The sequence below is a fragment of the Erpetoichthys calabaricus genome, chromosome 8 (assembly GCF_900747795.2).
Source record: "Erpetoichthys calabaricus chromosome 8, fErpCal1.3, whole genome shotgun sequence".
Taxonomy (NCBI): Eukaryota; Metazoa; Chordata; class Cladistia; order Polypteriformes; family Polypteridae; genus Erpetoichthys; species Erpetoichthys calabaricus.
This window is the reverse complement of record NC_041401.2, coordinates 178298685-178419451: the sequence shown is the minus strand read 5'-3', so window position 1 is coordinate 178419451 and position 120767 is coordinate 178298685. Positions and strand designations below refer to the sequence as shown.

The 120767-nt window shown below is 40.0% G+C and overlaps 1 protein-coding gene across 1 annotated transcript; it reads left to right on the top strand.

Annotated features, from left to right (window-relative positions):
* The first annotated feature begins 13199 nt into the window (after positions 1 to 13199).
* On the top strand, positions 13200 to 84768 carry ctnnbip1 (catenin, beta interacting protein 1). The gene is made up of 4 exons (XM_028807908.2): positions 13200 to 13467; positions 48026 to 48140; positions 48977 to 49067; positions 82748 to 84768. The coding sequence occupies exons 2-4, from the start codon at positions 48045 to 48047 to the stop codon at positions 82804 to 82806; spliced, it is 246 nt and encodes an 81-aa protein (XP_028663741.1). The 5' UTR covers positions 13200 to 13467; positions 48026 to 48044; the 3' UTR covers positions 82807 to 84768.
* Positions 84769 to 120767: the final 35999 nt, after the last annotated feature.

Below are 120767 nucleotides of genomic sequence, written 5' to 3'. Positions count from 1 at the left end.
TCATTATCAATTAAGCAGACAAAAGGCCTGCAGTTGATTTGAGGTGTGGTGCTTGCATGTGGAAGATTTTGCTGTGAACAGACAACATGCGGTCCAAGGAGCTCTCCATGCATTGAAAGAAGCCATCCTTAAGCTGCGAAAACAGAAAAAACCCATTGCTACAATATTACAAGTGGCAAAATCTACAGTTTGGTACATCCTGAGAAAGAAAACAAGCACTGGTGAACTCAGCAACGCAAAAAGACCTGGACATCCACGGAAGACAACAGTGGTGGATGATCGCAGAATCATTTCCATGGTGAAGAGAAACCCCTTCACAGCAGCCAACCAAGTGATCAACACTCTCCAGGGGGTAGGCGTATCGATGTCCAAGTCTACCATAAAGAGAAGACTGCATGAAAGTAAATACAGAGGGTGCACTGCAAGGTGCAAGCCACTCATAAGCCTCAAGAATAGAAAGGCTAGATGGGACTTTGCTAAAGAACATCTAAAAAAGCCAGCACAGTTCTGGAAACACATTCTTTGGACAGATGAAACCAAGATCAACCTCTACCAGAATGATGGCAAGAAAAAAGTACACTAGTGTTTATTGATGATGTGACACAGGAAAGAAGCAGCTGAATGAATTCTGAGGTGTTCAGAGACATACTGTCTGCTCAAATCCAGCTAAATGCAGTCAAATTGATTGGGCGGCGTTTCATGATACAGATGGACAATGATCCAAAACATACAGCCAAAGCAACCCAGGAGTTTGTTAAGGCAAATAAGTGGACAACTGTTGAATGGCCAAGTCAGTCACCTGATCTTAACCCAATTGAGCATGCATTTCACTTGTTGAAGACTAAACTTCAGACAGAAAGGCCCACAAACAAACAGCAACTGAAAGCCGCTGCAGTAAAGGCCTGGCAGAGCATTAAAAAGGAGGAAACCCAACATCTGGTGATGTCCAGGAGTTCAAGACTTCAGGCTGTCATTGCCAGCAAAGGGTTTTCAACCAAGTATTAGACATGAACATTTTATTTCCAGTTATTTAATTTGTCCAATTACTTTTGAGCCCCAGAAATGAAGGGATTGTGTTAAAAAAATGCTTTAGTTGCCTCACATTTTTATGCAATCGTTTTGTTCACCCCACTGAATTAAAGCTGAAAGTCTTCACTTCAGCTGCATCTGAGTTGTTTCATTATAAAATTCATTGCAGTAATGTACAGAACCAAAGTTAGAAAAAAAATTGTCTCTGTCCAAATATTTATGGACCTAACTGTATGTTTGAACAGATGACACGGTACGTTCGTTCTCATAATCTAAATTAAGAAAAATGCAGATTTGTCACTTGGAAAAAGTCCACTTCTACATCTGTCTCCAGTTCAGATCCATCAAATTAGAGTCATTGTTCCAGATCAGATGCCAATGCTTAGAACCACCTTAGGGAGTCTGCAGGTAGACCCTGACTTACTTCAACTGCAGGTATCGGGGGGCTGGTGTTCTCTTTGCTACTGATGTGTGTTGTACCCTCAAGCCAGGATTAAAACGAGTCTAAGGCCCTCAGAAAGAAGGTTTTGAACGCCTAGGAGTCTAGCGAGGGATTTCAAAAGCCCACGTTTAACTGTGGGAATTCTGTTGTTATTGTGGGAAACTGAGTTAGCTTTACGTCAAATATAACGGGACTTGTGTTTTCCAAAATGTTCTAAGTTTGACTCATCTGTCCACAGGACATTATCCCATAAGGGTAATCGGGGTGCTTTTTGGCAAGTGTTAGATGAGCCTTTATGCTCCTCATGTTTAGCTGTGCTGAAACTCTCCCATGGATACCATTTCTCCCCGTGTCGTCTTAATGGTGGAATCACAAACTCTGACATTAACTGAGCTGTGAGAGGCCTGCAGGTCCTTAGATGTTCGTCTGTGACGTCCTGGATGTTTTCTATGTGCTCTTGGAGAAGTTCTGCAGGGCCAGTCCCAGAGATGGTGGCCCTCATGGTAGTTCACTGGAGTCCCAAGCTTTTGGAGGTTGCCTTGTAACGCTTTCCTAACTGATATATTTCAGAAACTTTTTTTCTTTTTGAGTATTCTGGAAATTTCTTTTGGAGGTACGGTGTGCTCCTTGTTGAGACGTTTTAGCCCACTTCATGGTGCGGGAAGGGATTTGTTGAAGTGATGTTAAGATTTAGTAGGGCTGGCAACACTCAAGCCTGGTTGTGTCTAGTCGGTTCTATTCAATAAGGGCGAGCTTCAAAATGGCGACCTCAATTAGGTGTAGAGAATAAAGGCAACCGCAACAAAATTATTACAGAAACTTTATTAGATAAAGGCAATGATTGAACGTATAAAAAGGCGAAAGCAAGAATATTAAAACATCCAATTAATTAATGCATGAACTTCTAACGAACTATTTCTAAAGCTCTCTAGATTTCATTGTTTTCTGCTCTTACTCATTGTTGTGTTACACTTGAAGCTGTAGATTATGTGCAATGCCACGTAGATATTTTATTATTATCTATCTATTATTATCTAAATTATCTACGAACACCTTTATTTGCCACGCCCAATTGAGGTCGCCTTTTGTGCGCGCCCTTATTGAAGGATGCCGTCTAGTCTGATTTTAAACTCTTCATTTAAATTTGGTTCATTGGTTGATTGAAAGAGTGAGGGGGCAGTTACTTTTTCACATGGGTGATGTACAAGTTGTACATTTTTCTTTCAATAAATCAAAGGATCATTTAAAAAGTGCGTATTGTGTTTACTCAGGTCATCTTTTCTTCTGACACAAAATTTGTTTGGAGATCAGAAACAATTAACTGTTCTGAATAAGCAAACATGGAGGAAACCAGAAGGGACAAATACTTTTTTATGGCACTGGAATTCTTCAAGCTGTTTACTGTGGCACTCCAGGTTGTGCTCCAGTGCCTCCTATCTCCTTGAGATGTTTCTAGAACTTGACTGGAGTCCACCCGTCTGCAAACTGAATTGACTGGCCGTCATTTAGAAAAGCAGAAGATCCCACAATACACACTGCATGACAGGACAAAAGACAAACCATGAGGTCCGTGGTGTAGTGGGTAAGGCTTTGGACTTCAAATCCCACTACTGACACCACTGGGTGACCCTGAGCAAGCCACTTGACCTGCCTGAGCTCAAATTCGAAAACCAAAAGAAATGTAACCCATTGTATAATAGACATCGTCAGTCGCCTTGGGTAAATGTAAGTCAATGTAATGTCATGTAGCCCTCTGTAGACCCCCGCGATCAAATTGTGATGAAGCAGAGATCAGAGCAATGGAGATAAAACCCTTTCTAAAGATTTGCATGTCCCCAGGAGCAGAGTGACCGTAGTAATTATGAAATGCAAGAAGTCTGGACTCTTAATAAAGTTGGCTGCCGGCCAATGCGAGTAACCAGGCAAGAAGGGCCATGGTCAGCGAGGTGACCAAGAACTCAATGGTCACTTTAAGGGAGCTTCAGAAGTCCTCTACTGAAATGGGAGAACTTTTCAGGAGAACAGCCATCTTAGTAACCCTCCATCAGTCAGGTGCTTATGGTATGGTGGGCAGACAGATGCCACTCTTTGAGTTGAAGGTGAATCACTGCATTTAGAGGCATCAGAGTGCATAAGGGTTAAGATTTTCTGGTCTGATGAGACAAAAATTGAACTGGTAGCATTGTGCTATGGGTTGCTCTTCAGCAACAGGGTTATGGAGACTGGTCAGATTTGAGCAATGGATGAAGACTGAGAGGCATGAAGAAAACTTGCTCCAGGGTGAATGCCACCTCCGTCTGGGGCGACAGTTCACCTATCAGCACAACGCTGGTGTGGCTTCAGGACAAGATTCGGAGTGTCCTTGAGTGGCCAAGCCAAAGCCCAGACTTAAACTCCATGAACATCTGTGGAGAGACCTGAAGATGGCAGCTTACAGGCGCAGCCCATCCATCTAATGGAACTTGAAAGGAATGGAATCAACTGTCTAAACGCAGGTGTGCCAAGCTTATAGAGACTTACCCCAAGGAGTCTCAAAGCTGGAACTGCTACCAAAGGGGCTTCTACAAAGCACTGAATTCAGGGTCTGATCACTTTTATGAATGAGAGATTTCAGTTTTTGATTTTTAATAAATTTGCAAACTTTTCTGACCAACTTTTCAGTTTGTCATTATGGTTTGTTGAGTGTCGAGTGATGGGCAAAAATGGCAAAGTGATCCATTTACAGTGAAACCTATAACATAATAAATTGTACAGAAAAGTGAAAACACCCGAGTACTTTCTGAATCCACAGTAAATGTCTATCCCCCTTTGTTGGGCGGGCACCCCACCCACCCCCTACAACAGTGAACTGGTCCAGCAGGCTAGAAAATGGGCAGATGAAAGCAAATGACATGTATTCCTTCATTAGGACTGAGAGGGTCCAACACGTCGGCTTCTTAGCTGGCACTAATTTCAGAGCAGAGGGCTGTTAGCAGGCTGAGGGACACAATCCTCGAACCCCCCCCCCCCCCCAAAAGCTCTCTCTGAAGTCTACTGAAGTATCTTCTCCATTCTTGTTCCCAACATAAGGAATTCTTGTTACTTCTTCAGCAGCCAATTTGCCAGAAATGGGCGTCAGTGTGGATGGTTTATAGCGTCTGAAACACAAAAAGAAGCGGCGCAGCAGACAAACCGGCCGTTGTGGACGTCTCTTTTATAAGACCCCCCCATGAATGTGGAATGTTTCCTACACGGTGGGCCTGGCAATTAGCACATGTGTGGGGAGCGCTGCTGCTACGGCTGTCGACAATAGGAGTGGAGAGCGTTGACTTCGTCCCGAGCCCTCGTAAAACTGCAAGCTCAGAGGGTAGCCGGCGGGTGAGGATGTGTCTCACTTACAGGCAAACGAGCAAAAGAAAGTTGATGTCTTTGTTTTCTAATTTGAATTTTATGAATTTATTTACCTCAGTATTCTGTTTCAGAGTTCTGCCAGCACATGACGATGGGGACAGGACAGTTAATGTTTGGGCTGGTAATGGTGGGCTACAAGTTAGTTTGTATGGTGCTGGGTAAACGAATTAAGATTTACTGGCTGTGTATAAAGAGGATAAGCTGGGAATTTGATCAAATACACTAAACCTTGTAATTATTTAATATGTTCATTTACAGTGGTGTGAAAAACTATTTGCCCCCTTCCTGATTTCTTATTCTTTTGCATGTTTGTCACACAAAATGTTTCTGATCATCAAACACATTTAACCATTAGTCAAATATAACACAAGTAAACACAAAATGCAGTTTTTAAATGGTGGTTTTTATTATTTAGGGAGAAAAAAAATCCAAACCTACATGGCCCTGTGTGAAAAAGTAATTGCCCCCCTTGTTAAAAAATAACCTAACTGTGGTGTATCACACCCGAGTTCAATTTCCGTAGCCACCCCCAGGCCTGATTACTGCCACACCTGTTTCAATCAAGAAATCACTTAAATAGGAGCTGCCTGACACAGAGAAGTAGACCAAAAGCACCTCAAAAGCTAGACATCATGCCAAGATCCAAAGAAATTCAGGAACAAATGAGAACAGAAGTAATTGAGATCTATCAGTCTGGTAAAGGTTATAAAGCCATTTCTAAAGCTTTGGGACTCCAGCGAACCACAGTGAGAGCCATTATCCACAAATGGCAAAAACATGGAACAGTGGTGAACCTTCCCAGGAGTGGCCGGCCGACCAAAATTACCCCAAGAGCGCAGAGACGACTCATCCGAGAGGTCACAAAAGACCCCAGGACAACGTCTAAAGAACTGCAGGCCTCACTTGCCTCAATTAAGGTCAGTGTTCACGACTCCACCATAAGAAAGAGACTGGGCAAAAATGGCCTGCATGGCAGATTTCCAAGACGCAAACCACTGTTAAGCAAAAAGAACATTAGGGCTCGTCTCAATTTTGCTAAGAAACATCTCAATGATTGCCAAGACTTTTGGGGAAAATACCTTGTGGACTGATGAGTCAAAAGTTGAACTTTTTGGAAGGCAAATGTCCCGTTACATCTGGCGTAAAAGGAACACAGCATTTCAGAAAAAGAACATCATACCAACAGTAAAATATGGTGGTGGTAGTGTGATGGTCTGGGGTTGTTTTGCTGCTTCAGGACCTGGAAGGCTTGCTGTGATGGATGGAACCATGAATTCTACTGTCTGCCAAAAAATCCTGAAGGAGAATGTCCGGCCATCTGTTCGTCAACTCAAGCTGAAGCGATCTTGGGTGCTGCAATAGGACAATGACCCAAAACACACCAGCAAATCCACCTCTGAATGGCTGAAGAAAAACAAAATGAAGACTTTGGAGTGGCCTAGTCAAAGTCCTGACCTGAATCCAATGGAGATGCTATGGCATGACCTTAAAAAGGCGGTTCATGCTAGAAAACCCTCAAATAAAGCTGAATTACAACAATTTTGCAAAGATGAGTGGGCCAAAATTCCTCCAGAGCGCTGTAAAAGACTCATTGCAAGTTATCGCAAACGCTTGATTGCAGTTATTGCTGCTAAGGGTGGCCCAACCAGTTATTAGGTTCAGGGGGCAATTACTTTTTCACACAGGGCCATGTAGGTTTGGATTTTTTTTTCTCCCTAAATAATAAAAACCACCATTTACAAACTGTATTTTGTGTTTACTTGTGTTATATTTGACTAATGGTTAAATGTGTTTGATGATCAGAAACATTTTGTGTGACAAACATGCAAAAGAATAAGAAATCAGGAAGGGGGCAAATAGTTTTTCACACCACTGTATGGCCAGGGTTTGGAATGCTTTGTGAACCCACTTTGCTTTCTGCACACTTCATTGTGTTATAGATTTGATTTTAAATAGAAACATTTGCCATTTTTGCCCATCAGTCAATAACCCATAATAACAAAATGAAAACACGTCTTCAGAGAGGTTTGCACATTTCTTAAAACTCACAAACTGAAGACTCTCCTTCCAATCAGGATTCCCACCCCCTCCACATTGTGCTCAGGTCCGTCCTGTTTGCTTCGATTCTCCCTGAGATGGGTCTTCAACTTGACGGGGGGTCCACCTGTGGCACACTCAATTGAATGGACAGCATTTAGAAAGGCACCCACTTGTGTATAGAGGGTCCCACAATTTAAACTTCATGTCGGGGCCAAAAACCAAGCCATAAAATCCAAGGAATTCTCCGCAGACCTCCAGGATCGAATTGTGGTCAGATAAAGATCAGGGTTGGTAGATGAACCCGTGTCTAAAGCTTTGAGTAGACCCAGGAGCACAGTGGTCTCAATAATTGTGAAGGTGAAGAAGTTTGGAACCACCAGGACTCTTCCTAGAGATGACCTAATGGCCAAACTAAGTAACCAGGCAAAGGGGTCTTAGTCAGGTAGGTGACCAAGAACCCAATGGCCACTCAGAGAGAGCTTCAGAGATTCTCTGGTTAGATGGGAGAACCTGATGGAAGGAGGAACATCTCAGCAGCACTCCATCAATCAAATATTTACTATAAAGTGGCAAGACGGAAGCCGCTCTTGCTGGGTGACATTTAAAGGACTCTGAGAACATGACAAGCAAAAGAGACAAATATTAGATTCTTTGGGCAGAACACCTAAGCAGCATGTCCGGTGCAGACCAGGCACTGCTCATCTTCTGTCTTATTCCATCTCTACGGTGAAGCCTGGTGGTGGCGACATCCGCGGCAGGGACAGGAAGACTGGTTAGAATTGAGGGAAGGATGAATGCAGAAAGGTCTTTGAAGAAAACCTGCAGCAGAGTACATGCAACTTGAGAGTGGGCAGCATGTCACCCTTCAGCATGACAATGACCCAAAGCATACAGTCAAGACAATGCTGGAGTGGCTTTGGGACCACTCTCTGAGAGTCCTTGAGTGTCCCAGCAAGAGCTGAGACTTCAACTCCATAAAACATCGGTGGAGATTCCTGAAGATGGTGGTTTACAGACACTTCCCATCCACTCTAATGGAATTCGAAAGGCTCTGCAGGGAAAAGCAGGATAAACTGTCCAAATCCAGGTGTGCAAAGCTTGTAGAGACTCAACCAAGAGGACCCCAAGCTGGACTTGCTTGCTGCCAAAGGGGCTTCTACAAAGTGCTGAATTAACAGTCTAAATATTTATAGAAATGAGAGGTTTTACGATTTTTAACAATTTTGCACATTTGTTTAAACACGTCATTGTGGGTTATCGAGTGTAGACCGGCGGGCAAGATGGCAAATGAATCTACAACACAGTAAAGTGTGCTGAGAGTAAAGGGGTCTGAATACTATCAATGTCCATCATATGCAGGGGCAGATCTACCATCAGGGTGTTGTGGGTGTGCTTACAGGGTCCCGTGAAGATGGGGGGGGGGCTTTTCATCAAAACACCAAAACCTGTTTGATGAAGCAATCAAGAGGGAACCCGAGCGTCAAGTCTCTGCAGTGCATTGAACGGCCCTGAGTCCGCACACTGCAATGTTCATAGTGCGATTCACTCTCTGTTACTCGGGGGGGGGGGGGGCTTGTGGGGGTCTTAATCCAGCCTTGACTGTATGAGAGGTAGATCTTCAAGTCAGGTGCACAGCATTGTAGGAATGCCACCTTCCCAGAAAGTAACTCTCAATAATATTTTAGCAAATGCACACATTGGGCCGTTTTGACCATATGACTGGATGTCAGACACGTGGATTATGGGGCACACGTTTTCTTTTTTCCATGGATGTTTTTGATATTGTCCAGAATTAGCCTGCACCGGATGCCATTGAGTTTGAATATTCAAGATGTACTTTATTTACAAAACTGTTTTTCTTGGCCACTGCTACAGACTCGATGGGGTAAGTAATATAATATAAAAAAAACACTTTGGAGTAATTTCTTTAATGAGTTGACAGTAAAGTATATCAAGAAGAGAGAGCAGGAGATCCATGAAGCCTCTGGTGCGGCTACAGCAGCAGGTATGAAGACCCCGTATGTTACTGGTGCAGTGCAGCACAGTGTACAGTACACTGATTACATATTGTTTTATGTATATAACTAAACTGCACTACCTGGACTTTGTTAAATAATCGACTGCATGTTACTGGTGTAAATGCCACATAGGCTGGATGGGCATCCCGGACAGTAGATGGGATGGTTCCTTACCCGGACAGGAGGCTCCCAACAGGCATATAGGCATCCCGGTCAGGGAGGAAGAAACAAAAGTGATGGATGGAAAGCCCACTGGAAAAGAAAGACAACGCTGGAGGTTTATTCCCCCGGCACGCTAGATGGCAGCAGCCCCGGATGTCGTTGCACAACAGGAAACCAACAGGGCATGCTGGGAGATGTAGTCCGGCAGAGCAGTCCTGCTGGGTTCACTGGGTGCCACGAGAGGGCGCTGCAGAGAGACAAACGCTCTATTGTAATGGACATCCATGCAACCCGGAAGTGCTTTCATCGGGCAATCACCCTGGCACCAGAAGTACTCCTGGGTCTGTAATAAAGGGGACTGCATTCCCTTATCCAGGCGAGTCGGAGCTGGGAGGTACTGGAGCAACACTTGAGTGGAGGAGGGCAGTGCGGTAGGGAGAAGGAAAGTATTGTGGAGAGGAAGACCTGTGTTTGTATTTGTGCTTTTGTTACTTTTGGAGGTATTTATAATAAAATCTTCCATTATTTGAACCCAGGACTGTGCAGGTGTGCTCGGGGTTTGAGGCTTGCTAACATCCCGGGTTTTATTACACTGGTTAGGATTGCGGTCAACAGTACAGTATTAGGATGTGAGGTGGGGGGTCCCAAAATGTGCTTGTGTGGGTCCCATGTCCCTAACCCTCATGAATTGCATGGAATAACTTTACACATATATATAGTGACCACAAGGGGCACCACTGAGCCCCAAAACCCAGACACAATTAGACTCAACATAGTCACGGGTTCAAATAAAGGTTGCTTATTTGCGCAGTCCCTTCATTAAACAATCACAGCCCAAAGCATAATCACCACAACTGATTAAAGCTCCTTTCCTCTTCCTCGCACTCCTCCTGACTCTGATTCACCCAAGTGAGGGGAGGTGGTTCTTTTTTATGTTAGACCCCCGGGAGTACTTCCAGTGTCACTACATATCATGGGTCATGCAGAAGTTCCCCAGAGTAGGGCGACCGTCTCCCACTAGTGCCCTGTGGTGGCACCCAGGGATCTCGACTGTCCCATGAAACCCTGTGAGAGTCCAAACTAGGAGTGTAGCCCAGTACTCAGTACTCAGAATCCAAAAAGCAAGTAATAAATCTACAAAAACCAAGAAAAAAAAAATCAATTCAATACTCCATACACCACGATGTTCACCTAACAGACTCAAACGACACACTGCTAAAGCCGTCTGTTAAACTTCAGTTAAAGGCTGTGGGCGGTCCTAAGTCAGTGACATCATGATGACCCCGCCTCTTGGGGTTCCACCCACAAACCACACAGAAAATATTCCAACAACTTAAATGCACAATACATAAATAATGAAGAACAATATTTATACAAATTTTATAAAAAGCAAAGAAGCACATGTAAAAATAATACAAAAACAATAAGAATAACAAATCTATATGTCTGTCTGTTTTCTATACAATCCTATGCCCTTTGAGCGATCTGAACCAGATTTTGTATACTTGCTCTCTAGGACCATATTGACAAGATAGACTTTTTTGGAACCCAAAATTTTGACCCTGGGGGTCCCGGTGCCACCTATGGGCTCAGTGCAAGTCAAACATCCAAACAGACGATAGCAGCAGACAAAATGACCCGAGCTTAGCATTACTTACTGGGCAACGCCATGTGCTGCCTCTGTCTACTGTAGCATGAAAAGAAGCCTTGTGTGCTCCCCTGGGTCAAACTTCAAGTGTCATCTCAAAGGCTCTGAATATTTATGTCAACGGGATAATTAGTTGGGTTTTTTAAAATAAATTTGCAAACATTTCTAATTTCTCCTGTTTCCACTTTGTCATTCTGGGGTTTTGAGTGTTGCTTGACACAATGCAGAAACAGTGAAGGCGTCTGAATACTTTCCAAAGGTGCTGTTTATTCATCTTCTTACAATACAGCCTTCATTTTATTTGCCTTTTAAATTGTTTCTTTGCATCATTGATCAGGATGAGAATGCTGTGTCAGATAAATAAGACAGAAGCTGACATTAGAACAGTAGAACAATCTGGATGAGAACAGGCCATTCAGCCCAACAAAGCTCGCCAGTCCCATCCACTTAATTCTTCTAAAATAACATCAAGTCGAGCTTTGAAAGTTCCCAAGATTCTAGTGTCCCCCACACTACTTGGTCACTTATTCCGTGTGTCTACTGTTCTCTGTGTGAAATTTACCCCTAATGAGTTTCCAGTTGGGTCCTTGTGTTTTTGATGAACTCATTGTAAAATTTCAGTCTCAATCAGGTCAGGTCAGGGCTGGTTGGAGGGCATGCACTGGTACAGCACTGGTACAGCATATTGAAACAGCTTGAGATCCTGGTTGGCAACCCCCCCAGAAATGACCATCTATCTGCCATAGCCAGGTGTTATGTGTCCATCACCTTGGCCTGGTCCAGCTAATCGGGTCCTCAACAATCAGCCATATCACCCTCGGGTAATCGCACCATATGGCCGTAGTGCCTTAACTGACGCTCCCTTACAATGCAGGTTTTGTGCCTCATTTAGGACTCCATGAGCAACCACTCATTCAACACAAAATCAAACCAGCGGTACCCAAGGATTCTCCGGAGAGACAAAGTACCGAAGGAGTCCAGTCTTCATCTCAGGTCATTGGATAGCGTCCATGTCTCTCAAACATATAGCAAGACAGGAAGCACCAGGACTCTACAGACTTGGACCTTCGTCCCTTTGCAGAGATATCAGGAGCACCACACACCCCTTTTCTATTGACCTCATGACCCCCCCCCCCCCCCCCCCCCCCACTCTCGCAATCTGTCTACTGACTTCATAGGAAGAGTCACCAGAGACATGACTGTCAATGCAGAGGTAAGTAAACATCTCGACGAGGTCGACGCTCACTCCGCAGACAGACACACTGCTGATTGCTGTGCCTAAGAGGTCATTAAAACCCTGGATTTTGTTTTTCATCAGGACACTCAGACTCCTCACTCAATCCATTGGACTAATTGCCTTCATAATTTTAAACACTTCAGTCATGTCTCCTCTTAACCTTCTTTCACTTAAACTGTAAAGGCTCTGCTCTTTTAATCTTTCCTCACAACTCATCACCTGTAGCCCTGGAATCAGCCTTCTCTGGACTTTTTCTAGTGCTGCTATGTCCTTTTTGTAGCCTGGAGACCCAAACTGCACACAGTACTCCATATGAGGCCTCACCAGTTTGTTATTAACCTCCTGGGACTTATACTCCACACATCAGGGCGCTATATAACCTGAGATTCTGTGAGCCTTCTTAATGGCTTCTGAACACCATCTGTCAGTTGATAATGTAGACACCACTACAACTCCTAAATCCTTCTCATAAGGTGTACTCTCATTTTCAGACCTCCTATTGTGTATTCAAACCTTAAACTTTTACTTCCTAAATGTAATCCTTTACATTTTCTAATATTAAATGTCATCTGCCACAAATCTGCCCAAGCCTGTATGCTGTCCAAGTCCCTCTGCAATGATTCCCCTGATTCCAGATTATCTGACAATCCACCAAGTTTGGTATCATTTATAAACTTATCTAGCTTGTGATTTCTATTCCTATTCAAACCATTCACACCACTCTTACCATCACCCAATTCAGATAAGGTACCTCACACCATAACTCTATTTCCTGTGTCTAAGATAATTCTGCAACCATCTACAAACAACACTTTTAATTCCCACTTCTTTTAGTTTGATGCCCAGCTTCTCATGTGTCACTTTATTAAATAATTTCTGAAAGTCAAGATCATATTAATGACTATAAAGGTTACCAGTTACGATTCGGTACAAACAAGCTATTTTTGTATTCTTTTAAATTTGCTTAGTAAACGCTCGAGTCAAACTCTATAAAGACTCTAATAGCTTCACTCGAGTCACTCATCTGAATGTCATCACGGAACAACGTCTCACTAAAGTTTCGGTCCGGTGTACTTGAAACCGCAGTTGTGTTTAATGGTCATCGTAGTGAAACAAGTCTGAATGTTGACCACGCCCACTCCTGCGCTCCACACGCCAAACGAATTCTAGGCCGCCCGTTAACTCCACCCCTCACCTGTGTCCCCGCCCCTTTCCAGCTCTCTAGCCAGTATGTCTGCTCGCACCGCCCCCAGGCGGCAGACAGCGCGCCTGTTGTCCGGTAAACGTTGAATTAAGTGGCCAGAAAGCTACTGTTACATCGCGTTTTCTGGTGCCCCGTTCCTTTCCCCAGACATCCCAATGTAGGGATGTGACTCCAGACTGGGACAGCTTGCCTGCTTTGGTCCAGACGGGGTTTTTACAGAGCGCTCTAGAAGCATAACGAGAGAGAAAGAAAGAGAAAGAGGGAGCAAGCCGAAGAGAGAGCGCGCGGCACGGCGAGGTAAGCGGTGGGCCTGAGGGTGGAAGCACAGCTTTGACCGGACGCAGGCCGGTTAGAGAAGCGGAGCTTGGGTCGGGTTGGGTCGCGCCAGAGGTTCTGGAGGCTTCAGAGGGTGGGACGCTGGACGAAGACACCGCGAACCGAAAGCCACGAGTCGGGCGGGGCTCCGAGTGCACAGCGGCTGCTTTACGGCTTTTGTTCGCAGCTCTCCCTGCGCTAAGCGGTTTACTCTCCTTACTCTCTCCACTGCTGTGTTTTTAGTGTGTATCGTTGGATGGATCGTTGACTTCTCGTAAGGTTTCTGTGTTTTTTCCTGTTTTTTTAACGCATTTAGGAATGTTGGATTCCTGTGAGAATAATACGAAGTAGGGCATTCGAGTTAAAAATGAGGAGACCGAAGTCCGCTTTATAATAAGTTGAGGTCTGGAATCGAATTTGTGTTCCATCCGCCTGGCACAGCAAGCGCAGCCCAGTGTTGACCAATTGACAACAAGCGGCCTCTGCCCACATAAATTCAGTTTGGAGTTATCCGTTAATTCAACATGACGTATCCAGAACCAATATGGAGTGACACATCATACCCAGTCTGGTATGACTACTCGCTCGCACCAATCTGACCCACTCAGCCCATGCTGGGATGCCCTCCCGCACCAGTTTGACATTTTGAATCCAGCCTGTGGTGACCTTTCTTTCAAGGAATCATTCTTTTATAGTGCCCTTCAGAGTGCAGACCACAGCAAACAAGAGTACAGTTCAAAGTAACAAGAAAATAACACTCGGACACTTTGAATCCATCCTTCACCCCAGTCTGAGGTGTCACATTAAGTCGGGTGTGGTAATTCACAATTATCTGGTAGATCTTACTCAGTATGGGCTGATGGCTCATTAGAGTCTGCACCTAGTTTGGGATGGCCACACATACAGTTCCCTTCACTAATATTGGCACCCTCGGTAAATAAAAGCAAAAATGGGCTGTGACAAAAGTGTCTTTACTGTTTATCTCCTTGATCTTTCATTCAGAATATTAATAGAGGTCTGTCCTTGAATATGAATAACTTTTTTTGTTCATTATTTTGCCTTATACAGCTACTTGTATTAGGAATTTGGTAGTTTTCGCATACCTCTTGGGTTCAGAGTGCAGGGTCAGCCATTGTTCAGCGCCCCTGGGAGCAATTGCAGGTTAAGCGCCCAGCAGAGCAGGATCACTTTTGCCAGTAATTGGTATTTGATCCAGCAACCTTCTGGATACCAGCGCAGATCCTTAGCCTCAGAGCCACCACTCCGCCTAATTGAAAGGATAAGATAAATTCTTATCATATTGTTTTATCAACAATTACTGGCACTCCACCGTTTATTAGTCTGTGTAGCCACCTTTTGCCAAGATAACACCTCAGAGTCTTCTCCTATAACAGTTAATGAATTTGGAGGACACATGGATCTGAGACAAGTCCTCCATACAGATTTGCTTTAACTTCTTCAAAGTTTGTGGTCCATCCTTGGAGCCACTCCTCTTCAGCTCATCCCACAGGTTTTTAGTGGGGTTTTTTGTCAGGGCACCTTGATCATGTGGTCAATGAACCATTGTTGAGTTGATTTTGATGTGTGCTTTGGATCCTTGTTCTCCTGGAAGATTTAGTCATGGTCCAATTTAAGCTTCAGTCAAGATTTGATTTTCTTATTTGCAGATACCAAGAATCCTAACAAGCTGTCCTGGGTCTTTGGCATAAAAATAGCCCCACACCATTAAAGATCCACCACAATACTTTGCAGTGGGGATGAGGCACTGCATGCCCCTGTGCCAAACCCACTTCAGGTGTCTTGATGAAAAATTCAGTTTTTGCCTTGTCTGAACATAGAATTCATTGCCGTAGAAAATTCTGGTAATGTTTGGAACACTGTAGGCGCTTGAGTTTGCAGTTTAATAGCTGAGACTTTCTTCTGACAACCCTCCCAAACACCTTGTGGTTATGTAGGTGTCACCAGTTCATAGTTTTGGACAATTCTGACCTTGGAGATCCTTTGGCCATTTGAGTCATACTCCTCGCTGTACACACAGGCCTCATATTCCAAGCTGATTTTTAAAATCTCCAGTATTAGTTTTTGCCCTAATAATGCAAATGGGCCTTGTCCATTGTGAGCCTCTTTTCTCATAGCCTTTTCCTGATTTGTGCAGGCCAACAACCTTTTGTCACACATCCTTGCTGTGTTTTGGGTTTTTCCCGTCATGAAGGATGACTAAGGGAGTTTGGCCTCTGTGTCTCCATCTATTTATACCCCGATTAATAAAAAAAAAAAGTCACAGCTGACCATTTAAATGTTCCTGTTTACTCCAATGAACTTAAAAACATAAATTGTGAATGGGGAGGTACATCAGTTAGATTTTACTTGTATGACTTTCTAAGGGTGCCAATAATTGTGGCTACTCAAGAGGCAATACACTTAGTCCACAATACCATTCATATCGCTATTCAGGCTTCACGATACAATGTGGTCACAATATTACATTTTCATAAAAGAAATGCACTGTATGGTAAGTATTGCATATCATTAAACATTCACAAATCACCGCAAAATAAATTCAAATTAGTTCACACATACACAAGTTTTACTGCAAGTTTTGGTAAGCTTTTTCAATAAAATAATTTTAAATATTAAAATGTGTGCTACAGTAACGTAAGATTGTGTTGATTAACACATGCTAGTAAGAATTTCTCAGTATTCTGTACAACCCCGTAAACTTACAAAGTTACTCTACAGTGTGTAACCTGGCAAGTTTAAATTGATCTTTTAGTTGCTTGAAGTAACATCATGCTTTGCTCCAACAATTAGAATCCCTTACTGACCCATTAGCTTTGAGTCCTGACTGGATCTTTGAAGAACTTATGTTATTTCTTTTTAAGAAAAATAAAAATATTTTTACTCTGTATGAAAGCGAGCGCCCTCTGCTGTCACAAGATGCTTGGCAGTTGAAACACTCACTAGGCACAAACGTTATAGTATGGCTAATCCAGAAAGCAAGCATTGGGACTTTGGGTGCCTTCTCTCTCCATCGCGGTAGAGAACTGCTGTAGAGAACAATGCAGGGTCCACTGCTGTACAATTTCCTCCTTGTCGTAATCCCCCTCCCCGTTTCTGAATCCGTATTCTGAATTTGTGTATTGATGTCTTCAGAACTCGTTCTCCTATCCACGGCTCTTGAGAGTTGCAGTAACTCCCAGGAACGTTTGAGTACATAAGCGTAGATCACCCGTGAGAGAGAACTGTGGTGGTCTCAGTTGGTTTGAAAATAGGCCTGTCAGTGCAGTGGAGCGTCTATGAAACACTGATTTGATTTGCCATACTCGTGTGGTGATGCGACTCATTAAACTAAGTTTGTGTGCAGGACACTTACACCTCGGGCTGCCCTGCGATCACAGCCCACTTTCACATGCAGTGATGTCCGGATTGTGCCCTGGAAACTTTCACCTTCACATTATTATACAGGCGGTGAGTGGCAGTTCTGCCGAAATGCAGCCAGTTTGTTGTCGTTTGTTTTAGTTTACAACCAGGTTTTTACATTCCCTGTTTTCGCTTTTTTCATTTGCATTTGTGTTTCATTTCAGTTGTGTTGTAATGTGATGCAATACACGGTACTGTGATATGTTTTGTATTGTTAATATTTTTTATCAAAAAATTCAATCGACATAATTGCCTCGTGCCAAATTGTGGCATATATATATGGAATTTCTTATTCCTTTCAGTTACAGTCAAACTCGGTTTTAACAAGCTCAGTTATAACGATTTCATGGTTATAATGAAAAAAAAATTATTTTTGAAAGATATACCAGTTATTCGCATGTAAATTTTGCCCTGTTATAAAGAGCGAAATCTCAGTTATTACGAGCAACACTTGACCACATCCTGGACTTTTGCGACCCACTTAGCAGAATAAATTTCAATATGCAATAAATTTCTTTTCTATTGCCTGGAACAATGTGACGACTGTTACCATACAGAATCGCTGCAGGAAATCAACATCTGATATTTTTGAAGAAAAGGAGGAATTGCCATTATCTACATGGGGTCACTTAAACAATATTGAAATTAATGTAAATTATTACGACTATCAACACGTGGATGACGAATTGTTTACTAGCGGAATTCCTGTTGAAAATGAAATCATAAACGTGTTGCTTCAAAAAGAAGACAACGATGAAGATGACAAGGAGGAAGACACCACTGGCATATTGGATTTACCAGAACGCAGTTTAACAACATTGTTTGATGCCAAAAATGCCTGCAATAGGCTGATAGCATTTTTTTAAGGGACTGACGCGAAAAAGCAAGCGTTGGATGCATTAAGAGGCAAACTGCATGACTGTAGATTACAAAGTTTAAAGCAAAAAAGTATTTTGGACTTTCTTAGAAAATAGTATATTGTACTTAATGTATGTTTTCATTGTGGGTTAAATGTATATTTTTTCAATAAATCACTATTACTTTAATATTGTTTTTGTTTTTGTCAAATTTGCATTTCCCAGTTATAGCAAATTCCGCTTATAACGAGCAAATAGTGTCGATCCCGTCAAACTCACTATAACAGAGTTTGACTGTATTTTGCTTCAGTTAACGGGTAGATTTTTAATATTTTGAATGAAAGGTCAAGAGGATAAACAAGACGACCTTTGTCTACGGGTGCCAGTTTAGCGTTGACTGGGTGACTTACAGGCATTGGTGTGATTTTAATGTCTGGTAATGCTATGAAACATGAGGCCATACTTGCACCTTCAAGGCCCATATTCTACCCAACCAGTCTTCAGTCCTCCTATTTTGGTAACTTTTTCTATCCATATGTGAAAGTCAAAAGATAGAAATGGGTTTGCTTGTGATAATGAGAAGAACACAAAGTTCTCCATCCACAGCTTCTCCTAGTCCACATTAACTGTTGCCTGCTGCCTCACAAATCCCACCGACACCTACATGGAAAATGTTATCTTGTGTAGACAGCCGATGTTAAATTTGTGGGTTTGGCTCTGCTCAGTACGTGTTTGACAACTGATTATTTACACTGTTCTGGATAGTTCCTCAATTTATGGAATTTATGTGTTTACTGTGAAAGGCAAAGTGGTGTCCAGAATAAGTACAGTGTTTCAAAAGTCAGTGCAATTTCAGGGGACTAATCAGCATGTGAGGGAGGAAAGTCCGTCACCCTTTCATGTTTGTCTGTGAAAAGCTGACATGATGGGATGAGAGTGGATGGCGAGTGCTTTTCAAATGATACCTGGCTCCAAGCTCAGAGACCACACTTCTCCTCAAGTTCACGTCTATTCCTATTTCACTAGTTTGTTTTACACCCCCAGATCTGTTTACAGGCACACATCCATTTTAATAGGAGATGCGGAAGAGTTGGTGTTGTAGCCACTGCTGGCTGGCGTCGGTGTTCTGTGCACCAATGGGTTCATCAGCAACTATAAAAAATTCCAAGCTGGGTGATGGTGAGCCATGCTAGTATAGGACAGGACCATCAGCACAATCCAGGTAAGCATAAAATAAAAAGTGTAACCACTTGTTATTCATATTTTAATGTATCGCTAAAGGAAACTCTTGCATCAATTGATTAAAAAACCAAAAACAAGTCTTACCTGACCTGTGCTGATTGTTGGCTCCCATTGGCCTCAGACAGGCACCGAAAAGGAAGTACTGATACACCCTGACTACAAGCACCACTTTGAAGTATCAAGTCAGGTCTGAGACACAGTGGGCATTTGGCTCTGAGCAGTCACTCTATGTTGAGCAGAATTTAACTCGATTTTTCCTAAATTGTAGACACATTGATCCTGGCATACAGTAGTGCTAATTAAGGAAGAGTTGAATTGACTAGAAATCAGCTCATTAATGATGCACTCAGACAGTAAATCAGTAATGAAATATATGGGAGTGGGGGCAACACAAACATTCCCAGAATTGTTAAAAAAAAAAAAGATAAAACAAACATTATAAAATTGACAGCAGTTCCCTTTTAGTTGCCTTGAGATGCAATCCGTTTGCCCCAGCACTTCCTGTCCACATTTTCTGTGCTCCTCTTTGGTTACCAAGTCCAGAGCCTCCTGTTTTTTTATTTTTTCTTCCTGGATTTCTTTAATGGTAGCAAATGTTCTTCCCTTCAGTTTCAATTTTAATTTCAGCGACGTAAAGGGAGTGAGATCTGATGAAGCAGCTACCACATTGCTTTTTGTCAAAAGCTCTTTGATTGATAACTAGGTGTGTGCAGGCGCAAAATCCAGTTTTGGGTGTACTGCTTCTCCAGACATTTTCACCTGATGCTCTTTTTGTAGACAACTCCGTGGTTCGACGTAATGTTGCCTATTGACACTATTTCTACGGGGAGTAAACTCTTTATGAACAAGTCCATCAGTGTTGAAAAAAGTGATTATCATTGTCCTGCCATGGTAGCTTGGAGAAAAAAAAAATCGCCCAAGTCACACGCAGGACGCCAGAAATAGACATTCGATCAACTCCACACGGTGCTACTTGGCTAAACCATTCCTAGCACTCTGATTGGTTCAAGATTTGACTTTTCTGATATGTCCAGAGCTCTGATGCAGTGCCTCTTTTTTTTTTTAATTTATATTTCTGCTCGTTTTATAAAGATTGCATCTCATTCTCTCACTGAACCATTTTCTGTCGTTTGTGTTCTGTGGGACCTGTGGGACCCCTACAGAAATGCATATTCTAAAGCAGCCCACCTGTCTTGCATTCATGCAATGAATGTGAAAAGACTACAATATTTCTTAAAATCTCATTGTTGTAGTGCAGTTTTTCTTGCTACCACTGTTTATAAGTTATAGATGGCTAGTACTGAGAGAGAACTCAACCAACGGTTTAATAAAGTGGGTTTACAGTGTGCTCATGGCGGGACACTGTAGAAGTTTAAACTACATTCCTGCTACTTCCTGCTCAACTACAGTGCTGGCTACACTTCAGAAAAGAATAATGTGGAACAAATATTTCAGGCTTTAGAGATTTGCTCCGAGTGTCCATATGTGGGTTACATCTTGATAAACTAGAATTCATTTGGAATTAAGATTTATGTGTGTGGATGTGTACTTGTATTGTCATTGGGACGGACGGACTGACTGGCAAAACTTCCCTGAAAGTTTCCTGTGTTGCAGATTTAGATTACATTTTTTCCCAGCACCCCATGATGCTTCATGAGACCAGTGTGACATTACAGAGCTGTAGTAGCCATGTTGGATGGAGAAGTCACTACCCAGCACCTCACACTTTAAGGTGCTGCCCAATCTGCTTCGCAAATGCTTATATACATCTTAATAATTTATTTTACGCATGCTTGATGTCACAACCTGATTGGTACTCCAGATGTATTTGCACCCTGCAAAAAAATCTTCATTCAACCTGTTACTTTCAATTGAGATTATTCTGAAAATACTTTGTTGTTCTGCATAGGGTAATTGTATGTTGTGTCTTCACTGCTAGATTAAGTATGCAGTGTAGCACAGATCAAGGATATAATGTTGATCCCTTGCATCACAGACTCTGTGAGTGTTGTTAGTTGTAGTGACAGGAGTTCAGATCTGCACAGAGAGATAAAGAACTTGGAGTATTTTGCAAGTGGAGTGTAATTTTATCTAAGGACGACAGGGTGGCACAGCACAGGTTGCTTTTTGGCCACAGTTATTAGTTCAGCGTTGTTGGCAGGTGCTTTCTTAGCCCTCAGGGATACGTAACAGACCAGTGCACCAGTATAATCCACTCGAGTAGTCCAGTTTTTCCTTCCCCATCAACTTCAGTGCATTTTGCCAAGCTCTGCAAAATTCCCAAAGATGTACACGTATTTGCTGAGCTCAAGGTGAAGTGTTCAGTGGGGTTCATTCATCAGCAATTGTGATTGAATGTTACATCCTACATTAGAGGGAAAAACATCTAGTGCATGCTGGGAGTGCTAAAAAATAGGAGATGGATAGGATGAAAGTGGCTGAACATTGTGCTTTATTTATCTCTAATATAGGCTGTCTGGAATTGGCGGCTTCTATTGAAGTTTCATACTAGGAACCGGAGTGCAGTCCTAATGCAGAACGAGTTTAAGATAATACAGATTTTATTTTTTAACCTGATTTGGCTTCCTAAACCATTAGGAGTACAGACATCTGTTTGAACATTACTCATTTTGATTGTTTTTTTTTTTTTTTAATATTTCATTGTTCTCTGGGTTTTTCAGTTTATGCTGTCATTTTATGGCCACTGGTGCTGCCTATTACTGGTTCACCTGGTGCATGCTTGTCCAGCGTGTGACGCCTTTATGATCGCCTTTTTAAATGAGGTCGCTACAAAAGGCAAAATGTTGGAGCAGTAAGGTTTAAATAATGGAGTTTTATCCTTTGAGCTCTGGTTTTCATTTTGGTTTTGGTGAAAGCTCATTCTGATGACCTTCATATTTCTGACTCCTGCTCAGTAGATGAACATTTTTGCCTCATCCATTGCATTTGCACAATTTTGCTGTTCTCAATTGGAATTGTATTTGGACCCTAATATTTGTTGTCTGCCTGCTTCGAGTTTGGCTTACAAACAAAAAAAAATTGATGGTTTCTGCCTCCAGTTTAAGATAGCAACACTCTTGAGAAAGTGAGGATGGCCACGGCTTAAAACTAGTCGCTGACATTTTATCCCTTCACCTGTGTTCTGTATTTGTTTCCTAGTTAGAGTTTGCAAAACCCAGGAGCCACTGTTCAGAAACCGCAATTAGACTAGGTAAACCTACTTGCTGTTAGTTGGCCGGCTCTGGAGTGTGTGTATGCCTCCTTCCAAAAATCAACAAAAGAACTATTGTTGAAAAGCACAGCACCACAAAGTATCAAAGCGGTTCAAAGGCTATAAACATCTTGTGGAACAAGTCTCTTATAATTTCCTATGTCTGTCTGGCTGTCTGTCTTATATCAGTATGCTAACAGTTTAAGGGTGTAGTCACACTGGGGGGGTTACGTGCAGACAAACGTGGTCGGCAATGGAATGAATTGTCAAAGTCTAGTTCATTTGACTAGTGTGATCGCTTTGTGCTGGGCCTACTGTACCGTGTCCTGGCTCACTTAGAAGATGTGGTCTGAGCACGGTTCAGTAGGTTTCAGGAGCAATGTGCCAGACCACAGGACATAGTCATGATGTCAATGATGCAACATCATTTTATTCAGTACAATCTGAGTTTAAAAACAAGTTTGTTTTTTTCTCACCTTACAGATGAACATGAATTGTAGTTTGCAAGAAAAGCTGCAAATTCCTCCCTTAACATCATTTATCTCCATAAAAATCTTCTCATACAAGCAGCACGATTAACAGCAAAACACCATGCTGCACACTCAATAAATCTGCAAGGTGGTAGAGAGTGTTATCCTGCCCAACACAACTTCAAAAAAAGACACACAATAAGGAAAATCATTTTGACATGTATGTTTTAGCTTTCGCATGGTGATGACGAAGGCGTGCCCAGAACGCTAAAGCGCAGTGTGAGTGCAGGCCAGCTGGTTAGGGCCAATTGTCCAAGTACGGTATGGAACAAACCCTTGGACTACATCCACACATATACATATTCATTTTTAAACCAAATTGATCTTAGTCCACTCTAGCATTATCACATTATTTACAAAAATATCTCCACCCGCACGGACATTTCCGAAAATAAATATATATGACATAGTCGTTTACCTCCATTGGACACGTGTGTATCTGTAGAAACAGGAAGAGGCAGTACCCTCCACGCTAGACATTTCTTTTGCAGCTTGCATTTACACATGGAGAACAGTAATGGAGAATACGGAAAACAAAAAAGTTATATGTGGGCTGACGATGAGGTAGAATTGTTATGGAGCACTACTAGAGGTGAGCAAAGTGGCTGACAAAATGAGCAGGATCCAATCAGGGAAGGGTCATGTAATGAGCACAAATCAATCGGAGCGCAATTTTTAGTCTGCGTTTTCAAAACTCTCTGTCCACACTGCAGTATCAAGCCAGTGTTTTCAGAACTAATGGTGCTGTACAGAATTTTCAAAAGTCTCATTTTTCAAGAGTTAATAATGCCAAGGGAAGGGTGGACGAAAGGAGAAAGCGCAGATTAATGTCTGTATTTTTAAATGCGAACGTAAATGTGTGGGCAAAGCCAGGGCTGTGGAGTTGGTGCACAAAACCTTCAACTTTGGCTTCTCAGTTTATGGAATCACCGACTCCTCTCTTTGTAATTAATCTTGTATTTACTAGGACTGAAATCACATAACATACAAGATACATTTGCCAAGATGCCATTGTGAATCAGCAGGCTAATTTTTACCACCTTGACCTGTTAAAGTTTGGGTGTAAAGGTCGTATTGATAACATTGTGGCTTTTGTAAACTATTAAATAATACTTACATAGTTAAAAAGAGAGGCTATATTTTTACCAAAATGCCAAAAGAAAAAAATAGTTTAATTGAATTAGTAAGTGAAACTGGAAATTTTAACACATTGTATTACACTTTACATTTTTACCAAGGACAACTCCAGTTACCATGTAATTGCTTCTGACTCCCTAGCTCTGGACGTAGCTTTAGCAGACCTGTTATACTTTTGCTCACTCCGTTTCAGAAGATGTCAGTAGTTTGTAATATAGAATAAATGAAGTAAGCTGTATTCTTCTAAATAAACAATATTTGATCAACGTTTACCTGACAATCAATTACCGTCATATACTCTAGTTTTTAAAAGTTTTTTTCATGTTGTTTTTATACAAGTTAAGTTCCTACTGTGAAACACACAGAAATTCAGCATTAGATGTGGTTTTAAACTTCTAGCTCCTATTGGTAGTCACAAAACGTTTATTTAACCCCGCACATCACAGATGTGTTAAGTAGTCTGTATAAGCCACATTATTGTATGTCCTCATGTATCCATGCGTGTATGTATTGTATGATGCAGTCATCAAGAAAGTGCAGGTAAAGTCGGAGAGTCACTGACACCACTGTGTGACCCTGAGCAACTCACTTGACCTGCCTGTGCTTCAATTAAAAAAACAAAAGAAATGGAACCAATGGTATCATAAATGTTGTAAGTTGCCTTGGAGAAAGGCATCAGCCAAATAAGTAAATGTAAATGTAGAGTGCTGGGTTCAAATGCCACTGCTGCCTTACTGCATGAATCTGCGAAAACTCAGAACTGTAATTACGTTTGGGCTGTTCCTCAGTATTATATGTGAAGCGGCTTACTATGCTTTTGTTTGATTTACTTAAAGGTGACCTCAAATAATGAGAGATGTTGGGAGTGAACTGTATGAACTAGCAGCTGAGTAGTTGTGTTTGTGCACTCATGAAGTAACAGATCGGGTAGTACAGTAGAACTCATCCAGCATCCTCACTTCCATACTCACATGGTTGTTATCCAAGTGGAATCTGCATGTTCACTCTGCTTTCCTCCCACAACCCCCATGTAAATTGCTCTTATGTGAGTGTAAGTGTTGGTGGTGTGAGTGGGCCCAGTGATTCGATGGTACCCTTCCCTAGGGTGGTCCATGCCTCGTACTCAGTGCTGCTGTTTTGTCACGAGATGAAAACAGTTGTAAAAGGGCAGAGTGGACCAGGAGGTGAAACGTAATTATTAAACAAAGCTAGAGTTGATGCCAAGAAGACGATCAAATATGCACCAAAGCCAAAGCAAGATTTAAAATGTAAAGTCAAAAAATACAGATCTGAGAGCTCACAAGTGGGAAATCAAATAGAAGCATTCTCAAGAAGGTTTTTTACAAAGAATCTACAAATTAAATATCGTTGTGCTGGCGAAGTTATGTGGCTCAACTAATGGGACCATGCCCCCTAGCAGCAGTGTGTCTGTTATGTCATAGCAACCATTACCCAAAATGGTAGTGTCCATTAAAATACAAGATGCCGCCAAATATTTAAAACATAACGATGATTAAAAATAAGAGAACTTAAAAACCAATATATGTAGAGAATGAAGATAAATTTAAATTCTTCAAACTTCATTATATTTTTTTTATGGTTTTTGAAGTATTGAGAAAAAGTTGTAGCATCCATATAAAATTACTGAATGTAGGTTAACATAACAGCTACCAGGACAGGCTGCTGCCCCTCATGATCCTGAACTGAATTAATCAGGTTTGATGAGGAATGTGATGATCTGAAATCTTACTGGTTAGCTGTTAGGAGTTTGTTCATTTTTTGTGTCCCTTTATCAAATCTTGTAATTTTACACTAATTTTAAGGGTTTTTTGGGTCCTGGAGCTAATTCAGATTTTCAAATTATTATTTCTTTTTGTTTTGATTATGAAATATTTTTGGACCTTTTTATCCACCATTTTGTGTGTTCATGATCACCAACATTTTTGGTACCCCATAATTAGCCCAATCACACCAGCAGTTGGGGGCGTGTCCCCTGAGGTTGTCCGCTTTGATTGTGAGGCTATTGCTGTCTCTCTCTTGCCCCTTCACCACCTAATGGCTAATGTATGGTGAGCGTACTGGTGCAAAAATGGCTACTGTTGAATCATGCAGGTGGATGCTACACATGGGTGACGGTTGAAGTGATAACCACTGTCTATGTAAAATGCTTTGAGTAGGTTAGAAAAGCACTGTATAAATGTAATTAATTAATTATAATTCTAAAATGGCATCTGTAAAAACCCTTCCTTATCTTAGCTGTGGATTCAGTACCCCAATCTTGAATGGCTTTACTAATTGTCCGTGTCTCTGGTATTGACTTTTGCTCTCATTCTTGACCACAATGGTTGGGCTTTGACACATTATTTTTGATCTCCTGGATTTGACCCTTTTTCTGGTTTTTCATCATCTCCAGGCTCACTGTCAAACCTGGTCTGTTTGCAGACGTAACATTAACACGTCAACTTGTGCCCCACATATGTGATAATGAATTCTTTTAAAATTGCATGATATCACCCAGGTGAGTGGTGTTCAGAATTGTTGCATTTTTCCCAGTCTGGTGTGACAGGAGCCTCATCACCTTTCGTTTTTCATTAATTCTTAGAGGCCATGTCTTTTGTGCTTATAAACAACTACAGCAGGTCATTCATCCGTGTACAGGTGACCACCATGTGCTAATGGCCCATATCCTGTGTCTGTTTGCTGATGTACAATAAACGATTGTAAAAGCTTTATTTGTTGAATAATTGAGAGATTAACCAGACTTTCACTTATAGGCCCATTAGGCTACTAGTCAAAAAGAAACATTGTCGGCATCAGGAGGACATTCAAGACAAAGTGCAAGCTGGTTCTGTAGCCATTAATTGGCAGTAAACTGACAGCAAGATCCTTCTATTCCTCCTACCAAATTGCCACCATTTTCACTCCGCTGTTTGAACACAACGAAAATGCTAATTACTGCCAGACTCTCTGAAACAATCGTGATGGGGAAAGAAATTAAAGGCAAGAGCACTACTTAAGAATGCAGACTAATCAAAGCAACAATTAAAAATCAGGACAGCTTAGCAGCATCACCAGACACCGGAAGGCAGGGATGGGTTGGTGTCTCAACCAGGATGGGATGGTTCCTTGCTTGGCTGAAGGACCCTTGGAATGGGCGGAAGGTATCAATAGCAGGATGTCCTAACCTAGGTGGATGGTGTTCCACTTTCTGAATGCGATTATAAAATGAAAGGAGAGGGGTAGACTGCTTATCAGGGGCGTATCCCATGCGCTAGGTGATAGTATCCCTTGACTGGCTCACCCATGAGCATACCTGCTGGGCAACCTGGGAATTGTAATCCTCTTGTGCAGCCCTGTGAGGTGCTGTGGGTTTCCACCAAAGGGAGCTGTCGAGAGCAGGTATCACTACTTTGAGGGGCTTCTGCCCAAGCCCCAGTAGTGCTTCCTCTGTGTAGTATTATACCCCTGGGCCCAGCATAAAAGGAGCTGCATCACCTCACTCAGCAAGTCGAAGTCCAGAGAGGAAGAGGACAAAACTTGCCTGGGGAGGTTTGAAAGACGAAATAAAAAGGAAAAGATTGGTGCGTGTGTGTTATTGTCTGTACCTCTTTGAAGAAGCCTGTAAAGGTGCTGCCTTCAAAGTAAAAAGGTTATTTGAGCCTTGTGTTTGTGTAGTTGTCTCAAGGGCATGGGGTTCAGAGACGCCCCCTAATGGTCATATCTCTCTCTCTCTCTCTGTGTGTGTGTGTGTGTGTGTGTGTGTATATATATATATACTGTATATAATATATAAAATCATGGCATTCGTAGTCTGAATCACAATCTGATTGTATGGGTGGTTACCTACCAGGTAATGCTTGTGGTTGGTCTGCAAATCTGCAAACATCCGCCATGGTGCCCTCTTCAGTTGCGAGAAGCAGATCACAGAATGTGATTACGAGGCTTCGCTTCTGACGCTGACGTCCAAGGTTCGATCCCCGAGAGGGGGTGCAGTAAGTGTGTACACCTGATGAGCCCAGAATTAGGGCAAAACGTTTGTCACGTACTCTTCGCATTATTTGACAGTAAAACTATTCAACATATATATATTAGTATGTATTTGTAGCTAGTAGTCCACAAAGGAAGAACATGAATCACGTATCTTTAAAATAATTTTTTATTCCTAAGATAATGTCTTTCATTCTTTTTAGATTTCTTTGTATTACAGTGGGTGTGAATACTTCTGAACAGAGTCCTAACACAGCTCTGTTTATGCGATGATGGGTAATTGCTAGAAAAGTGTAACATTTTGTCTGCATAACATTCCTTGCGGTAAACACATGTAATTAAGGTGGCGTCATTACCTCTTTCAATGGAGATGTCCAGGAAATTTTTGCATAGGCTCCTAAATGCACAACGTGATCAAAAGAGACAGAATTACTATTGTGCCCCTTTTTCTAAATGGACATTTTGCTGTGCTTGTACAGGTATATTTAATGTAAGGAAATTTCTAATAATAAACAGCCTGCAACCTTTCCTCTGCACTAGTCAAATATGCTTTAATTTTGAATACACAGTTTTAAGTAAATGTGTTTTTAAAAATTTAATTTTTTTAAAATAATGTAATATAAGATGGTACAAACTTTAATCAGATTAATAACAGTCTAACAGTACCAGCCACAACATTCTAACGACTGATAGGTGAAGTGAACAACATTGATTTTCTCATTACAGTGGCACCTGTCAAGAGGTGGGATATATTAAGCAGCAAGTGAACAATCAATTCTTGAAATGATGTGTTGGAAGCAGGAAAAAAGGGCAAGCATAAGGATCTGAGCGACTTGGACTAGGACCAAATTGTGATGGTCAGATGACTTGTCAGAGCATCTCCAAAACCACACGACTGCAGTGGTTAGTACCTATCAAAAGTGGCCCAAGGAAGGACAGCCAGTAAATCGGTGCAGGGTCAGCGCAGACCCCATAGAAGAGCTACTGTAGCACAAGTTCCTGAAAAACTTAATGCTGGCCGTGAGAGGGAAAGGTGTCAGATCACACAGTGCATCGCAGCTTGTAGCATATAGAGCTGCATAACTACAGGCCAGCCATAGTTTTTCATATTGACTCTGTCCACTGCAAAAAGTGCTTACAATGGACAGATGAGCGTCAGACCTTGTTGTGTGGTACTTTGTAAAATCTCCACGTATTGCAGCTACCAGGCATCAGTCAGTGACATTGACCTTCCCCTAGCCCAGAATTGGACTCGTCTGTTGGATGTGGCATGCTACGCTGGCCTCTGATAAAACTCCTTTTGTGACCGTGTGTTATGCTACTTGTCTGAGTGTTACATTTCAGAGTGAACTTTTTTTCTTGAGTCAGCCAGACAGCTTTGACCTTCTATAGCCGTTGACACAGGGCAGTATGTGGAGTTTTGATTGCTATCCAGTTGGCCTGCCTGCCGTGTGCAAACCTGCTGTGTCCTCCTCTAGATAAACCTGTATGTGCCTTGAGAAGGCTTCAGCTGTTGGCAGCTCAGAGCAGCTTGACAACATTTGTTCAAGAACATCAATGCACAAAATCCTTCCTCCTCCACTTGAGCTTGGTGCGCTCCTAACATCTTGACTTTTAATAAAATGGCACATGCAGTAAGTGTGTGGTGTATACTAGGCGGAGTGGTGGCTCTGAGGCTAAGGATCTGCGCTGGTATCCCGAAGGTTGCCGGTTCGAATCCCCGTCACTGCCAAAAAGGCCACTGCTCTGCTGGGCCCTTGAGCAAGGCCCTTAACCTGTAATTGCTCCAGGGGCGCTGTACAATGGCTGACCCTGCGCTCTGACCCCAAGGGGTATGCGAAAACTACCAAATTCCTAATACAAGAAATTGTATAAGGCAAAATAAAGAACAAAAAAAAAAAAAAAATACTAGTACTGAAAACTATCATTTTGTTCATTTTGGTACCAGAAGTAAATGGTATTTTTCTTAGACCACTAGCTCAGTTGTTGCTCAGTGCGATGGAAACTCCAAGGGGACCTCCTCACTGTTTGATTTTAATGTACGTATCAAATCTAACTGGGTTCACCAAAGGACCCAAACCGCTCTTCAAAAAGCTTAATAGACCAAAGTGGGGGCTGCTGTTATTAATTTACGGAATGTTGGTGAATCAAGGAGTTTTGTAATTATATGGCAGAGTGGGGAGACGCACGTGTGTGTACATGCAGGCTGGGGGGGATCCAAAAAAACATGTAAGTGGTCATTTTCAAGCACCTTGTTCTTTACGGTTTGAAGTGTGATTGGAGCCAATTCAATTAACACTTGGAGGGCAGCGATATATCATCAGGGCAGTGTGGTGGTCAGTGCTGGTGCCACACGTCTGCAGGAGACTGGCTGTGACTCCTGGTCCAAGTGCTCCCTGCATGGAGTTTTCACTTTTCCTCTGCTTTTCCTCTCATATCTTTGTCATGAACTTGGGTTCATTTTAAATTTTTCCTGAAGGAAAAGACATTCTTCATCAATAGAAGAAAGCTTCTCTGTTGTGATTTTTTTTTTTTGGTAGCCTTTTTCAAAATCATGTTAAAATTATTAACATGATTATTTTTTAGGTTTACTGCAACACTGTGTTGTAAGTGGATTTGGCTGCTACACTCAGCTAGTCCTCTGGAGGTTGTGGGTTGTGTCACCATTGATGTGACAATATGAATAAACCACTCTTTTGATCTTCCCACTGTCCAACTTAGTGGATTCCTTCAGACATTATTTTGTACATATTTTCCTGATTTTATTGTTGGCTTTGCCCTCACTTACTTCTCTGATTTTTGTTCCTGATACCACCTTTGGTTTTGTTTGCTAAATCATTATAGTTAAAACTTCTTACTATGTGTGCCTTCCACACCCACTTCTGTCTGCAGTCTTCAAGGCCTGCATGTCAGGCAAATTGCCCTGGCACAGCTGGTTATGGGTCTGTGTGCCCTGCAGTGAACCCTTAACCTATCCATGGCTGTGTCCTGCTATGCCCCTGTGCCACCACGTAGGAGGACATTAGAACATGTAAATGGGGTGTAACATTCAGGTGTATTCCATGTCTTAGCTGACTAATATGAAATATGGAGCATTTTACTTTATTTAATCAATGTCATTAATTGAGTTATATGGAAAGATTGGAAGATCTGAGACTTTTCGGTTTAAGAAAATAGAGATTAAGAGGAGACATGATTGAAGTGTTAAAAATTACCAAAGGAATTAGTCTAGTGGATCAAGTTGATATCTTTAAAATGAGTTCAACAAGAACATAGGAGACAGTTGGAAACTTGTTAAGGGTAAAATTCACACAGGTATTAGTAAGTTTTTCTTTACACATATAACCAAAGACACATGGAATAAGTAGAGTGGTAGACAGTAAGACTTAAGGGACTTTCCAAACTCAGTTTTATTTTGGAAGAATTAAGTGGATAGGACTAGCGAGCTTTGTTGGGCTGAATGGCCTGCTCTTGTCCAGACTGTTCTAAAGTTCTGATTGCTGATCCGTATCAATTATTAAATAACCAGTAACCCAGGTACAATGCAGGGCTGTTTGTCCTTGTCACTGAACAGCAGTAAATTGGGTTGTAACACTTTAGTCTAGCATGATAGCAAGGACAGTGCATGGGTGGTGTGTGTGTTTGTTTTTGTAAAGGATAAGCAGTGAAGGAACACTTCACCCAAAAATTTAAAAATAAAAAAAATGTTTCTTACCCCATGTACTTTGTAGTCATGGCCGAGAAAAGTCTTTAGTCTCATGTTTTCATGGAGAATGAAGAGAAAAAAATGATCATATAACAGAACTTGGTGGTTACTAGTTCTGTACAGCAAGTGATGTGAAAAACGTCCATGGAAAAAGAACACCTGTAAAAATATAGTTAATGAATCTTTTAAAACCAGAAAAAGCTGTAATGCAATTAAGGATTAAGAATGATCAAAACTAGCAGCGTTTAACTAACTATATCAATTAACTTAGTCAATGTTTGAGAATATCTGTATATTTTGGTTAAGCAAATGGTGTAAACTGCTTTTTTAAATTAAACTTTATTCACAAGTAAATTAAATTAAACAGTATAACAGCTTGTAATTATGAGAAGCATTGTATTTTCTTTTTATGCTCTATATATTATTGGTAAATATTTTCTGTACATATTTTAATAGTTAAAGTATGTATTATAAGATCATTTTTTTAGTATATTTATGGTAATTAAACAATAAGCCTATAGCATTTCATTTTGTTAATAACACATGAACAGGTAACAGCTATGGTCTATTGTTTAATTATAGACATAAGGCTCCTATGTCTTTATGTAGGGTTTTAGTGTAATAAAAAACCTTAGAGATATAAATGGAAAAAAATAATGTGAGTCAGCCAATCCAGTAACATGAAATCCCTGATCGGTATCAGCCCTAAACAAACCTGATCAGACCACCCCCAGAGAGCACACAGCGGAGGGGAGTAGGTCTCACTTCTTGCCCACAGCAGGTGCACTTTTCACTCTTCTTACACCCCTGTGTGCAGCAGTGAGTTGGAGAGAACTAAGGTGGCATGGGGTGTTTGTTTTTCTCGCTCTCGCGGCACTGCACACCACAGTAAATGTATCATATAAAGACTACATGGAATTCCATTTGCATTAGTAGAATTGAGGGGGACATGAGTTCTCAGTGGGCATTTCCTTTTTTCTTGCATTGCTATCTGAAAGCGCAGTAGTATGGGAGACGGTCAGGCTGCAACGAGGTACTCGAGACAGATCAACATGATGAGAGGCTGCTCTTGCACATTATAGAAAAAGAAAACAAAGACCCCACATGATGAGTTATTTTAATTTCTACACTGTTTTCCTTTCATTTTATTTTGATACTCTTCTGCCAGCTTGTGTAAATTTGAATTTGCCTAAATTGAGGTGCTACTGTTAGTTACTTTAGCATTTGAAGTAGGCAGGTGCATAACAGACATTAGCAAAGAATGTTTAGCAATTATTTGAGTACTAGAAACATGCAGACCTCCAATCCTTCCAAGGTCTAGGATCCATCCCAGTAGTACGCGAGTACCAGCAGGTTACCATGCTGCATGTGTTTGACGCTCAGCCAATGCTGTCAAACTTCCTAAGGCTGTCATTCTTCCTATTATGTAATTGGCTTCTCCAATTTGCTTCACGATCAGTAGATGTTGCTGCTTTATTTCTTTTATCTACTATATCACCTTTTCTATTGGTTCACCATATGCAGTTTGCTGTAGGAAAGCCGCAAAATTTTCAGGGTTTGTGTAAGTTTCTGCTAGCCACAATAGTTGCTTCGCCAATGCGTATCATGTCATGAATCTTTGATTAAGATAAAACTTCTGACTTCAGTGCTACTCAAGTAATCGTGTGACAGATGGACAGACACAAACCTTAGAATTTTATTTAAAGATAAAACAAAGGAAAAAAACACAAGAAACACAACTGGGACAAAGTCAATTTTATGATATGTGAAAAATAAAAGACATATCTTCATCCCAATCTTGATGACTCTCGGCCACTAGAAGACAAGGAGGAAAATGCCAGTGAATGAATGCCACATAGCCATTTGAGCAGCATCCAGGATGGTGTACTCTGACTTTGGAATGAAGAGTCATCTTAGTTCAGATCTCATTTGCTTCATTAGGTTATATACAGTACAGCGAGTGTGACAGTATGACCATACTGTATTTCCTCCTCTTTTGAATTACATAGATTGAGATTACATAGGTGATGGATTTACAAGGAAGAGTCAAAAAGTACAGTACTGGTAACTAAGACCAGATGCACGTAACAGGTCCATCACTTCTCCACATCGTCTCACTATATGTCAATGCACTTCTTGTATCTTTCCACTAACTTCTTCATTCCTTGGCGGAAGAAGCTTTTTGTCTGCTCCAGAATCCAGGTCTGCACTTCTTCCTTAACCTTATCATCAGAGGTGAACCTGCAACTGCGTAGAGCCTCTTTCAGTGGACTGAAGATGTGATGGTCACATGGTGCGAGATCAGGGCTGTAAGGGAGATGTGGAAGATGTTCAAGCCATGGCTGTTGCAGCTGCCCTATGGGGATGTGTGTTGTCATGTGTGTTGGTCTATTTTTTGGCAGCATTCCACTACTTAGGCGGAGTGGTGACTCTGAGGCTAAGGATCTGTGCTGGTATCCAAAAGGTTGCCGGTTCGAATCCCCGCCCCTGCCAAAAGAGATCCTACTCTGCTGGGCCCTTGAGCAAGGCCCTTAACCTGTAATTGCTCCAGGGGCGCTGTACAATGGCTGACCCTGCGCTCTGACCCCAAGGGGTATGCGAAAACTAACAAATTCCTAATACAAGAAATTGTATAAGGCGAAATAAAGAACAAAAACAAAAAAAAAAAAAAAACTTTTGATGTGAATTGCAGGTTTCTGTTTCTGTCTTTAAGCATAGCACAGTATGTTGCATTGGTCACTGATTGTCCGTGTTCCTGAAAATTCAGTGTCCCAAATCATCATGATTTTCTTGGCAGAGGGCTATCATTTGAAAGTTTTTCTTTACTGGAGAAGACGAGTGTTTCTACTGCATGCTTTGCCTCTTACTTTCTAGCTCACCTGTGTCTCATCTCCGCTCCAAAACACTCAGATTTTCTTCATAACGTTTCAGGAATCACGTCATAACATTAATGCACTATTGCTTGTGCAGATCATTAAGCTGTTTGGATTCCCATCTTGTGAAAATTCACAGTACCCCAAGTCATCACACACACTATGGTTTGTGCAGATCCATAGCTGATCTCCAAAATTTGCAGCAACAGTGGACACCATCTGTCAGTCTTCTCCCATGAAGGCAGTTGCCATGTCAATGTGGGCTTGTGTGCACAATGTTGATGGTCGACCCAGCTCGACCTTCAACAGTTACACCTGTTCTCCCAGCATTAAACCTTTCTGCCCATTCATAAATGTTTTGCTGAGTCGGGCTGTTTTCACTTCCGTACTAAGACAACATCTTTTGGCGAATTTCATTAAGTTTCACTCCATTAGCCCTCCAAAAAATCTGACTGCTGTGTGTTCTTCAACAATGGTGCAACCCCATGGCAGAGCATCCATGTTCATTTGACCTTGGCCATAACTAGACTAATGGCACATCACTGCACTGTGTGTATTCTAATTACCAATAATCCTTGAGATGAGTGTTGTATTGCATCAGCTTTATATGTTGCAGTTACCACGTAATTTTCAAATTGCCTTTGTTTTTTGATTTACCCTCATACATGACTGGTCATGGTGCTGTTGCATGTTAATCTCTCTCTCTATTTCTATCTCTCTGTCATATAGTGTCGTTTCACATATCTGTCTATCTTATAGTGCCTTTCATATTGTTAGGCCCTTCTTTTGGTCTTTCATGATAGATAAAGGATGCTGTTCCTAAGTTGTCTTTTAACATTTTTTAAATTTATGATGCTTATGAGACTAAGGTCTTCAGCTGGTAAGATGGTGCTGTCATACGGTGAGTGCGATTTGCTCAGGATGTTTGTTGGTCTGGTGAAGGCCAGGATTTATTGGGCATACAAATTCTATAAAATGACGTTTAATGTGGAGACGTTGTGTAAAAGGGTGGTGTATCCATGAGGCACTTTCTAAACTTTGCAAAAATTAACTTATTTGAAATGTTGGATTTGTTTGTGAGGAGATGTGCTGTGTTGTCCTTTATTTTTGTTATACTGATGGGGAAAGATGGATTGACTTTTGGTTTTTAATGCTGGTTTTAAGATTTCTTTCTCTCTTTTTCGTTCTTCCTTTCTTTCTTCTTCCTAAAAATAGATAACAGTTATTCTATTCTGTGTTGCTCCCCTCCCAGATGGATTAAATAAACTTGGCCTGCAGCTGCTATGATTGAAGGTCATGAGTCATTAAATGAGAAATCCAGGAGGGGAGGCTTACTCAGTATTCAGTGCCACAGCATTTCCCTACCGCATTTTTTTTTTTTTTGGCATGATCAAGATTGCTAGGCAAGGGATTCTTCATTTTTTATTTATATAGTTATCTTGTTTATTTATTTGTTTAATTTAACTGAAGCAGATCTCCTGACCACTGAGCAGTTTGATTTAATCTCTTTCAGCCAAGAGTTGATTGACATGCTGTAGCAGCCTGCAGTAGTCCTGTGCCCTGTGCTCTTCGTTTTATGACTTAACTAGCAAAATACCCGCGCTTCGCAGCGGTGAAGTAGTGTGTTAAAGAGATTATGAAAAAGAAAAGGAAACATTTTAAAAATAACGTAACATGATTGTCAATGTAATTGTGTTGTTATTGTTATGAGTGTTGCTGTCTTATATATATATATAATATACACACACATAAATATAAATATACATATACATATATACATATCTACATATATACACATATCTACATATACATATATATATATATATACATATACACATCCACATATATATATACATATATATATATATATATATATATATATATATATATATATATATATATACACACATACACACACATATATACATATACACATACATACACATACATGTATGTATATATATATATATATACACACAGACACATATATATACATATATATTTACATATCTACATATATACACATATCTACATATATATATATATATATATATATATATATATACATATCTACATATATATACTGTATATGTAATTGTGTTGTCATTGTGATGAGTGTTGCTGTCATATATATATATATAATATATACACACACACACATAAACATATATATACATACACATATCTACATATACACATATCTACATATATATATCTACATATATATATCTACATATATATATATATATCTATATATCTACATATATATATATATATCTACATATCTACATATATATATATATATATATATATATATATATATCTACATATAATATATATATATATATATAATATATACACACACACATATACACATCCACATATATATACATATGTCAACATATATATACACATACATACACACACACATACATATATATATATATCTACATATATATACATATATATATATATATATCTACATATTTATATATATATGTGTGTGTGTGTGTGTATATATATATATATATATATATATATATATATATATATGTATATATGTATATGTGTATATATATGTATATATATATATAATATATATGTATATATATATATAATATATGTGTGTATATATACATATCTATATCTATATATATATATATATATCTATACACATATATATATATATATATATATATATATATATATATATATATATATATATATATATATATATATATATATATATATATCTATAATAATAAAAGGCAAAGCCCTCACTGACTGACTGACTGACTCACTGACTGACTGACTCACTCATCACTAATTCTCCAACTTCCCGTGTAGGTGGAAGGCTGAAATTTGGCAGGCTCATTCCTTACAGCTTACTTACAAAAGTTAGGCAGTTTTCATTTCAAAATTATACGCGTAATGGTCATAACTGGAACCTCTTTTTTGTCCATATACTGTAATGGTAGGCAGCAAGATGGCCGTAGGAGACTGAGTTGCGTGTCGCGTCATCACGCCTCCCACGTAATCACGTGAACTGACTGTGAACTCAGTACGTAGAAAAGAAGGAGGAGCCCCAAAGAGCGCAGAAGAAAACATTCATTACACAATTGACAAGGCAGCGAAACAATGAGAAGCGAGTGAGTGACGCATACAAGCATCTTCATAAGACACGAGGTATAAAAAAGCACGGTGTAAACCGTAAGTCTAAATTAACTTTATAGAAACGCTCCCGCTGCCGTTTGCAATACCATATTCGCGAGATACAAGTTTAATGAGAACACACGAGGTATAAAAAAGCACGGTGTAAACCGTAACCTTAACTTTATAGAAACGCTCCCGCTGCCGTTTGCAATGACATATTCGCGAGATACAAGTTTAATGAGAAGACACGAGGTATAAACGAGAGTTTGCATCACTTTGTAACAGAGTTAAAATTGCTGTAGCGAGAAACTTTTAACTGCCGGGTCTTAGCTAACATTAAATAAACCCGTGGACATCGCAACATCACACAAGAGAGTGGCTCACGTGAAGTGACTGAACGCAGCAGGAGTGATCACTTCCATGAATCAAACCTGTTCAAAAAACACATTACACAATTGATAAGGTAGGAAAAGAATATGAAACAAGGCACGGTATAAACCGTAACTTTAAGTTTATAGAAACGCTGCCGTTTGCAATACCATATTCGCCCCTGCGAAGTGCGGTGATTTTGCTATATATATTAAACTATTTCAACCATTGTATGATCTGCTTCTCACAACTGAAAGAGGGCACCGTGGCAGAAGTTAGCCGACTTGCTCACCAACCACAAGCGTTACCTGGTAGGTAACCACCCATACAATCAGATTGTGAATCAGACTACGAATGCCTGCAATGTAATTACCCCGATCTACATGCTGTCAAATGAACGAACCTCACGCCGTGGCACAACGTTAGGGGCTTCGCCTCTACGTCCGAGGATTGATTCCCGTAAGGGAGTGCAGTGACTGTGTACTCCTGATGAGCCCACAATTACGGCGAAACACGTGTCGCATACTATGCATCTTCAAAGCACGGTGTAAACAGTAAGTTTAAATTGAGTTTATAGAAACGCTCCCGCTGCCGTTTGCAATACCATATTAGATGACTTTGTAACACAGTTAAAATTGCTGGAGCGATAAATTTTTAACTGCCGGGTCATGTCGCGTGTTCTTGGGTAGGTACACCAAAAAATGTATACATTTATGCATGTAATGGGCAAACAAAAAATGTACTATACCCGAAAGCACTACAGTAGTACTCAATGTATCTTTACTTCTTAAATGTTAATGTTTTACTGTTTAATAATTTATACGCTTCTTATATGTTATTCAGATTCTTTTATCAAAATACCAGTAACAGCGCACTGCACGATAACGTGGAGTGAATACACTTGACATGACCATCCATCCATCCATTTTCCAACCCGCTGAATCCAAACAGGGTCACGGGGGTCTGCTGGAGCCAATCCCAGCCAACACAGGGCACAAGGCAGGGAACCAATCCCGGGCAGGGTGCCAACCCACCGCAGGACACACACAAACACACCCACACACCAAGCACACACTAGGGCCAATTTAGAATCGCCAAACCACCTAACCTGCATGTCTTTGGATCGTGGGAGGAAACCGGAGCACCCGGAGGAAACCCACGCAGACACGGGGAGAACATGCAAACTCCACGCAGGGAGGACCCGGGAATCGAACCCAGGTCCCCAGGTCTCCCAACTGCGAGGCAGCAGCGCTACCCACTGCGCCACCGTGCCGCCCTTGACATGACCATTCATAGTATTTATCCTCTTTCTCTGTACGTTTACCATTCGTTTGCTCAGAGGTTGATGCGCTTGCTGCTTAATGAGCAGCTCTTGACCCTAGCGTCCCGCTGCTTCTCTTCTTTCGTCGGCATCTTTTCCCGTTAAAACTGATTTTTTTTAAAACTTAGTATGTTTTCTTTAATTTTTCAGTTAAGCTGGCACTTAAGTCTTCAATCTGCCTCAAGAATGATTAGCGAAGGTGGTAGACAATGAAAACGTCAGCCTTACTCATCCGTCACGCACGCACTGGTGCGCGCAGCTGTGAGTTGATTCTACAATAAAATAAAATAAAGATAAAAAGAGTAATAACTTGCAGCACCGCTATTCAATTACACTTGCCTAACGCCTCTCCTAAGGGGAAATACTGTGGGATCTGGGCATCCGTCAAAGCAGCAATCACAAGCCCGATTAGAAAGCGGGAAGCTGTGATTTGTCGTCTCCCTCCCATGTAACAATCACAGCCCGTGTTGCAACGCACTATGTATGTATATGTATATATGTGTATGTGTGTGTATATGTATGTGTGTATATATATATATATATATATATATATATATATATATATATATATGTGTGTGTTCATATGTGTGGGAAAGCGAATAGTAGACGTGACGTAGTATCTATGTACCAAATTTCAAGTCAATAGGTGAAACGGTTTGCGAGATACAGCTGATTTAAAATCCTGGACAGACAAACGAATAGCCACGGTACTGTTTTATAGAAGAACATTTTAATGTTTAATAATTTATATTTATATGCAATGTGCTTCTTATATATTACTTCATATTCTCAAATGATAATGATGTTAATGTTGTTTATATTGATTTCTATGTTATTGCAAGTGCTCTTTATTTGTGGAAAAATAAATTTGGCAATTAAACTTATTTTATACATACATTTTATTTTTTTCTCTTGCACTCAGTGAGCGAATCCACTCGGTAATCAGCTCTATATATATATATATATATATATATATATATATATATATATATATATATATATATATATATATATATATATATATATATATATGTATGTATGTGTATATATATATGTGTGTGTGTATATATATATATATATATATATATATATATATATATATATGTAGATATATATGTAGATATACAAATATGTATATATATGTATATGTGTCTGCATGTGTGTGTATATATGTATGTATATATATATATATATATATATATATATATATATATATATACATACATATATACATATATATATATATATATATATACATACATATATACACACACATGCAGACACATATATATATATATACATATTTGTATATCTATATATATATATATATATATATATATATATATATATATATATATATATATATAGATATATATATATATATATATATATATATAGATATACAAATATGTATATATATGTATATGTGTCTGCATTTGTGTGTATATATGTATGTATATATATATATATATATATATGTATATATGTATGTATATATATATATATATATATATATATATATATATATATATATATATATATATATATAGATATACAAATATGTATATATATGTATATGTGTCTGCATGTGTGTGTATATATATATATATATATATATATATATATATATATATATATATATATATATATATATATATAAGTATGTGTATATATATGTTGATATATGTATATATATATGTGGATGTGTATATGTATATATTTATGTATATACAGTATGTTTATGTATATATATGTTTACATAACCTCTTTAACACACTACTTCTCCGCTGCGAAGCGCGGGTATTTTGCTAGTATATATATATATCAAAATACCCGCGCTTCGCAGCGGCGAAGTACTGCTTTAAAATTTTTATTAAGAAGAAAAGTAAACCTTTTTAAACCGAGGGAAAATGTATCAATAATTATTTGTTAAGGATCTCTTTGTATAGCACGTTGTCAGTTCGCTCCTCTGCTTGTAATATGACCAAGCTGTGTGGTAGCTAACTGTTGAGCATGCAACGTACAGTTGGCCATGTGAAAAGCAGTCCTGCCTCAAATCAATGCCAACCTTTTGTAGGGTCTGTCCCTGAGACTTATTAATTGTCATTGCGAAGCAGAGCCTTAGTGGAAATTGTAGGCGTTTGAATTGAAATGGGAGATCAGAGGGTATAACGGGGATGCGAGGAATAAAAACTCTCTCCCCTGAGCCACCGCCAGTAAAAATAGTTGCCTCAATGAGGTTGTTTTGCAGACATGTGACCTGAAGTCTCGTGCCGTCACAAAGTTTCAGTGGCTGTACGCAAATCCACAATCGGTTTCATATTCTGTTCGTACCTTATCAATTGTGTTATTTGTTTTTTGAACAGGTTTGATTCATCGAAGTGATCACTCCTGCTGCGTTCAGTCACTTCACATGAGCCGCTCTCTTGTGTGATGTTGCGATGTCCACGGGTTTATTAAATGTTAGCTAAGACCCGGCAGTTAAAAGTGTCTTCTCATTAAACTTGTATCTCGCGAATATGGCATTGCAAACGGCAGTGGGTCAGTTCACGTGCTTACGTGGGAGGCGTGATGACGCGATATATTTTGATATACAGTATATCAAAATACCCGCGCTTCGCAGCGGCGAAGTACTGCTTTAATATTTTTATTAAGAAGAAAAGTAAACCGTTTTAAACTGAGGGAAAATGAATCAATAATTATTTGTTAAGGATCTCTTTGTATATCACGGTGTCAGTTCGCCCCTCTAGTTGTAATATGACCAAGCTGTGTGCTGAGCTTACTCTTGAGCATGCAACGTACAGTTTGCTATGTGAAAATCAGTCTTGCCTCAAATCAATGCCAACCTTTTGTAGGGTCTGTCCCTGAGACTTATTAATTGTCATTGCGAAGCAGAGCCTTAGTGGAAATTGGAGGCGTTTGAATTGAAATGGGAGATCAGAGGGTATAACAGGGATGCGAGGAATAAAAACTCTCTCCCCTGAGCCACCGCCAGTAAAAAATAGTTGCCTCAATGACGTTCTTTTGCAGACACGTGACCTGAAGTCTCGTGCCGTCACAAAGTTTCAGTGGCTATACGCAAATCCACAATCGGTTTCATATTGTTTTCGTACCTTATCAATTGTGTAATGTGTTTTTTGAACAGGTTTGATTCATCGAAGTGATCACTCCTCCTGCATTCAGTCACTTCACGTGAGCCGCTGTTTTGTGTGATGTTGCGATGTCCATGGGTTTATTTAATGACCCGGCAGTTAAAAGTTTCTCGCTACAGCAATTTTAACTCTATTACAAAGTGATCCAAACTGTTGTTTATACCTCGTGTCTTCTCATTAAACTTGTATCTCGCGAATATGGCATTGCAAACGGCAGCGGGTCAGTTCATGTGCTTACGTGGGAGGCGTGATGACGCGATATATTTTGATATATATCAAAATACCCGCGCTTTGCAGCGGCGAAGTACTGCTTTAAAAATTTTATTAAGAAGAAAAGTAAACCTTTTTAAACTGAGGAAAATGAACCGGTTGTAATATGACCAAGCTGTGTGCTGAGTTTACTCTTGAGCATGAAATCTAACGTGGTTTGTGCCCTTCAGAATGAAAACAGTTTGCATTTACCTCTTTAATAAAAGGCAAGCTTTTAAGCCTGAGAAATCACCCCGTAAATGCACACGTTTAATTGCACATGTTAATATGTATACTTACACAGTATTAAAAGACACTCAACAATTAACGTTATTTACCTTTGTTCCCGCGTTTGATAAAAGGCGAGCTTTTAAGCCTGAGAAATCACCCCGTAAATGCACACGTTTAATTGCACATGTTAATATGTATACTTACACAGTATTAAAAGACACTCAACAATTAACGTTATTTACCTTTGTTCCCGCGTTTGATAAAAGGCGAGCTTTTAAGCCTGAGAAATCACCCCGTAAATGCACACGTTTAATTGCACATGTGTTAATATGTATGCTTACACAGTATTAAGACACTCAAAAATTAACGTCATTTACCTTCGTTCCCGCATTTGACTCATGCTGTAAATCTCTTCCTTGTTTTTAGTTCACGTGATTACGTAGGAGGCGTGATGACGCGATACGTGACTCCGCCTCCTCCATTAGAGTATATGGACAAAAAACAGGTTCCAGTTATGACCATTACACGTAGAATTTCGAAATGAAACCTGCCTAATTTTTGTAAGTAAGCTGTAAGGAATGAGCCTGCCAAATTTCAGCCTTCTACCTACACGGGAAGTTGGAGAATTAGTGATGAGTCAGTCAGTGAGGGCTTTGCCTTTTATTAGTATAGATTCTTGCCTGTCTCTGGTCCCATGCATGATTCACATAGAGCTGTCATTTAAGAAGATGGAGTCCGCCCTCCATATAGAAAGCATCATGATGGTGTCAAATCTGAGACTTCTTCATTCCCATATTGTCTACTGAGGGATAGGCTGTAGTGCCCCCTTGGCCCTGAATTGGATTAAGTGGGTTTGAGAATGCCTCGATGCATGCTCAATAATCCAGGTAAGGAAATTCTAGAAAGTTGATTCAGTTTATCTGGACATAGTTCTTTTCCAGGGAAATCTACATCTGAGGCTGAATCTCAGGTGGTTCCTGTAGTCTGCCATCTTATGTGTTGTTTGCTCATACTCACGTACAAGCTTTAACTTTCTAGAATTTCCTTACCTGGATTATTGAGCATACATCGAGACATTTTGACTCACTTTGGCAAGAACTGTGTCCAGATAAAGTGAATCAACTTTCTAGAATGGGTTTGAGAATGTTATGTCATCTTACAGTGCACACTGAGATAGTGACCAATTGAGTTTCATCCTCCTGTAACTCAGGTATCTGGATTCAAGCGATAGGACCAACTCTGAAAGCCAGAGCCATCAGAGGCTCATTTAAAGGAACAGTCCGCTTACAAATGACATTTATTTGTTTGCTGCCCCCTGTTGTTTGTAGAGAAAAAGTTTTAATGTGATGTTTTCATGCAGTATGGAAATACCAAACGTTTTTATTGATCAGGTGTGAATGGGGACCAACACAAATACAGTGGGGCCTCGTACTTTGAACTTAATTTGTTTCAGGAAGTCATTTGAACTCTGAATATTTCAAAGTCTGAATCGGTTTTCCTCATTAGAAATAATGCAAATAATGCATTCCCAGACCCTGAACAAGACCCATATAATTTGTTCCCAGACATTAAACAATACCCATTTCTATAAACTTAAACAGAGAATACATATAATTGAAGGTAAAAATAACACAATTAAATGCCCTAAATAGTGAATTAAAACATGAAAACCATAAATAAAATATATAAATACTGTATAATAAAATGAGAATTGCATTTACTGTACCTTAATGAGGGAGTGGTGATGTCCTGTGTGGATTCCATGGTTGGTAGATAGGGGTTATTTATATAACCAAACACACCAAAAATAAAGTGAAAAAAGCACCTAAAACACACAAGTGTAACATGAGATGCTTTCACAGCGAGAGTGAGAGACGACTTGGGCGCATAAGATGATCTTTACGTTCGCTGTGTAAGCACCATCTGTTGCTTAATTTTTTCAAAGCACATGTAGTTTGAACGCAGAAGCGTCTTTCGAACTCCAGATCAAATTTCACTTGAATTTAGCGTTCAAACTCTGGTACGTTTGAAGTTAGAATCGTACGAGGCACCATTGTAATATGGAAACATCCATGTTACTTATTTTGCATGATCCAAATATCAAGTCATCCACTTGTTTGCTCACAACATCCCAAACGCATGTATTTTTATAAAATATTGTTAAACCACCTCCAAACAACACTATAATGAACAAAAAAGGACCAAACTCAAACACTAGTGCACTTCAGTTATCGTTTATGAGCTGTTCTGTCTGTCAACTTCCCTGTCTGTTCCAGATCTTCTCTTGACTTACACAGGTCCTCATAACTGCCATTTCTTAAGGAGATTTTGGACTGTGGAGATTGCTAGCTAGAAGTAATCAGATGTCTTGTTATAGCCTTCCCAGGCTGTGCAGGCACCGATCACCTGAATTTTCAGATCTCGGCCCATGCTTGTTGAGTGCTACACGATGTTTTAAGAGTCAGAAGAATTTGTTTGGCTCATCAGCTGACAGACAATTCCTAATGACAATTCTTGACCTGACCAATGCCCAATGAGTTTTGGGATTTTATAACTGAAAGCCATGTGCAAACTCATATTTCAAAATGCACACATGGAACAAGCAAATAAAAATGTACATGCTTACCACTCTGGCCTGGGAATCTTTTACAGCTACACCAGCCTACTGTCAAGAGCTTCTTACATGGGCCAGATTGTTATTTATTTCTATAAATAGCCCTCAGGCCGTCCACTCCTCTGTGTCATGCTTCAGACCTGGTCTGCAGGCTGTAGTTTGCCCACTCCTGTTATATATGATGGTATATATCATATGTGGGCTTTTTTTTCCCCCCCCAAAATCTAGGTTGGTCTTCTTTTAATACTTTGCTGTAGGGTTGCATGGTATAACAGTACTGGAATTTAACCTGTTTAGTCTTGAGTAGAGGAGACCTCATCCAGGTCTTCAAAATCCTCAAAGGCATTGCTAAAGCAAAACTAGCAGAATTCTTTCAACTTAAGAGTGAATGCATTTAAAACTGAAGGTAGGAAGCACTTATGCAGATTTATGGGACTCTGAAGCAAACTACTGTGTCCATTAAGTTGAAGCAGAAACCTGGACAACCATTGAGAAGTATCTGGATGAGGTATTGTGACAGTTTAACTAACTATGAGCTAAAGAAACCGAATGACCTCTTCTCGTCTGCCAAATTTCTGATGTTCTTATTTATTTATCTTTCCATATTTTTGTTTTACTTTTGTGAAGTATGCTTTAGTGCCATGACTCAGGAACAAGCTACTGAGACCTGGAGTTGAAGCCGAAACTTTGACAATCTTTAAGAAAAATCTGGATGAGATATTGGGGCAGCTTCACTATCAGCTAAACAAACAAGCTTGAATGGTCTCCCCGAATTTGTCAACTTTCTTTAAAACTAGGGGGCTTCGCTCGGCAACCCCCTCCCCAGCCTGCGCTACGCGCCCAGCTTCTTTGCGTCTCTGCCACTCACATATGTGGATTTCACTTTCACCAAACAACAAATCTTTTAATTCTCTCGGATAGGCCTTTTCATTGGGAAGAAACACTACTTTGATGGCTACACGAATTAGACGATCTACAAGTCTCAGACTTGAAGTTTAAATCTGAACAATATATTCAATCTCTTTTCGCTATTCCGTTATTCCACTGAGTAATAATTTCCGTTTGTTAGCGTTAATGCGATCTTTACTATCATTTTTTTGAGACTTTCGAATTTTCGTACTTCCATTATCTCTAACCTGCTCTGCATGTGTACTGTGCCAAAGTTTTTGAATTCTTTACGACCTTCTACTTTGTCATCTACTCTTTTTGTCTTATTTCCAGCCGTGGTCATGGTTAAATCTCTTGGCACAAAGTCTCATCTCGCGAGACTTGAAAGTACCTCTCTGAAAAAGTCACATCTCGTCCCAGGATTTTTTTTTATTATAATAGAGAGATATTGTAAAATAGTTACTTCTGGAATAATTAGTGCACATTGTAAACAAAGTGAATTAACTGAAGATGATTTCTCTCTCAAAGTATGAAGGAATCATTTATTTTTATTTGCCTTGATGAAATATTTTCCTGTGTTAAGTTTAAAATATGTGGGAATTTTAAAAGATAGCTGGGGTACTTTCAATCCTGTGCCAAGATTCAAGTCCTATACAACGACAAAATGTGGAAAGGGGGGGTTAAAGCTTTTTATAAGCTCTGTGTATACATCACAGAAATTAAAGCTTTGGAACCTGCAGATAAAATGAAAAGGGCCAGTAGGATCCTTTATTCTGATCCATTTACTATGATGCAGGTCTGTGTCCCTGATTTTGCAGGAGAGTCATGGAGGTCTAATATTGTGAACACGTTCTCATACTATTTGGAGCTCCAATTTATGACATTTCACCTTTCTAATTCAGGGCATTCACATGGATTTCTGGTCAGATTATTCAGAAAAATGTGTAGTCGCTCTTGCTTTGTTACTTGGTCTGCAAAAAATAAACATATAAATGGCATTTTCATGGAAATAGCAAAAAAATATTAAATGTGTTATCACTTCATTCAGAATGCACATCTACCACAAAATGGCATTTCTGCCCTGGTTATATGTTTTATTTTCCACAATTAACTAAGGTGAAAGGTCAGCGTTACATCACAATTTGGGCAATCTGGGTAGCGTTGTTTTTATCAAATTGTACCTCCGAGTTCGTAGTGTGTTCACATGGAATTTTTGACTAGGAAACTTGTATTCACCTTTTGTCCGAGAGCATGTGAACGCAGCATGAGGCCTTGTCTGCCACTCAGGATGCTGATGTCTTCCACCTGCTGTGGGTTCCCTTGGATCAAAATGGCAGTGATGCCAAGCACCACCAGAGATCCCTGAGAAATGAAAGAGAATATGAAAGGTTTAGTAAAACATCTGCTGCGGTTTTAAGAAGGTCTGCTTCATTTAGTTGAGTTGTATGATCTGTAGTATCAAGATTAATGATTTTTGTCGGGGGCAAAGCCATTCACAACCTGAACACCGTTTTTACTTGCCTCTGCAGCCGATGACGTCACATATAATATTTAATATATATTTCTGATGTTATTGATTTTTTTTGTTTGTTTCCTCCAGCGCCAGAGAAACAAAGGGGATGAACCGGGACGGTGCCCCTGGAAAATCTCCTGAGGAGATGTATATCCAGCAGAAAGTGAGAGTCTTACTCATGCTGAAGAAGATGGGATCAAATGTAAGTCAGAAGAGTACGTTAGTCTTGTAAAGAAGCAAAACAAATAGGATAAAGCTGCACTCATGTCCTGTGGGAATTTTTGGAGTTGCCATTGATGACATCACACTGTCCCAATTAGCTGTCTTCACTTGCATTTCTGTTTAGACTTTTGGGAGAATGTGAGGTTCCTGTTGTTTTCCTTCTCAATCCTCACAAAAATAAATTAGATTTAGCTATATATTTTTTTTTTTTTCATGTGAACAAGAAGTAAAGAAAAATATGTTTACTGGATATTGCATCATTCCAGATACAAAATGACTGCCAAATCCTATTTCTGGCTGAGTGAATTGTAATTTTTTAATCTACTGAAATAACGGTTGACGGTTATTTCCGGATTGTCCTTCTCGGAAGTAATCTTTGAAAAGGGTGTTTACATTACATTTTCCATGGAAAAGCTAATTTTCACCTCATTTACAAAAGTACATCAATGTAGCTTTAGAACAGGAATGGAAAGCATCCATCCATCCATTGTCCAACCCGCTATATCCTAACACAGGGTCACGGGGGGTCTGCTGGAGCCAGTCCCAGCCAACACAGGGCACAAGGCAGGAACAAACCCTGGGCAGGGCGCCACCGATTGGCACACACACACACACACCAAGCACAATTTAGAATCGCAGATGCACCTAATCTGCATGTCTTTGCACTGTGGGAGGAAACCGGAGCACCCGGAGGAAACCCACGCAGACACGGGGAGAACATGCAAACTCCACACAGGAAGGACCCTACTACTGCGCCATTGTGCCGCCCGGAATTGAAAGCAGTAAAGAGTAATTGATGTTCTTTTTTTTTTCCAGCTGACCCCCAGTGAGGAAGCCTTTCTACGAAACTATGCTGGAGTTGTTCATAGTCAGCTGAGCCAGCTCCCTCAACATCCCATTGACCAGGGTGAGCAAATCACTTTAGTGCTGCTGATTGTCTTTCTTCGTTTATGGATAATGTTATGTTTTGTTTCTGTAAAGAAATACTTTGTCTAACAATTTAGATATACCCTGTACCCTAAGCCACCAAGAAAAAATGAAAATAGGAGGAATATAATGTAATTACTCAAATACTGAAATAGCAAGAAGGATAGCAAAAGTTCATCACATTCATGTGATTTAGGGCCCGATTCTTTAAAAAAAAAAAAAAAAAAAAAAAAAAAAAAAACTTTTGGGTTGATTCGTGTAATTTCTTGTCCTAATTTTTAACAAACATCGATTCCTCTTTGACTTATTTTAGGCCAGCTAGCATTCTTCCATTTGAGCAAAAAGAAATGACATGCTAACATAGTAGTAGAAGTCAGCACAATAGAATATTTATTAAGCACCAGTGCTCCATCTGAATGAATTCTACTATTTGGATGGTAATGACTTAGGCCTCATTGTGTAAACGTTTTCACCATCACTTGACTTGCATTTGACCTTCTAGAGTGCTTGGTTATAAAAAATTAAGAGCCTGCTGTTTTGTCAGTTGTTGCTGCTCCTGTATCACAAGGTTTAAATTTTGCCAAGTCAATGTTGGTACCCTCAAACACCCCCAATTAACTACACCTCTTTCCCTCCCACATCCTAAACATCATCAGGTTAGGTTGATTGGCAACTTGAAATTATCCTGTTGTTGTATGTGTTAGTTAGTGCACCCTGTGATGGACTGACAAGCATTTTGGGACTTTTACTTGGCTAGCCCATGATGCTAGCAGGGTGGGCTTCGGCTCACCATGATCATGAGTTACACTACACTGTCATGAGACATCAGATGGATGAGCCTCTCTTTTGTTTGTTCGGTTGGAATCAGCCGCATTCCTTATATTGCATTCATATACACTATATTTCTGGGCGAGTTCTCATTGGTTGTCAGCTTCCATGTACACAGAGCCCACCCTAGCGACTAAAAATAAATGTCAGGGTGAGGTACAGAGACTCATTGGAGTGAGTCGCGGGGCATATCAGACTAGATAACTTCAGCTCACATGAGCATACAGCAACTGCCCCAACTTGCTAAGAATTATGAAAATTAGGTCTACAACTGAAACTCCGTAGAAAAGTCTTGCAATGTTAGAATGTGTAAAAGGAGACACAAAAATGTAAGAGGGTTGGGGCACCACCAGGTGACCCCCGTATAATTAATGACAAAAAAAAAAAAAAACACAGAAAGCACACAATAAATACAGAGACGTCTTTTCAGACAGGAGTTCCTAATAGAACTGTCTCAAAATGGCCGAACTGCTGGCTATGTGGCTTCCAGGCAGGAAGGGTGGGTCCAGGTGGGCGGACAACGGAAGTGACATTGGAGCTGGAACGGCTGTCAATCTTCCATTCTGCAGAGGGAGGAAGAGAGAAGGCATTAGCAAACAGCACCAAACCCTTGGTTCGGTGGATAACTACCATCACCAGATCCCTTGCGCTGTCTCCCAACTACACATGCATGACAGAGGTCTTAAGCTGGTTCAGGAAGTGCATACATGGATGGGTGGTTTGTCAAATTCTGCTTCATCTATAGTTTTACTGAGGGACAAAAACATCCCTTTATTCACCCCAAATGGGCAGAAATGTATCAACAAATAACAGTCCCCACACTTGCTTTACAAGCAAGACACATAGGTACCTCTGTGCTCATCACAGTTGTTTATTCTGCCGTGCGACTCTCTTCAGACCGTCTTCACTCTTTATTAGATTTTCTTTTCTTGGTCATTATAGCAGGTTAGAAAAGTCACAACCAGCCACAAGACTGAAATCAGAGTTGAATGATAAATGACATCCAAGCCTCAAGTAGAGTGACAGTGCTGGGTCAGACGTATACGAGATTACTGTGCGTGTGCATGACAATTAGATGGCTCTTGACCACATTAACAAACTGATGTAAACATGCTGGTGATGGACCACACAGACCACATTCCGAGTTAGTCAGAAAAAGATACATTTAACACAGTGGAAATTCAGATGCATTTTCTGTCCACATACAACAATTCAGTCAGCGGAAAAGGCAAAAGAATCGTGCAGGATGGTGGCAGCAGTCAGATAAGCTGCAGAAAGGTGGTCAGCACTGACAGCTGATTGGGTTAATAAAGTGAAAAGAGTGTGAATTCAAGCTACTGTCTCCTTTATGAGAATGTTACATGTTTGGCATCATGTTAAAAACACTAAAGCTTATTTATTACAGTCTTGTATGTCACTGTATTTTCACTTTTCCCTGATGAGTCATTACAAGAAGCCAGTCTCCTTAACCACAGGGTAGGAGCTGCGGTGTTCTGTGCTGTGTAAACAGGAGCAGAAAATGAAGGGGTATTTTAATGCCAGTTGTAAATTTAATCCAGCTAAATTACATATGGATGCAATCTATATGTAAAGTCAATTTAATGGGATTCTTTGAGAAAACTAAAAGTCTTGGTGAGCTGTATGTAACAAGTTTTGAATATCAATGAAACAACCACTTTAAAAAAGTTCAGTGGCTGGATGTGCCCCGCGGGCCATGAGTTTGGCACCCATCATCTAAGTCAAAGACAGACTCACTTTATTTTACTACAGTAGATGCTGTTACAGAAACTGATGACGTTATATATTTAAAAATTGTTCTGACAAAGTCACTACATTCATTAATTACAGTGTTAAATTATAGTGTAATGGTATTTCACAAATTCACAACTGATTTTTTTTTCCTCTTTATTAATGGCCTCTGCATATAGCTAACAGTATCACCAATCCATCCACTGTATAATAAGAAGTGTGCCTTAATTTGTGCATTACAAATACATAATAAGTATGTTAAAAATACTATTTTGAATCTATATAGAGTACTCTTCAGTCCACTTGTATGGCATCCACTAGGGGGAGCTATATTTACACAAATGCTGATTGGCCTGGCATTTGGTTATGTGGGAACATGCAGATCATCCCACAGTAACTCAGTAAAATGAATTAATAATCACATCAAGGCAATTAATTAATTTTTCAGATTTTTAATCAAAATATGGATAAGAAAATAATGAATAGAATTATAAAGTCAAGTACTGACAAGTAGTAACTTTTTGTATTTCAGTAGAAAAAATAACAGTGATTAGGAAAGCAAGCAGGCAGACATACAGTAAGTACTGTAATAAGGTCTGCACATCATTCATGATTCTCCAACAGCAATTCATTGAGGCCTGTTTTTTTAATATGCATAAGTGTGTGGTCATTAAAACTCTACAAATATACACACATTTTGCGTGTTTATGTGACTAAATAATCAATAGATTGGTAATAATCTCCCTACTGTTTGCTAACCTGCTTATTGATAACCTGGCAGCCATAATCTTTCTTACAATTATCAAGTTAAATCATGTAGAAAAAGTATTGATGATTTTAAGTAGCATCTGCATGTACTCTTTGAAAGTATAATATTAAAATCTCTGTAATGCATCTGTGAAATCAACAGAAGGGATTTAACAGGTGGCACAGTGGTAGTGCTGCTGCTTTGCAGTAAGGAGACTGTGGAAGATTGTGGGTTCACTTCCCGATTCCTCCCTGTGTGGATAGCGCTTTGAGTACTGAGAAAAGCACTATATAAATGTAATGAATTATTATTATTATTAACCATGGTGAGTATCGGTAGATATGGAGTGAGCGACATCAGCATTCTTTGGAGTACAGGAAAGGAAATGTTTCCACTTAGAGGATTTGCATGTAATGTTGATGTGTGAAAACAATCACCTTGACTGAGTTACATAAAGCAGACAAATAGCAGGACAAATCGTTCTAAATATCACAGATTCTGTTCAATTTGCTATGCCCAGCAAGAAAAGATGACCATATTTCTACATTATGAAAATCTGTTTCTCTTTCTGGACTTTCCTTGAAGCATCATGAAGGGGTACAGTGGGACTGCTGAGGGGTGGATGCTGCAGAGTAAAGTGACAGCCGTATTATGCAGTTTTATGGAAGACGAGATGCAATTTTAAAACTCATGTAAGCATAAGATGACATTTTGTTCTCACCCATCACTACAAATCACATAGACTAAGTAACAGAGTCTTTCTTAGGGGTGGTCCTTGGCTAGCTGCTTTTCTCACAAAGTTAATGAAAAACAAAACTGCTTTGGTGAATTTTATCACCTCGGCACCATCAGCCAGAGAGACAGTGCGGATTCATGCAGAGGAATGAATTCTTGTGAATCGCACCTCAGTCACCATTTACATAGTCAATTCCAAACGTTTAAAGTTTTAAAGAATACCTTTATGTGTTGCTTACCTCATTTAGTTTGTTCTGATGGTTAAGGAAAATATTTAATCTCATGTTTTTGTGGAGTATGTAGATAACAATTCTAAAATAACAGACGTTTGTGGTGACCAACGGTAGGCAACGGCAAACATCAAAAAGTCCATGAAAAAATCTTGTCACACACGTTACGCCATCCTTTCATCTGTCTCAACATCCTAGATGCATATATTTTTACTAAAATATTGTTAAATAAACCACTTCCAGAAATAATGTTCATGACCAAAAATAGAACACTTTCAACCACAACCGAACATTTTAAATAAAGACCTGTCCTCCATCATTACATTTGTATTCATATCCATAAGTGGTGTACTTTAGGAGTTTTTGTCCACGGTCTGTGAAACTGCACAGGTGAACTGATCATCTGCATCTCAAATATGTGTAAGTATGTGGTGTATTCTCTCCCTGAGAATGTTTTAACTCATTTCTTTGTGAAGTTTAATCTTTAGTTGTACTCGTCTGTCAGTGCACTTTGCAGTATTGAAGTGAAATGTTAGCTAGTGAATAAGCAGTTACTCGACTGGACTCTTGACTAATGAATGAGGTGTGTCTTCAGTTCAAATTCCCAGTCACATTTCAGTGTATTCTGTTTTCCTCCACAAGAGCATTTTCTGGAAATGTTTGGGACATTGTGAGCATACGACTGGATTTCTTGACATGTGGATTATGTGATGTCATTAACCTGAGATATTTGATATATTTGCTATGCACCATAGACCATGTTTGCAACCTGCTTCCTAGCGATTTTATCCTTTTGTTGCTTCAGTTACTTTTAAATCTAAAGGGCCTTTCACACTAACTAGCACTCCAGCGTGGACGGTATCCCAACTTTGTTCTATCCTGGTATAAACCCACACAGCTCTTGACTTTCACGCCAGGTTTCACAAATGTGGGTTGACTCTGTCAGTAAGTGATGAGTAAGCACAGCTTGAATGATTCATTCCTTCGTTTTCTGAACTTGTTAATCCCGATATAGAACCAATCTGAAGATGCCAGTCAGCCTAACAAATATATATCTTTGGGACAAAAGCAGTGTACAGGTAGTATGCACAACATGCACAGTGCCTTTCAAGTAAGGATTTCATTGTACTTTGTACATGTAACAATATTGACACTTTACATATAAAAACAGAATGTCAAATTTTAAAATGAACACACAACAAAGTTAATTAAACTTTATAGTTCAAGTGAACTTGTACCTTTCTGTAGATTAATTAGTTAATGTCAGTAATGTGCCATTTTAGCCATCATTGTTTCCTTATTAAAATGAGCTAGGGGAACCTGCATCATTATCTCTTTTAGCCTTTTTTTTTTTTTTTTGAATATTACAGATTTATTTATGTCAAGTTCATGTATGAGTGGTAATGTGTGTAAATTATGAACCTGGGGATACAATCAAAACAACTATTAACAACAACTAATAAAAGGTAGAGAAGAAGCACCGATGGAAGGAGCAGTTGCCTTTCCACCCCACGCACCGCTGACTGTTGCGGCATGCTGCTTCACACTTGCTCTCTCCTCGTCTTCGTTCCCACCCCCAGCCGTGATCTCTGTGCTCGGCATTAATAAGTATAGCATTGGTGAGGGTGCACGCTGACTCGATTATCCAGGCGCCTAGAGCTTGGCGCTAAGGGTACCTCTGGGAGAGCAGTCGGCTGCAGTAGAACAGTTTCCATAGCAACAGTAATAACGGTAGGCACATCTAGACTCCCGCAGCCCCGGAGGCAAAGCTGAGAAGGGAAAAAAAAAAAATGTGCAGCACCCCTTCTAGTGCAGCGAGCGCATGCAGAGTGCTAATTAGCAGCTGATTGAGGCACAGAGTTTTTCAACTATTACTTCTGCCATCTGAGGATTTCCTAACATTTAAAAAAACACTTGCAAGTATTGTGTTACAGCAGGGCTGTAGAGTAATCCATTTATTTTGACAATAGGACACTGTTAGAATATGTTGACTTATCATAAGTCACCATTTGACAAGCCTTTCTAAAGATGGTGCTGCCAAGTTGCCTGCAGCAGGCAGGTAGGAAATATGGCAACAGAGACAGAGTTACAAAATTACATTAGCATGTCTATAATGGACCAGTATCCTGTGAAGGTTAGGCTCTAACTTTATCCTGCCAGGACTGACTGACTTTTTTTGTTATCCTGTACTGGAATGAACACCTTCAAACAAGTAAGAAAATGCAAGCAGGGCGTAACATTCATGAGCATTAGGGGAGCTGGTTTGATAGTTAGAGCATTTTATCATTTTCTAGTCACTTTATCAAAAAGTATGTTATCAAATTTTGTTTATTACATATTTTTCTATCAGTGGATCATATTCAAAAATAACAGTAATAGAGTGTAATTACATGTACTAGTAATGTACATAAAAAGTTTTAAAAACCATCCTACAAAATCATGATACTGAAATTGATTTCATAGACAGCAGATTGTAACTCAAGTGTTGAAAACATCCCTGTCCTCCTGTTAGATGTTGGATGTGGAGGGTCTGTGGCTAATTGTACTTTTATTTTTTCAAAGTACCATCAAATTATTATTATTGTGGCGCTTTGCAATAAATAATATTGTCAGAAAAGGTCTGAATCACTATAGTCTTTAGGCTATGTAGCCGGGAGGTGTATTTTTTTTTTTTTGGTAATGGAAGTATGGAGCATATGTTTACATGTTCAGTAACTGTAGGATAAAGTGTCTCTCAACCATCTTTCATTTTTATATAAGTTGCTTTTATTTTTTATTTTACGTATATGAACGCCATATCATTTAACTGCTTAGATTTCAAGGAGTCTGAGAAGTGAGCTGCAGTAACTGAGGTTCACGCAAGATGCGGTGCAGCTGCATAGATGAGCGAGGGATGAAGCAGAAGTGGGCAGTTAGCATATAACAAGACCTGCCAGTGCATTCTGGTACAGTAAGCGTTGGCTATGAATAAATACAAATATAATTACTACCATATTGAATGAATAGAGAGTATCATTATTAGCAAATTAAAGAAATACACACTCATCTCATGTCATACCTTCCTTATGTATGGTAATACTCGGCCCTCCAGCATCCTGCTTTAGTGGCCACGACTGCAGGTGTTTCACTATTTTGCTTTCAGATGTGGCTGTCAAACAAGTAAAAGAAAGAAATATAAACAAAATATACAAGTTGAAATAGCCACTCTCAAGGTAAAATTGATACGGCAAACTATTCATGTTGAAGTCACACAGAATGTTTCTCTGTTTTCTGATAGATGAGTTCAAATTTGCTGTTGCTTTTCAAAGGGAAATTTTGACATTTTAAAAATGTATAATGTACACTCTGGTCGAGATATTTCCATGAAAACTGAACTGTTCCAACAAATTTTCTTGAAGCATAGATGTGCTGTATTTCAACAAAATGGGTGCACTGGGTGCCAAGTTGTTTCATGCATAGAAACAGGCAAGTTTTGGCTATCACAGTAGGTGCTTTTTCTATTATATGTGAACGCACCTTAAAAATGGACAGATAGACCAGCATTGAGAAAAGAAAAAAAATATAAATAAAAACACTGGGTGGTTTTGTTGAATGACATCATGGATCATTGTTTTTTCTGTTCAATAAGAGTTCTGCAGTTCCATGGTTTTTTTTTTGTTTTTTTATATGTAGAATATCTGTATAAATTTACAGGTGTAGCATGTGTGCTATGCTTCCAGTATGTCACTTGCTTAATGGGATATCATTTAATCATTAAGTGGGTCTAGGGTTATGTAACTATATTCCTGAAAATCCTGAATTGCTCTGTTTGGTATAGATTATGTTTTCTAGATGCAAACCCATCAATTTCTGAACCTGCTTAATCCTATTCAGGGTTACCAGGTATATAATGTCGACATCAGCTTTTATAATTTAAAGCACAAATTAATTATTCATTTTGGAAAAGAAGAGAAACAAGGTTATTTTTTTAAATATATCAATTGGCAAATTGTAAAATATTTGCCTACAGCACCCTTCATACTACACAACTTTTTTCAGTCACAGACTTCATTTGTATACACACACACACAAACCTCCTATTTAAGACTACCAGTGAGCCCTCATCTGGAATCACACTGCATTTCCTGAGAAAAGCATGAACATGATTGTTTTGCACTGTGCAAACAGAAAAGTGGTTTGTCTGTCTAATTTCTTGTGTTTGTCATACCTCTACCGAATTTGAAAGGCAGAGATCGCAGCTAAATTTGCCACACCTAGAAAGCATACGTATAGCACCAGCACATTATTTGGCTGACAGTCAGCAGTGAGCTCACCATACTTTAAAAGTGTGCCGGAGTCGTGTAATTTGTCATCCCCTGTAAAGTTAGTCCTGTAATCTGACATCCCCCTCAAGGTTACGAAATCAGCAACTGCAGTTGTCAGCTTTGACATTCCTTCAACTCAAACTTGCGTAATGTAAATGCACTCAAGATATTGCATTGTAGGAAATACCTTTCATGCAACAAATGTAGTTTTTTAAATTATTGTGTGGGTGATGAATTTAGTGAGATCTTCACTTCAGGAAGTCCAGCTTCCTGCCAGACTTTATTTCCAGTAACAGTCATTTTCAGACTGTTAAATATTACTTATGTGAAATTATGGTGCATGCTTTGTTGGATTTTAAGAACATTTAGCAGTCAAAATACTATTAAAAATCTTTGTCTTGAGCACAGTTTGCAGACTGTAGTCTGCCGGGTTTCCAGTTTAATCCCTCCATTTCTCTTTTTTCTTGGCATAAGTAAGTTGCTCTGTGCTTTGTAATCATTGAGGATGAAGGAAATAAATTTAAATTTTATTAACAGCCAATAGTTTAGATTCATGATTTCCCATAAGAATTTCAGTGGCATTTAGGTGTGTTGTATTAATAGCCAAAGCACTGTATTTTATTTCAAAATGAACACAGTAAGGACCTGATACATTACCTTCAAGTAAGATGGAGGCAGAATTTTTTCCTCGACTGAGCTGACAGCTGTCAGGGAATGGGGGCTGGTGTGGTTAGCCACCTTATTGGTGATGTAATCTGGCTTCCAGTAGTTGCTAGGAGATTGTGGTAAAGGTGCCCTTGCTGTGCTTGTTTCTGTAAGCATGGTCCAAAGAAAGTGCTTGGGAGATCGGCAAGGCTGATTAACTTGCATGTGTTGTGCGAGGGCTCTAATGCTATTAGATTTAGTTTCTTTTTTAGTAAACACACAAGAAGGAAGGTGCTAATGAGAAATCTTAGCAGCTCGATTGTACTGTATATAGATCTATCCCTATGTGTGTACAGCCATAGGTTTCCAATGATCACTCTTCACAGGCACTTGACATTTCTGTGTATGTGTGTTAATTAACATTTCTACACGTTTTATGTAATCACACATACTAATATTTTTATATGCCATGTGTTTTACTGTGGAACAGTCCTAGGGTGTCACAGTTCTTACATTTAGACTCTTTGTTACATAGACTTGAACAGGACGTCCTACATTACCACTGAGGCCTGTTTATGTTCACACTTGCCACATTGTCACAAACGTAAAGCTGCAATCTACAGCTCCACTTAGGGCCTGTTTATACTTCACGCTCAGAATGCATATGTGCAGGCATCATGGCTGCCATGTGTTTCCAGCTTTCTTTTGATGCGTCCTCTGAGCACTCCCTAAGAAATTAACACAACACGTGCGCGAGTTGCTGTACCAGCACAAATATGCATGGTGTGTGTGTGTGCGCGCAGATTTTGGTATGTGACATCCGCATCGTTAACTATTATCATGTAACGGCAGGCATGCTTTGATGTTTCATGAATGGTTCAAAGCAATGAAGGAAATCATCAAACTTAAATGCTGACATGCAAATGTTTTCATGGTGCCTTTCTAAATCTATTTCTCTTACAGGCAAATACAAGTGTCACGTATTCCCCATCTTAATGATGCAATACATTTAAAGGTTTCACATATTATCTCGACATTGTGTGTCGCTCTTGCCATCTCTCTGCCGTCTATTTTTAACATTTCTTTTCATGATGTTTTATCACACTGACACCTGGCGGAATCCTCAAGATTTACTTAAAGTATGCACACAAGTATAGACAGTACACTGCTTTAAATAGCAGCAGCATCCTCAAGCTCATGCGTTGCATAGTGTTACATATATCCCCTGGCTTGTGGTTCACTCTAATTCACACCTCATTCCTTTTCAAGGGCTTAGCTGGTCTGACCCTTTATAGACTGAAAGGCCTGCCTTGCCTAGCATGTCCTGCAGGTGAGAGGTAAAGGTGAAGAAGCCACGCAAAACTGTACCAGCATTTAGTGGGCAGGGTAGATGTGGACTCGACACAAGTCTTCAGTAATAAGCACAAATATAAAATTCTTTACTGGGTTATGAAAACCAACACAGAATATAGTTATTGGTTGTAGCACAGTCTGATATGGCAACACATGAGTCCATAACTACATTGCCATTCAAAGCATTGTATTAGCAGTACCGATGATCACTTATATCACTTAAATGAGACAACATTATATTAAAGCTCTCTGTATCATCAAGGACCTTTGTCGGCCCCTTTGACATCTCTTCAAATCCCTTCAGCTATGAAGCAAATAGTGTAGCATCAGGATGTAAATGTGTCAGAGCAGTTAGTTCATATCCTTAAGCAGTAGTGTTTTAAACATAGCCACCCTAAAAATACAACTTTCTATCCAACCAGCTATTGCGTTATATCCTGTGCATTTGTTTTATGTTCCTTGCCAACTGCTGAAAGTGGTGTTGTTTATATCAGTTTACTTTAAGATCGAGAATTCTAAAGTACTTTTAGCCTATAGCAGTAACACTGAAGTTGAGGATTATTAAGGGCACCTCAATGTATTTTTAAACACTCTGTGATTTTGAGCATCTAAAGAAGTGTAATTGCTCAAACTGTCAGTACCTGGCTTGATCCAAATAAAGCAGTTAACTTTTAACCACTAACTTCTATTAGTATTGCCATGCATACTCATTTTAATTTTATATTTCAATCACAAAATCTCATTTTTTGTTAGGATTTACATAAGTTCACTTTGTCATCATGTTCTTTATTATATATTTTGACATTTCAGGTTCTCATTAGTGTTTTTGTGGAACTGATTTCAATCCTTCTTTCAAATTCTACTTTTGACTTTGTTTTGAAACTGTCTTCTTGCATCACCATCTTGGATGTCCATGAGCACCTCCTATTTATTTATTTATTTATGTATTTATTTATTAGCAATCACTACTGTGTGGCTATTGTAGGACAGCCCGGAAGTGTGCAGTGGGTGACATCATTGGCGGAACAGGACTGTGCTCTGCCTGGTTGTTCCATATTGTTGATGCAGACAAATCGGTTGGGGTATTTTTTTGAGATTCTCTGTGTTTGAATTACCTTCTGCTGTTTTTGACTATGAGTTTTGAATTATGTTAGGGTTTGGCACTAGGTTTCCATGTTTGGTTACCACTTCTGGCTGGGTTTCTTAATTATGTCTATCTCCCAGTTCCTTTTCTAATTTGCCAATTCTCCATCCACTGGCAGAACAATTTTATAACCATAGTACCTGAAAGTACCCTCCATTGCTTAGGTATATTTCTAGAATGGGTTAAGGTAAGAAAATAAATATTTGTGTGTTTTTTTTAAATGTTAACCCTTTTGTAATTGGCAGATGTCTCATCCATCATCTATACTACCTTTTTATCAGTGCCTCTGCTCTCATGAATCAAGAATTTGTCCTTTTTGCGTTCAGTTGGATTCCATAATTGCAGTAACTCTTTGACTGAGACATGTGTGGTGGTACTTTTGTATTTCCTGGTTTATTGTGTTTTCACAAATGGATGTTTAATCCCACATTAATAAACTAGATACTTATTGAATACTAAATCCGTGGACCGTGGAAATAATCTACAGTGGGTAGGACTAGAGGAGCTTGGGATTCACAGACATCGCTGCAGGTCTGTTATTTCAGGAGACAACACCAGTGGCGATATTCAATTATGTTAGAACGATATTTCAAAGTTGATTAATTCATAAATGTCTAAACAGTAGAAGTTACTAATGCCATCCTCAGTTCTTCTTTCCAAAAGTGTTTATCTTGGCTTATCTCTGCCTCACTTAGTAACCAATGCAGGTGTACAACATTACATTAAAAAATGTAAGGTTTTGCTTTGTTTAAAAAATACTGTGTCATCAGTTCATTTCCGAGTCATTCTCGCATGTACACAGTGCAGTGAAACTCCTGTCTGCACATCTGACCAGCAAGGAGCAGGCCGCCACTATCCTTGTCTCCAAGTCTGAATCTCTGAACTCCCCTATAACACCACACATAACAGTAGTGGTGAGTGAAACAGCTGAGTTTCCTTTTGCATACAGTTTTATGATATTGAGGTTGATCTTCACTTTACATGTAACTGTAAAACTCACTGAAATGGGTGTTTTAAAGGTGTTTTGGGGCGGTAGAAAGAAAGGAACATTGCTCCTTAAAGGTTACAGCCCTTTTAGGCCCATATATTTCTGAAAACGTCTGTATGCTGATCCCTGATGGCAATTACGGTCCCAAATTTGACATTGGTTTATGGGTTAAACCAGTGGTCCCCAACCTTTTTTGGCAGCAAGGACCACTTTACTAGAAGCAAATTTTTCCAGGGACCGGTTGGGGGTGGGGGTTTTGGGGCGGGATTCTGAGGATTCAGGGCTGGTTCGTAGGGCAGTTTTATACACAATTTACATTACATTTCTATTAAGTTATTAAGCACTTCGCATACGTTCACAACCCGAGATTATTGTTCTTTTTTTGCATATAACAAGGACATATGCATTGCACATCACAAACATTAACACTGTTACCGTTTTTTCGTGTCTGCCGTTTCTGTAGGAGGGTGACAATGAGTTAAATTCCAATGATGTTTTTCAGATGTTGACAAGCAATAAGCAAAAGATATCACTGAAAACCACAGAAAACAAAAACCGCAAAAAAAAAAAAAAAAAACAGTACGAGGAAAGTTTGAACAAAGATTTTGTTTTTTTTTTTTTTTTTTTTACAATGTTTCTGTTTGGGGATCGTCGTGCAAATGTTCACATCTGAGCTGCGACCACAGATCTAACTGCTCTGCGGATGATTCATTCAAGCATTTCAAAGTCACTTTGTTGTAATGAAAGTGTAAATGTAAATCTACCGAATGTACTTCGTAGTAACGAGATTTCTATACACTCGTGTCATATGAGGAAACTGTCGGAACCATCAAAATACAGTACTTTGTTGTAATACTCTCTCACCTCGGTCTCTCTCCTCTCTCTGCGCTGCTGCAAAGCCCCGCGTTCTGAAAAGTCTGAGTGAGTCTCCGTTGCTGGCAGTTCTCTCGCGGCCCGGCTGTCAGACAGCTGCGGCCCGGTAGTGGGGTTGGGGACCCCTGGGTTAAACCATCAATTACAACCCATCTTCTTGGATGTGCCATATAGCCAGTATTTTAAGTTGGTCCAACAGCGACACACATACAAAATTTTGTGAATATCAGTTTTGCCATTTTGACATAATTAGTGAATAAATGAACAGCTTATGATTTAATTTATCTTAAATTGATGGTTATTTAATATGTACAGTCATCTTATATACAAGGCAAGTGTAAAGTACCTGCTATTTTCTGCAAACAAAGTAGTACAATTAGTGATACAAACACCTTAAACTTTGGGTGGTAATGCATAAGTTAGCACCCGCCTCTATTTTCTCTTTAAACGTGTCTTGTTCAGAAAATGTGGAGCATTTACAAGTTGAATCCATAGAAGCTGTCTGATAGCTACCAAGAAGCTATGATTTTTTTCCCTCTCTGTAACTGCTTCAGGCTTAAAATAAAGTTATTTTGGGATTTTTACAAAGAGCCTTTTTCAACACCCTTAGGATATGATTGGTTAAGGAGTTGCGCCGAGCTAGAAAAACAAGAAAGACAAGCCTCTAGGCCTGCATTTAAAGTATACCATCTTGTGCCATACTTGATATCCTGTAGTGATGTGCTTTTGATGGCGTAGAGATCTGATGACTAACCATCTTTTAGATGTTCCACTGCAGTTAATAATGAAACTGGTGGCTGTTTGCAGATAGGACTCTGCCATATTGTGATACTTTGGTTAGATCCATTAAGTTCTGTTTTAGCTCATTATTAACAAGTTATAATGTTTCCATAATATTTTTTTGCCTTGATTATTATAGGATAACTAGCTTGTTGTGTTTTATGGTATATTACTATTTGCCTGTCTCACCAGAACTTTTGATTCCACTGTGCTGCCCTCTCACCTTGTTAGCACATTTGGTGTCCTAATAGTGCAGTGCTGTGCAAGTAACACTGTATGTTGAGACAGAATGTTTTTTTTCTTTCTTTTAATGCATGCAGCACACCTGGAAGGGGGTTACACTTCAGAGTTTATGTTGCAAGATGTTTTACTTTCAAATATTAGAAAGGAAAGGAACTAGTCGAGTGCGATACATGTTGCCACTTTGTATAATGTGGTGGAGGGAGATGTGCAGTGGCATTTACCCACACAGTAACCTCGTGTCACCTATGCTTTTATTATCCACTCATCCATTATCCAACCCGCTATATATCCTAACTACAGGGTCACGGGGGTCTGCTGGAGCCACTCCCAGCCAACACAGGGCGCAAGGCAGGAAACAAACCCCGGACAGGGCACCAGCCCACCGCCGGGCACACACACACCCACACACCAAGCACACACTAGGGACAATTTACAGTCGGCAATGCATGTCTTTGGACTGTGGGAGGAAACCCATGCAAACACAGGGAGAACATACCATACCATACCATTTTTATTTGTTAAGCGCTTAAAAACACAGCATTACAACTGACCGAAGCGTTGTACAGTTAAAACAAGCAAGACTAAAAGCAAAATATTAAAACAAACATTAAGAGAGAATTAAAACAGAGACACTAAAAACAGGTCAGGGGACCCAATAAAACAGAGAAATAGCAAAAAGCAAGTGGAAATAAGACAGGTTAAGAATTAAAAGCCAATGTGAAGAAGTGCGTTTTTAGGTGTGATGTAAACTCTACACAGGGAGGACCCGGGAAGCAAACCCAGGTCTCCTAACTGCAAGGCAGCAGCACTACCCACTGCGCCACCCGCTTTTATTATCATCACACTAATCTTTGCTGTTTTGTTAAAGTGAAATAATCAGACTTACAGTAGGTCCTTCTTTATAGCTGATAAAAGGAGATTGACTACAGACCTGGTATTTTTCGTGATGGCTAGTTTGGCAATGCATGGTGCCTCCAAATTTGTGCTGGCTTTCATCCTGTTGATATCTGCTAACGGCAATAATCAGTGCACCATTATAATCCATTCAAAACTAGTTTAGGTTCTCCTTCCCCATTGACTTCTATGAATTTCACAGAGTTTGCTGAAATCCCTAAACATTTCCGTGTCTTTGTCATAATGTATGCAAAGCAAATTCAGTAGGGTTTGCTCATCACTAGTTCGCATTTGGATGGAGATGTCATAATTTGGAAGCACTACTTTGAAGCGAATTCTCTGACAAGTTCTTGGAACCATTTATGTACTTGTGGCATGAAATACAGCTCTATTGAAAAGCACATTTGCAAATGAGTACACGGCAGTTATGAAAGGACTCCATTGACTGACAGTGATATTCAGCTATCCTGTAGAATTCAAACACTGCTCTACTCGTGTCAAGACAATCAGTATGTGCCCAAACACTTACCCTATGCACTTATATGACCACCACTGTGTTTTTACTGCCAGGCAGGTTCAGTCTGTGAGTTTATGTGAACCTCTGTCCAAGCATCTCACTTCTCCTTGAAATCATAACGGGTAAATAATATGACATTTTTGATTGTAAAAAGTAAAATAAATAAATAAAATGCAAGCAATTAAATTTATGTAGTAATAAAACTCCCTAGCTGCGGCTTGGTGACAGGTTATGCTACAATGACTAAACATGTACTCCTGAGTTCTGTAAAACAACCTCACAGCTGCATTATCTGTAGATCCTAATGATTCAATATTTCTCTGACACTGTAATTTATCAACAAAGCATCATAATGATCTTCTACCTACCATGAGCCATTGCAGCCAACAATTTTACATTACGACTTCAACAGAGATTTTAAATCTCCATCAGGTACTTCTTTCAGAAATGTTATTTTTAAGAAATTTGAGCTCCAGTAAGCCACAGACCTTTTGCAACTAGCGACAGCACATCAATCAATGCCATTTTTTTCATCACTTGAGTTTGAATGTGCAGTCTGCTAAGCTGCCACAAGCCTATCTGGGCTGCATCTTTAACTGCGTGATATTTTAAAGTGCTAGTAAAAAAAAAAATTTATACACTACCTGTACATGTAAAATGATCACTCTTGAATATGACTCACTGTTACAAAAATATGTAATACAAAATATCTAACAGTTTAAAGAAGCCACTAGAAAGTATACTCCAACTTTGAAACCAGCTAACCAAGTCTCTGAACGCACCTGAATGTTGCACCTTGCATACATTTTTTTTCTTTTTTATGTTTTGGGCTGTTATCTGAAAAGGGCATCCACACTGTTCTTTTTAAAATTGCTCGACTGCCAGATGCTGTGCCCATTCCGCTGACTTTCAAAGAGAAACTGCAAAATTATAAGAGCAGGCCGGATGCTGTGGTGATGTCTGCTGCACTGGATGATATTGGCTAATGCTGAAAATAAAAGGAGCCTGAGATTTAATTATTCTGGAAAATGCCTGTCTGAATGGTGGGTGAATTCTTTGAAGCACTCTGCTTTTGCAGTTCCCAGGGCTATCCAAGAGATGGCAGTACCTGATGTTGTCCAAAAAGGTTGCTCATTGATAAACTGGCTAAGTCCAAATTAATGAATTCAATGCTAGCACCTGTGATATTTTTCTAATGTTTCTGGGCTTACACACTGATCAGAAAACAGAAATTTGCCAAATTCCTTTTCTAGAAGCTGTCTAGACACATTACAACAGTTTCAGGAGCAATTTATGTAGTGATGCCATATTTTGTATTGCTTTGTCTGGAATGAAACAATTTGTCTTAAGAATCCTCAGACTCATGTGAGCTTCACAAGCACCTGTGAAAGATGTATGGCTGTCCCGCCACCCCCAGTCCCTTTACCTATGCAGGCACACAATACACAGACATGGCAGGGCCACTTACAGCCGACTCCATGAGTCAGCTCAAACTGTTGATCTTTAAATAGCACCATTTGGAAAGGCCTGCTGTTACAGGGCAAGCCCTCGACCCCCGCTAATGACACCAAAAAAATCTGGTGCTTGAACCCACCTGTAATTTGGACCATAATAGTTATCAGTGAAGAGGCGAGCACACACACACACCAAGTTGTAGTAAAAAGTTTCAAATGGTTTTATTCTCTTGGGGAAAAATGTGAGCCATTAACCAGTCCGTTGGGAGTTCAGCTCTAAAATATAGTTGAAAATAGAATAACAAAACTTGTTAAGAGCAGATTTTGTGCAAATGTTAGGAAGCTTTTCTTCAAGTAGAGAACCCCAAACACATGGAATAAATTACCAAGTAGTTTGGCGGAGAGCAATATCCATGTAGAAAAATTTTGAGTACATCCACTGTGTAGAAATACAGCAGTTCTTTAAGTAATATTAGGGTGTCTGCCATTATGGATGTAGTGAGAAATCAAGCAAAATGGCATCTTTTATTGGCTAACTAAAAAGATTACAATATGCAAGCTTTCGAGGCAACTCAGGCCCCTTCTTCAGGCAAAGATGTAATACAGAAACTGGAGTTCCCTGTGTTTTATATATACACACACTAGGACAAATAACAACATTGAAAAACCTTTAAGTGAGACATCTTAAATGTAAAAAATTAATAGACCTCTTCAGGCTAAGATTCATTTAGCAAGAGAGGAGAACAATGTATGGTGAAGATCTTTGGATAAGATAACTGTCCAGCTGAGTTTTTCAATACAGTGCAGGTCTGTAGACAAGGCTGTCTGTGTCAGTCTGAGAGATACAAACAATCCTCATATCTGGCCATAAAACTCTTGTCTCTAGTCAAACCATGTTGTAATGTGTTAAATATTAGCACAAGTTTAACTTCCCATTCTTTTCTCTCTTGCTGTGTTCAAAAGTTGCCCATAAGCACTGTGACTTTAAAGTCCCTCTCACAGTGTCCATGGCTATTGAAATGGTCTGCTACAGGAATATCTGTGTTTCCATGCTTGATATGGAACTTTTGTAAATTCATTCTTTGACAGAGTCTTTGTCCAGTTTCTCCCATGTAGAGTGCAATGTCAAGACATTTCCTGCAGAGATTTAGGTAGACCACATTAGATGATCTGCAGGAAAATGATCCCTTTATGCGATGTTCTAGTCAGCAGTGTGGTATAATTACACGGTCTGTATTATAAATGTGAGCATACGTTTTAAATCTTTTCTGTAGGCAGGGAGATGTGCCATTTTTTTCCTTTTGCTTGACTTCTCACAGCAGTTCGTTAAAAAATACTGGGAAAAAATATTCATTAACATAATCAAACTCCAAATACATAAAAACATAAAATTCACCTTTCTATTAGCCAGATAGTAGCTCACTTTTGTTCTTCTTTCCTCTTTTCCCTTCATTTTAAGAGTTTATCTCCTGAATTGCTTCCTTTTTTTGTTAAATAGCAGCCAAGCAAAAATGAGCTGTGAAGTGAGTCAAGAGATGACCAGCTAAGTCGGGGCTCCAAACTACAACCAATTTCAGTCCAACCAGTTTCTTAATTAGAAACCAGTTCTTGTTGTTAATTAAACCCATTATTTAATTCCATCTGCGGTGCGTTGGCACCCTGCCCGGGATTGATTCCTGCCTTGTGCCCTGTGTTGGCTGGGATTGGCTCCAGCAGACCCCCGTGACCCTGTGTTCGGATTCAGCGGGTTGGAAAATGGATGGATGGATGGATTTAATTCCATAGCTCGTTGGTGCTCTCATTTTGCCACAGCAGGCATTTTCAAAACTATTGGTTTTCTTTTTTTCTAAGAACACCATCAAAATGTTTTGGTGACCTGAGCAGATCACCATCATTGAGACTTGAACCATTTTCTACTTTCAGAATACGGTATGATAGACCCAGGTTATCTGGTCATGTATTGGATTGTTTTGTTTCTTGTTTTTGTTTGAATGCTCATTAAAGAAAAAGGATAATCAAGGAGTCTTGAGTCTTAAATAGCAAGTAATTTAAAATTAAGGCAAAAGAATTGATTAGTGTAAAAACTGGTCACTCATTAGGAAAATTATTAGAATGTAAACCTGCAGCCAATGTGGCCCTCCAGGACCACAGGTGGACATGCCAATTTAACTAAAATAACATTGCTTGCTTTTTCTTTTCTGGTCCAACACAGAAATAAGCCATTTAGGGTGTATATAACTAACTAACATAAAGCCTGCACACACCCCTCTTAACAACTCATGCAACTGCAACAGGCCCTAAGGTCTTTATTTAACCCCCAAAGCATCCCTGGTTTGGCTCCCAGGGCTAACAAATTCCACCCCCAAGATGATAACTTCTATCTCAGCTAGGATTCACCAGTAGCGTCTCAACTAAAATGAAAGTTTTCACCCATCCATCCACTGTACGGGACAGCTGGAGCCTATTCAAGCGAGCATCGGGTGAAAGGGAGGAATAATACATGAACAAGGGTGCCAGCCCATCACAGTTTGAACAAACACACACAGATATATATACTGTATCAAGGGCCAGTCTAGTATTGCCAGTCCACCTAACCTTGCATGTCTTTTGGACTGTAGGACGAAACCGGATCATTTATAATGTTTTGTTTGAGAATACTTTGCCTCTCTAAGCGTTTGGAGTGTAACTGTTTTGAATACTTAAAAAAGCAGCCTTTTTCTAGTTTTTATTCTGCAGAGATATATTTTACCAGTTTACAATTGCTTTGAACATAAACTGTTAGAACACTTCAATAAAAATAACACTGAAGAAATATGAAATCCAGAGAATGATAATGCTTTTCAAGGGGATTTAATACTTTTGGCAGGCACTGTATATATAATATTGTATTTATCAAAGAATTGGAACATTAGAAAAGTTGTGACCAGAACAGGCCATTCAGCCCAAAGCGCTCATCCATCCCATCTATCTTGAGTGTCCTAAATAACATCAAGTCGAGATCTGAAGGTCCCTGCCCAATATCAGATCTCCCATTGTCTATTTAAATCTAACATTTCTACTTCCCATGTGTAATTCTCGGTGGGTTGGCACGCTGCCCGGGATTGGTTCCTGCCTTGTGCCCTGTGTTGGCTGGGATTGGCTCCAGCAGACCCCCGTGACCCTGTGTTCGGATCAGCGGGTTGGAAAATGGATGGATGGATGTGTAATTCTTTACATTTACTTACATTAAATTTCATCTGCCACAAATCTGCCAAGCCTGTATGCTGTCCAAATCCCACAATTTAGATGATTCTACATTATCATCCCTTTCTCCTAGTTTGGCATCATCTGCAAATTTAACCAGCTTATTGATTTTATTCTTGCTCAGCTCATTTACGTATATTAAAAAGAGCAACAGAACAGATTTATTGTTAAAGGATCACAATTATCACAGGTACTGAGTACAGTGAAGTTCTTACTTGCATGTGCTAATCAGCATGAAGCCTAGATCCATGATTAGTGAGCAGAACTACCAAACCTCAAAACCTCTTTTATTTACCCAAGCAATCTCAGAAAACAGTCTATGACACTCCAAACATTCCAGTTAAGCAGTATGCTGCTTTGGAACTGTACATTATTAATCTGTTAAAGGGACAATTTGATTTGTACTAATAAAACAGAATAAATTGTTGTCATTATATAGTGTAATTTAAGTAAACACCAAATGGACTGCTTCAGCCTGAGGATCACTCTCTTGTGATGATGTAAATTGCACTGCTTTATTGGGATATTATTTTGCTCCACTTGCAGGATGTAAACCCACCTGTTTTAATTCAAGGGGAAAATGGTGTCCCGTAATACTTAAAATTAGAGAAAATTACATTTACAAATAAAGCATTTTCAGAATATGGCAGGCCCTTGCTAATGCAATCTTCAACTAACATCCTATTGTATAATCATTTTAATTAAAGCCCCTCCTAATGGTGAGATTCTTTTAGCTAAGGAAGAAAGAAGTTTCAAGGTCAGGTATGTTTTCTGTGTAATCGTGGCACTGGAGAGTGGCAATGTGTTGTATGTTGATCATCACAAGCAAAAATTTCACTGTAAATCCAATAACTATTTGTATACGAATCTGCGTAGAGAAAGGCAGTGTAATTGTTCAGATATATTTTTACCTAAATGTTTTTACCCAAAATTTACTTCAGTCAAACACATTTTCAAACAATGAAATTTGTAAGACTCTGGGACAATGAAAACGGTTATTTCTGAGAATGTTTTATATTTAATTTTTTTTTGTTTGTGCATACATTGTGTAAAGCATTTTGGGGTGGTGCCTTATAAAAAGTTTTCCTTTGTGGAGGTGTTCATGATTTTCTTTCTGTGTGCCATGTGCATTGTCATACCTCCACATCTGACACTGCCAAACTAGGCTAACCTCATAAATGCAGGCATCTTTAGTTCACCATAACACCAATATGGGCCCCAGTGTTTCTGACATTATTTACTGCTGCACCCCGCCTCACAAGATGGTCTCTTTATTGTTGGTCATTGAAGTGCTCTGGCATCCTTGTCTGCTACAGAGCAGGCTGAGCGGAAACTGTCTGTTGTTCCCGATGCTTTTCCAGCTGCACTCTGTGTCTTGGTTTGGCAGATATCAGTATCCTCAGTCCCCACTGACTGCTACAGTGTCAGAAGGCGGCTGCCAGCCTGCCTTCATTGGTTTTACACTTAACTCAAACCCCTACCCCCTATACCACTCTAATCTGCCTTATTTCAGTAATGGCCCAAACTTACTGGAAAGGTCAAAGAAATTGTATAAAAATACCAGAAATTGGCCTAAGTGTCTTGTTAATGTGCTGGAGCTTTTAGATTAAATTTAATCTTACAGAACGAAGCACAAGCTGCTTTTATAAGTGTTTTAATGATGCATTAGCCTGGGGATGAAAAAAGTTACAGTACTTTGAATGACTGAGGCATAGTTCTTGTTTAGAAAGCACATATCCATAATGTTTCAAGTTTTGAAATACTGTGTAAAAATGAACAACGGTTGGTGTACTTGCCCTAAACACAACAAAAAGTGCTGTGCAAATGAACACCAACATCTCGATTGTGTCACCGAATATTTACCATGATGCAATGGAGCAAAAAGTAATAAATGAAAAGTGTGCACCTGCTGCAGAGCCTACAAGTTGGCTTTGCCAGGTCGTAAATAGAAAAAGAACAAGAAATGTGACAAACAAGAGGAGACCACTCAGTCCCTCTGTCTCATTTGTATAGCTAATGGCTAAGCTGCCTCCGTATCTCATCCAGATTGTTTGTAAAGGTTATCAAGGGGTCTGCTTCATCTTCATGTCTTGGATAGTTTGTTCAAGATTCTCACATCTCTTTCTGTGAATCCTGGCTTCACTCCTAAATGCACTTGCCCTTATTTTCCATTGTTGTTCTTGAGTATGTAATTTAGTAAAAAAAAAAAAAAAAAACAGCTGGATCTACTTTATCAACACTTTTGAGAATTTTGAAGACCTGGATTACGTCCCCGCACAGTCTCCTCTGCTTGATATTAAACACGTTTAATTCCCTGCACTTGTCAGAATACAACATGTCCTTCAGTCCCAGGATGCACTTGGCTACTCTCTTCTGCACAGCTTCAAGTGCTTCTGTCTTTTTTTTTGTAGCGTTTTGACCAGAACTGCACACAACCTTACTGGTGCTTTATACTGTCTGAGCATAACATCCCTCAATTTATATTTTTACGATATATCCTAACATTTTATTTGCCTTTTTAAAAGCTTCTGCACATTGCTTAGATGATGAGAATGTTGTAAAAAATAGAAAGCCCTAAATCCTGTTCAGAGGTTGCTTCCATGTTCCTTTTGCCTGTAGGCTGCACTTTGTGTTTTCCCCATGTTAAACTGCATTTGGAAGTGTTCACCCAATTTTGAAGATTGGCCAGGTCTTTTTGAATTTTTTTTTTTTTTGCTGCCTCCTCAGCATCTGCTATCCATCCAATTTTAGTATCACATTGCACAAGATTAAATTTAAATCTTCATGCTTGACTGGCAATCTCTTATATATATATATATATATATATATATATATATATATATATATATATATATATATATATATATAATATATATATATATATATATATATATATATGCGCATTATTTGACAGTAAACTATTTCAACCATATATATATATATATATATATATATATATATATATATATATATATATACAGTGGTGTGAAAAACTATTTGCCCCCTTCCTGATTTCTTATTCTTTTGGCATGTTTGTCACACAAAATGTTTCTGATCATCAAACACATTTAACCATTAGTCAAATATAACACAAGTAAACTCAAAATGCAGTTTGTAAATGGTGGTTTTTTATTATTTAGGGAGAAAAAAAAATCCAAACCTACATGGCCCTGTGTGAAAAAGTAATTGCCCCCCTGAACCTAATAACTGGTTGGGGCCACCCTTAGCAGCAATAACTGCAATCAAGCGTTTGCGAATAACTTGCAATGAGTCTTTTACAGCGTTCTGGAGGAATTTTGGCCCACTCATCTTTGCAAAATTGTTGTAATTCAGCTTTATTTGAGGGTTTTCTAGCATGAACCGCCTTTTTAAGGTCATGCCATAGCATCTCAATTGGATTCAGGTCAGGACTTTGACTAGGCCACTCCAAAAGTCTTCATTTTGGTTTTTTTCAGCCATTCAGAGGTGGATTTGCTGGTGTGTTTGGGTCATTGTCCTGTTGCAGCACCCAACATCGCTTCAGCTTGAGTGACGAACTGATGGCCGGACATTCTCCTTCAGGATTTTTTGGTAGACAGTAGAATTCATGGTTCCATCTATCACAGCAAGCCTTCCAGGTCCTGAAGCAGCAAAACAACCCCAGACCATCACACTACCACCACCATATTTTACTGTTGGTATGATGTCTTTTTCTGAAATGCTGTGTTCCTTTTACGCCAGATGTAACGGGACATTTGCCTTCCAAAAAGTTCAACTTTTGACTCATCAGTCCACAAGGTATTTTCCCCCAAAAGTCTTGGCAATCATTGAGATGTTTCTTAGCAAAATTGAGACGAGCCCCTAATGTTCTTTTTGCTTAACAGTGGTTTGCGTCTTGGAAATCTGCCATGCAGGCCGTTTTTTGCCCAGTCTCTTTCTTATGGTGGAGTCGTGAACACTGACCTTAATTGAGGCAAGTGAGGGCTGCAGTTCTTTAGACGTTGTCCTGGGGTCTTTTGTGACCTCTCGGATGAGTCGTCTCTGCGCTCTTGGGGTAATTTTGGTCGGCCGGCCACTCCTGGGAAGGTTCACCACTGTTCCATGTTTTTGCCATTTGTGGATAATGGCTCTCACTGTGGTTCGCTGGAGTCCCAAAGCTTTAGAAATGGCTTTATAACCTTTACCAGACTGATAGATCTCAATTACTTCTGTTCTCATTTGTTCCTGAATTTCTTTGGATCTTGGCATGATGTCTAGCTTTTGAGGTGCTTTTGGTCTACTTCTCTGTGTCAGGCAGCTCCTATTTAAGTTATTTCTTGATTGAAACAGGTGTGGCAGTAATCAGGCCTGGGGGTGGCTACGGAAATTGAACTCAGGTGTGATACACCACAGTTAGGTTATTTTTTTAACAAGGGGGCAATTACTTTTTCACACAGGGCCATGTAGGTTTGGATTTTTTTTCTCCCTAAATAATAAAAACCATCATTTAAAAACTGCATTTTGTGTTTACTTGTGTTATATTTGACTAATGGTTAAATGTGTTTGATGATCAGAAACATTTTGTGTGACAAACATGCAAAAGAATAAGAAATCAGGAAGGGGGCAAATAGTTTTTCACACCACTGTATAGGTAATCCACCTATCTATCTATTGTCTTTGTTGTATTTAATAAGGTAACTATATAATAGAAATGCATATTTTACCTTTAAATGTATAAGAGGGATAAATATAAGGAGAACTCAACAAAACCTATAGTCTCTCCAGACATTCTTATACTGGTTTGTGTGTCTGCCTACCCATGGGGTAGCTCACTTTCTGCCTACCTTAAAGTACAGCACAGCACTTTACCTCCTCATGTACTTTCTGATCTTCACTCTGTCTCGGTGTATTCTGGCCACTTCTCTTCATGCCACTTGTGCCCTTGCCCGAATAGCTCACTAACCTTAACTTACAGGCTGAGGAAAAACACAGTCTGAAAATTATAGGGGCCATTTACCAGTGCTGTCTTTGGTAGCCATCAATTTCATTGCATACTTGAGTTTCTAATGATAATTAAAAGACAACAACAGCAGCAGCCAATATTAGTGAAGCACATTATCATGCAAAAGTGTAGCTCAAAGTACTTCACAGAAGACAATTACAAAAACAAATAAATTACAATTACAAAAACAAGTAAAAGATACAGATAGAAGAATGTGAACATAAATTATACTGAATGTGCGTAGTTTTGAAGTCTCTCCCATGGTTATAATGAACACTTAGTACGGTAGGTTCCTGTCTGCCCGCCCAATGTCAAAATGTCTAAAGGCCACCAGCAGTTTTGACTTGGCCATGGTGACATCTTTTACCTTCGTGCCCAGAGAGTAATTAGGGTGCTCTTTAAATTAATACAGTATACAGTCCTTTGTCATCCCACTTTGCAATGGTATGATAAGTGCCAATACCAGTCCCACTTCCTGTTGCAGTGTTTAGGACAAATCCATTTCCAAGAACATAAGCAGTTGACCTTTTAAATGGCATCATTTGGGTTTGATGTTCTTTCCCATCAGTACTACAGGGCAGCTCTTGCTCTGTCAAACTGACACCTTTTCAGAATCCTCAGTAATGCCATCCATGGGTAAAGTTATGGGAATGATAATCAGGTTTTGGAAGGAGTTGTTGAGTGCAGGATTCAAACTGGTGCAAGAAAGGGAATTGTGGGTCTTGTTACTTGAATTTGACCGACTATGTACAGCAATGTGTCGCAAAAATATTAAATTAATAGTACAGTATATAAAAAATATGTTGCAAAATGTTTTGGGGCAATCCTCCTACTTTTTCCCTCTTTGACACCGCATATGTCAACAGTATGTTCAATAGTGATATCATGTACAGTGGTGGGAATGTTGTTTATTCTACCATCCTGTCTTTTATTATTATTAGATCACATTGCAGGAAAAAAATCTAGAAATTTTCAAAGCGTTTCTAAAGTACTTCTCCCAAGTGTAGAGATTTTACTAGTGGAGTGGCAGCCCGTGCTTCTGCTTCCTTAGCTCTGTTAGAAACACAAAAGTGCCTCCAGCTTCACATCTTATTTGGCAGCACGTGGCTTAGACGGCCTCAGTCCTCCTGGCAATTTGAATGCCCAGACATGCCCTATGCTGTCACGTTCCATGAACATCAGCCCTGTGAAGACCATAGAGCGGACAATATCTGAATGAATGGCTGACAAAATCATCTATGTAGCTTAGTATACCATGTCTGGAAGAAAATGTGCATTGTCAGTAAGTCAGCTCTCCATGGCATTCATTGGTTTGAGCTGTGGTGGCCTAACCACAGGTTACCAGTTTTCCCATATTTGTCTACAATTATATTACGTGTCTCTGTGTTTTCTTTTGGATCAAGAAGAATTAATCATAATGCTGTAATTTTTATTAGAATCCATAGGCAACACGTGTAAGCCTGGGGCTTTCCTGTATACGTGACAATACTACTACCACTAATGTTCTTGGTTCAGGGCATGGAATTTAGTTGACCTTTCCATTACAGGAGATGGTTTGGAAAGCTGCTCAGTATACACATCTCCAAATCTGTCAGGATTTAAAATGGCAGACAGCAGTTTTGTGCATGTACTCTGTAATTAATTTAAAGCAATATGTCTGAGGGAAGCAAAACAGGTTAGTATCATTTTGTTGCTTAGCCTTTATTAAATTTATGCACAGACATCGAACGAGTTATGAATCAGCCAGGTTGGCAGCTCTAATTGTGTTCTACCTTTGCATGTAACAAAATAAACCTGCAGAGCAGCTATTGCTTTTTATCTCCTTTCAATAAATGCCCTTTGTTACGTTTGATGAGAGAGGACTTTCTTCACATGCAATCAATGGTAAGAAAATCCAGCAGCTTCTTCTTAATGAATTCAAAAGGAGGTCTGACTGTATGGAGTGAAACCCTGCACCTGCTCCCCAGAGCGGGCCAGCAGGGACCCTGTGTTTAGATGGCAGTGTGCTGCATTGTCCTTGTGGCTTTGTGTGAAGTGAATTTATGATATACAGTGCAAGGTCACTTTGCAGAAGACATCCTGGTTTCACTTGTATTTGCATCGGTCCTCCCATTGATCCCTTGCTGCACAGTTCTTTCTGAATCATTCTCAGTTGAATTTCTATGGCAACACATTTATGGTCTTTTGAGTGATATAAAATAAATCTCTGCACTGAAGGCCATTTTCTTAGGGTGGTTTTCAGCCAGGTGTACCAGCTTTGCCAGTCGTATTATTCACGGCTTCCATTTCAAGCTTGGCTCCCAACCATTTTAGGGTAGTTAGGAGGTCTGTGCCTTTGATACATATTTTCTATTTTTTCACCCTCTAGTGAGGTTTTAATAGCGATTTCATTTTGTGTTTTGCCTCACAGAACATTACTAGTATCATTGATTAATTAGTGTGAGTTCTGATTAAAAATTCAGTTCATATTTTTTTTTACCATCTCAAAGCTTCATCTCGCATATTCTGTGGGCATTGCAATTTCATATATTTTGTGACTAGGGTGCCATTCCTAGTTGTCAGGAGGAGGGGCTGGTAGGATGCAACATTTGACGTCAATTATGCAACGGTGTTTTTACCGGTGTGATATATAACTCGGTATCTGTAATTGTTGGATTCAAAACAAACAAACAAAAAAACTTTTTCTAATTCATGTGTCTTTCTCTGGTTTCTAGTTGTGATTTCTTGCTATTAATTTTGACTGTGGTTTTCAGTTCGCATTTTGACCTCTGGTGTAATCATTTTTATGTCTTACGGTTTCAACCCCTTTTGTGAATTCTGACCATGTCTTGTTTCAGTTCCCATTTCCTAATGTTTCAGTATATCTCTCCTCAGTTTGTTGGCAGAAGAAGGGTGGCACGTTTACTCTTTCTTAGGGGGCATACACTAGACAGCTTCCACTGAGCTGTCATAGGATACAATAGTTGAACCACTGTTTTTAAGTACAGTTTTAGTGTTAACAGTTGTCTGTGTGAAGTGTGTATAATCTTCCCTTGTGTAGTCTTTTCCACAGATACTCTGGTTTTCCAATCACATTCCAAACCATGTGTGTTGGGTACACTCTTAATTGGGCTCATGAGTCAGTGTGGGTGTGTGTGACATATCATCCAGGGCTAGTTCCTATCTTGCACCAAATGCTAACAGGGTAGGCTCCAACCCAGTCACCTTGAGTTGGATAAACTGGGATTGAAAATGGATGCCTGGATAGAATATAACAAATCACAACAAATGTCTCATTGGTGGTGTGATGCAATGACACAAAATGACAAAAAGAAGTGAACAGGCCTCAAAATAAACAAAAACCTTAACTAAACTTTACTGGTCAACCTCGGAAACAGGCCTTATCCCAGGCAACCTGACCCCAAACTGAAGAGATGTTATGAATTATGAATCACAAATATAATGAAAATGGTATGAGGCCTCCAAAATGTTCTACAAAAGGCAGGCCAGGATGTTCAACAGCCTGCCCAGTCCAGGTTACTCAGACTGCCAACTGCTAGTTCCAACCTAAATAGCTAGAAAAGTTCCAAAATATATCAAGTAGTCTTACGGACAGGATAATGATGATGACCATAAATCCTTTACTTGTACAAAGAATTGCAACAAAGCATGTTAAGAAATTAAAAATTTATTAATACAAAATGGACAAATATCGGCAAAATGCTGAAAAGAGCAAAATCGGTTTAAAAAAAAAAGGCAAACAAGTCCCAAAATACAAATCAGAAGACAAAACCTTTAAAGAGAAGCAAGAAAGTCGCAAAAAATGATACATTTAAGAAAAGTATTTCCTGGTCTGAGTTTACTGGCCTTAAATGGCTAGAGTAGGGGCTCAGAAGGAGTGGTGTCAGGGTGGCCCTGCCTCGTGGAGCTCCACACACAGGAGGCAGGGCAGTTAACAAGAAAACATGGAAGTATATTTTTAACATAACACACAATTAATAGACATTACAAAGAAAATCATAATGTTCAATGAAGATAAAAGGAAACAAAAAAACAGAATTGCAAAATGTGACAACTTTAACAACAAAAATATTAAATAAAAAGGCATAAACTTGTACCATATCATATTAAAATAAAGCCTAAAATAATCTTTTAAATTAAATGTACAAATGATGGCAGTGTGCCTGCTTCTTCCATACTGAAATCCCTGCCTAGCATGCAAACAGGTGGCCTGCTAATTTCATAGAGGTACCTGCCACTAGCTGTCATCCTACATCTGAATTTAATGAACCAAGTAGAGTAACTTTGCTTGTGACAGTAAAAGGAAACTGTCACCAGTAATCTTAAAATACTTTTGTAATTCTGCCCCATGTGCAATTCAGCTGTCTCCGGAGTTCTTGCTGACACAATGCCATTAGCACAAGCCCTTCCAATTTTACACTGAAGCAGATGTAGGTTACTGAAAAATGTACATCTGTTTTAGATTTAGCAGTGCGGCCAAGTGGCTAATAGGAGATTTTTTGGTTCATTGCCCATCACTGACTTTGACCCTGAGGAAGTAATTTTACCTGCCAGTACTCACATTTTGTAAATATTCAAACTTTATTTGCATGCCCTGTGAGCTGAGAGTTGATTTGGACAAAAATGTCAGCTATACATCCATTTTTTGGGGGGTATGAAAAGGGCTACGGGAAGATGGAGCCTGTCCCCAGCAACACTGTGTAAAAGACATGAAGCAACTGAAGACATAATGTCAGCCGGTTTGAATACACACAACATGGAACTGTTGATTACATTTAAATGATCTGGGGAAGTATCTGAGACCCCAAAGTACCCAATGGAACTTTTTGGAGGAAATAAAGTTTAGATCTTAAGAAATTTGACAAACATCAAGCTGGTTTGATGAATGAATGAATTAACACGAAGACTTATGAGTGAACAAATAGACTTACTTATTTTGTCCTGTGGCCTGTAGGGAGCATAACAGTGCCACAAATCCCAGATACAATTGGACCAAAGACAGTTCCAGATTCAAAACACTTGTTTATTTAATAAAATACTAACTTGTCTCAATTAACAGGTCTCCGTTTACAGAAACACTTATCCAGGTTGGGACACACTTCCATCTCTGGTGTTGAGCATTCTCCAATATGGCCACCCAGCCAGGAAAGGGTGTATCCTGAAACCAGGATGGGATCTTTTCAATTCAATACTTCATCCTTTCATACAAGTCTCCTGGCTGAGAGGAAGTACACTGAATCCCTGTCTTGGGACATACTTCCATTCCTTATACTCCCCCTTCATGCCCTCTCAGCCAGGATGCCACCCCATCCATTACAATCTCTAATGTAGGAAAATTTACCTTTTACAGGAGCTCAGTATATTAAAAAAATACACACCAGAATTACTAAAAAGAGAGAAAAATGCAGTTAGAACAGGTCATTCACCTCATAATCAGTCCTGTTCAGTTGACATTTCCAAAGCATTATCAAGTTTACTTTTTAAGAATCTATATATCCTACTACTGCAACACTTTTTTAAGTAACCTGTGGTTCTTTGCATACAGAATTTTTTTCCAGTGTTCATACAAAAATATCCTTCTATCTGGGCCCATGTGTTCTAGCTGCAGAAAATTGTCTGCCTTTTTGATTCCCTTCATAATTTTAAACAGTTTCACCATGCCTCCTTTTAATACCCATTTGCTTAATAAACTGGAAAGATTCAACTCTTTCAAATGCAGACACTGAAGAATGTGCAGACTACACGCAGACTTTGACCAGGCCCGAGTATCAAACCTGGATCTGTGCAGCTGTAGGGCAGCAGTGCTAACCCCCATGACACCTACTAGCTGAATATGTCTCATTGCAAGTATAGCCATAAAATGACTGGGAGGAATTTAAACGGTGGCCCAGTTATCCTGTGCATATTGCAGTGGATCAACTTGCATGTACATTTTTGTGTGTGTGTGTATAATATATATATATTTTTTTTCTCTCTAAGTAATTGCAAAGCAGTTGAGATTCTCAGGCTCTTCCTGATCTCCCTCTTCCTGTTTTTGTGAAGTCTGTCATCTTCATCTAAAGGGGTTTCTACTGGAAACATGCAACACTGTCCTAGAAAAAGAACTGCTGTGCGTCCGGTCCGATTAGTGGCTTGACTGCCTGTGAAAGGAGCCAAATATTTTTCTCTTTTGCTTTCAGAATTTCCAGTCAGTGTCAAAGAGAGTATTACGCCATAATGTCATAGAATTACTGCATATCTCATAAACTAAGGGTATTGTTGGCTGCAGTATACCTAGTCAGTTTGTCTTTACCTACTATTTGCCTAAGACTAATTTGGATGGTACTAAAATTACACCGGTCCTCTGGTAATAATTTCTTTACCCCACTTCCTGATATCAAACTTATCTTGTCAGAATAGGACACCAAGCCAATAAACCTGTTGTTCAAATTAGTTGTGAACAAATCGTTGTATATGTGGCGATAGTTGAGATCCTGCTTTGGCAGGTACAAATCTTTGTGCATGCCGATAATGGTGTCCTCCCATCAGCCCCAGTACACATGTGCTGCCTGATGGGAACTGTAGTCTCAGCATGAGCTCTCCTTTTGGGTTGCCTCCCTGCATTACAGTTCCTCTCCATGATACTCCATATCTATATATATATAATTCACTAAGTCCATGGCAAGCAAGACGCACACACGACAGAGCCCACCCGCCAACTCTAACCCTCCTTCCGCGTCACGGGATACGCACGACAGAGCCCCACCTGCCAACTCTAACCCTCCTCCCGAGTCCACCCTCGCTCTTGAGGCATGCACACTGCCTGCTCATGTGCCAGCACGCAAAACCTCACCAAACACCGCCTCAGTCGCTTTCGTCTCTGGTACAGTCCACATGCACCTCTGAGCCACTTTGACTTTTCATTGTTCTTTTCGGTTCCGGCTGCTTTTCTATATATAATCCACCAAGTCGCCCGATCATGGGATACGCACGCATGCACGCAAGACAGAGCCCCGCCCGCCAACTATAACCCTCCTCCTGTGTCCATTACCTACACATTGTTTTCCTTTTATGTCTGATCCCGTTCAACAACTATATGGCGACATCGACTTTTCAACTGACTCCTCAACTGACTGAGCTATATTAAGCGTCACCAACGAAGACTTGCTACACCTTAATGAACAAGTACTGAAACTTATCCCTACTGACGAAGTAACTTTCACCAGTATTGACTCCATCATCACAGACGATCCCGCAGATCGTTTCATTCCCCGAAGAATTTCTTAACAGTCTTACTTCCACTGGCATGCCTCCGCATAAACTCAACATTAAAATGGGTTCAGTCGTCATGCTTCTCAGAAACCTCATGCCAGCAAGAAGTCTCTGTGATGGCACTAGACTGACTGTTACCAGCATTCACCGCAATGTACTGAAATGTAAAACTATCACAGCTCCTACCCCACAAACTGTCCTTATTCCCAGGATATCCCTGACCCTATCAGATTCAAATTTGCCTTTTACTTTTACACGCAGACAATTTCCTGTTAGATTGGCCTTTGCAATGACAATTAATAAGGCACAGGGACAAACTTTCAAAACAATATGCCTGTATCTGCCAAAACCAGTTTTCAGTCACGGGCAATTGTATGTTGCTCTCTCCAGAGTTCCATCTTTTCATTCACTCACAGTCGTATCCTCAAACCCATCCCATTTGGACAACTGTGTCGTTCAGGAAGTGTTCACCCATCAAAAATATAATTATGCGGCGTATGTTGGCTAGCATCCTATATTTCAAGTTGGACCAACCATAATAAGCATGCAATAATTTTTTGAAAATTCATTTGAGCCAATTTTGAGTGAGTGGCAAAAGAACAAACCGTGTTATGCAGATAGCACTTTATAAACTCCCTGACCAGAAGTTTGCCCAAGGATGCAGCATGAAAGTGCCTGTTGAATGGCTTCAGGTTTTTAAATATGTGTTTGTGTCTTGCAGGGGCAGAAGACGTCGTGATGGCATTTTCGAGATCTGAAGCAGAAGACCGGAGACAGTGATTTCACAGATGACAAAAGCACATCCATAATGTGGCTCTCCCTTCCCCTCCCCACTCCTTCAGCTGATGGCTGTCGAGAGGGGGGGCCACTCTGGGATTTCAGAGTGTGTATGTATTTGTTTGGGGGGCAAGGAGGAGTGGGTTGGTGATGGGAGAGAGAGAGGAGGTGAGTTAAGAAGATGTGAATGAAAATTCCAGAGCACAAAAAAAAAAATGTCACCAGCTTTCTCTCGTTTGCTTCTGCTCCACCCGCACAAAGAGTGATGTCACAACCATCTGTTTGTCAAATGTGCTGCTACTCTACTGGGGCGGAAGTGATGAGAGCAAGCAGAGACAGATGACCTTGCTGGCTCTTTTTAAGGTTATTTGCCTCCCAATAGATAGAGCTGAGTTTGTGTTTTGTTCAATGTAGTGTTTTTTTTTTCCTTTTGTGGTTTGAATGAATGAAAAACAAAAAAAAAACTTTTATTTAAATACCACAGTTGGACTTGATTAACGTGTCACCGTTTTAATCACAAGTTGTCCTCCATTCCCAATTTATTTAATCAGCTTGTTACAATCACTACATTTTTTTTCCCCCATTTTCATGAAGTGGCCCTCCATTTTTTTTCAGTACGCCTTATGGCCGCCACATCAGTCTTTTGGTCTATGATATTAGATAATTAGGCAAGAAGATATTGAAAAGCACAATAATTGAGTCAATATGGGGGAATGTAGCTCTTCTGTAAAGGTACAAAAGTCTTACAGGCTTGCCATCTGATTTATGCTGTTAACGTGCCAAACTTTGAAAAATCGATTATGTTTCACCTTTCTTCTATCGAGGTTCCCTTTTTTTGTGGAAGAACCAGGGCAGCATTGTTTCATTTAAATTCCTCTTAAAATTGCTTTACTTTGTGGTTTTTTTTTTCTTCTTTTCAATTTTGTCAAGAAATGCTGACTTAACAGGCTGAATCAATGAAGAAGTGAATTGTTCCACGCACGTATGCCTTGGTGAAAAGAATAGACACTTTTGTTATTGTAGCCACAAAGGGATGTGGACTCAAACAGTAATCACTTGCAGAAAGCAACCCGCAGCACAAATTAAAAGCAAATAAAATAAGAGCAAAAAGGTATTCATGAGGGAGCAAAAACACATTTTAGTTTGGCTTCATTTTAACAAATTGAGAAGAGAATGCTGAAGCACACCGTTTAAATGTCTTTGTATTTTTTTTTTAAATTAAACACAAGTCTTTAAAAAAAGATTTTTACAGAAATTAATGTGTTTTTACTGGAAAACTGTTTTGTACAGTAGAAATTATAAATGGCACCCCCGAGATTTGAATTTAAGACAGTTGGCTTAAACGTGGCATTTGATTTTTTTTTTTGATTTTTTTTTTGTCTTTGTGCCCAACTTTGAGGGGTGTTAAACATTAGGAGGTTTATAATAAACAAAAGAAGCAATCATGAAAATGTCAGCTTCATTAGTGTGCCCCTTAATGGAGGCTGGGGGGCAGCATCATTGGGTGAAATCAAAAGCCACTTTAGCTAGCTGTAAAAATTCAGCAGTGTGGAGGGGATACAGAGGTGCCCAATGGACCCTTGGGCACCTGACGTTGATGTGTTCTTGTTGCATCTCATCTGTAAGTGGCACAATCAGCCACCTTGTTGTAAAAGTGTGTGATGCTGACTGCCAGTATTTGTTGTTAATTTTATTTGTATTAATGTATTAAATGATTTTAGGTTTGTTTTTACTGACCTTAAGGATTTAATTTGCATTAATATCTGATTCTTGTACACAGTCTGCTTTTTTGTATAATTGGGTCTTAAATATGCTCTTCGAACAACACAAATCACTGACTAATTTTTATACTGAGCAGTATTATTATTTTTGCACCTCCAAATTCTAACCCGGTGGAGATGTGTGGCCTATTGATGACAACTTTATAGAGTGTAAAGCACAAGTTGGTTGGTTCGGTGCACACCACTATCTGACTCTGTGACCCTTAAATGAGCTGTGTAACCTGACAGTGACTGGAAATTTGGAGTAAAACACCTTGGGTGGAAATATATTGTGTAAAATAAATTACAGGCATAGTCCAGGCAATTGTTTTTAATGTTACTTCATCTATATAGTTTGCAAGGATGACCGAGCAAAAAGTTGATAATCATGTTTTTTTGGAGAATGGAGATAATAGCATTTGTGATAGGTGTCTATGGTGTCCAGTGCTGGACAACAAACAATATCATAAACATCCTTGAAAACATCTCATTTTCTTATGTCACATAATCCACATGTCAGGTCATCCAGTTGCATGCTCAGAACCTCCCAAACATGCATTTTTACTAAAATATTGTTAATTGTTGCGTTATTCACATGTGGATAATACAACACAAGTAATGTGAGATATTTTCATGGACATTTTTGATATTGTTTGCTGTTGCCCAGTATTGGCCACCGTAGATATGTTATGTCAGAAACAGTACCTCCATTCTGCTTAAAACATGTTAGCCATCTCAAAAAAAAAAAAAACTGCATGTGGTAAATAAGATATATAAATATAAATTTATGTTTGTTCCTCTTATTTTGTTATGTCTTGTCTTCTTAGAGAGTTAAGGCTGGGGGGCTGCCAAAACGCAGGGCCTGTTAAAGCCCATTGAGGCATTCCTTGTGTGATTTAAGGGCTATACAAGAAATTGTTGTGAAAACATTTTTAAAAATGCTTAGCCCAAGTCAGGGTCAAACCAGTACTGGGTGCACAGCAGGACACCAACCTTGACAAGGTGCCACTCACACCCACACTGGATCAGTTTACAGTCCCCAAGCAGCCCAACAAGTGCGTCTTTGGAGATATGGGTGACCCACCCAGGTAAACACCACATTAAAACTGACTCAAACTCCAAATGCTGGATCTATGAGGCATCAGCACTACTCTGTCTGTCTTGTATATGAAATACTAGCCTGTCTAAATACACAGTCATTTTTATTTATAATATATATATAGCGCTTGTAGAAGTTGATTTGTATGACACAAAGGAATTCACTATAGCACAACACAGGCAGGCTCTGTGGACTGATGACTAAGATGCTGTCAGTCGCGCAGAATGGTATGGATTCAGATCACAGCACCAACATATTGTGTGACCGACCCTGCTAGACGTCCGCTTGTTAAAAAAAAAAAAAAAAAGTAAGCACTTGCAATCTCAAAAGCAAGTGACATGCACATTTGCAATAAGTTAGTACACCCAACCACCACAACACTAACTACAAAAGTGCCTCATCTGTTTGTACAGTGTACTCCGAGTCTCTGATATACAGGCTCAGATTTCCCAGATTAAAAATGACTGGAGGAATAACTGATGGGTTTTACAACGCAATACACGTCTTTTTGGGGCTATGGCAAGAAAAACAAGGTACGAAAACTTGCAGAACAGTACATTGAGTGGTGTCCAGCAAGGTAGCAGCTCCACCCAATGGTGTTTGTTTCCATCCAAAATGCTTCTCTGCCCTTTGCAATGCTGATCTAATCAGATCTTGGTTATATTATACACCTTCTCCATTGATTTTTCAGTTGCAGACTTCATTTTTGTACACTTAGCAAGACAGAGGCAATCAGAATGCATGCCCATGACCACCAGTCATGTGGTGTGACACACCCTGTAACTCAGTCCAACCAGTCTGTGACCAGCAGCCCTGACAAAATCAAATGTTGTTTGAGTGGGCGGAGTGTGTTTGAGAGCTGACAGCCAATGACTGCTCAGCTAGAAGTATAGTAACTATGAGGCACCTCCAAGGAATAGGGAATGCAGATGTTTTGGATTTCACGAACAGAAGGCTGCTCATTCTGATGTTTCACGTTTATTGTACTTTTACAGAATTGAAAAATGAAAGAAAGGGAAGATATTGTCACTGAACTGGCCATACCCCTAATGCCTTTGCATGCGCACTGGCTCTGTCAGAAAAAGGGGTAAGCACAAAATACTTTGGACAACAAGATCAGCAAGGGTAGTAGAGAAGTTTGACATCCCCTCTGACTAGAAGTTGTGTAATGTGACAGTTGCTCATCCAGCACCTGCTTTTCTTTATGTATATCCCACTAAAGCTGGTGCTGAAAAGAACATATGGGTCCTTTTACCATATTGTTTAGTCTCTCTAGTTCCTTCAAGGGGTATGGGGGTAGCTATGTGATATGTGAGTTTGCTTTTTTTTTTATAAACTCCCTCAGTGATGGAGAAAGGCTAGAGAGAGAGAGAGAGATGGTGACAGAAATCACTTCTTCCAGTCACCTGAATGAGGTAAAAGCCCACCAGGTGGATGGTGGTAAAAGAAAGGCTAAATGATCAAAGCTGAAGAACACTCAGTGACGGAGGTCATTCATTAGAGCACAAAGGCTAAAGGAAAAGAAAGGTTAAACAATTTTGAAAGAGATACATCTGGGACACAGGTTAAGTGCCCTTGGATGGTGTTCACTGAAAAAAACGCTCCCAGTAAGGTAAGTGACATGTTTTAGCCAAAATGTGTTCCCTGTCTCATTTTTTTTAAGGTGTCTTCTTGTGCATTGTGATGTATTAAAGTAAATCATCACTATCTGTGGATGCCAGTCCTACAGATTCGCTATCATAAAAGTGAACACATTTCATGACATCCATGTTCTATTCACACCTCTTCACGAAAAAGGGCTGCGTTGCAGGGCACGGGATGGCGTGGGGACAGAGGTCGGGATTGTATTTGTAGGCATGCACAGCAGAAAAATAATTAAATCAGACAGGCTTGCTGTACTTGAGCAACATGTGAGATTGAACAATAACAGGTCTATGATGCCCTTAGATGTCTGGTGCTGCACGCAGTCTACACTGAATGAATTAACATGGGTGTACCCAGTGCCCAAAGTCGTAGTTAAGCCGTTGAGCCCCATTAATGATGGGGGTGGACCAAGGCTTGCAGATGGTACCCACTAACGAGAAATTCCCATTAAGTGCGAATTTCTCAAAATCTCATACCGATTTAGTCCCTGCTGTTTGTTCACACCACACCTGTTGCTATTACTATTTGGATGGTTTATTGTGGTTTTTGATTTGAACCCTCTTTCTGCAGTCAGTCATAGCCTGTGATGGAGTACTTAGAAGATAAATCAAACTTGACTGTCGAGGCACCAAAAGTCATAGCAAGGTTTCTGTAGATGAGTCTGCAGAAGGAAAATGACCGAACCTCGTGGGGTGAGGCATCCACCTGACCCCATCCTCCTTCCCCCAGGCTGCGTCCTACTGGAACCTAATGCCATTTTTCTCTTTGGATCAGTGCTTCAGTATCTGTGTTTCCTGTATTTGCACGAATTCTCAGAAACATAACCCTAAGTATAATGGGAGTTTAATCCACTGTTTGTGTTTCTTGTATTTTTTTTTTGTTTTCATTCTTCGTTTTTTGTTTTATTTTACATCTGTGTACTTGAGTTTTGGGGATGGAACCCCACCTTTAAATGCAGGCGAGACCCATAGAGAGTAATTCAGAGTGTTTTGCTAAAATTGCCATTTCTTTGTTTTTGGTTATTTTTGCTTATCTTTTTGGAATTTGATTTCTGTATGGTGTATTAGGACTTCATTTCAAAAAGTGAAGGGGTCTGGATACTTTGTGAAGAAAGTATAACAATGCACAAAGTAGACATCTAAAAGGAAATAAATATAAGCCAGGGAATACATTCTGGCTAAAACATGACAGTAACCTGCCCTAATGTAAGAAACTCACTTATTTTGTTTCAGAGTTGTGAGGTGTGGAGCCTCTTCTGGCAGCACTGAGCACAAGGCAGGCCCCAACCCTGGACAGAGTGGCAGTCCCTGAGAGGACCCACTCACAAACACTCACGCAGGACTGATTTAGAGTCATTAGTGTCCCAAACTTGCATTTTGGAGGAAAACCTAAACAGGCAATGTGCTGAATTCAGATGGACGACACTTACCAGGACAGTAACCACTGTGGCACTGTGCTACCAATAGTTGTTCTGCTTGTTGTAAATTACAGTAACTGTTCAGTTGCTTTAGAATGCTACACTATTTTCATAAATTATCAGATCATCCTTGAACCCACCATTACGTGACCTGCACCCATGCACATTTGTATGACAGTGTCGCTCAAACCTTACTGGCATGCACCAGAGGTGTGGTTCTTTCTCACCCTGTCACTGACTTCTTATTATTTTATATTTAGGAAACCAAAATGACAGCTGTTTGCATCAGATTATTTTTGAAGATTTTTTGAGAAGCTCTACTTATTGTTTATGCCAATTATTTGGGTTTCCTATAGAGTTATTCAGAAATGTCAAACTTTAACAAATTTGGAGGAAACAAAATAAAATCTGTTCCTTAAAGGAATATTCTAGCTAAAAATATTTTGTACAGTTACTTACACTCTGTTTCTAGTGCTTGCCTAGAAAAAAAATGTCACGTTTTAATTGCAGATAACAGTATACCTGATACAGTCGGCTTAAACAAAATTAACAAGGACCAACACAGAGCGACAATATTAAAACGGCAGGACTATTGACCAGTGAATAAGAGGGCAGGCAGGTCATATTACCAGGTTGTATTTCTGTCTGTGTTAGCAGTCTTATTATTAGGATTATGTTTCTGAACCTTAATTTAGATTTGGTTTTGAAAAAGATCCCCCCCCATCTTGTTTAATTATTTATGCAGCACTTCTTGGATTTGTCATGTGATCGTGAACAATGTGTTTCTGACATTAAGTATGCAAAGATATAAATCTGGCAACGTTTTCCTTATGTGCTGTCCCTTGGTGGATAAAAACTCCTTCATAAAGATCTTTAGTGTAGTTAGTTTAAAATACAAGTAGGCCGTAGCAGTAGGTTTGGTTTTGACTCTCATTGCTCATCTCGCCCTTTTGTTCTTAGTTGCCAGTTTCTGTTGATCTCCTGGCTCAGATCATTTGCCTGCTCTGACTTCATTATTACTTATTTTGCTTCTCCTGATTTCTTTGACTTTTCACAATAATCCTTGGCACACTGAGCCTTAACTAAAAGCTCAATCCCGCTTAAATGTACTTCACTTTTGTGAATTACTGTAATATCCTGAAAGTATCTAACAGTACTTTAGCACACGATGCATGTGTTTTGGACATTTGTGACCATACGACTTGACAACTGGTGTGGATTATGTGGCATGAGTATCCCAAGATTATTTTCTGTGGCTACTTTAACTTTGTTTACTGTTCATCGTTGGTCCGTGTTGAAACCCATTCTATTAGAAACTTTATTTTATCCATGTAAACATGACATTAAAATGTTCTCTTGGCAATCACTACGGACAACATAGTGGCAGTAACAGTTGCAAATTACCATTTTTTGGTGGAGTATTCCTTTAAGTCAACCCGTTGGTATTAATTCAAAAGCACTTGCCATGCAAACTATCAGTAATGCACTGGGGGCTGAGTGGTAAACAGCTTTGCGGTGTGTTTGAGGGCATCAACCAGTGGGTCAGTTGTAACTGCATCAGAGGTTCTGACACCAACTTTGAGATCCTTATTACACTTATGAAATGGCTAAAACAGGAGTTCTGAAGTTCAGTCCTGGTGGGCCGCAGCAGCTGCCGGTTTTTGATCTTATACAATTGCTTAATTAGTAGCCAGTCAGTAGTGCCAAAGCAGTTACAGCTCAAGCAACAGTTCTGTGCTTGTTAAGGTTCCCAAACTTTACATTGTTTTTTTTTCTTAATCAGCCCCATTAGTATTCTTAATTGGTTGTCTTCCCCCCCCAACAATGAGGAAAAATGACAAAGGAGCCAGCAGCTCACCATCTAACATGTTCAGTGTGTTCATCATGGAATATCGGAGTAAAATATTTGCAAAGAAATGAAAGAGAAAAAAGTGAAGGACTGAGAACTGCTAAATTGCTCCTGTCCACAAATCTACAATATAGAAATAACCTAATGTACCAGAATAGGTTTATAAGCTGTTGACCACATTTGAAATACGTACACAGAGGTAAACATGAAGGCTGTTCACTAATTAATAGGATTTAAGTGATGTAATTTGGGCAATATTATTACGTTAATGTGCAGTATATTACTCTGAGTATCCCATTTATATCGGACTCCTTTAATTTCTATAATGTATTTTGGTCTAATTCATTAGTTTTCATGAGCTAACATTTGACAGCACTTATCACGTTATACAAAATATATGTTTTAGGAGTACATTTTTGGCATGAACATTCTATTTGGAGGTATACTAGAGCTTGACTTCTGTAAAGTTAATGTTTACTTACCTAAATAATGACTGTGCACCTTTCACATCCCAAAAAAAATCAAACCGTGGTATTATGGCACTTGGCATCCAGTCATTGTGGACCCCTCTGACACCATCCTCATCAGACAAATATAGATATAAACTGTAAATAAAGCGAGTCATAACCATCTGCTGCTCAAAAAACTGATTGGCACTGAACTGCCTAAATTGAAATGGGAAGGACAGGCTACAGTTACACAGCATAACATGCAGACTACATGTACTGTGTGACTCAAAGCTGCACAATGCAGCTCTAGTAGAATAACTAATTGCCATGCGGCCAGGTGTTTTCTGGGCAGTACGAGACAAGCAAACAAATGAAAAAACAGTTTTCTCCATGTGTACTTGTTCATTCAGCACAAGGACACTGTGACTCTTCGAAAATAGAGCCCTTGTTCTATTCCACAAAGTGTAGGCTTACTTGGTGGCTTTTTCAAAATTTAGCACAATCCTTGTTAACAGTGGGTAAAAATCAAGATGCACCCTAATGTCTTATGAACGATCCATTCCTGATATGGATCTCCTTTTTTTTTTGCTTTGTGCCATTCCCCAGCCATAACCTGTCGTGTAGGAAGGGGAGGTGGGGGATCGAAAGCTTTAGATTCAACAAAAGTTTCAATTTCTGATTTTCGAAGGATCTCAACGTTTTAGCTTCCCCATTAGTGAAAACATCGATATCTCGATGATATGTGTGTGTGTGTGTGTCACAGTGTCTTGAGGATGGTCTAGTGCGAAAATGTCTGGAAGGAAAAATACCAAAATCGAAACTTAGGCCTGTTATAAAATGACAATGTGCTGATTAGTTTTTGAGCCAAATCACCCAAGAGAAAGAGGCACTTGAGAGGAACCATCAAATACCATAATTCTGCAATTCATTATGAATTCTTTTCGTCAATTGCTATCGTACTGGTCTATTTTATGATCAGAAAGATCATCATCAGAGCAGTAAATAATTACTGAAATGTTACAGAATAGTTTGGGTAACTTGGTTCCTAATCAACAAAGCCTGCTGACACTCATGTCTGTTTTTTTTTTGTTTTTTGTTTTTTTTCTTTCTTTTTCTAAATTACTTTAGTTAGATTTAAGGGATCAAATGATACTATACTGTATGTGCAAACACACTCGGAGAGCACTACTGCTCTCATACTACTACTGCCAACTCATCCACCCCTCAGCCAGAAAAGGTCTGACAACACCAGACACAAAGATAATTTCACATACTATAAGAGGCAAGATTTCTCTAGATAAGAAAAATATAGTGCGCATATGAGAGAAAAACGGGAAAAATCACTTGAGAAGACAAAGCTAAGGGTTATTTTAAACATTTTTAATAAGTTAAATTACTAAGGGAAGCTTATAACCTATTTTGCAACATATCTGGTGCCCTGAATGCAGAGACACCACAGATTTTTATGTATTTGCATCAATGCACTGAATAAGTAGTGTTGTAAACTGGGTTCTGAGATCCTTCGGGGAAAGAAGACCTAAGTTTTGAGGTAAGGCCATTGTACTCACTAACCATGGCATGGGAGAGTGGCACACAAGCACTAACAAGTCACAAAACTTGTTAAGAGATTTCATTGTCAGCAAGTTTCGATTCTAATTAAGACAATGACAAAGCCTGCATCTGTTGCCATCTACTACCCAACATGAGGTTGCCTGGGCTGAAGGCTCTAATAATACTGTATACTGTACATATACCATAAAACAAAACAATGCCTTGTCTACAGAATAATTTGTGGAGTGAAAACTTTTTTGACGCCCTACCAACAGGCTATTCCTCACCGAAACATAATAAAACCTAACTTGTACCCACTGTCAGGATCTTCCTGCTTGTTATATCATCACTTGAGACGCTGCTAGTCTTAGTATTTTAGTATCAAGGTAGTGCTGGGAAAAAAAAAAAAAAACCTTTTCTAGATTATGGAGAGGCCAGAGTGTTGACAGAGTGAAAATGAATCCTTCCTCGTACGCTCAAAAACTACATTTATTTGAATTTCAGCTTTCCACTCCAATTTCCACACTTATTTTTGACATTGTATAGTGCCAAGACTAAATAATATTTTCTTTTATACTTGAATATTTGAAAATTTGGAGAAAATGCCTGAATGATTTTTTTTTTAAATTATTTTATGAGCCATATGTACAAGAAGTTAAATTTAATAATTTGCTTAATAGTAATGAACTGAGAGCTTGGCACATTTGATCTTTGAGTTTGAAAGTTCCCATGTATGCCAGCTCATTAATGAGGAGTTGCATTGTGTCTGTAGAAATTTCAGAGATTTTTAAAAAAAAAAAGGAAAAAATGGATTATGATAGGCATGCTTTATTGAAAACAAAGTCGACTCTTAAATGTTAGTTTAGCCTTAGATAGAATTACATAAATATTTGAATTCCTTCCTGATGTTGACCTCAGGGACTATACACTTTAATTTCAGATTTCTTCGGTGTAGAAAGTCTATATTCAGAATGCATTTTGGTCTTTTTCTTCACTCCGTGCATACAGACTGCACAGGATCATACAGGGCTGTGTGTGTGCGAGTTCACAATTAACTGTGCAGAATTTAAGACGTGATGCTGCTGATGAAGGAACTTCATGGATTTGGACAGAGGAAAATGTCAAGTTTCATAATGTGGGGGAACACATTTTTAGTTATTTTATTAAGAACAAATTTTAAAATGTGAGTATGCTTTATTCATTAAAAGAAATTCTTGAGGCAAACTGTGTGCGTTTTTTTTTGGTTTTTTTTGATACTTTGGAATAATTGATTATTTTCTTATCATGTGTGTATTTCAAAGCTGATCTAGCACAAGTTTGTCAGAGGTTTGTTGGTTAAGTGGCACATGTTCGAGACTATGAACACAAGCTAAGTTACCAGATATAGCCAAAAACTAAGTGGTTAAAGCAACCACAAGAATTAAAAAGCACGAAAACACAAAAATGGAGCTAAAGAACATGGGGCTAGTTAAATGAATGCCACCATACTGTGGGCAGGGTAGCAGGTGTCACATAAAAGGCTCATTGGTAACTGCTGCCCAGTTGACCACAGCACCTGAAAGCTCTAACTGGCATTCAGTTTAGACATCTGCAAGCAATGGGGCACAATGGAGGATAAGGGACTGGAGCAAAATAACAAAATAGGGAAACTGAGCAGAAGCAGGGGAGTATGTGGGGAAAAAAAAGACAAACATTAAATGTGGATGAGACCTGACAGATTTTTTCAGACTCATATACTTACACTTCTGCATTAGATCTCATATTGGATCCAGATCAACCAAAATTGCATTTTGGTCAAAATCTAAATAGTGTTATGTTGAGTAGCTTTACTTTCAGGTTTGCACCAAGCCACTGAGAAGAAGGCCATAGACTGCGTAAACACAGCTTTACTGCTTCTTCACTGGACAAAAATATAACCAATAGGCTAGCTAGGATTGCAGATGATACCAAATTGGGTGGAAGAGCAGATAACATTAAAACAGCTAAATTGTTAGAGGAACTTGAACGGTCAACAGGCTGCACCAGATTTTTGGCAGATGAAGTTTAATGTAAGTATTAAAGTATTACAATATAGGAATTAAATTTGAATACACAATGAGAGATCTAAAACTTGAAAGTATCCTTCATGAGAAGGAACTTGAAGTCACAGTGGGCTCACCACGATCAACCTCCAGCAGTGCTCAAGAGCCATGAAGAAGGCTAAAAGAATGCTAGTTTATATATCTTAAGTACAAGTCAAGGGAGTTATGCTTAAGCTATATGACACACTTGCTAGGCCTCACTTGGAGTACAGTGTGCAGGTGTGGTCTCCATATTTCAAAAAAGACAGACCCGTGTAAGAGAAAATCCAGAGGAGAACGACTAGCCTGATTCTGGGATTTGGATGTATGAGCTGTGAGGAGAGATTGAAGGAGGTGAACCTTTTCAACAACCTTTAATATTAGGGTGTTGTACCGTGTTAGCCATTATGAATGTAGAGAAAAGCCAAGCAAAATGACACCTTTTATTGGCTAACTAAAAAGATTACAATATGCAAGCTTTCGAGGCAACTCAGGCCCCTTCTTCAGGCAAGATGTAATCATGTAATAAGGGGCCTGAGTTGCCTCGAAAGCTTGCATATTGTAATCTTTTTAGTTAGCCAATAAAAGGTGTCATTTTGCTTGGCTTTTCTCAACAACCTTTAAGCAAACAAAGATTAAGAGGTGACCAGTCTTTAAAATGATGAAGGGAATTAGTACAGAGGGTCCCAGTTCTTCCTTTACAATAAATTCTGCAACAAGAACGCGGAGGCACAGTTGAAAACTTAAGGGCAGAACAGATTTTGCACTAATTTTAGAAACTTTTTCTTTTATGCTAAATACTAGAGACACATGGAATTAATTACCAAGTAGTTTGTAGGACATCAGGGACCTTCACCTCTTGACTAGATGTTATTTTGGTCAGTCATGTGAATTGGATGGATGAGCTCGTTGGGCTGAATGGCCTGTTCTCATCCAGACTCTCTTAATGTTCTAATGAGCATTTGATCTGGATTCAACATTAGTGTAAATCAGACAGGGAGGCTAAGTACCCAGAATTAAACAGGCAGGTGATAAAGCTTTAGTAGAGTGGGTTTATTAAATAAATACATTAAGGGGAAAAAACTAAGGTAAGTTTGACAAAGTTTAAAAAAAAAAAAAAAAAAACTGCTGCCACAATGGGGGAAAAGGGCATCCCACCAAGAGGCAGACCTGGTGATGGACATTACTAAAATGAAAGTACTTAAACCTAGCGAAGGTCGAAAACCAATAAAGCCCAAATAATCTTTCACATGGGGTGGGCAAACAGCCCATAGACCTCTCATAGAAATATGTAATATTCCAGCTGTAGTCAGATGTTCTTAACAAGATGATAGATACTACAGTTGGTTTGTGTAAGTGTAGTAAGTTTCCATCCAAAAAATAATTAAAGAATCCAAGCTTTTACCACATGAGTAGGAATGTTGATAGTGCTAAAGTGTGTATGTTTTTGGCTGGTTGATTGCCTTTTTCTGATGTGAGTTTAAGAATATAAGTTTGCACATCACAGATTTTTGCCTGTTATTGATTTGGCTTCCACTGGCACCCCTAAAAACTAAACTTCATTTGCAACTTCAGTTCTGTGTTCATACCAGTAATAATAGCGCTGTTCACAGAAGGAGAAGGGCTCTCTGGTAGTGGATTGACCAAAATGGATTATTCCTGCACTTCAGCCTGCGCATTTGATGTGAAACAAGAAGTGAAATGGACTTACTGGCAGCAGCATCCCACCTGTGCCTTCAGATACCTCATCACAGTGTCAGAAGAGAAAGCCAGTTACAGCTTTCCAGGTGAGCTCATTTCAGTTTTGGTATAGTGCTGTTAATTTATCTTTTTGTCCATTCCTCAAATTTTATGACAATGTGAATCAACTGCGATAAGCAAAACGTTTTTTCCCAAATGTAATGAGTAGTGTTCAGTGGAAAGTGTGGACTGTGCCAGACGTGCAGCTCTGTTTGTGTGAATTTGAATTTCATTTTTATAACTGTTAGGCACTGCAAGAAACATTTTGTTAATTTTTTCATTTCCTTTTGCTGTTAATATGGATGACGATCCAGAGGTCCTGCAGTTGAAAGTAATTGCACTCCAGTGCAACGGTGAACATAATAAAAAATAAGTCTACCAAAGTTTTATTACTTGCTTTCTACAGACTGCACATTACTCAGGATTTATTTACAATCATTATTTGTTAGAACATACAGTTGCCAGCAGGCCTTTTCAGAAATAACAAATTGTGAAAAGCAAGTTCTGAAACAAGCTATCAGATAAAAATATTTGCAATGAATTAACTGTGATGTTCAGCATCTCTGCTGATAATACGTTTGTGCAGAAGCAAACCATTTCATTTAATAAGTTTCATAATTGATTTCTTGGAGCAACTATTAAAAAACAAAATTATTAATACTAGTGCCAGATTGCCTGGGTTCATATGCACACCATTATTTTAGATATGGCCTGCTATGAGAGGACAATTCAGCTTTGACCTAAACCCAAGAGGTTATCCACTGCTCAAAGCCAGAAAACACATAAAAGATCATTACCTTTAGTCAAAACAAAGCCACTAACTCACAGCACAAACTTCTTTTTTTATATATATCCAAAATCTTTTGACAATCAGGAAGTGGACAACACCAAGGTGACATTATGTGTTGTGACTTCCAGCCATCACACAGGGACCAACAACTGACACACAGACCCCCACCCCCCAGGAACATTGCAGCACACCAATATGTTAAATACTTTATGAGACCTTTAAAATAATTGCTAATGAATTAAATACTGTAATAGCAAGAAAACTGGGACATGGCTGGAAACCCAAGGGCAGATTTCACACAATGGTTCTAAAGTATTTTTTTCACACAAAGAACCACAAAACACATGGAACAAATTACCAAGTAGTGTGGTGGAGAGTAGGAGTTTAGGGAGTTTCAGATCTCACCTTGATGTTATTTTAGGCAATCCGGTGAAGATGATAGATAAGCTTGTTGGGCTGAGTGACCTGTTCTCATCACAATTGTTTTAATGTCAGATTTAAATTCCTCATGTTCAAAATCATGAAAAAATGAGAAAAACATGAAACTAAACCAAAAATTACCAATTTTATAACAACGAGCAGATGCGAAAGATAAACACCAGTGCTCCATTTTTCAAGTGTCTCAGATTTACTCATAGGAATTGCACTAAAAAAGTCTGACTAGGATAAGAATTTGTCCTACCTACTAGAGTAGGTTATGAGAAGTATTTAACACGCGTCCTACACGCACTCCAATTAAGAAGTAGGAGTTCACATTTGCAAATGAATGATATCACAATTTTATGGCACCCGAGATGCAAAATGACACTCATTAAGGTGTCTTGTAGTTCCCTTGGAAATCATAATGATGTCGTGCAGCTTGCTTTGGCATTAGCTCACTTGGAGTGGTAGGGAAATATATGAATCTGCATATTACCTCGCACATTGCAAGGGCATTCAATGTTTTGGGCAAAATTCAAGAAATTGTTGGTTGTGACATACCCATGAATTATTTAGCAGAAGTGTGTCAAGAAACACTATGGCGGCTCCTTCTTACCAACAACGATACATCTGTATAATGCCTCACTGTGACTAACTGCCAAATCAGTTTTTTTTTTTCTCTTGTTAATTTTCTTCCTTTTAAGTCATTCTGGTGTGTGCTGAGACCATAATGTGTGATGTATGTGTATGTATGTATGTGTGTGTGTATATTATATATATATATATATATATATATACACACAGTCGACCCTCGATATACGACCGGCCTGACATGCGAACAACTTGGCTTACGACCAAAATTTTTGAATTATGACAGGCGTCGAGTTACAACCCGAATGCAGTCACGTGTATCCGCTTGTGCGATTGTAAACAAACAGCCAAGAGCATTCGTAAGTGTCAGTCGGAGCACAGATACGTGTGTTTGTGGATGTAATTTCGGTCAGTGCAGTGATTTATATAATTCGATAATTGCTATCAAAATGGCCCCAGAAAGCTAGAAAAGAAGCTAAGGAAGGAAGAGAAGGTAACGAAGGTAAACAAAGCAATCACAATCGAAACGAAGAAGGAAATTGTGCGGAAATATGAGAGTGTGACCGATCTCGCTTCCTGCAAGCCAAAGATGTCAACTTAAATGGTGAGTACAGTATGAAATTATTGTTTCCGGTAGGCTAGGCACTTTTTATAACTTTTTGGTTAGTACATTAGAAAAATTATTGGTGTTTTTGGTAAATTATGCACATTATACAACCCTTTTTTTAGTATGAAAAGGTTAAGTAAGTGTTGCTGTGGGAGGTTCAGAATGCATTACAGTAATCCCTCTTCCATTGCGGGGGTTGCGTTCCAGAGCCACCCGCGAAATAAGAAAATCCGCGAAGTAGAAACCATATGTTTATATGGTTATTTTTATATTGTCATGCTTGGGTCACAGATTTGCGCAGAAACACAGGAGGTTGTAGAGAGACAGGAACGTTATTCAAACACTGCAAACAAACATTTGTCTCTTTTTCAAAAGTTTAAACTGTGCTCCATGACAAGACAGAGGTGACAGTTCCGTCTCACAATTAAAAGAATGCAAACATATTTTCCTCTTCAAAGGAGTGCGCGTCAGGAGCACAGGCTGTCAGAAAGAAAGAGGAAAGCAAACAAATCAGTAGGGCTGTTTGCTTTTAAGTATGCGAAGCACCGCCGGTACAAAGCTGTTGAAGGCGGCAGCTCACACCCCCTCCGTCAGGAGCAGACAAAGAGAGAGATAGAGAGAGACAGTTTGTTTTTCAATCAAAAATCAATACGTACCCTTCGAGCTTTTAAGTATGCGAAGCACCGTGCATGTCGTTTCAGGAAGCAGCTGCACAAAAGATAGCAACGTGAAGATAATCTTTCAGCATTTTTAGACGAGCGTCCTTATCGTCTAGGTGTGCGAACAGCCCCCCTGCTCAATCCCCCTACGTCAGGATCAGAGAAAGTCAGCGCAAGAGAGACAGAAAAGTAAGCCGGGTAGCTTCTCAGCCATCTGCCAATAGCGTCCCTTGTATGAAATCAACTGGGCAAACCAACTGAGGAAGCATGTACCAGAAATTAAAAGACCCATTGTCCGCAGAAATCCGCGAACCAGCAAAAAATCCGCGATATATATTTAAATATGCTTACATATAAAATCCACGATGGAGTGAAGCCGCAAAAGGCGAAGCGCGATATAGCGAGGGATTACTGTATAGGTATTTCCATTATTTCTTATGGGAAAAATAGTCTTGACATACAAACTCAATTCGTTCGCGAGGGATGGTTTTAAGTCAACGGTCCACTGTGTGTGTGTGTGTGTGTGTGTGTGTGTGTATGTGTGTGTGTATATATATATATATATATATATTTTAGCAGTGGAGGCCCCTATCGACCTCTTGAACCCTCAGGTACCACTCCAAACACCGGGTAAAAATACAAATATTATTTATTTTATAATAATAATGTGCACAAAGCACCCTCCACTCCACACTACTCATGTAAATCAATCAATCAATAATCACCAATCCTCCTCTCCCAGACACGTTGCCACCCTTCCACCCAGCTCAGCTCACTCATCTGGGGTTTCCCAGAGTCCTTTATAGTTCCTGACCCGGAAGTGGTTCCAGCCCTGCAATCCATGAGTCCTCATCACTTCCGGGTCAGATTAAAAGTCCCAGAAGCATGTCGTTCCTTCCGGTCATGTGATCAGGACGCACTTCCGGGTTATAGGGCATGTAGCACTCTGCAAGCCTCCCTACAGCAGCTCCTGGTGGTCCCCATGGTATCCAGCAGGGTTGTTTATAAAAACTACAATGTCCATAAGGCCCTGCTGGAATTCGGGGAACTTCCATGCTGCTGGGAGGGCTCCATCTGGTGGCCTGGAGGTGTGGACCGGAATATTTGGCCAGCCATCCCTCACAATATATATATATATATATATATATATATATATATACACATATACACACACACACACACATATATACATACATACAGTGCATATCTGTTATAATAAAAAAAATCTTGGGTCGAGGCGTGATCATTTCGGGGAGACACTTTGAAGTCCCGCTAGACTACTTGCATGTCACGCCCTACTTACAAACAATTTCTCGGAGACACTTTAACATCCCATGAGACAAGGAAGTGAGACAAAAGGACAGCTGCTGTACAGGCTTTTAAACATGCAGATCACGTAGAAGGGCACAAGCAGCAGCAGCAAACCAGCTGATCGAGCATAGTGGAGGTAAAAGAAATGTATTTGTCTCCTATTATATCACCATTTAAGAGGGGGTTTTGGAGGAGCGACTGCATCTCCTTAATGTGCATTCAGCCCTCCTCTTCAACGCGTGAGGCAGAGATGTGAAGTGGCTGGTGCGTACCGTGCCCCGGGCAGGGGGGATAAGTCATTCACTACAGCTTTATTACTGGCAAATATCAAATAAAAAATGAATGAAATGAAAAAAACAATCTCTTTAAATTGTATATCTGTTTAACCAAACCCGGGGTGGGCGAGTGAAGTGAGGAGGGGGCAGAGCCCCCTAGTCTTCTATATAAACGTCTATGCGTGGAAGTGTGTGTGTGTGTCTGTCTGTCTGTCTGTCTGGCCCAGAAGGGCGAGGGTACAGCATAAAGCTCAAAGAAAACGACTCTGTCGCCAAAGTGAAACCGGCAAGAAAGAGAAACTTGCTTAGCTGCTAATACACAAGCGAGGCAAACACATCAGCAAAACAAAACCTCAGAGAAGAGAGAAACTCGCTTAGCTGCTGATAGACAAGGGGGGGCGAGCACATCAGCAAAACGAAACCACCAAGGACAGAGAACCTCAATTAGCTGCTAATGCACAACTGATGCAATTGATTGATTGAAGTGCCAGAATCCATGGTTTCTAGGAGCCCAGGCTTTTTACAGCATGGGCTTACACAGCTAATGTGTATATATATATATATATATATATATATATATATATATATATATATATGCCAAACTACCCCCAAGGACACATTTCTGTCTATAACACTCTATATCCAAATCATTACAATTTTAAAGCTGCATTTTCCTCATGACCAAAAAAAACATCACACACACTTGCATATCAGCTGACAGCACTTGGCTTCTTTGTGTAGATGAAGCGATCACGTGATGTACAAGATTTGTTACGAATATTATTCCGTCTCTGTCAAATTGATATCTTTTTATGAGTTCACCATTGTCCAGCATTTGCAAAATGTTCCGCCTTTCCCAGGATGTGTGTGCCAATTCTCTGCCTGAACGCCATCTTCTGGCAGCCTCTAGTGAGTTAGGACAGCTCATGAGCTCTCCTGAATCCTGGTGAAATTAGAAGCAGTTCCTAAATTCAAAAAATTGATACAATACTATTACTCCTACTCCTACGTAGAGGACCAAATTTGTGTCACTGAACAATTGCTGAGCAGCCAGCTAACAACCATTTTCCTTCTCCGAGATGCTGGATAAATATGGGCACAGCACTAGGGGATGAGAAAGCAAAGTCTAAAACAGGCCAAGACAGAAGTAATCAGCACCCAATACATACATTCATATCGAAGTAAAAATATGAACTCCTAACTCCCTGATAAACGTTGAAATAATTAAACTTGCTGCTAGACAATTCACAATGTCCATTACACTTGGGCTGTTAGTGCTGAAACCCATCTTAATACTATTATGAGACAAAACAAGAAAAAGCCTTTGGGCAGGGTGACAGTCCACCCCAGAGCACACTCTCACCAGTAAAAAATTTAGAGTGCCCTATGAAATGAAGTTGAACATATTTGGGATGTGGGAGGAAAACCCAGAAGTCTAAGGAAGAATATGCCAATTCCAGACAGGGCATGACCAGTTACCACTGTGCTAATCCAGATGTATCGTAATACTGTACTTAACTTGAGGCCTAGCTAAGAAGACTGGACTCCAGGCAAAATGAAGAGGAGAAAATTGATGGGGAACAGGGAATGACAGGATTAGGCCTCACTGAGGGAGGCAAGGAGAAATGTGTTAAAGGGCTTTGTAGACAAATGGGAGAAAAGAGCCTGAATGTGAAACGACAACCAGGAAGAGGCGTTGAGTGAACACAAAATCTGATTTTTACTTTAAATGCCCAGGAAACGGTCACCAAGGCAGTTTCACTATTTACTATGGTGGTGACTGTGCCCGTGGATTTCCAGATGAGTCAATAATGACTCACTGTTTGCTTTTCACCTTCTTGTAAGATGGCAAATGGTCCTGACTAATTAGTGGATATCTAGCCTCCATCAGCCTTATCTGTAATCAGTTCTTATTGTGTCAATACAGAAAGCTGAATTGCTCTTGATAACAGTGGCCAAACCGCCCTTCTGAGATAGCAGTAATAACCATGCCATGATCCCCAGGCTGACAGCTGACTTGTACATGCCATCATTGAGGAAATGTTTGCACTGAGCTCATTCTCAAACAGAGAAGAGCATAATAGCAGCTAGGCCATTCAATGTCTTCATTCTTACACAGCCCATTTTATTACATGGGTGCATACTTATTATTATTTACTTATTTGGCTGAGTCCTTTATGCAAGGCAGCTTACAGCATTTGAGATACAAATGGCTACATTTGTTTAGTTTTTCCAGCTGGCGCACAGGCAGGTGAAGTGACTTGCTTGTGGCCCAAACTCAGTCCCTTCTTTCTTCAGTCTTCTCTTTCTGCCGCCTTTACTCCTCCACACACAAGCTCCCTCTCCTTCCTTCCGACTGCGGCTCGTTCTAATGGAGTGACGCAGCCCCTTTTATCATGCCCCGGATGTGCTCCAGGTGGTCCGTAATTACCTTCCTGGTGTGGCGGAAGTGCCACATGAGCATCTAGAAGCACTCCGGGCATGCCTAGAATCCTCTCTGGCAGCACTTTCGAGTGTGGTGGAAGTGCTGCATTCCAAGGCTCCATGATCCTCCTGGTGCCCCCTGGCGGGGGCCACAGGCCCCTACAGGGTTGAGATTGCTATGCTCTGTTCCCGTGGCTCCCATGCAGACCAGGGCGGCTGCCCTCTCGTGGCTCAGAAGAGGTATTGTCCCCCTCCTGGTCCTTCCAGGCGTCCCAGCTCTGCAGGATCCACCGGCCATCTGCCACAATATATTATATATATAATCTTACATACAAGTCAGGTCTTGAAATCCAAAAAATCGATCATAAAATCAGACCCCGACTTATACGCCCATTCAAACATGCGACAATGAAATTTTTTTTTTTTTTTTTTTTTTTTACATCTTCACCAGCAACAACTTTTTAATTTAAAAGCAGCTTTATATTTTCTTCTGATCGAACGCTCCATCGTAGAGAAGGGATGCTCTTACGATAAAGGTGTATGAGGGTGTGAGGTACAAAAAAACACAAATCAGTGTAAAAGTCACTTCGGAATAGTTCAGGTATTACCGTGTGGTCACGTAGGCACAACACATAGAAATAAAAAGGCAGTGTGCTCCGTGGTGACTCTCTCAGGTGGGCTTTAGTATATCGTAATCTCTTCGATCAACAGCGTGAGTTTTCCGCATTCGACTTATACAACCAACATTATAAAATACCGGAAATTATACAGTAAAATCAAGTCCTCACTTATCCGCTGGAGAACTTAAACATGAGTATATACGGTAGATAATATATCTTATGACAGATGGCCGGGGCTCTTGCCCGGTCAGAACGCCTTTTTGGTGGAACTCGGGGAGAGGACATATCCACAACAATCCCTCCCCCAGGACATGAGAGGGCAGCCCCCCTGGATTGCATTGTGGCCACAGGCTTGTAGCTTGGAAGTTCCACCATATTGGGGCCCGAGGTCACCGCCAGGGAGCGTCTGGACAGACCCGAAGCCATGGACTGCAGCACATCCGCCATACCTGGAAGTGCTGCCAGAAGAGGATCCGAGTACACTATAAAAGAGGCCGCCTCACTCCGTTCAGGGAGGTGGAGGACAGAGCTTGTGTGGAGGAGTGAAGGCAGTAAAAGAGAGAGAGAGAGAGAGTGGAAGAAAACAAAACTGAGCAGTATTAAGTACTGTGTATTGTACCTAGAAGTGGGGAGCTGAGAAACAGAGCTGCCCCACAAGGAAAATAAAAGGGTGTATTTTGGACTTGTGTCTCTGTGCCTGTGTGTGTCTGGGGCCGATTTCCACAATAGATAGACCCCTTCAAGTTTCTCACATGGGCGGCATGGTGGCGCAGTGGTAGCGCTGCTCCCTCGCAGTTAGGAGACCCGGGTTCACTTCTAGGGTCCTCCCTGCGTGGAGTTTGCATGTTCTCCCCGTGTCTGCGTGGGTTTCCTCCAGACGCTCCAGTTTCCTCCCACAGTCCAAAGACATGCAGGTTAGGTGGATTGGCGATTCTAAATTGGCTCTAGTGTGTGCTTTATGTGTTTGTGTGTTTGTGTGTGTCCTGCGGTGGGTTGGCACCCTGCCCAGGATTGGTTCCTGCCTTGTGCCCTGTGTTGGCTGGGATTGGCTCCAGCAGATCCCCGTGACCCTGTGTTCTGATTCAGCGGGTTGGACATTGGATGCATGGAAGTTTCTCATATTTTGTTATGTTGCAACCTCATCAGGCAACACTCAATACCCACAGAATAACAAAGCAAAATAAAGATGACACATTTTTGCTATTTTTTTTTTAAATAAAAAGTGAAATATCGCATGGATTCAAATATTCAGACCCTTTACTGTGACCATTGAAATTTTGCTCAGGTGTATCCCATTCTGTTTATTATTATTGAGATGTTTCTACGCTGTGTTTGGAGTCCCTTTGTGGTCAATTCAATTGATCGCATTTGATTAGGAAAGGAACGCATGTGTCTATGGAAAGTCCTGTAGTGGAGCAAAAACCAAGCCATGAGATTGGGGGCATTGCCTGCAGAGCTTAGAGACAGCACTCTGTTGAGGCTTAGATCTGGAAAAGGCTACAAAAAATGTCTGCAGCACTGAAGGCTCCCAGGAGTACGTTGGCATTCATAATTCCTAGTTGGAAGACATTTGGAACAATCACAACTCTTCCTGGGCAGCACAGTGGGTAGCGCTGCTGCCTTGCAGTTAGGAGACCCAGGTTCGCTTCCCGGGTCCTCCCTGCATGGAGTTTGCATGTTCTCACCGTGTCTACGTGGGTTCTTCCCACAGTCCAAAGACATGCAAGTTAGGTGCATTGGCGATCCTAAATTGTCCTTACTGTGTGCTTGGTGTGTGTGTGTGTGTGTGCCCTGCGGTGGGCTGGTGCCCTGCCCAGGGTTTGTTCCTGTCTTGTGCCCTGTGTTGGCTGGGATTGGCTCCAGCAGACCCCTGTGTTAGGATATAGCAGGTTGGATAATGACTGACAACTCTTCCTATAGCCCGCTGCAAGCCAAAGTGATCATGGGAGAAACTTCCACCGCAACACTACACCACCCTGAGCTTTATGGCAGAGTGGCCAGACCAAAGCTTCTCCACTTGGGAGTTTGCAAAAAGGCAACTTTAGGACTTTCAGTTATAAGAAACAAGATTCCAGGGACAGAGGAAATGTTTGGCCTTAGCATCATGTCTGAAGAATACCAGGCACTGGTCATCACCTGTGCAATATCATTCCAATGGTAAAGCATGGTGGTGGCAGCATTATGCTGTGGTTTTGGAGACTGGGAGATGATAGTCAAGGTTGAGAGAGAAGTGAACAAAGCAAAGTTCAAAGGTAAACCTGCTCCAGAATGCTCTACCCTTCAGACAAGGCTGAAGGTTCACCTTCAAACAGGATAATGACACAACACAGGAGTGACTTTGGGTCAACTATGAATATCATCGAGTGGCCCCGCCTGAGAGATCGGACTTTAATTTGATTGAATATTTCTCGGAAGATCTGAAAATAGCCCCGATAGGCTCTGTCGGATTGGATGGAGACTGACAGGATCTACAGAGAAGAATGACTGAAAACCCTTAAATCCAGGTGTGTGAAGCTTTTAACACACTCTGAATAGTTGTGTTAAGGTGATGTTTCAGTTTTTCATTTTGAATAAATCTGCAGAAATTTCTAAAATCCTGTATTTCCCCTTGTCATGCTGGAGTATCGAGTGTTGCCTGATGCAGGAAAAATTGATTTTAAGTGATTTTAACATAAAGCTGCAACATAACAAAATGTAAAAAAGTGGAGGGGTCTGAATACTTTCTGAATGCATTTTCACTTATAAAATCTACTGTTGCACAAGCATCGTCTCATTCTCTGCACACCTCACTTTGTGCCTGAGGATTCTCATCCTGAAAGCCCTCCAATTAACCTTATGGCTCCTGGCCTGTAGTTATTTTTTAATTTATGAACTAATTAATAATGTAATATGGCGTGTGTTTAAAAAAAGAAACCCTGCGAGGGACACCTGATGAGTAAAACAACTGCTGCAGTTTTTTTTTAATCACATCCCCCACAAGTACCGCTTACTTAAGTTACGCAACGCATTCACGGCTCAGTCATTGTGCTTCGTTGTAAAGTCACCAGATGTTCAGTCACGCAGACTGCTGAAGCCACTATGACAACAGATCAAGTCATGTTATGTAACTCTAGCCATTGTCTAACCCACCGGTCCGTGACGGGGTCGCGATAGTCTCTGGAGTCTATGCCGGCATCATTGTGTATAAGGTGGAAAACAAAGCCGGACCACTAGCCGGTTCATCGCAGATTTACTGCTACACCCAAACTCGCTAAAAAAAACGCCAATTAACTGAACAAGCAATGAATGTGGGAAGAAAGTCGAGAAACCCTCCCACACTGTTCTGTGAAAAACGTGCAGTCAAAAGAGACAGTGCCAGGGCAAACATTTCTACCGAATCCTATTATCTAGGTGAAGCAGCCGTAACCGCTGCGCCACCACCCATATACTACAATTTATAAATTAGAAATATGAATATTATATTCAGAAGGTTGTATGTTCTCACCGTGTGTGCGGGGATTTTTCTTCGACATCACCTATGACGCGCAGTCCTGATATTCGTTGATTTCAATTTGACTCCGACATGAGTGCGAAGGCGCCCTGCGATGGACCACAGGTGCGCGCAATTGTAAATTGAGCATGCGCAGTAACCATTAGCGGCGCTCCTCGCGAAATGGGACAATTCGCGGCTTTTTACCTGCCGGGATAAACCACGCCCCCAACCTTCGCGGCCAGCGACCTTGAAATTTGGATTACGCGTGCTCGAGAATGTTGTTATTTTAAATATTCTGTGGCTGGAATAAGCAGGCTTAGAAAGAGATGGATGTGTAACACACACTGTCCTTTAAAATGACTTCAGCCTAACGAATACGTCTCTTTTAAAGCATGACACGTTTTCAACGCAAAAGCGGAGACTGAGTCATATACAGTAAAGCGTTCGTCTGAATTAAACAGTATAAAGGCAGAACAACAAAAAAAATCTGATATAGGCAGCTCGACATTTGACTATCTTCGTCATCACTGACTACGCCCTCAATTCCCCAGTGGTGTTGGAAAATAAGGACGAGGCGGTCAGTAGCCGTCCGCAATCAACCGTGAAGGCCGAGCCAGTAGTCGCCCGTTGGGAGTCCCTTCCGCGGTCTCGTGCTCTACACGTTCCTGTGACAGTCACTCCACGGTCACATAGCCTCTCCTTGCGCCAGATCAGCGGTGTCCCCAGCTGCTATTCGTCACAATCGGAGACAGCAGACTTCTGGTCAGTGCAGGAGTGTGGCGGTTTGTCATTTATAAGGCCCGTCGCGTAGTTAACTGTTAGCACTGTTATTCTGTTTCTGACTTTGATAGCTGTATAGATTATGCCACTACGCTGCGTGTTTTGAAATTTGTCGATTTTGAATGAGGAATTTTCCATCAAAATGAATGATATTCCAAGAAGACATTTTGATATCCCAAAGACATTATCGTCATTTAGACCAGGGGTTCTCAAAGTTGGTCCCACTGTAGCTTCAGGTTTTTGCTTAAAGTAGATTCTTAATTAGTGACAACTACTAACACTGATCTCAATTAATTAGCTGGAGTCTTTTTTCCTCTTCTCTTATTCTACATTAAGAAAGCACAGAGGCACGATTTTTACATTTATAAGACATTTAGAAATATTTCTGCCTTTGCTATAGATTTAAATGCTTAACTCACTTATGTTGCTTTCGTTATATTTTGCCCTTTCTCTGTGCAGTTTGCTCCCTTCATTGTATCTTAATAATGACAATTACAAATGAGCAGAGCAGACACCCAGGCAAACAACACCAAATAATCAAAGGCTGCAACTACTTTAGCATCAGACCCACTAATTAGAAAACAAAGGATTAATTAAACAATTAGAACACCAGGAAAAATAGAATGAACATCAATAAAATATTGTTAAGAAGAAGAAAAAAATACATTATTCCCACATACATTCATATGAAAAAGTTTGGGAACCCCTCTCAGCCTGCATAATAATGTACTCTATTTTCAACAAAAAAGTTAACAGTGGTATGTCTTTCATTTCCTAAGAACATCTGAGTACTTGGGGTGTTTTCCGAACAAAGATTTTTAGTGAAGCAGTATTTAGTTGTATGGAATTAATCAAATGTGAAAAACTGGCTGTGCACAAATGTGGGTCCCCTTGTCATTGTGCTGATTTGAATGCCTGTCACTGCTCAGAGCTGATTACTTACAACACCAAATTGGTTGGATGAGCTTGTTAAGCCTTCATAGACAGGTGTGTCCAATCCTGTGATATAAAGGTATTTAAGGTGGTCAATTGCAAGTTGTGCTTCCTTCCCTTTGACTCTCCTCTGAAGAGTGACAGCATGGGATCCTCAAAGCAACTCTCCAAAGATCTGAAAACAAAGATTGTTCAGTCTCATGGTTTAGGGGAAGGCTACAAAAAGCTCTCCCAGAGGTTTAAACTGTCAATTTCAACTGTAAGGAATGGAATCAGGAAATGGAAGGCCACAGGCACAGTTGCTGTTAAACCCAGTAGGTCTGGCAGGCCAAGAAAAATACAGGAGCGGCATATGTGCAGGATTGTGAGAATGGTTACAGACAACCCACAAATCACCTCCAAAGACCTGCAAGAACATCTTGCTGCAGATGGTGTATCTGTACATCGTTCTACAATTCAGAGCAATTTGCACAAAGAACATCTGTATGGCAGGGTGATGAGAAAGAAGCCCTTTCTGCACTCGCGCCACAAACTGAGTCACTTGTTGTATGCAAATGCTCATTTAGACAAGCCAGATTCATTTTGGAACAAAGTGCTTTGGACTGATGAGACAAAAATTGAGTTATTTGGTCATAACAAGAAGCGCTTTGCATAGCGGAAGAAGAACACCACATTCCAAGTAAAACACCTGCTACCTACTGTCAAATTTGGTGGAGGTTCCATCATGCTGTGGGGCTGTGTGGCTAGTTCAGGGACTGGGGACCTTGTTAAAGTTGAGGGTCGGATGAATTCAACCCAATATCAACATACAGTGGTGTGAAAAACTATTTGCCCCCTTCCTGATTTCTTATTCTTTTGCATGTTTGTCACACAAAATGTTTCTGATCATCAAACACATTTAACCATTAGTCAAATATAACACAAGTAAACACAAAATGCAGTTTTTAAATGATGGTTTTTATTATTTAGGGAGAAAAAAAATCCAAACCTACATGGCCCTGTGTGAAAAAGTAATTGCCCCCTTGTTAAAAAATAACCTAACTGTGGTGTATCACACCTGAGTTCAATTTCCGTAGCCACCCCCAGGCCTGATTACTGCCACACCTGTTTCAATCAAGAAATCACTTAAATAGGAGCTGCCTGACACAGAGAAGTAGACCAAAAGCACCTCAAAAGCTAGACATCATGCCAAGATCCAAAGAAATTCAGGAACAAATGAGAACAGAAGTAATTGAGATCTATCAGTCTGGTAAAGGTTATAAAGCCATTTCTAAAGCTTTGGGACTCCAGCGAACCACAGTGAGAGCCATTATCCACAAATGGCAAAAACATGGAACAGTGGTGAACCTTCCCAGGAGTGGCCGGCCGACCAAAATTACCCCAAGAGCGCAGAGACGACTCATCCGAGAGGTCACAAAAGACCCCAGGACAACGTCTAAAGAACTGCAGGCCTCACTTGGCTCAATTAAGGTCAGTGTTCATGACTCCACCATAAGAAAGAGACTGGGCAAAAACGGCCTGCATGGCAGATGTCCAAGACGCAAACCACTGTTAAGCAAAAAGAACATTAGGGCTCGTCTCAATTTTGCTAAGAAACATCTCAATGATTGCCAAGACTTTTGGGAAAATACCTTGTGGACTGATGAGACAAAAGTTGAACTTTTTGGAAGGCAAATGTCCCGTTACATCTGGCGTAAAAGGAACACAGCATTTCAGAAAAAGAACATCATACCAACAGTAAAATATGGTGGTGGTAGTGTGATGGTCTGGGGTTGTTTTGCTGCTTCAGGACCTGGAAGGCTTGCTGTGATAGATGGAACCATGAATTCTACTGTCTACCAAAAAATCCTGAAGGAGAATGTCCGGCCATCTGTTCGTCAACTCAAGCTGAAGCGATCTTGGGTGCTGCAACAGGACAATGACCCAAAACACACCAGCAAATCCACCTCTGAATGGCTGAAGAAAAACAAAATGAAGACTTTGGAGTGGCCTAGTCAAAGTCCTGACCTGAATCCAATTGAGATGCTATGGCATGACCTTAAAAAGGCGGTTCATGCTAGAAAACCCTCAAATAAAGCTGAATTACAACAATTTTGCAAAAATGAGTGGGCCAAAATTCCTCCAGAGCGCTGTAAAAGACTCATTGCAAGTTATCGCAAACGCTTGATTGCAGTTATTGCTGCTAAGGGTGGCCCAACCAGTTATTAGGTTCAGGGGGCAATTACTTTTTCACACAGGGCCATGTAGGTTTGGATTTTTTTTTTCTCCCTAAATAATAAAAACCACCATTTACAAACTGCATTTTGTGTTTACTTGTGTTATATTTGACTAATGGTTAAATGTGTTTGATGATCAGAAACATTTTGTGTGACAAACATGCAAAAGAATAAGAAATCAGGACGGGGGCAAATAGTTTTTCACACCACTGTATTCTTCAGGATAATGTTCAAGCATCAGTCACAAAGTTGAAGTTACGCAGGGGTTGGATATTCCAACAAGACAATGACCCAAAACACAGTTCAAAATCTACAAAGGCATTCATGCAGAGGGAGAAGTACAATGTTCTGGAATGGCTGTCACATCCTGATTGATTTGAAGCAGGCTGTCCATGCCCGGCAGCCATCAAATTTAACTGAACTGGAGAGATTTTGTACGGAAGAATGGTCAAAAATACCTCCATCCAGAATCCAGACACTCGTCAAAGGCTATAGGAGGCGTCTAGAGGCTGTTAGATTTACAAAAGGAGGCTCAACTAAGTATTGAAGTCATATCTCTCTCAGGGTGCCCACATTTATACACCTGTCTAATTTTGTTATGATGCATATTGCATATTTTCTGTTAATCCAATAAACTTAATGTCACTGCTGAAATACTACTGTTTCCATAAGGCATGTCATATATTAAAAGGAAGTGGCTACTTTGAAAGCTCAGCCAATGATAAACAAAAATCCAAAGAATTTAAGAGGGGTTCCCAAACTTTTTCATATGACTGTAACTGCTTAGTACATTTTAATTTTTTTTTTATCAAAGTTCGTTTTCTAATTTCTATATTGTTCCCAAAACACAGAATCTGAGCAATAACAGTTCACTTAATTAGCCCAGGATTCCAATTAAAAACAAAAGCTGGTTGGAACAAAAACCTGTAGCCACATGGGGTCCCCAGGACCAACATTGAGAACCCCTGATTTAGACCACACAGCAAGAAATGCACAGATGAACAAAATTGCATTTCTACGGGCTCAATGTACGAACAGAAGACAAGTGCAACATTATACAACACCAGACAGACATAACAGACAGCATAAACAGACAAAGTGTAAGTATAGTCAATTAAACAGTCTGTGTGTAAATTCTGGAAATCAGCAGTCCCAATAGGTCAGCATGTTGTGTGTTATTAGAGGGAGCTGAGTAGGCTGATAGCCTGTGAGAAGAAACTCCTACTGAGTCTGTCAGTCTTGCAAGGCAAAAGATTGAACAGTCAATAGCTGGCAGGGTGGGTGAGGTCCCTGGCTATCTTGCTGGTTCTCCAAAGGCAGCGTGAAGTTCAGATCATGTATAGACGGGAGGATGGTTCTGATGATTCTCTCTGCTGTCCTCACCACTCTCTGGAGGGACTTCTGATCCTAAGCTTTTGTCACCTTTCAGGCTGTGTCTGCTTTCAGGCCAGCAGAAGAAAACAAGTGTTAGGGTGGAGGACATACAGTATGTGTGTGTCTACGTAACAAAGAATCTGGATATAGGAATAAAAAAGATCTGTGTTTTAAGATGGGGTCACCCCCAAAACCTTTCCACAGTAAAACAGATGAACTGGAGAAGACAGACAGAATGATTGAAAGAAAGTGTGCAATATGATGGTATTGGAATAGCAAACAGAAGCCACCTACACTCCCAACAAGGAGCACCAAATCCTCCAGAGCTGTCAGACATTGTTGTTTTTCAGATGAAGGTCTGTAGCTTCAGCGCTCAGCTCATAGTATCAGTCGCCTTTCTCCCTGAGGCTCAACTCACACTCCGCTGTTTTTTTCCCTTATCCCTTTTTCCACAGAGACTGGCCTGAAAAAAGACCCAGTTTTCTGCTTGGATAAAGCGATCAGTCGGGTACTTTAAAGGTTCAGTCATGCGTGTCTTATAATTTAATGGAGTCCATTTTCTGCTTTTAGAGGTCGTCAACTCAGCGTTGATAGCACCGCTCGCTCCGACCCATGAATGGTCTGCACACCGGTGGCCTGACCTCCATGTTTAGTGACCCTGGGAAGAGTAACCATCAATGAACTACCATCAAGATCTAATCATCAAGAGAGACTCCAAACATGGCTGTAGCTGTAGCATCAAAGGAAAGGGAAAGGAGCCACGGCATATCACGTGAGCACGTAGGGATGAGGTTTCAGCAAAAGCAGACGGTCATGAATAAAATAAAAGGTCTTGCATGACACTGATTTGGTTTCTTTTTTTACTTAACAAGTATTTGATATGCATTCCTTTGGGGAGCCTATACCGGGAAGTAATGCTTTATTTATTTATTTTATTATATGACAGTCACTTTATAACTGAGGTCACTATCTTCTTCTTCTTTCGGCTGCTCCCATTAGGGGTTGCCACAGCGGATCATCTTCTTCCATATCTTTCTGTCCTCTGCATCTTGCTCTGTCACACCCATCATCTGCATGTCCTCTCTCCCCACATCCATAAACCTTCTCTTAGGCCTTCCTCTTTTCCTCTTCCCGGGCAGCTCTATCCTTAGCATCCTTCTCCCAATATACCCCTCATCTCTCCTCTGCACATGTCCAAACCAATGCAATCTCGCCTCTCTGACTTTGTCTCCCAACCGTCCAACTTGAGCTGACCCTCTAATGTCCTCATTTCTAATCCTGTATATCCTCGTCACACCCAATGCAAATCTTAACATCTTTAACTCTGCCACCTCCAGCTGTGTCTGCTGCTTTCTGGTCAGTGCCACCGTCTCCAATCTATATAACATAGCTGGTCTCACTACCGTCCTGTAGACCTTCCCTTTCACTCTTGCTGATACTCGTCTGTCACAATTCACTCCTGACACTCTTCTCTACCCATTCCACCCTGCCTGCACTCTCTTCTTCACTTCTCTTCCACAATCCCCATTACTCTGTACTATTGACTCCAAGTATTTAAACTCATCCACCTTCACCAACTCTACTCCCTGCATCCTCACCATTCCTCTGACCTCCCTGTCATTCACACACATGTATTCTGTCTTGTTCCTACTGACCTTCATTTCTCTCCTCTCTAGAGCAGATCACAACCTCTCCAGGGTCTCCTCAACCTGCTCCCTACTATCTCTACAGATCACAATGTCATCAGCAAACATCACAGTCCATGGCGACTCCTCTGGTCACTATGATAATTAAAAAATTATTTGACAACGAGGCTCCCGGAGTGGATGGTATTCACCCAGAATTTCTGAAGGCTCTGCATGTTGCAGGTCCGTGACAGCGCCTCAGATGGGCAGTGGTTGCCATTTTTAAGAAGGGGGACCAGAGGGTGTGCTCCAACTTTTAGGTGGATCAGACTGCTCAATCACCCTCTGAAGGTCTATACCAGGATCTTTCTGTTTCTCAAACTTTGGAGGAACAATGGTGATTTCATTCTTTTCACAGAACACTGGATCAGCTCTTTTCCCCTCACAAAAATCTTGAGGGTTCATGGGAGTATGCCCACCCAGCCTAGCCTACACGTGTTTTGTGGACTTGGAAAATTCATATGACTGTGTCTCTCAGTGGGGCGGAGGGGTCTTCTTTAGTAATATGGGGTACCAAGCCTGCTGTTATTTGGTCCCCATACAACCAGAGCAGGAGTTTGGTTTGCTTTACCAGCAGCAATTCAGACTTGTTCCCAGTGTGTTTAAAACTCTGCTAGGGATGCCCTTTGTCACTGATCTTGTTCATGATTTTTATGGATAGAATGTTTAAACGCAACAAAATGGTGAAGTTGGTTCAGTTCGATGATCTCCAGTTCAGTGACCAAAGGATCTCATCTCTGCTTTTTGAAGGTGATGCGGTCCTGTTGGCTTCATCGGGTGGTGACCTCAGTTGCACTCATGGCCAGTTTGTAGACAACTGTGAAGCAGCTGGAATGAGAATCAGCACCTCTAAATCTGAGGTCATAGTTCTCAGCTGGAAAAACGTGACATGCCCTCTCCATGTCTGGGGAGGAGGTGCTACTCTAAGTTTCTTGGGATCTTGTTCATAAGCTGTGGAAGAAGGGAGTGAGAGAACGACAGGCATCAGTAGTTATGTGGACTTTGTACCTTTCAGTCGTGGTAAAGAGAGAAGTGAGGTGAAGGCAAAGCTTTTGATTTACTGGTTGATTTATGAATTTACCCTAACCTATGGCCACAGGCTTAGGGTAATGTCGGAAAGAACTAGATCGTGCATATAAGCAGCGGAAATGAACTTCCTTGGCAGGGTGTCTTACGGTAGCCCCAGAGGGCAAGTGACAAAAAATCTAAATGTGATGCACACATTCAAATGAGGTGACACGCAGAATTAAATGTGGTGCCGCACAATTAAACAAGGTGACACGCACAATTAAATGTGGTGCCGTGCAAAATTAGGGATGACGCACTCACAATCAGAAGCGTGATGACAAGTAAAAGTGTACGGAAAAGGTAGGTACCTTGGCAAAACTAAAGGAAAAAACTGATTGGTCACAAGGTTTGTCTGTCAGTCCACAGGGGAAGTTTAATTCTTTTTTAATAATAATTCTTTGCATTTATATAGCTCTTTTCTCACTACTCAAAGCGCTCAGCAATTGCAGGTTAAGGACCTTGCTGAAGGGCCCAACAGAGCAGAGTCCCTATTGGCATTTACGGGATTCGAACCGGCAACCTTCCCATTGCCAGTGCAGATCCCTAGCCTCAGAGCCACCAGTGGTGTGCTGAGTGAGGGAAATTTAATATAGCATTCTTTTTTTTTAGTTAAATTGTTGGCGACCACAGATCCCAGCGTATTTAAATAATAATAATAAAATAATAATAATACATTTTATTTATACAAGGCGCCTTTCAGAGAACTCAAGGACACCGAACAGACAATAAATAAATAAATAAATAAAAGACACAATTATAAACAACTTAAAACATCAGAAAATCTAAAAATTAAAACCAAACAAAACCACTATAATCAGGAGGAAAAAGAAAAAGCCATTTTACACAGATGTGTTTTAAGTTTACATTTGAAGGATGAATATGATTTGATATTTCAGAGATCCGCAGGTAATGAATTCCAGAGCTTGGGAGCAGAACGGCTGAAAGCTCTGCTCCCCATGGTGGTTAGACAGGCGGGAGGGACGGTCAGATGGGTGGAGATATAGGATCTAAGGTTACGGAATGGAATGGCAACATGAAGAAGGTCAGACAGATATGGAAGGGCGAGGTTGGTGTACATTAACAGGCTGACATCCATTTCTTTTTGAACATGCGCATCACCTTGTTTAACTGTGTGCATCACCTTGTTTAATTGTATGAGTCAAACCTTTAAGTTTTTTGTCACTTGCCTTTCAGGGCCACTGTAGTGTCTGGGTCCAGTCTTCGAGACAGAGTGAGGAGAGCAGACATGCTGGAGGAGCTCAAAGTAGAGGCGCAACTCCTCCACGACATAAAGAGCTAGATCAGGTGGTCCGGATATGCAATTAGATGCTTCTTGGACACCATCCTGCAAGTTTGTTGTGAGCATGTCCAACCAGGAATCCTCTTCTGATAAAAATGTCAAATCTATGAAAGGTGCTTTATAAAATAAAGATTGCTTAAAAATTTCTAGATTCCATGATGAAGTATAACCTGTACTGCAATTCTAAAAAACACAACATAAAATAACAAGTCAGGCTGAAGTGTGGAGGCTCTCCTTTAAAATATTGACATTTTATCATTTTATTGCAAAGCCCCCTGCATGAAGCTCGAAATGTCAAGAGAATATTTGACCCAAAGCCGTGCAGCCTTTCAATACATGAATAATTTATTGCCATCTTGTTTCGTCTTTCTAGATTATGAGAAGCTGAATATAAAGTAAAATTGAGATTAAGCAGCCTTGCATACATAACAATAAGATTTGTTTTCAATGTCATATATATATGCAAATTATATTTGCTTTTAATTTTATATTTTGTATAACCTTACTTTAAATACACTTTTCCCCATAGATGCTAGATGATAACTCCTGTGATCTTATTTGTCAGATTTATATGCCTTTTGTCAGATGACCTTGTCCTGACATGCATTTAATGGAGTGTGTAGACTGCTGAGATGAAGATAAGCAGCACTCAGTGTGCAACTGCAAAGCAGGCCTAGGATTTGAGTGCGATAAAAATAAAGTGTTACTTATAATCAAAGAACAAAATAAAAATATTTTTATTTATTTATTATTTAAACATAACAGCATTTCACAATATATTTTACCAAATACTCCAGTGTCTATCTGTCTGTCTATCTATCTATCTATCTATCTATCTATCTATCTATCTATCTATCTATCTATCTATCTATCTATCTATCTATCTATCTATTATATAGTGCCACTATTAATTATCTGCAACTGGGTTCTCTTTGCTCAGATAGCACACCCTTCACAGGTCTTCTCTACTGTGCTTCCAGGACACAAACCTGGGCCCATATGCCTCGGAGAGTACAGAATGCAATCATCTCAGCCTGTGAAGTCAAAGGACAATTCCTTAATTGACCAATCAAACTGATTGTAAGGGATGTCTCCTTTAAAATAGTAGGCTTGTTCCATTTAAGCCAAATATCTATCATCACACGTGAGCATTTGAGGCAGCTAAAGGGCCTAAATGAGAGTAATACCATGCCAGACCAGGGGGTGGCAGAGTGCACTGAGTCTTTATCTCATCTCTCTGCAGACCAGTTACAGGAAATTCTGCTTTGCCCTGATGATGTCACTTCCAGTTCCGGGGCCATGGATGACATCAGTTCCGTTTCCCGCCCCATTGATGATGTCATTTCCTGTCCCAACCTTGATGACACCACTTCCTCTCCTTGTCTCTAAAACTCACGCTTTGACCCTCTCCAATTAGTTCTGTTCTGGACTCTGATCTGTACACATCAAGTACACTTATTCACTCAATTTGCAGCCAGGAAATAATACATGGGTGGCTGCCCCAAACCTTGCTGTGACTTTTGTCAATTTTTGTGAATCTATCTATCTATCTATCTATCTATCTATCTATCTATCTATCTATCTATCTATCTATCTATCTATCTATTCCTGGTAAGTCTGTGTAATATATAAATCCTCCATATCCAAATGTTGCTTCACATTTCATTTATGGCATTTTTGGTCTTTGCTCCAATGTTAATGAAATTTTCCTCATTCTACTGTCCAGTGCCTTTTAGTGTGGCCTGTGCTTAAGGAGGTGGGCTAGAAGTCCTCCAGTTGCAGGTTTAGTCATCACCACTGTGTTAACCTGTCTGTGCCCCCATTTTAATTTCTAATGAGCAATTGCACAGTACTTTAAAATGAATTGGGTAAACACTCTCATATAAAACGTGTAGGCTTTTTTTCATGATGCTTCATGATTTAATGGCATATCTCTTAAACACACTGAGATCATTGTGATATGATTTCATTTTCACATGGTTATCACAATTTTATTCCACTGACATTTTGATTTCATATACTGTATATTAAAGGGGGCAGCACGATGGTAACACTGCTGCCTCACATCAAGGACGCCGGAGTTCTTCCCACTCCTCCATACAGAATTCTTTCAGCTGTGTGGTGTTTGAGGGGTGTCTTGCATACACAGCCTGTTTCAACATCCCCCCCTCACCCCCAATGCCAACATCTTGATGGGATTCAGATGTAGGCTTTGACGATGCCATTTCTAAACTCTGCATTTCTTTCTTTTCAGCCCTTCCTTGGTGGATATCCTGGTATGTTTAGGGCAAGGTCCACTTTTGGTTGAGCTTCAATCTTCTGACAGATGGCCTCACATTATTCTTAAGCACCTTCTGGTACATTGAAGAATTTATAGTGGATTCCATGATGATGAGCTGCCCAAAACCTGATGCGAAACAGAACTTTTCCACCACTATGCCTTACAGTTGTTATCCGCTTCTTCTGGTCAAATGTTGTCTTTGGTTTTCTCCAAACATGTCTTCTGGTACTGTGACCTGGAACTATCTTTGCTTGTCCAGAGCACATTGTTCTAGATGTCCTGGTCAATACTCAGATGTTCATGGGCACACTTTAATCTTGTCTTGAAATTCTTTCTAGACCTGAAACAATTTCCTCCAGTACACTTCCCATGCACCCCATGCAGCGTCTATTTAATGACAGACTCGTGCACTTTGACATTCACCGTGCCAAGAGCTACCTGAAAGGTCCCATGATGAAATTCTGAGATTCTTACAAATTTCTTTCAGCATCTTGGTTTCTTCTCTCAGGATGAACTTGCTGTGGAGGCCTGGCCTGGACAAGCTGGTAGTCATTTGGTAATCTTTTCTATTTGTAGATGGTCTTCCAGACAGTGAAACAGTTAGTTTCCAGTTTTATTTTTCATACAGTAGATCTTTTTATTTCCTTTTCCAGACTTATGGGCATCTGTAAGCTTCATTCTTAAGGCCACAGGGAGCTCTCTTGATCTCAGCATGGTGACATCAATAACAAAGAGAAAACCAAACTAAAACTCCGAGGTTTAAATAAGGTGCAGTCAAGATCCTCTCTAATGAGGTTCTGATCATTTGCACCTGATCTGGTGCTAATGATTCAAATTTGAGGTTGTGATAAATGTAGAGGTGGGCTTCTTTTTCCATATTTGAAAGTTAAATTTATGTTTATTTAAATTACATAATGGACTATAAAATGTAAATGTGGCATGATGTTTGTTACATTATATCAGCTTTATCAACAGATACTGTTTAAAAGAAGATCAAATCTTAATAAGCCCACAGATGTTTAAAAAGAAAAAAAAATTCATGGGGTTTTCGACATGACTGTAAATTGTATATTTAAACTGGATTCAGTGCCTCCCTATGTTAGACAGCTTGGCTGCTGTTTTGCCTTTTGCAGCTTGAACAACAGCAACATTTATTTCTGTAGCACATTTTCATACAAATGATGTAGCTCAAAGTGCTTTACAAGATGAAGAAAGAAAAAATGAAAAATATAAAAATAAGATTAGGCAACAATAAGGAACAAATAATAAAGTACGGTCAGATGGTCAGAGGGACATAAAAAACAAACAAACAAAAAAAACTCTAGAGGAAAGAAAAAACACACAAAATCTGCAGGGGTTCCAAGGCCACGAGACCACCCAGCACCCCACTGTGGGCTCCTCATGGTTTTCAGGCTTCACATGGAAGAATTTGATGATGATGATGATGATGGTCATTTGGACCTCTGGCCTTCAATCCATCAATGTAGGGACATCACGGTGCTTTGATCAGGTGGTGGTGGTGGCGCAGTTTGCCACCACAGAAAACCAGAAAAAGTATGGATTGCAGATCCATGATGAAAACGATAATG

Excerpts from the sequence above, each read along its gene's own strand:
- ctnnbip1 (XM_028807908.2), top strand. The coding sequence starts at position 48,045 with ATGAACCGGGACGGTGCCCCTGGAAAATCTCCTGAGGAGATGTATATC. Across the intron at positions 48,141-48,976 it reads TGAAGAAGATGGGATCAAAT|CTGACCCCCAGTGAGGAAGC; the intron begins GTAAGTCAGAAG and ends TTTTTTTTCCAG. Across the intron at positions 49,068-82,747 it reads TCAACATCCCATTGACCAGG|GGGCAGAAGACGTCGTGATG; the intron begins GTGAGCAAATCA and ends TGTGTCTTGCAG.